Here is a 144,179-nt window from a genome sequence, read left to right on the forward strand (position 1 = left end):
CATTAGCTTAGCTTATGCATTTGTGAGGCATGTATAAAAGGTTGCTGGGATTTAAAACCCAGTTTCAAGTTGTGAGTTTCATTTGTTTTCTTTCTTGCTGATAGCATGGCTCTGGAACAGATCGTGAATCAGATCCCTTCACAGATAGGCTGCTCAGCAACAAATAGTACTTTGCTTTGGAGCAATCTTCAAAGCAATAAAATAAAGAGGAATACAATCTTTAAAAAGCAAAGTTAAACATATTTAGAATAAGACATTTTCCCAAAAGGAGTAGTTTTAAGAACTGCTTGTCTGCACCTGCACTGTAGAACATAGATTCTGGAACAGAACTTGATTTCCTAGGAGATGTTCTTCGTATAATGAAAGGGTAGGTTGTCCTCATGGTGGCAGTGATTTGAAACTGGATACCATATATGTCAAAAGGATGGTTGATTCTTAGGCAGTTTGACTTCTAATACATGGTTATCTAGTTTTACTGAAATGTGTGTAGCTGATACTGCTAATTCTTCTTTGGGATGGTTTATGAAGCATTCCTTGCTTTGTTTGGCATGCCCAAATAGTATTTGACCTCTTTGTTGCTCTCCTGTGATTTCCATCCTTGGGTGGGCATGTGCATTGCTCAGGTGCTCAATTTGGGTTCTGTAAATGGAAGCAAGGGGCTTCCATTGAACCAGATCCTTGCGCAAGTGGAACGACTTCACTTTGCTTCCTCCCCCCTTACCCCTGCCTGCATCTTGCGCCACACCCAAATTTGCTCTGGAGACTTGGGAGGCAGGGGCCCAAAAAACAAAATTTAAGAAGCATGCAGTGGAAGGGGGAAGTCTGTTGGGCAAGAAAAAGTCATTCTGCTTACGCAATGATTTACTTGTCACTATGTTGAATACAACCCAAGGTCTGTAGTGAGTCATTTAGCCACCAGTGAACCTTGCAGTAACCTTGTGAAATAGTTTCTCATCTGTAAAATGGGAATAACTTGATGTTGACACAGTGCTGAAACCATTACAAATAAGGCTACGGCTGACTATGGATTTGGACCAGGGTGGAAAATGAAGATAGAAAGGGATGTGTGTCTGTGAGCCTCTGGCTCCTGTGTGACTGGGATGCAGAGAATTGTACAAAGACAGTGGTGGCATCTGCCGTCCTAGCCCATTTTTGCCACTTGATGGTTGCCCATGGCTGACTGCCGCCTCTGACTGGAAAACGCTCCCCATCCCTGATTTAGACCCAGACATCCCATGTCCGTGTCCAACATCTGATGGGATGTGGGGGCCATTTCCTTTTTTATCTTGTGTTTGTCTGTTGCCCTGACACATCATGAAATCAGTCCTGGTGTTCCTGTACTGAGCCAACTTGAGACCAGTAATCGACTCTTTGCATTGCTTTTTCAGCTCCTAAAAGGCTGTGAATAAATCTTAATTATTTTACTCCTTTCAGCCATTCGTTTTTTGTTTTGTTTATGTTTTTTAAGAATCTTTCAGTCATGATGCAATCATCTGAATTCCAGGCCATTCCTCCTCCTAATTAACCTGCTTTCATCATCCTAATAAAGTTATCCAAATGGCAAAGTGTAATTTAGATTAATTTGCTTCTCCCTGCAAGTCATGTTATTCAAGTAGTTAGATTTTCCAGCCAGATAGCATGCATGGTTGGTGACAGTAAATGTGAATGTTATGTCAACAGCAGGGAGCAGAAGAATTAAAGAAAGCCAAATGAAGACCATTTGGGTCAGGAACTGAGCGCAATGAGCAGATCTGAACATTTTCTTTAGAAGACAAGTATAGACCCAATTGGGGATTGTTGGCCATTCCGATTTTGATGAAGCACAGATAAGGATAAACTTTTGGTCTTTTCACTGTTTCCCACATGTAGACCTGTTGATAAAAAACTAAATACTTGTCTGCTTGTGCAAGACTAGGGGTTAATCAGGGAATAATTCATTGGATGTTTGTATAAATGCTGGCTAATTTAAACGAACAATGAAGGATGTTTTGGGGCCAGAGCAGAGAGTCAAAAGCATTTCCATACAATGAAACGTGGTTTGTCATCAGTTTTGCCCAGACTCACAATCGTATTATGTGACCCGGCAATGATGCCTGTGGTCCAGTGTAACTTTTCCAAGGCATTGAGCCATGGGAGATGACCTTATTTCACTTTACTAAGCCAAGATAGTAATGATCCTTTTGGCTATGCATGCGGTTTTTGTACCACCAACCAACCAAGTCTCCCATTAACTACAGTTTCCCATTTTGTTAACTATGGTTAACATCACTGGAATATGCCAGGAGGTTAAGCCATGATTTGAAGTTGGCTTAACATCCTGGCTTGTTCCAGAGCTGTTAACCGCGGCTCCCCAGTTTGAGTGAAACGGGAAACTCTAGTTAATGGAAGACAGCCTTGGTTTGTCTGCTCCCGCCATAAAGTGAGGAGCGAAAGGGCTGCAAGGCTGGCCAAAATTGTTCATATCTTGGCTTGTTAAGATGGGAAATGATAATCTGAACTCTCCCAGTATGCGGCCCAGCAATGATGCCTGCGGTCCTAGGAGAGCTTTTACAGTGCATTGCAACCACAAGAGTTGCCATCAGGAGGCTGAACTGTGCCTGGATGTGCCATGCCGCATATTATTTTTGACTGCATCCATGTGGGTGGCAGGGATGCCTCAGGTGGAAGTACTTTGTTCGCCCCTGAAAGCAGGTTCGGGGAAAATCTAAAACATCGTTGAGATGTAATAAAGCAATATATTTATGTTGCATTTGGAGTGACTGGTTAAAATAGTTCCTGATACTGAGGTTGCATTTGTGCAAACCTGGCTCAGCAGTTTCCTCTGCCAAATTATTCTACTTCCTTGATTAATCAAATCATTCTGCCAGTAATGATACCTTCAATCATTTTGTCCTTTCTGCATTTGAAGCTAGGGAAATATGCCAGTTCAACCTATGGTATTTATTTTTAATGTAATTACATCTATAGAACTGCCTTTCTTCCATGATGGAAGTCAAGGTGGAAGTTACAAGCTTCTTAAACTCTTACCAGTAATGTCTAATGTTTGAAACTAGTAAGCTTGAACGTTGCTGCATCTACACTATAAATGGGGGGGAAAGTTCAAATCTGCTTTGCATTTCCCCCAATTAAATCTCAGGTTTGTTTGTTTGTTTGTTTGTTTGTTTGTTTGTTTGCTTAAAAGCTATAATATTTAACCCTAGTCATATTACAGTGACACCACTATTTTATGTTGTGCTCTCCAAAGAATGGACATGATGAAAGATTTTTTTAATCATCATAAATTTCAACCACATCTTGACACTTCTAAATAGGGCTGAGGACCACACTACCTTAAGGACTGCCTCTCCCCATATGAACCGCCCAGACCTTGCACTTGTCATCCGAGGCTCTTATCTGTGTGTCCCCCAAGCGTTTTGGAGAATGACAACATGAGGACGGGTATTTTCTATGGTGCCTCCTCATTTGTAGAATGCTCTCCCCAGAAAGGCTCGTCTGGCATCATCATTACGTGTCTTTAGGTGTCAGGCGAAAACATTCCTCTTTACCAAACAATCTATGGCCTTTAAAAAGGCTGTTACCATTTTTCCGTGATTGTTTTAATTTTTAGTATTATTATTATGCTTTGTAAATTAAATATTTTAAATGTTGTACACTGCCATGAGGTCTTCGGATAAAGGGTGGTATATAAATTAAATAAATAAATATTTTAAAACAGCAAAGTATATGTTGTACTGTAAAAATAAAATCCTGCCTTCCTTACATTGTTCACTATCACCTCCTGAGGAAACTCTCATTAATGGGAGATCTATTTGTGGAAAACTAAATACGTTGAATAATAATATTCTCCCCACACCCCCTATTTTATTGTGCCTGCTGTAACTGTTCAATTGGCATTTAATAGGCCGTATTCTGTGAGCTGCCCAGAGCACTAAATGTTGGCCACACAAACATTTAGTAAATAAGGATACAGTAATGTTCTCATGTTTTGGACCAGAAAAGGATAGGTGCCTGTTCTGAGAAGCTTACAGTCTAAAATTGAACACAAATGAAAGGGAGGCAAGAGGCCAATAGGTTAAGATAGGACAAGGGGTAGTTTTTTGAGGACGGGAGATAACAGCATGTGAGAACTACCAACTTCCCTACATTTCCAAATACTTAAAGAGTAGTATCCAGTGAAGGAGATTCATTAGAGCAATGATCCCCTTCCTCTCCTTACACCCCTGCCATCAGCTCTCAAGGGTTGGGGGACTGCCAGAATATACATACAGCAGTGTGTGGGAAAGGTAGAGATATTCCATTGTGCAGCCTGAAGCCCTTTTATGAACTGCTTCTTAGGAACCACCCTTCGTTTTTCACAGCTGAAGTCTCCCAGGCTACCATCTAAAAACAAATATTTATTACAACTATTGTTCGTGGGGAGGTAGGTACCTGGGATTCATTTGGCTCTTCATTGGTCCCAGGTTTCTAAATAATGAAGAGGTTTGGCCCTTCTAGCAGCACCTGAGTTTCTGAGAAATACATGGATCAGGAGCTTGAGTCTGTTTATAGTGGTTAGGGGCACTTTCTTCAGGCCCAAGGCAATGCTAGGCCACTGGGTGAAGTGACTTGTAGGTTGTAGATGAAGGTGGTCAGTGGTTTCTAAAGTCGCATCAATATACAGTGGTGCCTCAGGTTACATACGCTTCAGGTTACAGACTCCGCTAACCCAGAAATAGTGCTTCAGGTTAAGAACTTTGCTTCAGGATGAGAACAGAAATCGTGCTCCGGCGGCGCAACGGCAGCGGGAGGCGCCATTAGGTAAAGTGGTGCTTCAGGTTAAGTACAGTTTCAGGTTAAGAACGGACCTCCAGAACGAATTAAGTACTTAACCCGAGGTTCCACTGTATTCTGAAATATTGGCACTAGGGGGGCTATGAAAACCCCAGATTTCAAGCCAGTTTCCACGTTTAGCAAAATCTGGTGACTCTGCACCTGCTTAATGTGCATTTTCTTACTTTCGTTCCTTGGCTCCACATGCAAACTGGCTCCACATGCAAACTGGTTTGCATGCCGTAAAAGTAGCTCCACCAAAGTCATGGAGCCTGGAGTAAATGTGAGGTTTGAACGAGGGACAGCTGAGAGCCAACTATAAGCTTGGGTGGCCTTTGCAGCTGTTTGCCACTTTATTTTAAAGGTGGATTAATTTGGGAATGCTATAGAACAATCTCTCAGGATTCTAAACCGAATAAGCAGAACAGCTGAATGAAAGTGAAAATACTGATTTATATGACAGGTTTGGTTTTTGGGTTGTTGTTTTTTTTAAAAAAAATGATATATGAAAGAGGTCCTTGATGTGCCTCTTTTTAGATGAGAGATGTGCTGCTGAGAAGGCAAAGTTATTATTGTCATGAGAGAAATGCTGGTTCCATTGCCCACTATGCCAGCTTGCTGTAAGCTGCTGAGGCAGCATATCTGAATCAGCCTGGCCTCTGTCATGTCTCTTCTCTGCTGTCCCCTGAACCACACTGTGCTCTTGAATTGCCTAGAGTGGGCCCTATCATTAGGCAGAGTGAGGCAGCCTCCTCAGGCAGCAGTGTGGAGCAGAGCTTATAGCAGGTGTGGACAATTTTGTTTGTACCAGGTGTGGGAGCTTTGCCTCTCCAGACTACAACTTCCAGAATGGGAATGGCCAAACGTACCCCATGCCTGGTTTATACCACATGGTCTGCCCAGTAGGATCAAGCTAGCCTGGTCCCCTCAGCTTTGTTGCCCCATTACCAGTGTTCAAGTAAGATTTCACTCCCCGTTTTGTCAGTTTCTGTATGCAGGATGTGGAGTCCCAGTTTATGCTTTGCCCCTGGGCAGCAGATTATCTCTCACAGGCCCTGCCAAGACTATCTTCTGCCTTTTAAGACTGGCAAAGAGAGGATTTCTTCCTTGTGAGGCTTTCCACTATTCAGTTTCCATACCTACCTTTCTAAAGCCAGTGTGAAGCTTTTCCTAGACAAACTTCCACCTCCCTCACTTGAAGCTGTTGGCAGATGATCCATTGTTTAGAATTAAGCAGTTAGAGTGGTCATGAGGATGACAACACAGCGTCACAGGCAATGATTGGGAAGGCTTCCACATGGCTGCCAAATTTCATCTTATGTCATTACAATGAGGGTTTTGTGTTCTAAAATTGTATTTGTTGGGGAGAGCCAACTGTTCAACTTTTCAACTGTTTACAAGAACCATCTTAGTCCCAGCATACAACTTGGAGAGAGAGTGAGAGAGAAAGAACACAAATTAAAGTTTTTTTGAATAAGACTTCAATCTGCCTTAGGACTGTAACTACCTTGCCACAGAGAAGGGAAATTGTGCAATTCTCTGACGCTTGTTGTCATTGTGCAGCGCATGAAAATTACCTCTTAAATTCCAAAACATACTTTTCCTCCAACAATGGTCTTTAGTGTACGAAACATAGCCAGCCTTCTTATGTAATGACTTGGTCGTCAGCAGATGCAGAAGGAGTCTTACCTTTACGTCTTACATAGTGCATTTGCACTTAACAATGTAAAAAGAAACCACAAGATTGTTTTTAAAAATCTAGATCACTTAATTTTTAAGTTAACAGGAAACAGAAGATCCTTATGCTCAATAAAGTAACTTTCCAGGTGTCCCTATTTTTGTCATGAGAGAGCGAGAGAATAATAATAATAAAAAGTATGTGGAAAAGGACACCATTGTATTCACATGCCTGTGGTGGAATATGTATGTTAGGAAGTTGACTTTAGAAAAGTACATCTCTTTCCAGAATGCAGAGTTCAGAAATGTATTAAAGTCAAGAGCCATACTTCTTTTGGGGCCTGCTTAGGCCTAAATGTAAAACAAACAAGTGAAAGGAAAGTGAAATTAAAGGAAAGCAAATGCTTTGCCGCTAACTGCTTAATTGGGGAACATATTGCAATGCAATGGTGGGTTTAGTTTGAGGATACTTATGCTGTCCTTTGAGGCATTTGCTTTCAGGACATCAAAGCCTGCATTCAGGCATCATCCGAACAGAAAAATGTCATGTCAGCCTTCATGTCAAGAGTTCTTTCCTCTTTTGTCAAACTCATATTAGTTACAGAGAAACAAGATATTTGCATATAATTTCCTGATAGAAATGTAGAAGCGAGTGAAACTCATTCTAGCAGTCAACTCCTAAGGAGCCAACCCCTAAGGGCCAAGAGGTCTTTGGGGCCCCCAATAAAATATTTGAGGGGGCTGCCCCCCAAGTTGATGGGCATTGCCATTCACATGGTGTCTGTGCTCCATGTTATGTGATCGATTATGCAGGGCAGGGCTTACTTGACACCCCCCCCCAATATTTTATTCAAGTTGGCACCCCGACTGTAAATTTGCTAATCTTGAGATGTACCTCAGGATTCTTTGTTGTTATAGACGTAGTACAGGGTTGGGCACATAGGCTTGCCACCCATCATGTTTGGGATGTAATGTGTTCATGTATATGCAATTTGTGCTGTCCTCTCTTTCTGAAAGGTCTATATTTTTAGGGTTCACTTAAGTCTACAAGAGCTCACCTATGGCTTGACATTATCTTACCAAATCAAGCTACTGTGGGATTCTTGTCATGCAAGAAGTATGGCCGTATGACTAAACTTCGGCTGCTATTTCTGAGTGCTGAGATATTTAGGATTCTGCCAAAGATAACAAATAATTGCTCTGGATTCTATGTTTAGGAAGAGGTCAACAGCCATGCTGATTCACAGGCCTAATTCATGCACAGACCCTCTGTAGTTGTAGCAGGAGTGGGGGATTCATGAATGGTTTACAGCCACAATATGCCAGCCTTTTGTGTCTGCATGGATGATTTGCTTGCTCTTCCTTTTATCCCTCGGTTTGACAGGGGCACTTGAATTCCCTGCTTTGAACCATAAAGTGCAACGAGGTGGTTTAAGCTGGATTGTTTCCATGTGATTCTCTATCCTATCTTGCATTTACATTCTTCCTTGTGTGCCATCAAGTGGTCTGTAAGTGATGATCAGGACATATATCCGGTAAGGGGAAGCTGTGATCCTTCAGATGTTGTTGGACGATAAATCTATACAGTGGTACCTCGGGTTACATACGCTTCAGGTTACACACTCCACTAAGCCAGAAATAGTGCTTCAGGTTAAGAACTTTGCTTCAGGATAAGAACAAAAATCGGGCTCTGGCGGTGCGGCGGCAGCAGGAGGCCCCATTAGCTAAAGAGGTGCTTCAGGTTAAGAATAGTTTCAGGTTAAGAACGGACCTCCGGAATGAATTAAGTACTTAACCTGAGGTACCACTGTATTTATTCCAACTAGCAACCACTTGCAGACATTGTTCATGTGAAGAGATCTCCCGTGACATTAGGAAGTTTGTAAGCATTCAATAACTGATGGACCTTATTGCATTTATACTTGGGGCAAGCTGTGACACCCCCAAACCCCCCCACTCTACAAGTGAAACCAAACCAATATAAGAACCTAAGAATAGCCTGCTTGCTCCGGCCATTGGCCCATCTAGTCCAGCATCTTGTTCTCACAGTGGCCAACCAGATGCCTATACGATACGATATGATACGATACGATAATCTTTATTGTCATTGTCCCATACAGAACAATGAAATTGAAAAATCTACATAAGACATTCAAAAACCAATAAGCCTGCTATCCCAGCTATCCCAACCTGGTTAGCCCCCTAAAAACTCTGATACCCCATTTTTAAATACAATATACTCCCATAGAGATTCCTTACACTGCGTTTAAAACCCAAATCACATTTGGATAGAAACTGTTTCTCAGACGGCTAGTCCTAGTCTTTATAACCCTGTACAGTGGTGCCTCGCAAGACGAAATTAATTTGTTCCGCGAGTTTTTTCGTCTTGCGATTTTTTCGTCTTGCGAAGCACGGACTTTGGAAAAGCTTCAAAAATCACCAAAGTCTTCAAAAACCTCAAAAAAGGTTACCACACCGCGTGCTATGAGTTGCTCCTCAAAGTGAATGCATGGTTTTAAGAAAAAGGAAACAAACTTGCAAGACAAAGGGAACAAACTTGCAAGACGTTTTCGTCTTGCGAAGCAAGCCCATAGGGAAATCCGCCTTGTGAAGCAACTCAAAAAACGAAAAACTCTTTCATTTTGCGAGTTTTTCGTCTTATGAGGCATTCGTCTTGCGAGGTACCACTGTACCTTCTTCCAGAAGGCAGAAGCTGAAAGAGATCATTTCCGGGGTGCGCACTGTCCTGCACTATGGGAAACCAGCAAGCAGAACATGAGAGCAAGAGCCGTTTCCCCTCCTGTGATTTCCAGGAAATGGTATTTGGAAGCACTGCTGCCTCTAGGTAGGGCGTAGTCATCCTGGCTAGTGGCCACCGATAGCCCTCTCCTCCATGAATTTGTCTAAACCTCTTTTCAACCCATTCAAGTTGGTGGCCATCACTGCCTCCTGGTAGAATGAGTTCCACAGTCTTGACTATGAAGAAGTGAAAACAAGGTTTACATGCTATGCCGGCCTTCCCATACCTGGTGCCCTACAGATGTTTTGGAACAACCCACCATACCATCCCCAGCCAGAACAGCTGTGCTGGCTAGAGCTAATGGAAGCTGCAGGCAAAAACATCTGGAGGGAAGACCTTTATTGGGATCCTACTGCACAATAGGATGTATGGAAGTGAGAGCTGGACCATAAAGAAGGCTGATCACCGAAGAATTGATGCTCACTGGAAGGACAGATCCTGAAGCTGAGGCTCCAATACTTTGGCCACCTCATGAGAAGAGAAGACTCCCTGGAAAAGACCGTCATGTTGGGAAAGATTGAGGGCACAAGGAGAAGGGGACGACAGAGGACGAGATGGTTGGATAGTGTTCTCGAAGCTACCAGCATGAGTTTGACCAAACTGTGGGAGGCAGTGGAAGACAGGAGTGCCTGGCGTGCTCTGGTCCATGGGGTCACGAAGAGTCGGACACGACTAAGTGACTAAACAACAACAACACTGCACAATAACTAGCAAAGCACTGTTTGTATGTGTGTAATTCTGAATAAAGTCCCAAACAGCTCATTGTTCCTCGCTGGCATCCGTCTGCCTGGGAGGCAATGGAGAGGTGAGGTCAGTTTGTTGGAAGGTTGTAGCACCTGCGGTGGCTCTAGAAACGGATGTGGGAGAGACATGTTTCATATATATGGCTCCTTCAGATGGCAAAAAGATGTGGGAACCATATGAGCCAACTCCTAGGGGCCAAGGCCCCTTTAGCCCCCCAATAAAATATTTGATAGGACTACCCTTCCTCCAAAGTTGATGGGCTTTGACATTCAAATAGTGTGCATGCACGTGTCCAATTATGCAGGGCGGGGCTTACCTGACACCCCCCCCCAATACAGTATATTATTCAAGTTGCCACCCCTGGTGGAAACCAACTTTTTGCATAGTCTCTCTTATCTTTTCGAAGCTGGCTTTAAAAGTAGGGGCTCCTTAAATCTCACCGGGTTCCTTTATTTCAAGACGCATGAAATTGTGTGCCCTTTCTCTCCATAAAGGAGGAAATCTTGAAGCGGAGAGCTGGCCTGGCCCAGGGAAATTTCTTTTCCCTTGGCCGTGGACGGGGCTCCCCGTCTCCTTCCCTGGCCCCGGGGTCGAGGGGCGCCTTGGCCCCACCAGCGACAGAAAGCGACGGCGGAGGAATCTTCCGCTGCCGCCTCCGCCGGCAACCCCCGCGCGTCACCTCGCCGGGGAGGCCAAGCACACGCGCGCACACGCGGTGCGGGCAGCCCTTATAAATTCTCCCTCTGCCGGCCCAAGCCCGCGATGTTGCTCTCGGCCGGCGAAAGGGTCTCTCTCTCGCTAGGGCAGGAGCGGCGAGAGGGGCGGACCTGGGGCAGCGCTTCAAGCCGGGGAGGAAGAAGAAGTCCTGGGCAGCAGCAAGAAAGCACCTACTCGGGGGAGGAAGGTGCCAAGCAAAAGAGGAGGAGGAGGAGAGAGGCTGCCAGGAAGACTCCAACTCTTGCAGTCCACTCGAAAGAAAAAAAGAAAGAGGTTGGGGAACGCGCAGCTCAGCTCGCTTGACTGTGTCTTGGGTTTTCCTCCTTCTTCTCTCCTTTTGTTTTTTAATTGTGGAAGAGGAGGCAGCTCCTGGAGAAGTCGGGCAGCCAGAAGTAGCCAGAGGAGAAGAGGGCGACTAGCTGGCTGCTTGGGGAGCAGCAGGAGCAGCAGCGAGAGGAGCAGCCTGCGGGCCCGGGGAAAAGGAGGAGCAACTCCACGCGGGTGCAGGAGACGGCGGGGAACCCGGGGCAGCCACCTTAAGGCTCCCGGCCGCGCGCCCCTGGCACGGCTCGGCTGCTTCCCCGGCGTGCGCGCACACGCATCCATACAAACACGCACACACGTGGGCGCTTGCCGCCTCCCAGCGCGCTGGGGCGCCGGCCCCTCGGCCAAAGGGGGAGCTGCGGACTGTCTCCGGCAGGAGGAGGAGGAGGAGGAGGAGGACCGGGGGGCGGCATCCCCCCTGGACGGGCTTCCCTCCGACTACCAGCCGGTGCCATCTCACTTGAGGAGCGCGAGAGCTCGTGGGAAGCCGGAGATCCGCGTCTCGGAAGCCCGCAGTTGAATTGGTGGCCAGTTGCCTCTCTCTTTCTCTCCACCCGCCCAAAGCCCTTCAGCTCTCTAAGAAACTATCGACGTGATTATTATTATTATTTTTCTTTCGGGTTTTTTTTTTTTAAATCAGTATCTCCCCTCTTCTTTTTTTTTCTGGCGGAAGCGCAGCTACCATTGCTGATTTGCAATCTGTTTGCTGTGGTGGTAACAACCTGCTTAAAAAGAAAATCTTTGCAACCTGTTGCAGCTATTTTCGAAAAAAGAAAAACCGCTCATCAACCTGTTGCAGTTTTTAATAAGAAGCGACTGCCGGGTTGAACTTGCTGCTTCTGCTGCAACGCCACGGCTGCTCGCAATCTTGCGACCCAAATCCCAGCATTTTGGAGGCCAGAAATCCGGTGCAAGCTACTGTTTGGACTAGCGATCTGTTGCATTCCTCCCCTCTCTCCAAAATCTATAATATATATATAAATTCTCAGCCTTATTCTCACGCGTCCACATAAGCAAGAAAACCGGAGGGGGGAGGGGGGAAACCGGTCCCCTTTTTTGGGTAGGGAAGAAGGTGAAGAGTGAGAAAACGTGCTTTTTGGTGCTTTCTCTCTCAACCTTCCTAGAAATGCACTGCTACCTGTGGAGCGTCTTCCTCACCTTGGATCTGGCCACGGTGGCCTTCGCCCTGTCGACGTGCAGCACCCTCGACATGGATCAGTTTATGCGCAAGAGGATCGAAGCGATCCGGGGGCAGATCCTGAGCAAACTGAAACTCAACAGCCCTCCGGAAGAGTACCCGGAGCCCGAGGAGGTTCCTCCGGAGGTCATCTCGATCTACAACAGCACCAGGGACCTGTTGCAGGAGAAGGCGAACCACAGGGCAGCTACTTGCGAGAAGGAGAGGAGCGACGAGGAGTATTACGCCAAAGAGGTTTACAAAGTAGACATGCAGCCTACTTTCCAGTCCGCAAGTAAGTGCGAATGCGCGCGCCTGCGGCTGTTTGGGGGCAGAAAAACGCGCACGCGGTCAGAGCGAGCCTTGCTAAGTGCTGCTGCCGCCGGATCAAAATCTCTAGAAAATAATATAGGCTGTCCTGCCTGTTTAAACACAGCCCAGGGGTACAGCTACCCAAGAATGAAATAAAATTTGGGGTTGCCTCTAAGAATACCGAAGCCCCTCCCAATTTTAAATATTTATGCATTTTAAATATTTTCCCAGATCTGGTTCTGTGATGCTGGGGTGGAGATGAGATACGGAGAGGGCAGGTGAACGAAGCCCCTTTGCACCAGAGGGAGGTCTAACGAACTGAAATCTGGGATCCTCGCTGGGGTTTATGTTGAGATCAGGCTCCTGTGTAGTGGGGATCCCTCCCCCTTGTTTTTCTGTGTGGGACCTCAGTCCTGGCACATGACACATAGTCTCTAGAAGGGCATTCTCCAGAGCATGTGTAGAGTGCTTTTCCTTTGCCTCTCTACTGGACATCTGAGATCCAGAGTTAAGGACTTCCTGGGAATACTGTGCGACTCCCACATAATCTTTGTCTCTGGCACCTCTCATTTCGGAATCTAAGCACCCGGGAATCACCCTTCGAAAAGAAGGGGACATCTGGCAGTTCTCCTGCCTCACTCCCATCATTTTTGGCAGTGCCTGGTGCCTTCCGATGCCAGATACATTAATAAGCCTCCTTATCTGTTCTCATCCTCAAATTCCCTCTGTTTATTTTTCAAAGCCCTCCCCTCCGCTCCCACTTTGGGTGGGAACAGTGGCTTCTCAATCTGTTCTCCCTGGATGCTCTCCATCCAGTCTTTGCCTGCCTCTAGCCAGCCAGCAATCAGTGTATGTTTCCCCTTAGTATTTGGCCAACACCTGGGTCAACAAACTTTCCCCTTAATAGGATTACTTTACTTTGTTAAAGCCCACCCCCCACCCACCCCAAAAGTATTCTCACAGCTCTTTTCTTATCACCTTCCTAGCCCCCCCCCCCTTCAGTTCAGTTGGTAGCTTCCAAAGCTGATCACTTCACTTCCCACTGCTGGTTTGTGTCTGATATGGGCAGTGGTCCATTTCAATGTACCTTGGAGAGAGGGGAGCAATCTAGCTCAGTAGTGTATCCACCCCAAAACCAAGTTTCTTTTGAAGCTGGCTGCTGCAGTTGGTACAAGCAAAAAAAAGGACAGATTCTCCAGGAAGTGCCTCTTTAGATCCTATTTTCAATTTAGTCGTTCCCATTTGTGGTGACCTTATTTCCAGGTACAAAATGATACTCCCTTAATTTTTTTTTTTTTTTAAGTCCAGCTTCCTGGACACAGTCTGTGAAGGCTTCAGCTGGAACTGATTATGTGCACTCTTTTCTGAAAAATAAATTAGAGCTTGAAAGAGCTGGCTCTGTGCATTGGGCCAGAGCCACTGTGGTCCAGAGACTTAGTGTTTGGAGGTGGGAGACATGAATTCAAATCCCACGTCCGACTTGGACTTGCTGGTTTGGCTTTGGCCGTCCGACTCTTGTCTAGCAGCCGTTCTGAGGAATTCTATGCATTTGCTCAGAATATTGAGCCCAACGAGTTTTGTACCCGAGTAAGTGTGCATAGGATTGCAGCCTTGCTGTGCAGTAATTTACAAGCTTACTCAGAAGTAAGTTCCACTGCATTCAACAAGGATAGAACCTTAGTCTCTCCAGCTGTAAAATGGACCCATTCACATTCCACTGTAGTCAGTTCACCTTTTTTGCCAGCTGGGGTGGGTGGGTAGGAAGGGAAGAATACATAGAAAATCAAACCCCAATGTCGATCATTGTAGGAAACTTCGTATGAGAAAAAAAACACGAGGCAGCTTTACTACATGCCTAGGCTAAGTATTTCTTTTCCCTGATTTCTTTTCCAGTCTTCCCCCTCCCCCTCCACCCCTATAACTTTATTTGATACTCATATACTTGGTCTGTCTCTGAAAAGCGCATACCTCTTTCTGAAATGCGTAATGCAGCCACCTTGGCAGCTTTAGCCTAGACTTTCTAATTGTAGCCTCTTCTATTTATTTTGAAGGCAACCAAGGTGTAGCTTTTTGGGGCTTGCTGGGGCTTGCTAGCGAGAGTCCCAGGATGCCAGCCAGGGAACTCAGAACCCCCCCACCCTTTTCTCCTTGTGCTGCTGCCTCCCCCTTTTTTATTTGTTAAAAATGACAATCTCTGGAAGAGGACACCACTGGCAATCAAAGGGTTTTATTATTGCAATTAAGGCACCATCCAGAATGTCTGTGATAAATGTGCTCCACCCTTGTTGCCCCGAGGGAAGGAAGACTTTGTCAAGTGTGCTGGAGCCAAGTGGGTATGCGCAAGCTCTCTAGCGTAATTTGTAGCAATAACACTGAGACACAGAAGAGAACGGCAAGGCTGGTTTCCCCCCCTTCTTAAATAGGCGTTTCACCCACCCACACTGATCTTCCGCTGGCTCATTGGAGATCTCTTTGTTTGTTCCACAGGAGTCTGTGCTCTGAGACTGTTTACCAGCCAATCCATAATCCCAGCAGCATCTTGATCTAGGCTTATCACCTTTTAGCTGGAGATTTTTGTTTTGTTTTGTTTCTGACATCTTTCTAACCACACTTCTCCTCCCCGTAAAGAGGCAACGCTAGCCTGGCTAAACATTGCCTTCTGGAGAATGTAAACGATCCAAGCTGCGATCCGGGGAATAATTGAAAACCCTGTGAGAATCTCCTCCAAAGCTGGGGCTGTAGGCAAGACAGCTCTTGGAGGACAAGTGCGGATATTGCAGGTACCCGCCAATAGAGAGCATCATGAGTTTAAGAGCTGAGGCCCCTTCTCGAGCTTCAGCCAGCCTTACTGTGGAAATGCTTGGTTGGGAAGATCACAGTAAGTGGGTTAACTGTTTTTCCACTGTCTAGTTATATACGCTGGGCTGGACAAGCCATTCTAAGGAAGAAAAAATATACAGCCAAGAAGAAATATATAATCTGAATGAGTGAATTGAAAATGCAGATTTGGACTGCTTTGTACACTTTCCTTCAGACGTACGGGGTGGTGGGTCTTTTTTTCGCTTTTTTTTAAACTCTCCAGTTCCTGCATTAGTTGAGCAGGCAGTGATGCGGGAAGAGAAAGGAGATCTCTGCAAACACACTGAGGTCATAGAGTGAAAGGCATGGGAAAGAGCCATCATTCAGAGTTCTTTTTAAAAACTACCCCCCCTTTTTTTTTAACCACAGAGATGTTAGCATTTGGTAACTGACTATGGCCCAAGTATTGCAAATATGCTCTAATTATACTCGCAGTCGGCTATATATCACTAAGCAGATCCCTGATAGGTCTTTGTGGGACATTTGTAACATTCAGTCTAAATATTTTTAGCAATGGAGAGATTTAAAAGGAAAACGCAAAGAGATATTGTATATATCCCAGGGCATATTTTGTCTTAAATATTATCCTTGGCCAACTGTACTATATAAATACAGTAAATATGAATAGCCTTGGCATGTTGCCAATCTCCTGGGATGAATTTTAGTCAAGAAGGTATTTATGGGATATAAATAATACTGTGTCAACATTTAAAGAAGGGATCTGATTAGCTCAGAATTTATTCGTATTAATCTTTTCACGTGCTGTTAGTTTAAGGCTCAAAGCGAAGTTGTGTTAAGGTTTTGCTGATAGTTTGCACCAAGGGAATCAAAGGGCACTGGGATTTTTTTACATGATGGTCTGTGGGAGCACAAAAGGAGACAGTGACTCGGGTCGGGCATGGAAATCAACGTGTATCAGGAATTAACAGGCCTAGATTTCTAAGATACAGGCAAGGAAATATCCCTGAGTGGCTTGGGGCATCCTTTCATTAGCTGTGCTCTGTGTCTCCCTTACAAGTCTCAAATTTGCTGCAATTGAGGTTACACAAAGTTCACAACTATAATGTACATTGCATGGAGGTCAATGGAAAAAGCTTAATGGACTTCCATGGGTCCTATAGCTGTGGATCAAGGATGGGGAACCTTTGTTCCTCCAGATGTTACTGACCAACTCCCATAATCCCTGGCCAATGGTCATGTTCAGTGTTTTTTTTTCCCCTGAGGGGACACAGGGGTACGTATACCCCTAAACATTTTGTTAATCTAAGTTTGGCCTCATTGAGGAGCATTATTTCAACATGAGTAGGAAAATGAGAGTACCCCTAAACATTTTTAAAGAAAAAAAGCACTGGCTATGTTTGCTAAGGTAGATGGTATTTGTAGTTCAAGAACATCTAGAAGGCCAAAGGCTCTAGATAAACACCACAAACATAAATAGCAGTTCTCTTTATCTAGGAATCATAGAATTGTAGAGTTGGAAGGGACTCCAGGAGACATGATTGAGAACCCTGATCTCCCAGGCTTTCTCAATCCCCCTGGAGCCTCCATAGATACAACAGTTGTGAAGCCTTGGGGGAGGGGCTTAACATGTGTCCCTGCAGTCCCACTGTATCTGTGTTCCTCCTTAGCTCTGAGGGACTCATTGCTCTTTGGCTGCAAAACCTGTGTTGATTGTGTGTGAAATTATAATTTTAAGAACATAAGAGGAGACCTGTTGGGTCGGGCCAAAGGCCCATTTAGTGCAGCATCCTGCTGCCACAGTGGCTAACCAGATGCTATGGGCATCTTGCAAGCAGAAGATACCTTCATGACTGGTGATTTGGAAGATGTCCAGAGAGCAAGCTGTCCTGTATAGCAAGGATGGGCAACCTGGGCTCCTCTGCTGTAGCTGCACTTCCAACTCCCGTCAGCCTCAAATAGCAGAGCAAATGGTCGGGGATGATGGAAATTATTGTAGCCCACTAACATCTAGAGGTTCCCCGGTTCCCCATTGCTGTCCTGTAGCATGACCCTAAACAGCTTTTAAATGAGTAAGAAATAAATGCACGCCTGATTACTTGTCCCTGAGTGTGCAGATGGAGTCTGTTGAAAGTATTGTGTTTGAAATGATATAAGAGGATATAAAACATGATATTGGAAGGACGAAATGTGGGGTATTGCATCTTTGATGGCTATTGACAGATGCAGGCCATCATTTGAGAGGCAGTCCACAAACATTGATGCATGAATCACAAGCAGAACTGTGTGTGATAGGGCTGGTCTTGGTAGTTTAAGTGCTGATGAAGCAAAATCTGGTGAAGCATTTTGGTTCCAAGCATCAGTCACCCATTTGAAAGCAACAACAAAGCCTCTCTAGCTTTTAATGGATGTGAATTGCATCCTCTCTCTTTTTTGGCATTAGTTATAGTATCAATTCTTCTTCCCCTCTTCCTCTTCTTCTTCCTTTAATAAACTTTATTGAAAAGATAACAGGATTACAGGAGTGGAATATAAAAGCAAACCTCATATCATACACAGGGCATTGAGGATAAGAGTCCATCAGGACAACCAGTTTTTCCTCATTTGGGGCAGATTTTGTGTATTGGTTCCAAAAGTGTAAGAAAAAAATTTCCACCGTGTAGCCGCATAAAAACATTCCAGATCTTCTGATCCATTAGAGACCTTTAAATTATGGGACTGCATCTTTTTCATAACTTCTTTTAGCCCTGAGGTTAACCAGGACCACATTCATGGTTTCTGTGTTAGTATCGAACACTGGAAAGCAAATTAGGATGACATGGGAATTTAGTTCCTCCTCCAGAGAATTAGTAATGTACCTTTCCAGAGCCTGAGTTGTACACCTTGTTTCTAATAGCTATAAAAGGACCAATTATGTATTTTCTTTCTCCTTTCGCTGAGGAAAAACTTTGCTTTCTGTAATGAGAGTTTTGCTTGAGTAAGAGCTGGGCTTAAGTTTAGAGAATAACTTACCCCTTTGAAGTTTGGACGTTGGGATATAAATTTACAGAGTCCTGAAAAACTGCAACTGTTTATACTTTTCGTAGCAGTTCCACATGAAAGTTAACTAATTTAATGCAGAACAGTTCACCCCCTGCACAACCGTACTCCTTAAATTGAATCTCTAGTCTACACCTCAATTTTATGAGAGCCACCGGTGTGATTTATCCTTCCATTAGCTCTGTTGCATGAATATTTGCTTCACGTAGTCTTCCCCCCCTCCCTTTGCTGAGTATTTTACCTAATGAAAGAAAACATTATAAACCAGCTACATACAATGGCATGTTTCTATTTTATCAACAAGGAATTGATTTACTAGTGTTTATATGTGTGTAGGTTTCTTGTCTTCAGAGGAATTGGGTTACTAGTAGAGTACAGAAGTAGCTGTGGGCTTTTGTTTTCCAGAGGGTTACACAGCCCCACCAGGGTGGAATGGATAATGGGGAAATTAAGATATCAGCCCTAATCACACTTACTGGGAAGTAACTGAATTCTGTGGAACTCACTACCAGTAAGGATTTGGGCTGCGGGGAATTTGGGTCATGGGAATGAGAAGTGGCTGAAGGGAATGGGAGATATCACAGCTTCAGAAAGTGTGCTACTGCTCTGGTGTTTGGAGGAGGGGGACGTATTGGCGTGGAGTGACATTCCTCTTCTTCATGTGGAAGTAAGATTAAGTGCTTCTTGTAACAGGTGCCAGATAGGTGGACAGATGCATAGCAAAAAACATAAGAGCCTGATGGATCAGGCCAGTGGCCCCCCTAGCATCCTGTTCTCACAAGGTCCAACCAGCCTGCAAGCAAGGCCCGACAGCGTTCTCCCAAATTGTGATTCAGAAACTTGCCTTGAGGGGCATACTGCCTCTGACAGTGGAGCTAGAACATAGCTATCATGGCTAGTAGTCGTTGACAGGCGTTATCTTCCACAAACCCTTCTGAATTTATTTTAAACGCATCCAAGTTGATGGCCAGCACTACCTCTTGCAGGAGTGAATTCTAGAATTTAACTAAGATGCAGAGGCTAGACTAGTCAGGAATCTGTTGGAATTTGAGGACATAAGTTTTTATCAGCACATTTGAAGGAGATGGGTAAGGTGCAATGAGTTCTCAAGTTTTGCCAAAAACAGATTTCGAATCATTAATACACGGTAGCCAAAGTGGTAGTGTATGGACAACATGTCCTACCATCCCTGTCCAGTGGCCATGCTGGCTGTAACTGATGGGAGCTGTAGTCCACCAACATCTGAAGATCACCAACTTGGCTACGTTTGTATTAATATGTTGCTTAGGAAAGTTGTGGGATCATCTTCTCTGAAACTCTGAACACCCTGTAAGACAGAGAGGCCACCTTGACAAGTGAGTGAAGCATGGGGCCCCCCCGAGTGTCCTGCTGTGTCACCCCATCGCCTCAGATGCTACTCCTCTATACTCCTCCACTCTTTCTGATGTGGTATCACTTGAGAGAGCTAAACTTTGCCCAGAGCCCACTAGTTGTTGAAACATGTTTTGATATAAATAGGGACTAGCTTCATGCCATGCACTTGCCGATAAAGCTCATGAGCGAATCCTTTACATATAGTGAAGTAGCTGGCTCTTGAGGCCGCCATACATCCCACTTGTGTTGCAAGATATGGTAAAGGTAAAGGACCCCTGGACGGTTAAGTCCAGTTGAAATTGACTATGAAGTGTGGTGCTCATCTCGGCTTTCAGGCCGAGGGAGCTGGTGTTTGTCCACAGACAGCTGTGGCCAGCATGACTAAACTGCTTCTGGTGCAATTGGACACTGTGACAGAAACCAGAGTGCATGAAAACACCATTTACCTTCCCGCTGCAGCGGTACCTATTTATCTACTTGCGCTGGTATGCTTTCGAACTGCTAGGTTGGCAGAAGCTGTGACAAAACAACAGGAGCTCACTCTGTCGCACGGATTTGAACTGCCGACCTTAAGATTGGCAAGCCCAAGAGGCTCAGTGGTTTAGACCACAGCGCCACCCATGTCCCACAAGATATGACACAGGTGGTGCTGGCTGCATTCAAGATTCCATATAGCAAGGCAAGTCCATCTTGATGCTCCTATGCATAGCACTGCTTTCAGATCTTTCAAGTCTCTGTATAAGGGGCATCCAGTGTGAGACCCTCCAGAAGTTACACACCTATCATTCCTGACCATTGCCGATGCTAGTTGGGGCTGATGGAACATGGGTCCAATAACATCTGAATAACTCCACGTTGGTTTCCTATGCTATGTATTTTATCACTATGCAATATTGTTAGATTTGGTACCTCAACCAGTGGAGGCTGGTCTACTTACTGTTGGTCTCCTTGCCTTCTACCCAAAAGGCACCAGCCACCACTGCTCAAAGCATCTTCATCAGGTGACTATACTTGATTAGTCCTTTTGCAGCATTCTTTGCAGCTGGCAATGCTGTCCATATATTATCATAGGAGATCACCATGCATGGCAGTTTACTATTCATTGTTAGCATTTATACTATACCTTTTAAATAAAATATCTAAGGTGGCTTGCAAGCAAAGAAGCTAACCAATGCTGGGACCTGGATTCTGACCTTCCTGAGAAGTTGCCTGGAGTGGAGTTTGTCTCATTTTGGAGCGGAGACTTAAATGCAGATACTTGAAAAATGAAGTGCATCTTCTCCCCATTGTCTGCAGTTGGCACTGCTACGCAAAACATGCATTATGACATTTTCACGGGACACCATCACACGTGCCAATGGTAGAACATGTCTTTAATTCTGAGCCTATTGGGGGAATTGGCTTCAGATGAGCTTCTCTCATTTTGGAACAGAGACTTAAATCCAGACACTTGAAAATGAGTCATATCTGGGAAAGGTTTATAGGCTGTAAGTACAATTTGTACCAAAACCCTCTAGTGTAAGAAGTGAAAACTATAGTCACCAGGGACAGTGATCTGCTGAGAGGGAAAGTGCCTTCACATTAAATTGGCCGAGGCTTTTAGAAGAAGAGGGTCAGGGTTCTTCACTGCTCCTTATTAAATTATGAAAAGAGTAATTGGATCTCCAATAAAGGATGTCTTAATAGAAATTGTAACATCTGGTGGGTCACAGGTTCCCTATTGCGGTTTTCCAAGATCCCAGCCATCAAATGTATGAGCTGTCTCTGGGTGAAGTAGTTGTCGTTTTCACCTGGAGGGCTATTGCCTACATGCCACTGTTGGAAAAGGGATGCCAGACTAAATGGACTTGGGGTCTGCTCTTCTTACTGTTGGGGGTTGATGGACATTCTCCCTTACCCTGATAACCATAGCTATTCTGCCTAGCCTAGGTGTGCTTAAATCAGGCATAGGCAAACTCAGCCCTCCAGATGTTTTGGGACTACAACTCCCATGATCCCTAGCTAACAGGACCAGTGGTCAGGGATGATGGGAATTGTAGTCCCAAAACATCTGGAGGGCCAAGTTTGCCTATGCCTGGCTTAAATATATGTGCTTAAAGCTAGGTGTGCTTCAATATGTGCATAGAATCATAGAACTGTAGAGTTGGAAGGGACCCTGAGGGTCATCTAGTCCAACCCTCTGCGATGCAGGAATCTCAGCTAAAGCATCCATGGCAGATGACATGTCTGTTGAGTCCACTGAGACTTACTCCCAGGTGGATGTGTATGGAATTGGAGCTGTTCATTAAAATCATTAGGATTTAGTCATGATTCGCCAAACTTTTCCCATTGACTTTTATGAGACTTCAGAGTGATTTTGTGTGTGTGGAGTGGGAGCAAGGAGTGTCGGAATCTGCATAACCTGAAGTAACCTTTGTCAGCTCATAAGAACCTGGCATTTCATAAAGAATCACAAGACTCTCTGAGTTTTAACTCATTTCCGAGAAGAATATTGGCAAAATGCCCATCAATATAACGTGTGTGTTGTAAAGTTTCTAGTTCTCATGAATAACAGAATAAAAACCTTGCCGTTTCTGCAAAAGTGTTAGAGAGGGCCATCCAATAGCCAGGAAATTCATTGGGCACAACTGTCTTCCATCCTTACCTCAGTATCTGACAAAAATATTTACAAAATGACAAGTGCTCGAGGGATGGAAAGATTAAAATACACAGTTTAAGAACATTTGTCATAACGATTTCTGTAAATCAACATTAACAAAATGCCCATCTACATCGGGTGTGTGTGTGTGTGTTATATAGGGAACTTAAAGTATTGCAGTGTCTGTCACACGCACAGCATTCCCCAGGGAATTCTTTCGGCAGAGCCTGGGCCACCTCGCAACAGGGAAGGGGCCAAGTTTTGCCTTTACCGCAATGGAATGCAGCAGTTTCCTTTTTATCACAGGAGTGAATGGCAGCCATTCCCTGATATGGGAGAGAGCAAAAGTCTGTGCCTGGAAGGGGCTCCATTTGTGTTTGGGGTTACCTTTGTCCCTGGCAGATCCATGGGGGGGGGAGAATAGGGTTCCCCCCACCCATCAGTCTTGCTGGGGGCCCCATTCAATTTCATGAAAACCATGAAGACCTGAATTTGCTACCCTGGCGCTCAGTTCTCTTTCTTGCCCGCTCTAGCTGATTGGTGGTGAGAATCATGGGGCTCCACAGTGCAGCCAACCCCTGCCCATAGCAGGACTTCTTGTACAGGACGCCCCAATGGAATCTGCTGCTCAAAGTGGTAAAAAATACTTCAGGTCACTTGGTGCCACTGTGATGTCCGGCACCGGCTGGATCCTAATTTTCACCTCTGCTCTAGAGTGTAGACAGAGAACCCAGGAACTTTATATGCACAATGAATCTAATAGCAGAACTCCACCTCCCTTCTGAGGAGTGAACATTTACCAAAATGCCTCACACAGCAGCAGCATAATAATAATAATAATAATAATAATAATAATAATAATAATAATAATAATAATTTATTATTTATACCCCGCACATCTGGCTGGGTTTCCCCAGCCACTCTGGGCAGCTTCCAACTGAATATTAAAAACAATACAGCATTAGACATTAAAAACTTCCCTAAAGAGGGCTGCCTTCAGTTGTCTTTTAAAAGTAAAATAGTTATTTATTGCCTTGACATCTGCTGGGAGGGCGTTCCACAGGGCAGGCGCCACTACCGAGAATCCTGTAACCTTACTTCTCGCAATGAGGGAACCGCCAGAAGGCCCTCGGCGCTGGATCTCAGTGTCCAGGCTGGATGATGGGGGTGGAGACGCTCCTTCAGGTATACAGGTTAGCATGGGCTGCTAACCATCAACATCATAGGAAATGAAATACTAGGTCTTCAGTTTTTAGTTTTTCTGCTTTTAGGGACAACGGGATCTGAGAGCAGGCTTGCCCAACCTGGTACCCTCCAGATGTCTTGGACTACAATGACCGTGCCCTCTGGGGCTGACGGCTGTTGCCATCTGAAACATCTAAAGGGGGTCAGGTTGGGAAAAGCTAAGGAGCCCCTTCCAGTTGGCCCGCTGCTGTCTTGGCCTGTACAGTGTCTCTCGCCTTGGAGTCTTTCTCTGCTACAGATTCAGTGGAAGTTCCCAGTGCATCTTTGACAAAACAAGTCATTAGTGAGAATACACAAATGTTTCCACTCCCGTTGCAAAACCATACGCTATACTTTGTTCTCTCTTTCTCTTACTCCCCCCCCCCCGGCATTTTTCAGCATGGGAATGATATGTTCCCCAGGTATTACTTTAATTTAATAAGTGCATCAACAGCATTGTTTAGACTAAACACATTTCTTTGCTCTTTTGTTTAGAGTGTGTTTGCTTCCCGGTTGTAACTGTGGGCTGGCTTTTTTTTTTTGGTTCTTTTTGCAAAGATGCTATCCATGAGTCGAGTGCTTAATGGCATGATTTCTATCACTGTGCTTTTCAGCATGGTTCAGTTTCTAATAGTTGTTTCTCTTTGTTGACAAAATCAATTTTCCCACATTATTTTGATTTAATGACTAAGAATGCAACGTCTGCAGTGGACAAAGAGAATATAGGAAGGGTGCCGTTTAGTGAATATGTATGATGGGAACCTTAGCTCAGTTTGGAGGCAAACACTAAACCGTGGTTTAGTGTTACAGGAAGAAGTCCTGGACTTACATGCTTTCTCCATTTCTCATTGCACCCTTGACTCTGTCATGGCAAATCCCAATTACGTCCAGTAATTACAAACTAAAGTGCATCTGTAAATCAGAAATGGACACAGTGTGATTTCCAGTACTGGCTTGTACACAAGCAAACCATAGTTTGCTCAGCTTAATGTAATGGCAAACTGTGGTTACAATCTAGTTTGTAAATTTATTATTCTAGCCAAAGGCCATGACAAACTCGTAGCAATAGTATTAATAAAATAATACAGACCACCCATCTATAGTTAGCCTGTGGTTGTTGTTGTTTAGTCGTTTAGTCGTGTCTAGCTCTTCATGACCCCATGGACCAGAGCACGCCAGGCACTTCTGTCTTCCACTGCCTCCCGCAGTTTGGTCAAACTCATGCTGGTAGCTTCGAGAACACTGTCCAACCATCTCGTCCTCTGTTGTCCCCTTCTCCTTGTGCCCTCCATCTTTCCCAACATCAGGGTCTTTTCCAGGGAGTCTTCTCTTCTCATGAGGTGGCCAAAGTATTGGTGCCTCAACTTCACGATCTGTCCTTCTAGTGAGCACTCAAACCTAGCCTGTGGTTACATAGAATCAAAGAATTATGGCATTGGAAAAGACCTTTGGAGTCAAGCAACCTAACTTCCTGCTCAGTACAGAATCTACAATGAACATATAAGCCCACAGCGCCTCTGACAGATGTCTTTTTGCAGGACAAGGAGGAAGGGAGTGTGGGAATCCATGATTCATTCACGTAACATGAACTGAGCTGAGCTGGTTTCCTAAACTTTTCATATCTGCAGAGTATTTATTTTTCCTAGGCTGTAACTGGAATAGCACTTCACTTACTAAATTCAAAAAGATACACCTGCATTTCCTTAATCAGCTCTCAGCAAGTTGGTACTGGTTAAAATTGCCTCCTGGTGTTCTGTGTCTCCCTTTGCCTGGTAAGTCAAGGTTCAGGTATACGCTTTGAATACAGTTGTGTTGCTTCTGGGATTTCCTACCAGGTATAGAAAGAACTGTCAGTGAATCCTGGCAAGAGCCTCAGGACAAATGCCACTATTCCTGTATTGAGAAGTGGCGGTACTCAATGAGCCTAGGGTGATGGATGCTTAACTTCTCAAGCAATGCTTCCATCCCTGTTGTGATTCACTAGAGCAGGGGTAGCTAAACTGGTGCCCTTCAGATCGGACTACAGCTCCCATCAGCCCAGTCAGCATAGCCAGTCGTCAGGGATGATGGGAGTTGAGAGTCCCAAGAACATCTGAAAGGAGTCACCACGTTATCTACCTCTGCACCAGAGTGCCATGGCATGCATTTTAAGAACTGCTGGGCGTTTTTCATGCCAGTGACGAACATTGAATGCACATCTGCAGAGTCATCAATTGCTAAAAGTCAGGAGAGCTCTAATACTAGCAGAAGGTTACTCTGTTGGAAAGGAGCAACGCTTTCAGTGGAGGGAGCTCATTGTTGTGCCTGTGGATAGGATCTCCCTTTTGAAATGGGATAGGACCACCCTTTTGAAATGGGAAGCTCTGCGCACACACAAGAACATGTGGAAGGATGGATTGGTGCACTTTGTAAATGCATATATGTATAATTTGCAAGGGCAGAAGTAAAGTCAATGTAATAATAATGTGATAAAATATCAAACATAAAAAAATTCCCTAAGCAAGGCTGCCTTCAGATGTTTCCTAAAAGTCAGATAGTTGTTTATTTCCTTGACATCTGATGGGAGGGCGTTCCACAGGGCGGGTGCCACTACCGAGACGGCCCTCTGTCTGGTTCCCTGTAGCTTCACTTCTTGCAGTGAGCGAACCGCCTCTCAAAGACTTAGAGTTTTGAGAGGCAAGGCAGATGGGGGTCAGTAGCTAAATCCTTGATGGTGGCCACAGCATCTTTGTATGACGATCTCTGGTGTGCGATGAGTGTTGGTATCTTTTTAAAATACTGTATTCATGTAAACATGGGGTCTGTGACTAATTCTGTAGCTATTTCCCCAAGAACTGGCCAGTATTCTGTCATTGTTCAAGTAGCCTGGTGTCTTTTAAAAAGAGAATTTGCTGTTTCATGTGATCTCTCCATAATGGCACTACATTAGAGGATAAAACCTTGGAGTTTTCAGAGGACATTTGTCCTACTTGAAAGGCAATTGGTGGGAAGTGTTCACAGATTTCCCCAGTCCTCTGAATCCTGGGCTCCTGGTTGCAAGAATTGCAAGGTCAACCATTATAATAAGGCAGGGCCATTGTTGCTTTCAGCCCTCTAGCACCTCAAACAGCAAGGGGCATGCATACCTCTACAGGACTTGAACCCTCCCACAACAAGAGCGGGGAACATTTGGCCCTCCAGGCATTTCTGAGCTACAACTCCCAGCAGCCCTTGCAAGCATGACTTGGGATGATAGGAGTTATGGTTCAGCAACATCTAGAAGGCTAAAGGTTCCTCGCACGTGTGCTATAAGAACCTGAGAGGGAATTGCAGAGCAAATAGTTTGAGGTACTTCAAGCATGGTATACAGCAGACATGGGGAACCTCTGGCTCTCCAGATGTTGTTGGGACTCAACCTCACATCAGCCTGAACCAGCAGCTGTAGTCTAACCACATCTGGATATTTCCTGCTGTAGAGGAAAGCACAGGGTTCTGATCATGTGTAGCCAATGTGACTTAAGGGGAAGATTCCAGTACATAATCATTTATGTACAAGGTCAGTCAGGCCTTGATAAAGTCATTCCAAAGGAAATTTTAGTATGCTTGACTCTTTTCTACCTTGGCAATTTGTTCCTGCGGTCAACTCCAGAGTAGCAGTCTAGAGCTCTACTTGCATTTTATATTATTTTGCATTAAAGTCAAGTACAGTGGTACCTTGGTTTACAAACTTAATCCGTTCCGGAAGTCTGTTCTTAAACCAAGGCATGCTTTCCCATAGCAGCAGGAGACTCAATTTACAAATGGAACACACTCAACAGGAAGCGAAACATGTTCCTATTCCAAGCCAAAGTTCACAAACCAAAACACCTGCTTCTGGGTTTGCAGCATTCTTAATCCAAGTTGTTCATAAACTAAGCTGTTCTTAAACCAAGGTACCACTGTACTTCTTTCCCAGGATGTATTTAAGCAAATGCTAGATGGCCATCTGCCAGGAATGTTGCAGATTCCTGCACTGAGCAGGGAGGGTGAGGCTAGATGTCCTTTGAGGTACCTTCCCTCTTTAAATTTCTATAAGCTGTCTGAATGGCGTTTATTGTAAAGTTAAAAGATTGAAAATAAAACCCTATTGTTGATAGTAAAAAAATACTGGCTTGCACATTGAATTTCAGTAACCCCGGTAACATTATTCTAAGTCAAATGCAAGAGGAAAGTGAGGGGAGGAAAAATGCTGTGAATCTGACCTTGGCCACGTTTGTTTGGCTCTTTGCCTCACTGTCAAATTCACACTGTACTGACAAATGCCACATCTGCCCTGACACATCTGCAGGCGTTCATTCATAACGCCTGGTTCTCATAAGGATCCATTCGTTACTTCCTTTCACAATTTTGGATTGCATCTTTTGGGGCTGGATCCAGATCTTGTGATCTGAATCTCCACTCAATTTTTCATGTCCAATTGATTCTTTAAAAAAAAAAAGTTGTTGCAAAAAATCCAAGAGGGAAGTCTTGCCTGGGAGAGAGCACTGTATTATATATGTTTTAGATAGATTTAGATAAATTTATTGTCATTGTCCGTATATACACGTGGAGATCCACGTATCTCCATAGTACGTGTATATCTGTTTAACAGCATCAAAACATATGTTGTTGCCAAAGCCCAAATTGGAATGTTCTGGGAAAGATAATTTAATTTTTAGCGGTTGGATCAGTGTCAGCGATGGATGGGAATTTCGACACTTCCTGGGGAGAGTCTGCCGGTGGTGATTCTTACACACGCAGCAAAATGCAGCAGTAAATCTCTCATTCTTTCAAACTCCCTTTCTCCATCTCATAGAAATCCATGATATTTTCCTTGTTTGGCCAGTGTCAGGGTGTTTACACTGGCATGCTCTCATTCAAAACTCTGCCCTGAATTTTAAAAGGCAGCCCAACTGCTGCTGAAGGCGTTTTGGTTTTTCTGATTCTGTTTTTTGTTTACATTTAGCATTTGCAAGTCAGCAGCTTGGTCAGCTCAGATAGAGTTTTGTGGGTAAAAAACAGAGCATCTGTCAACACTGCCTTGCCTGGACAGGCTTCTGATACTTAACACAGAGGTCCACAGAAATGATTTGCACCCTTATCAATAGAAACACTAGGGATACCAATAGAGGCACTAGGAATGTCAGGCACACACAAGAGCCGAGTGCCAAAGTGGGTTTGAGCAGATCCCTAGGTGACTGGTATCTGGTGTGTCTGTGTGTGTGTTTGTGTGAAGATGCCAGCTACTTCATTTTAAAACAGGAAGCCCAAAAAGAGGAGAAATCGTTGTGTGCATGTGCACAGTTGATAATTATTATTATTATTATTATTATTATTATTATTATTATTATTATTTATTTATTTATTTATTTATTTATTATTTATACCCCGCCCATCTGGCTGGGCCTCCCCAGCCACTCTAGGGCGGCTTCCATAGAAACCAAAAATACAGTAAAATATCACACGTTAAAAACTTCCCTGAACAGGGCTGCCTTAAGATGTCTTCTGAATGTCAGGTAGTTGTTTATCGCTTTGACATCTGCTGGAAGGGCGTTCCACAGGGCGGGCGCCACTACCGAGAAGGCCCTCTGCCTGCTTCCCTGTAGCTTTGCTTCTCGCAATGAGGGAACCGCCAGAAGGCCCTCGGCGCTGGACCTCAGCGTCCGGGCAGAATGATGGGGGTGGAGACGCTCCTTCACAGGACAAACGTTGGCATGTGAGTGGACGCACCAGGAAAAGCAACATGGTCTGTGAGGCAAAGAGGTCATAGCAAATGGAATGCGATCAAAACTTACATTTCCACTCAGCCTAAAAAACCTTCAGAGGGAAGCAGTAAATATTCCCACCCCAGTACATCATAAAAAGTTTGCAAACTGACTTGAAGCAACTGAGAGAATTGAGATATCTAACTGGCACATTTTAATATGCACAAAAGCGAAAGGGTGCCAAAGGAAAGAAAAAGAGATACAGTGGCACCTTGGTTTTCGAATGTAATCCATTCAGGAAGATCGTTCGAGTTTTGAAACGTTCGAAAACTCAAGACGGAAAACTCAGTACAGAAGCCGCATGGCATGTTTGACTTCTGAGGCGTGTTTGAAAACCGAAGCATTTACTTCTGAGTTTTTGGCGTTTGAAAACCGAAATGTTAAAAAATGGAGACATTCAAAAACCGAGGTACCACAGTAATACCTAAGGTGTATCTGTATGCCCTTTAACCATGTAACATTTAACCATGGTTTAGCAACGCATGGATGAGCCCGAGTGAGAACAAGGAAAGTGCTGGGCTTTCTACCTGTCACATGGCCAAGAGAAGGGGTTTGGCAGATAAAAATTCACCTTTGAAAGGATCCCAGCTTAGCCTTATGTTCAAACCTAGGGATCCTGGTTTAAAATGAACAATGGTTAGTTTAATAAGCCAGCATCATAACTCATGGTTTGAAGTCATGTTGTTTAGCAACTAACCATTACTAATGCTCAACCGAGATCCTTAAAAAAGTGAAACTAAATACTTGCTGAATTCCTCCCTGCCACGTGGTGTAGTTTGTGAGCCTGACTCTTCACTCAGGCTTGGCTACGTAGCAGTGAGCCATGGTTTAGCGTTACACAAGACAGCAGACAGAGAATAGAACAGGAGAAGCAGATTTATGGTGAAAGGAGAATAGCAAACAAAATATGTGGGATCACTAGACTTACATATATCTTGCAAGAAAAGGCCTCAATCCACCCCCCTTTTTAAAAATGAAGCACATAAGAACATCTCCACTAGGCCAGAAAGTACTGAGTTGCTATCTTAAAAGTAGATATTCTTCTTATTCATGACCGCTAAGTCTGATTCATGCATTATCAGGGACTGTTATACATTTGGCTCCAATTCATAACCCCCAAACTCAAACAGGTTGAGAATGCCTCTTCTAGGGGGTAGTATATTGGCTACAGTAAAAAGCAGGAAGTTCCTCTGTGTCAGTTTTCCGTCAATGGATGACCACACGGTATTGTCTTTCTTGCCGTCATTCATTTATGGCAGTGCCCATGCAGAGAGGAGGAGAAAGCAAGGCTCTAGACGTTCAAAGCTATGTCTATCTCTTTTCCTCCTGTGGCTTTCAGATATCAGAGTTGGCCTTTTATTGTCATGCAGAACCAAAAGGATGTGTGTGAGAGCTCTAACTGTGGTGCAGTGTTTTCCTGTCCCCATCCCTGTGTGTACTGCCCCAACCTCTCCTTCTCCTGGCTTTTTGCTCACTGAAGATGAAGCTGAGCAAGGAGAGACTAAGCTGAACATTGATAGAATCTTTCCCACAATTTGGAATCCCAATTGCACAGGGTTCCTGGTCACAGGGAGTGGGTGGGCACTCACACCCCTACACAATTTGAACCCTCACGCAACTCCTTTGAATACTTGTAGCACCATCTGCACCTGCTATTCTCAGAATAGTTCCAAACAACCATTTGCAATTTGATAACCACATGGCACTTCTGATTGCACGAGGTTCTGATTGGTTGTAGATCTGATGCCGAGATAAGCGTCGCCATGGCCTCTCCTCCCCTGGATTTTTGAACATAACACCATTCTGCTGGCTCAGGCCAATGTCCCATCTAGTCCAGCGTCCTGTTCTCATAGTGGCCAACCAGATGCTTGTAGGATGCCTGCTTGCTGCCCACCTATGACTCCTAGCAACTGCCATTCAGAGGCATGATGCGTTTGCAGTGGTGTGGCCAATTGCCTCCTGGCAGGAGCTCAGCGGAAAAGCTTGTGCTTTGCATGCAGAAGAACCTAGATTCAATCTCTAGCATCTCCATGCAGGTCTGGGAGAGATCCTTTTATGAAACCCTTGGAAGCTGCCGCCAGTTAGCGTAGACAATATCTGTTGCACTGAGCAATGGTCTGAACTTGTATAAGGTGGCTTCATGTGAGTCCTTCATTGTGTCACTTGAGCTAGGATGGGGAATCTCTTTCAGTCTGAAGGCCCATGACTTTTGGGAGCTGCAAGCCCAGTGGTGGGCAGGGCAATGCATGTGATGCATGTGATGTTTACCTTTGTACAACAGGTGACATTCTAGCCAAGCGAAATCCAGAAGTTTCTGCCCGCCATCCTCAAAAAATCTCTGCATCCAGGCAAGGGAGAGGCCGTATCACAGTTCAATGATACAATCTGGCCAGGCAAAAGAGAGTAAAATGAGTGCCATCTGGGCTTGGTTGTGCTCCTGTTGAAGAAATGACACTGTGCATTTGTAGTCAGCCTTTCAAGAAAGAGCCCCAATTGCAAGGTATTTTGGAACACCTTTTTGAAATGTGGTTCTTTGCCTTTGATGAATTACCATCAGAGCTGTAGTTCTACATGAGCTGTAAAAAAAAGAAAGGAAAAATAAACAGAGTGACAGGTTACTGGTAGCAGCATTTGATGGCAGTTGTCATCTGGTAGCAACATATGGCAGCAAGATGGGAATAGCGTGTGGTTTCGGAATTCAGGGAAATAAGCACAAGTTTATGCACTGTACCTTTCTGGTATTCTACACGCACACTCCTTCCCATAATAAATGATAATCTGACCGTGAAGACCTTCCAAATAAACATGTTTTAATGTCTTTCCATCATTCCTTCTCCCAAAGCTGTTACTCATCTAAGAACCGAAGTGGGCTGTATATCTGAAAGGCTCTCCAGGAACAAATGCAAACTCGCACCTTTTTAACGTGCATAAGCACTAAATCTTCCAAGAGCTACAAATAGGCAACTATGATTAGAAAGAAAAGCAAGGATAACATCCGTCAGCCTCTTTTGACTGAGAGAAATGGAGTCAGCTGGCAACAGAAGTACGAGCCTCGCCAGGCATCGTAGAAGCAATGTGATTTCAGAACGAGGCATGTGTGCCAAGGAGAAATGTGTTGTTTGGCTTTATATGGGGTAAACAGATGATAATCGTGATGATAGTTGCATGATGTGGTCTATAATATCAAGGAAGTTGCTTGGGAAGTAAACTGATGTAGTGGAAATTGTAGTCCACATTGGGCCATTTGGTTGGGTTTGGGGGTCTTCCATCCAGGTCATAACCTTGCATATTGAATCCTACCAAGGGATCATCCATTCCAGCCAAGTCCACAGCATCAGATTTGTTACGGGTACAAACAAACCAAACAGCTTGGTTGCCATTGGTACCTTTTATGAATGACCTACCAGAGCTTCCTGGGCTGCCTCAAAGCAGGACTTCTGGGCATATTGTGATTCAATCCCAGTGACATATAGGGATTTAACCCTAAAGCCTGGGTGCAGTGTCAGGGATCAGTCCTCTAAGGTATATTGTGATAAAGGAACTCTGTGTGAGAGAGTACTTCTCCGTTACCATTGATTTAATGACTTCCATTGATCATCAGTGAGGGATGGGTGAGGGAGCATTTCTAAGTCAGGAACTGGTCCTTCTTGGTAGGCATTTACCCCAACACAGCTCATTTGATAAGAGCGTGAGACTCTTAATCTCAGGGTTGTGGGTTTGAGCCCCACACTGGGCAAAAGATTCTTGCACTGCAGGGAGTTGGACTAGAAGACCCTGGGGGTCCCTTCCAACTCTATGATTCCATTGGCTTTTCCATCTGAAAAAAGTCATGCTGGTGTATATCATCATCATCAAACCTTTATTGGCATCACATACAAACATTCAGAATAAATAGGCCAGTGTGATCTCATCACCATTTCAACAGTACAGTGCAGTCATTTGCCAAAGGGAAGAAGAGGCGAGCAATCTATTTCATCTCTGTGGGTCTCCAGCAAGGGCAGGATCCTGTAGCGTACTTTGGTGACAAAAAACCAAATAGAGGAACTTAGCTACTGTTTTGGTGAGCTCCTGGTCTCTCCCCTGTAATAAGAAGCGTATAACCTCTATCTCTGGTTTCCATGTTGGAATACATAGATGGTCTAAAAATTGTTGGCTTTCATGGTTACTCTTCTGGCAGAGTGCAGGATTTTTAAAGTCTAAATATGATGTCCCATTTATCTGGATTGATGTGGGGATGCTTGGTATAAATGGAAAAGGCCCCTATAGTTTCCTGTTCCTAGTGGAAGACTGCCTAGCACACTGGTGTTTAACTAATCTACTTAATGACTGCCTTTGCTCAAAACACTCTCAAAGCAGCCATTTCTATAGCTGCTAATTAACTGACATCATTCCTGTTTTGGAATGGAAGAAAATATTTTGTGCATGTGCGTACATCAGCCAAGCGTACAACCTGGGAGTCTCCAAAACAGTAACAAATACATTGTAACTCTGAAATGATCTGGGATTCGCATTGATACAAGGCACTGCCTGCCAACCGTGTCATTCTGCCATTTATACACAGGCCAAACAGGTCACTCGTTATACATGGACACAAACCAGTAACATGAAAAACACCGCTGGGGAGCATTTCGATCTTCCAGGAGATTCTGTAGCTGCTGTGCGCCAGCAATAAAAAAGAAAAAAAGTTTCAAAGGACATGTTGACCTGAAGCCGCTGAATTGGAATTCATTAGCAATTTTGACACCGTGAAATTGGGTCTCAAATGCTGGAAATGGCTAGCTCCATACAAACTCAGTTTTCTCCCATTGAAAACAATGTCAGCTTTTACACTTAAGTAATTTGACACACTTCATTTGAAGGTGCACTGCAACCATGGTTGGCTTTGGACTAACAGAAATGGTTTTTGTTACCGATTCCTCCCAGAACAGTTTTCCAGGGTGATGCAGTGGGTGGGGTCAGTGAACACCTTGTTCCCCCTCTTGTGTGTGAACAGAAGGTTTTATTTATGCACAGTTTGTAACTGGATACAACACTGTATAGCCATGAGTGATATTGTAACTAACCAGTAACTCTGGGTTGCAGCCATTGCTCATCCTACTCAGTGTAAGACCCCTTGAAGTTGGTGGACTTAAATGAGTCACGGCCATTCATTTCAATGGCTCTCCTATTGAGTAGGGGCTAGCATTGGATGGGCTACAACCCTGTTTTGCTGGCAGATCCAAATTGTTAAATAGACTTGGGGAGGAATTCCTTGTCATGCTATTCTGATCCTTTCATCAGTGCAGATGGAATGAGTCTCCCTCTCCCCACTCCTTGTGCTGTTCTTGGGCTTCTCCTGATGGTGGGGGGGGGCATGCAGGGAGCAAGGGGGAAACCCTGTTGAGCAAGCAGAAGTCCTTACAAAGGGCTTCTACTGATGGGACCCATTAGGTGACTCCTGCCCTTGTTTTTACTTGAATTTGCATGGCTTATAAACTTGTTCTCTGTATTGTCATGAAAGGTACTGGTAATGCCTGAGATATAGTTCATTTGGAAAATTCACGGCAAAATTTACAAGCAAGTTTCCCCCTTGAAACAGGTAAATCCAATGTCTATTTATAGTGTACATTGGTTTCTTTGGTGACTTTTGGAAAGAAATTAAAAGCGCCAGGATTTTACTGCTGTTAAAATATTTGCAATTTTTTGTGTGTGTGTCTGACTTGGCTTGGGTTTATTCAGCATTTAGTTAGCCATCACCAACGTTTGTTTTTCAGTTTCATAGAACTTTTCGAATTTGGTTCTTTGGTTGACATACTAAACTTCCCCTAAAGTTTGCTTGGAGTGCGGTCCTACACCTATAGACATCGGTGGCAAACTTCGTGTTGGTTTTAATGGCGCAGAATAGTAACCTTGGACAGTCCAACCTGCTTTTCTTGAAAATGACTGACTTTCATTTCCTTCTGTAGCCAGGGAATGGTTTGGAAATTCTGTTCTTTGGAGCCCTTAGAGAACTCTCCAAAGCCATCATTGCTGCAGCGTGCCAAAGAGAACAGGACTTCTTCCTGGCAGAGAGAGCGCGGGGAGAGGAGGTTTGATGAACAAAATTTATCTGTGCAACAGAAACCTCTTGCATCATTCTATCTCTTTCTCCATCAGGATGCTACGCTTTCCCTGATGACTTTAACGTTTTCTGTTCACAAATTATTAGACAATTGAGGTCCCGTTTTGAAAAAGACAAAAGGGAAAGCTACTTGGTTCTCCTTCGCCGCCACCCCCCCCCTTTATAAATAGTAATTGAGTAAAAATGTTAAGTTAGCCTGTGCCAAAGGGGCAGGCATCCAGCTTAAGAGTGAATTTCTCCATCCTGACTGTGATTTTGAGGACTCGTTAAGGGAAAATATGCTATGCCAAGTCGCTGTGAAGTACCATCAGTATCACCTTACATGAACTGGCTCTTCTCAAATGGCTGTGCTCAAAATGTCTCGCTGATAATAGGGACAGTGGTATAGTTTGCGCATCTCTCTGCCTCCCTCTCTTTTATTGCTTTACATTAACTCTTTAAAATGCCATGCTAATCAAAGTCGCTCAAAATAAACAGCAACCAAGTATAAGTACATTTCAAGGCAGGCAAAAGCCCCTGAATTCAGAATCACTTTTTCCTATCGTGCTGCCAGTTGTCATAACTGCACTGCAAGTAAGTTCAGTTTGTGTTCCATGCTTGTGTTTCAAAGACCCTGGTGCTGAAATGGCTAAAATTGCAGCTTCTTTTTATTATGTGAAGAAAAGAACATGGGAGTAATTGCCCTGAGGGGGGTCTTCTGGGGAAGCAACATTTCTGTGGGGGCAAGCACAGGCGGGCATGCCCCTGGCTTGTTTTCATGGCCATAGGGAAAAATGTGAACATGCAAATGTAGCCCAGTGTGGTGTAGTGGTTAAGAGCGGTAGTCTCGTAATCTGGAGAACCGGGTTCGCTTCCCCGCTCCTCCACATGCAGCTGCTGGGTGACCTTGGGCCAGTCACACTTCTCTGAAGTCTCTCAGCCCCACTCACCTCACAGAGTGTTTGTTGTGGGGGAGGAAGGGAAAGGAGAATGTTAGCCGCTTGAGACTCCTTAAAGGGAGTGAAAGGCGGGATATCAAATCCAAACTCCTCTTCTTCTTCTTCTTCATATGGCAAGACTATAGCAGTTGTGGGTTTCAGGAAACCACACGGCAGTATTAATTGCTGAGGAGGTTTGGGGGCAAAATCTCTCCCAGGATCTTTTGAGGTCTGGCTAAATTTTCTACAGTGCTCTGGAAGATACTGTGTTCAGGGCGTTCTTGAAGAATTAAATGGCAGCTGTAGGACCACCACTGTTTACCGCCAGGTGAGCTTATTGGGGATCCTAGTGGGTGGCACCATGATAGCAGGAGAACTAGAGAGCACAGTGCCATACTTAACATAGCCCGTCAGCCATGGTGGCACACCAGAAGCTCGATGAAGCGCTTGGCTTTGTCACCTGCAGAAATGGCAAAGGTTTTGCCAAGCACCTGGCAGGCTACATGGCATAGCTAGTGGTTTGCTCTTTGGCTTTGCAAGTCGTGCATGCCTCTGGTAGACTAAAGTAGATCTTGCATTTAGCACCTGCTTTCACGAGACCAACGTGTCACGCAAGTAGCTGCAGCAACGTCCATAATCTCCTCTGTGTGGGTTTTTCAAACATTGTGAATTGAGAGTTCTTCGTCGGATGCTGGTGAGCTACTGACCCACTCACTGTCGGAGTCCTTTGAGATGTCCTTGTGTGCAAAGATTGCCAAGCTAAATGTGATAACCTAAGCCTGACACACGCATGTTATTGCGTGCCCAGCATCAGAATCCCCCCTCCTGGTGCACCTAACTGCTAAAGTGGGGAAATGAATGGACACAACAACAGTCTGGGATTTTAAATGGCCACAACAGTGGTGCCTCGCAAGACGAAATTAATTCGTTCCGCGAGTTTTTTCGTCTTGCGATTTTTTCGTCTTGCGAAGCACGGACTTTGGAAAAGCTTCAAAAATCACCAAAGTCTTCAAAAACCTCAAAAAAGGCTACCACACCGCGTGCTATGAGTTGCTCCTCGAAGTGAATGCATGGTTTTAAGAAAAAAGGAAACAAACTTGCAAGACAAAGGAAACAAACTTGCAAGACGTTTTCGTCTTGCGAAGCAAGCCCATAGGGAAATCCGTCTTGTGAAGCAACTCAAAAAACGAAAAACTCTTTCGTTTTGCGAGTTTTTCGTCTTACGAGGCATTCGTCTTGCGAGGTACCACTGAACTTTATTGACTTTAGATATAGGAAGCCTTGGCATAGGCACTGGCTGTATATCCCTCTCAGCCCTTCCACACTGGGGCAGGGGGGACGGAGGCATGACAGGGACTATTCGGGAATGGATCCATCGCAAACCCCAGGTTTATACAGATGGCGACTCTGTGACCCAGTGGCCCTATGCAACTGGTTCTTTGGACAGAGGCTTCCAAACAAATCCATTTAACGGGGTACCCTGTTATCGCCGTTGCAGAGAATGGGGGGGTATGAGTCACCACTTCACCACACCCCGATTGGATGAAAGACTATAGGATTCTGCCCAAGGCCTAAACCGCCAAGTTGTGAATAGTGATATGGGGAAGGCGAAACCTGCCGCACAGGGACAATTCCTTCCTGGTCCCAAATCAGACCAAAGCAAAGCCCTCCTAGCTGAAGATAAAATGGTTAAAGCAGCAAGGAAGAAGAAGAAGAGTTTGGATTTGATATCCCGCTTTATCACTACCCAAAGGAGACTCAAAGCGGCTACCAATCTCCTTTCCCTTTCTCCCCCACAACAAACACTCTGTGAGGTGAGTGGGGCTGAGAGACTTCAGAGAAGCGTGACTGGCCCAAGGTCACCCAGCAGCTGCATGTGGAGGAGCGGGGAAGCGAGCCCAGTTCACCAGATTAGGAGTCCACCGCTCTTAACCACTACACCACACTGGAATTAAAGTAGGGAGGGGATGGGGGGGTGACGCTCCTGGCCGACTGTATAAAGAGCACAGTGTCGGCCAGGATATATAGTAGGAGTTGAGTGAAGCCTGCCTGACTCAGGTCCGCTCGCCAAACAAGGCTGCCATGGATTGGCCCAATTTGAAATGGGGGTTGGTGAGAACCTGTGAGCCTCAGAGGGGGATGCGCACAGACAAAATGGTGTGGTGCGTCCGGGCCGACGGAGGAGGTGCTGCGTCAGGCCGCAACCGCGCTCACCTGTAAGGGAAGTAAGCAGCCATTAGCAGATAATTTAGCTTTCCTTAAACCAACTCCCTTCTATCAGGAAAGTCAGACTTCACTTTCACTTCCAATTAGGCTTAAGGCTGTAAACCTTATCTGAGAATAAGGCCCATTGATCTGAGTTTGTTGAACTTCTGTGTAGGTGTGTATAGGATTGCAGTGCAAAACTACAGTAGCATCCATGCTCTTAAATATATTTACATGGAAATATGCTCCACTGAAATTGGTGGGACTATAATAGATGTCAGAGCAAGCCTGGGGGTTAAAATTCAGCAGCCTAAGTCCTTTCACAGACAGGCACCTGCTGATGGAGGCCAGTGCATTGAGGATTGGGGTGCCAGTGTGTCCTTACCTCACCACAGACCATATTTATTGTTCCCATTTTACAGATGAGGCTGAGGCATGGTAACTTGACCCACTGAGTCCACAGGTGAGCTGAGATTCAGCCAGTACCAAATAGCATACTTTCCAGATGTGGTTTCTAGAATTTTCTCCCTCTGCCTTGCTCTTTCTAGTCCCCAGTCTACTGGGGAGAGGGAGGAAGAGGAGTGAAGCTCATGCTAGCAGCACTTAGGCTGAATTTATTCCATTAGCTGTGATGCAGTGAACAGAATACTAATGCATGGGGCTCACAGCCTTACAAGCACATTGAGCTGTCTGTGTTCTCTTGCACAATGCCATTGCCGCTTGAAGATCTGGAGCTGTTTCCCTGGATTGCGGTGAGGGATATCACCAGGACTAAGTCAGATTAAATCCAGTCACTTCGATTTAATAACTGGGATGGAACCATAGGAACCTGCCTTATACCAAGCCAACCATTGGTCCACCTAGCTCAGTATTCTCTACTCTGACAATGCTTTTTCAGAGTTTCGGACATGGGTCTTCCTCAGTTCCCACTGGAGATCCCAGGGAAAACAAAGCACTGCACCCCACAGTTCAGAGCTGTGGGGGGAGAAGAGGATAGGCTTGCCTTTGCATCCATAGCAGGTGATCTGAACTCAAAACACCTTTTGGACTCAACATCTAATCCTGTACTGCTTTGAGTGTTTTGTCTTGTAACTACTATGCTTTTTTAAAATGCCCTTTTCTTCTTTTCTTCTTTCTGCTTCATTTTTATACAGTGGACCCTCTGGATACGAACTTAATTCGTTACGGGGGTCCATTCGCACCCCGAAAATTATGCAAATAGAGGTGCTCTTTGCACGCACGCAACACGATTGAGCACTTCTGCGCATGTGTGTGCAGCGAAACCCAGAAATACACTTCCGGGTTTGCTGCGGCCGTAACCCAAAGATTCTGTATCCAGAGGGATACGTAAGTAGAGGTACGACTGTACTTGTAAGGTAAAGGTAAAGGTACCCCTGCCCGTACGGGCCAGTCTTGACAGACTCTGGGGTTGTGCGCCCATCTCACTTAAGAGGCCAGGGGCCAGCGCTGTCCGGAGACACTTCCGGGTCACGTGGCCAGCGTGACATCGCTGCTCTGGCGAGCCAGAGCTGCACACGGAAACGCCGTTTACCTTCCCGCTGGTAAGCGGTCCCTATTTATCTACTTGCACCCGGAGGTGCTTTCGAACTGCTAGGTTGGCAGGCGCTGGGACCGAGCAGCGGGAGCGCACCCCGCAGCAGGGATTCGAACCGCCGACCTTTCAATCGGCAAGTCCTAGGCGCTGAGGCTTTAACCCACAGCGCCACCTGCGTACTTGTAAGCTGCCTCAAAGAATTTTGGATGAGGCAAGGTGAATAAATGAATGAAATGTGCAAATGTTGTGCCCCTGCTTAGCATTGTTATTTGTTATGTTGGCCCCTCAGTCTCTGTTTTAGAACTTCTTTCATTTCGCCTCTGGATCTGTTAGCATCCTGTGGATCTACAGTGGTACCTTGGTTTGCAACCGTTTTGGATTACAACTGTTTTGGATTACAACCACGTCAAACCCAGAAGTGTGTGTCCCTTTTTTTGGATGACAACCCATTTTTTTTGGAGGCCCCATTAGCAAAATCGCACCTTGGGTTACAACGAGTTTTGGTTTACAACTGGACCTCCGGAACAAATTATGGTTGTAAACCAAGGTACCACTGTACTCTTATGTAGTGCCCTGCATTGATTAGCTGTTCCTGTGGAGGATATCTAGATCAGTTCAGTTCTCCTCAGAAGAACAGACTCCCAATGGCCTTGCTCTCGGCCACTTGAGCTGCAGCTTGGAAGACCTGGCCTTGCATTTTCTTTTCTCCTCATCCATACTATCTCTTTTGGGTCACCAAGACTCAACCACCCGTTAACCAACCAAGTATTTGATCAGCTACACCTACCAGTTGTTTCTTGCTCGAGTTGTGTTATCAACAAAGTTGAAGATGAATCTGCATGAGAGTCTGAATTGCATGTATGTTTAGCTGACAGGATAAAGTGGTTCACACCCCAACGTGTGTTGATACCAGAACCCTATGTGTGATGGAGAAACTTTTAAAAAATACGTTGTGTTACCCCAGCTGTGGGATGGACCATAGATCTACGTTGAATTAAATCCCTATCACCTTCAGTTAGCTCACAGAACTCTTTTAGCTGGACTCCAAGACATGTTTAAATTTAGAAACCTTATCAAAATGGAGGTGGTCATGTTATCTCAGACGAATGTCTCATGACACTATGTACCTGGAAAATAAATTAAAAACAAAAGTACTCTTGATTATTAAAGGTTGTTGTATGATGTCTTTGTGTGGGTTCAGGGAGTACCTTTATAAATTTTCTGTGTAAGAGAGTTTTAACTCCACTATCTGTGGGGTGTCCTCTAAGCTGGGGATCACTGTAGTATTGCCAAGTAGAAAAGAAAATTGGGAAAGAGAACATAAGGAAATCTATTTGCAGTTGTTTATCCAACGTTGGGTGTTTTTATTAGCACACTAGATCAGAAGCAGCAGTCAGTTACTTCAGAATGCTTTTAGTCAAACAGTGTGGGAAGAGAAACCCTACCTCTCCATTTCTTATGCGCTTGGCCTGTGATTTATTATTTTTTAAATGGAAATGTTCTGACATTCTGTCCCCATTAAGAACGAAGAAAACCTTTGGCACACCAGAACTTTCTTTAGGATGGAAATTCCATTTTTGAAGCAGATCTCAAGGGTGTGTGGGGCTATCCAAGGGATGAATCTACCCTGATAGAAGCATAAATGGTGCTGTTTTGATAGTTGCATACTGAATGAATTCAGCAGCTGTTTAAGTTTCCAGCTGCTGACCCAGTAGTCTCGCAGAATATCATGCCTGACCTTGAGCTAACCAAGATCCCTGGAGCCTTTGCCTGAAATATTAACTTTTCATCCACTTGAGGGAAAGGGGGGCTGGGCTAGGGGAGGCATTCACTTTCTGTGAACATATCCCTTCAGCCTTATTTGGGGCCTGCACTACTTTGCCTTCACCCGTTCACTTCAAGGGAAGGTTTTTGTTTTCTTTTTCTGTCTCCACTGCTGTGGTCGCCATCTTTCTTTACAAAGGACACATAGTTCTTCTTGTCAAATCAGCAGTGTTCTGTACGTAATTCTTTTAGCGTCGAGGAACATGCCGAAAGGAGGTATTTGGGTAACTTTGACAAAATGTGCATTGAATTGATCGGTTTGAATGGGCAAAGTGCAACTCAAGGTGGCAATTGAGATTTATAGATAAATAATGAAAAGAGGCCATTTAGGGTTTGTTTTTGGTTGGGTTTTTTTTTGTTTTGTTTTTTAGCCAGTGGGCTCCAGTGGTATTTAGTGGGTAGGCTTGTTCTAATGTGCATATTCAGCAAATTGTCATGGAAGGATAGAATTTCTGTGGAAATATATATACAAGTCAAGTTGCAGAAATAAAAAAGTAAAACTAGTTTATTTTCCTCTTTATTCAGTGTTTCCATTTGAACATATTAGTAAACCATAGTTTGGTGTTAGATGCGTGAACCTACTGTCCCACCTCTGGAATGGCCATGAGGAAGAGAAATGAAGCATCTGCTCCTTTCTTCAACTAAATATGGTTTGTCATCATGTCAAAACTTGGAAATGTGGCTAGTTTTAACTATGGCTTATCCTGACAAGCCAGTTTGGAATTGATTTATTACATTAGCTGTAATATATAGCATAGTATACAGGCAGCGACCAGTTTAGGCACATCCAATATGTGACTGACTGCGCACATGTGCATCACACCAAATCTGGAAGTGACCAGAAAACGTCACAAAAAGGGGAGGTGCAGGGTAGAATGGGGGTTTGCAGGCGTTTTCAATGGTGTTTCAAATATACATGATTTCATTTAAACATGAGGTGCCTTGGAACGTAACTCCACACAAATTGGGAGTTGCCTGTAGTATAGTATCAAAATAAATAAAAAAAATCTGGATTTAGAACCAGAAACACTACCCATGACTCCAAGAGCATTGGCTATTCTTCTATAGTTTCCCACAACATATTGTTGTGAACAGGGAATTTCAACTCTGACGAATATGAACTATCAGAGAAAAGTGTGGTCCAGAGAATAACGTTTGAGAACCACTGCCTTAAACTAATGACACACTATGGTAGTTGGAAATGGGATGGCAGCTGGCTCACTGAGGTGGTGGTCTTCTTTTATCTAGTTTTGCTCAACCCTTCCTTGATAGGGCCCAGGATCACTGAGGTTTTCCAAGGCCTCAAAACTCCTCCCTGCAAAGGGTTTCTGAATCACCAGTATAATGGTATTTAATGTCTCCCTAGCAGAGAGATGGAGAAACTGCAACCCTCTGCCAAACCACAACTCATATCATCCATGACCATTGGCCATGCTGGCAGGGACTGATTGCAGTTGGAGTTTGACAACACAGGGGTGTTTCCTTTCCCTACCCTAGCAGTCAGGTTCTTTGCCTAAGACATTTTACAGGTAAATCACCTGCTGCACTCTGGAGTGCTTTCTGAGCTTTCTCCTGCCCAGGTTTCCTTTACCTCTGCATCTGAATAACTTCTCAGCTTTGAAAGAAGACCGTTACTTTACACTGTTTTTGGGGAGCAGGAGTTTGACTTAATTTCAAGGATTCCTGAATAAAGCCCAGTGTCGACTGCCCTGCGCTCCACAGCACAAAACGTTAGGACCTTGCATCTGCATTTGGTTTGCCACCTTATCTTTTGCTTGTTTGCTTTCCTCTTCTGTTTGCTTTAGCCCCCTTGAGTCAAACACTGGGGCCTCCCTTCTCTTCACTTTCCAGCTCAGTGGGAGCTTTGCTACGGACACCCGGTGTGCAAGCCAGGCCTTCCCTCTATATTTCTTCAGGCACACTAGGTTTCTCTGACCCACTGAGTGCCAGTGGTAGAGATTAATTCTCTCCAGATGTAGCTGAATTAGACAGCATTTTTTTCCAGGTCTGGGACATAAAATACACAGGCCTCTATTTGATACCAGAAAAGGGACTTCTGAAACATACGTCGTTGTAAATATTCATGATGCATAAGATGAATTTCATGACAGCATCATGTGAATTTTCAGAGCACTGCAGTCAGGGGCTCCTTGCTCATATGTTGGGAGAGCTCATCAGTTCTCCAACCTCTAGCACAATTCCATGCTTCCCAGCCTAGCTGACTGAAGGATGCCCTTTATATTTCAGTGTATCCCTCCTCACTTCAGACAGTGTAAGCTTTTCTCCAGAGCTGTTTAGTAACCTGAACAGTAAAGGTGGGGTTTTATTTCTCCTGTCAAAGGCTGCACTCCCTTGGGGGACTCTGATAGGGGCTGCTTGCTGGGAGTATACCGTACTGGTTGCATTGCCCTTTCATACACCAGGGCTAGTTTCCGGGCAGCTCACAAAATAAAAACAGTTTAAAGACAACTATAAAAATATGCAGCGCAATAGGCAGATTGCAGCATTAAAACAGCTCCAAGCTAAAATACAGAGCAAGATGAAAGAGCAGGGAATAAAACAGCTAAGAAAAAGTTGCAGCTAGCTTTTGAAAGCTTAAGAAGAGAGGAGTTTCACTTGGTCCTGAAAAGACAATAGCAGTATGATCTTAGACATGTCTACTCAGTTGTGTCACTTAGAATTATTTCCAGCAAGGAGCCACAAGACTTTGCTGCACTCCTGGGTAGTGGTATAGAATTGCAGTCCAAAGTGGGTGCAAGGTGAGCTTTCCTGGGAAGTATATTCCACAACCAGGGTTCCACCACTAGAAAATCCCCTTTAACTTGTAAAAGAGGTACCCAAAGAAGAACTTTGAATAGAGATTTCAGGTCCCAGGTAGGCACATGTGGAAAGACGTCTGGTCTTCCATGTCAAGGTTTTTCTTGTTACAGGTAGGTAGCCGTGTTGGTCTGCCATGTTGTTGTTGTTTAGTCGTTTAGTCGTGTCCGACTCTTCGTGACCCCATGGACCAGAGCACGCCAGGCACTCCTGTCTTCCACTGCCTCCCGCAGTTTCCTCAAACTCATGCTGGTAGCTTCCAGAACACTGTCCAACCATCTCGTCCTCTGTCGTCCCCTTCTCCTTGTGCCCTCCATCTTTCCCAGCATCAGGGTCTTTCCCAGTGAGTCTTCTCTTCTCATGACGTGGCCAAAGTACTGGAGCCTCAGCTTCACGATCTGTCCTTCCAGTGAGCACTCTGTTGGTCTGCCATAGTTGAAACAAAACAAAATAAATAAAATAAATTTAAAAAATTCCTTCCAGTAGCACCTTAGAGACCAACTAAGTTAGTTATTGGTATGAGCTTTTGTGTGCATGCACACTTCTTCTTCCTAAACATGTATTCTTCTAGGCAACAGCAAAAGTAGTTTGTGCACAAACTGGTATTGCTGTGTAAAGTCAATAGGAAGTAACTTTTGCATCACTGAGCACAGAAGCTGCTTTATGGCCACAGGTTCAATGTCTTTATCTGAATTCTCTGCAGCCGGTTGAATACAGTCTGGCACCAGGCAACCATGTCTGTGCAGTTAGATGCCAAGAAGAGACTCTGCCTGGATGCTTTAAATTCCAAACCTGTTTTCTTGCAAGTGTAATATTTACCAGGTTTCACTTCAGCTGGGAATGCAGAAAGACCATTTGGGGGCGGGGAGGGGGAGGAGGAGAGCAGGGAGAGAACAAAAGAATGGCTCTGATATAGATGGAGTTGGTGCTTTTGTCAAATTGGTGTTGTGTTGTTTTCTTGGGTTACAGTGTTCACCCCTCATTTACAGCCTCCAATTGCTGATTCCTTTTGTAAAGGATGAGTGGAAAGGGGAACATTCACTTAGGGACTGTGATCCTACTTCAGCAAAAGAATGTGAGAAACAGTTCTCTCAAAAAGAAGGAAAGATAAGCCGTGGCCTAACTTAAAACTTATGGGGACGCAGGTGGCGCTGTGGGTTAAAGCCTCAGCGCCTAGGACTTGCCGATCGAAAGGTCGGCAGTTCGAATCCCTGCGGCGGGGTGCGCTCCCGCTGCTCGGTCCCAGCGCCTGCCAACCTAGCAGTTCGAAAGCACCTCCAGGTGCAAGTAGATAAATAGGGACCGCTTACCAGCGGGAAGGTAAACGGCGTTTCCGTGTGCGGCTCTGGCTCTGGCTCTGGCTCTGGCCAGAGCAGCGATGTCACGCTGGCCACGTGACCCGGAAGTGTCTCCGGACAGCGCTGGCCCCTGGCCTCTTGAGTGAGATGGGCGCACAACCCCAGAGTCTGTCAAGACTGGCCCGTACGGGCAGGGGTACCTTTACCTTTTTAACTTAAAACAAAAATGTGGTGATTTGGCTTCCTGTGGCAGCACAACCATTTTCCATATTTGGAGAGTGCCATCCATTGCAATCTGTGGTTCCTGTTTTCTGCTGTGTGGGATTCAGGGCCAATCTGCATGTCACAAGCTTAGTATAATCCCATCTGAGTGGATTGGGTTGGGGAGATGTGTATGAATTTACCTTCCATGTTTTCTCACATTTTTTCATGTCCGATAGTGGTTACGTGCCTAGTTTTTCCTTTTTTTCCTTTTTCCTTTTTTATACATGAAAGGGTTCCTTCACTGTCTCCTATTAGCCCGTCAGGAATCCTGTAGCGAACACAGAATCACAGAATTGTAGAGTTGGAAGGGACTACAAGGGTGATCTGGTTCAACTCCCTGCAACTTGATGGGGTTACACCTCACGCCCCTTTCATGCATTTGTCACATATTGGACCACCATACATAAAATGGGGAGCAAGGCCACCCCACTGACCCAAAAGCCAGTGTTGCAGTGCCCCACCATCAACATCCAGTGGGATGTATATTTAGATCCACACCCAAATTCACTTTCTGTCCTTGAGAGGATGAACCAGAGCTATCTCACTAGGCAGTTATGAAAGCGCAAGGAGTTGTTTACTTTTTAACTTAGTATTACAGTCGTACCTTGGATCCCGAACGCCTTGGTACTCGGACGATTTGGCTCCTGAATGCCGCAAACCCGGAAGTGAGTGTTCTGGTTTGCAAATGTTCTTTGGAACCCAAACATCTGACGGGGCTTCGGCGGTTTCCAATTGGCTGCAGGAGCTTCCTGTAGTCAATCAGAAGCCATGTTTTGGTTTCCGAACGTTTTGGAAGTCGAACGGACTTCCGGAACAGATTCCATTCAACTTCCAAGGTACGACTGTATTGTTTTTTTTACTGCCAGGGATGGGAGAGAAACTTGTGGAATTAACTTGGCCACCTCATGAGAAGAGAAGACTCCCTGGAGAAGACCCTGATGTTGGGAAAGATGGAGGGCACAAGGAGAAGGGGGCGACAGAGGACGAGATGGTTGGATAGTGTTTTCGAGGTTACCAGCATGAGTCTGACCAAGCTGCGGGGGGCAGTGGAGGACAGGAGTGCCTGGCGTTCTCTGGTCCATGGGGTCACGAAGAGTCGGACACGACTAAACGACTAAACAACAAAAAACTGTAGGTACTGTGTACCTTGATGTGGGAATGCAGAACTTTGCTGGTACTTTGCTATTTGCTCCTCAAATAGCAGAACGTTGTGGGCCAGACCTCTGGGGAGCATTAGCCTGGTTGCCTTGGTAGAAGAGAGGCAAGGGGATGCGAACTTGTCCCCTTGGTAGCAGTTTTGCATCTTTCACAAAAGGGCTGTTACAAACTGCCCAATAAATTGCATTATTATTATTATTATTATTATTATTATTATTATTATTATTATATTGTGTATACCGCCCTATACTCGCAGGTCTCAGGGCAGTTCACAGGATAAAATCAGAATACAAAACCACAAAATACATAATCAAAATGAAAACAAAAACAACCCAATAACATCCCAACTGCATTGGCAGGGTCAGCACCTAAAGATGCAGTACTATTATCCAGGTATTCAGAGCAATTGCCAAACTCTATGTGTGTCTCGGGACGCAGGTGGCGCTGTGGGTTAAAGCCTCAGCGCCTAGGATTTGCCGATCGAAAGGTCGGCGGTTCAAATCCCTGCGGCGGGGTGCGCTCCCGCTGCTCGGTCCCAGCGCCTGCCAACCTAGCAGTTCGAAAGCACCTCCGGGTGCAAGTAGATAAATAGGGACCGCTTACCAGCGGGAAGGTAAACGGCGTTTCCGTGTGCGGCTCTGGCTCGCCAGAGCAGCAATGTCACGCTGGCCACGTGACCCGGAAGTGTCTCCAGACAGCGCTGGCCCCTGGCCTCTTAAGTGAGATGGGCGCACAACCCCAGAGTCTGTCAAGACTGGCCCGTACGGGCAGGGGTACCTTTACCTTTACCTTATGTGTGTCTTGGATAGCCTTAACTGCTGTCAAACATAAGCAACATTGGATTGGTCCTTGTAACGAGGGTTGCCACCTCTCCTCTGGGAGTGGGGGAAGTGGAGGAAATCTAGATTATATTCATTTATATATCTTCATTTATTGAAAGGTTTGCCTGTTCCAGAGTAAGGAATTTGAAACAGTGCCCTGCTGATGGTGGAATAAATTTATTGGATCAAACAATTAAAATCAAAATCCCTATTATGCTGGTTTGAAACTCTGTAGGAAATAACCTTGTATGCGAAAGCATACATTTGCACATAGCGCATCTAGCCACAATACTTTCCAAGGATGGAAATGGGGAAGGTAGTTCTTTGATCATCGCTGGAACATTTGCGTTCAAAAATAGGATCAACAAATGAATAATGAGCCCAAGTCATTTTCCGTTCATTTGCTTAGTAATTAGAGTTACAACAACTGGAAATGGCTGCCATAAGCTGATTTTGTTTGTGACAGTCCGATGTCACGAATCCTGCATTGTGTTTGACCATCTTTGCAGTTCTAAAAGAAGAAATATGGCCGTTTCCCAGGCTTTAGAACTGAAAGGAATTGGAGCAAGTTGCCAGTTATCTCCAGACAAGACAAACATATTAGCTTTTTCAAGACTGCAGTCTGTGGAAGGTGCTGCAAAAAAATAAAAAAAAAAAAAGTTTTATTGAAAATAACTCGTAAATCAAAGAACAAGGGATGTTTTTATTGTAAGGAATTAATTAAGGAGGGAAGTGACTCAGTGCTCAGAAGGAGGAACATTTAGTTATGTATTTATTTATTTATTTTCCTGCCATTATAGACCATCCTTTTTTCCAAGCTGGCACACATGTGGTTTCCAGGTGGCCGCCCATCCAGACACTGACCAGATCCAGATCTGCTTAGCTTCAACAAGGTGGTGGCCTCATGTGCCTTCAGACCATATCCTGGGAATAAGGCTTTTCCAAGGGAAATGGGTTCATAACTCAGTCGAACCACTGGTCAAGTAGAATAATTGCCACTGAAATTGACTATACCACTCTAATGACTACCCTACCCCAGAAGTCAAGAACTTCTTAGTTGAAACAGTGCCAGTGCAGGAGAACTTCTCAACAGAGATTCATGCTCCTGCTTTAATAGCAGTGCAGACAACTGTGGAAAGCTGCCATTACACAGTGGCAAACCTGAATCCACGTGTTTCTTTTACATGCTACGTTTTTAGATTTACACCTGAAAACCTAACCTGTGCCAAAAGTCAGAGTCGAGTTCAAATATCTTTAAGAAGGAACCTTACAAGGGTCAACAATAGGTACTATTGCCCAGTAGGTACTATTGATATTTGCATATTGGTTGGCAACCGCCTGTCTCAGGAGACAATGAAAGAGCTCACATTTTGGGAATGAAATTAAACCGTTGGAGAGTTATAGCTCCCGCTGTGGCTGTAGAGATACGGGAGAGACATGTTTTATTGCAGGTGGAGCAGATGAAGATGTCCAGTTTTGCTGATGCAGGTATACCATGGCATTTTAAACCCAGAAACATATGCTGTTTCGGAAAAGGTAGAAAAAACAAGTCCAACTCTGCTTCAAAACTAAAAGTGTATTGTTAAGTTCTTTGATTTGCTTTCAAGGATGGAAGTCATCTTTTACATGGACTCAGGCAGCCCAACAAGCAGTGAAGTTAGTCTATATAGTATTGTTGACCAGTAAATATTTTAAATTAATTAATACATTTATATCCTGCCATTCAATGCATGTGTTTCCAGCATGACTAACAAAGTCACATCATCATCATCATCATCATCATCATTTACAAACAAAAAACAATAAAAGCTTTTGGTTAAAAACCAAAACAACTGTCAGGAGCAGGTCAGCAATGACTCACATGGTGCCAGTGAAGTTAACTCTTTATTCAAAGAAGCAAGACAGCTCAGGAGGCCAAGCCTAGTGAGCACAGCAACTCTTCCTGGTAGATCTTGCCCCAATGTGGGGCTGAAGTTCCTTGTCTCCCCACAATTTCCTAATTCTCCTCCTTCCTCCAGTTACTTCCCAAGCAATCTGATACTTCGCCACCTTGTCTTCAGCAGCCTTCCTCAGCTCTGCCTTTTGGCACTCCTCCTCTCCAGCCTCCTGAAAACGCAGGCGTCTCCTTGCATTGAACAACCCAGAAGACAGGAACCCAATCTGAGAAGACCCATTCCTAGTCATTGCCAGCCTTACCTCAGACAGTTGGGGAGGGAGATTCAGGAAAGGCTTCTGCAGATGATGTGAAGTGCGTCAGCAGGTGGATGTAGACATTTGTTTGTATTACTGATCCCCACCCCATCCCCAAGTCGATTCAAAGGCAGCCCCACATACAACACATTTGCAGTAATGTCACCTGGAGGTTACCTGACCAGGCTATTTTCTGCCTCACATTCCAAACAAAGCAGCACCCAGGCTACAGCTGGAAAGCAAATTCTTTGTCCAGGTACCTACCACACACCCAGGCTTCCTTTTCCTTTAGTAAAGGTAAAGGTAAAGGTACCCCTGCCCGTATGGGCCACTCTTGACAGACTCTAGGGTTGTGTGCTCATCTCACTCTAGAGGCCGGGAGCCAGCGCTATCCGCAGACACTTCCAGGTCACGTGGCCAGCGTGACGAAGCTGCTCTGGTGAGTCTGCACCAGCGCAGCACACGGAAACGCCGTTTACCTTCCCGCTAGTAAGCGGTACCTATTTATCTACTTGCACTTAAGGGTGCTTTTGAACTCCTAGGTGGGCAGGAGCTGGGACCGAATGACGGGAGCTCACCCCGCCGCGGGGATTCGAACCGCCGACCATGCGATCGACAAGTCCTAGGCGCTGAGGTTTTACCCACAGCGCCACCCGTGTACCTTTTGCTTTAGTAAATGTATCTAATATACGCCACTACAGAAGAAATGAGAAATGCACATGTTAAAGTTAAAAATCTTGTGTTCATAGGGTTTACAGTTAATCCAAGCTCTGGAGTAAGAATTATTTACAGAAACTACTATGATAGAAGGGTGGCGATGTGGGTTAAACCACAGAGCCTAGGGCTTGCTGATCAGAAGGTCAGCAGTTCGAATCCCCGCAATGGGGTGAGCTCCCGTTGTTCAGTCCCAGCTCCTGTCAACCTAGCAGTTTGAAAGCACGTCAAAGTGCAAGTAGATAAATAGGTACTGCTCCCGCGGGAAGGTAAACGGCGTTTCCGTGCACTGCTCTGGTTTGCCAGAAGCGGCTTAGTCATGCTGGCCACATGACCTGGAAGCTGTCTGTGGACAAACGCCGGCTCCCTCAGCCTATAGAGCAAGATGAGTGCCACAACTCCAGAGTCGTCCACGACTGGACCTAACGGTCAGGGGTACCTTTACCTTTTTACTATGATAGAGCTAACAGTTTCCATTGTTCTTTGTTTATGCATTCAGGTGGACAGTTAGGTTTGACTGATTTGGTTTGGTCCACTTTCAGCTCTGATGAGGGCCCACAGTATGAAGGGATCCACAGCTCTCCTGCTTATCTGTTTGCTTCCTATCAACAGCACATCATTGATTCTATCTCTAGGCCCCTTGTGACTTAGTCTCCCGTTTTTCTTTGGGTCCTCCTTTACCATCTTTTGATCTCCCCCTCTTCCATCCCTTCATCTCTCATGTCCCTGCTTCTGTTGCCTTGGGTGTGGGTACTACGAAAATAACAACCATGGTCAAGCCCAGTAGTTATGCCTGCTTGATGATGTTGGTAAGGAAGCCCTGAAGGACTGTGTAGCGCAGTGCATGCAAATCGCCACAGGTTCACATCTAGGCCTGTGAAATAATCTGAAACCACAGAGAGATCTGTAGCTAGTCGTTGTAAAGACCTAGACCGACCACTGGTCTGAGTCCTTTATTAAGGAAGCTTCCTATGCATGCCCCTTTCGTGCCGTTGCTAGAAGGATATGGATACTGAAGGATTTGGATACTGTGACTGGATTACGGGAAAGGGATCAAGAAATAATGACCATGGAAGAAGGATAAGAAACCGTGAATTAGAGTAGACAGGTTAAATGGCATGCTGGCAGAGTGTCGTTCTCTGCTCTGCGGAGTAGTATTGCAGTACACTATTGAAGGATGTTGGCAGGATAGTATTACATACAGTTTTGCATTATGGACAAATAGAGGGATGCAGTCCAGCAGCTGTTGTTTTTTTAATCACTAAAGCTATATTCTACCCCCACTCCTATCAGGCACGGGCCTTGGTTTTAAAAAGTTATAAAAATAATTTATTCAGTTTATTAGTTTTCAGGAGAACCCTCAAACTGAAGTTCATTTGGCTATATAGCTAAAGGCTTGAGTTTTCTGTAAATGTAAATTATTACTTTAGTAATAATAATTACTATCACCAGCATGCTGTTCATCATGATTTTATTCATCTCTCCATCCCACACACATTTATTTCCAGTTATCCAGATGTCCCTGGAGGTTAATCAAGAAACAGTTAAAATGTTTCTAGGGTTTTATTGTTTAAAAACATTTTACAAAAGCAAGAACATTGTGAGGGTTGAAAGAAGCAGATTTGGGGTGGACTCCCCTGCACTAAGGTGGAGACACATAAACACAACAGTATAATGAGCCCAGCTGAATTGTGAAATAGCTTGAGAATGTCGTTTTACTGCCATTTCCTTGATTTCAACACTAGCAAGTTTGTCATGGATGACGGCTTTGTGGTTCTTGTGACACTGCTGGAGAAAATTGGATTTGGAGAAAGTTTATTTAGCTCTCTAAATAATTCAAAATGTTTTCAATTTGTCTTTTCCCCAGCACAGCATGCTTCAACTGTGCCTTATATTTCATACAATGTAAGAAGAGTAACTATCTGTCCTCTTCTTATTACCTCCAGGTTTGGTTTGGTTTGGTTTGGTTTCCCAGGAGTGATGTGGGAGAGAATGGTGTTCAAAGCATTTTCTTGGATGTGGAACCACACTTGTAGCTACAAGTCCTTTGACACAGGCAGCTATAATAATGAAGCTGTGAGTGTTTGTTCAAAGAGGGAGCCCACTGTCCTAGCAATACATAAGAAAAACTCAGCTCTGTGAAGTAAGTCAGGTTGCCTTATCTTGGGTCATGGCCTGGCAGGACCACAGACAAGCAACATGGTTGAGGACAGGTCAGAGGTCAGGTTTTAGAGTGGACAGACAAGGATCCCATGGGCTAAAGACAGATGTGGTCTAAAATGAGCTGGTGGTCAAATTCTGGAAGCAACCTTGAAGAAGTACGGTATCTGTAGTGCTTCCAGCCACTCTTGAATCCCAATGTCACATGGTCTGGCTGGGCTGATGAGTCACTCTGCCCTTTTTGGCCATTATATAGGTGACACTGTTCCTCAGCAAAGATCAGGCTATTAACTCCCCAAGCCTCAGTGCTGTCCTGGTGGCATAGTGAGTAAGGTGCCTGCCCCTTATTTGTAAGACTTGGGTCACATCCAAACTATAAAAGCTCCAAAGAATCTTGAGAACTGTGGTTTATCCCTCACAGCAATTCCCAGCACCCCTGGCAAATCACAGTTCTCAGAATTCTGTGGAGGAAGCAGTGTGTTTTAAATGCATGGTGTGCCCCTTACCTAACCTTATAGAACCAGGTTATTCCAGTTTCAGCATCATAGAGTTTTATCTGTGGTGGAATCATGATTCAGTCCAGATAACTTTGTGCTTGCAAGATACCTGTCAGTGTCAGGCAATTAACTGACTGAAAATAAATTTATGCAGGCTGTGACCCTATACCTGGGAGTAAGCCCCATTGAACTTAATGTGACTTATTTCTGGGAGGTGTATCGGAATAAAGAACTCCTGTGAGCCCAGAGTAGCCATCCACAAATACATTTCTCCAGGGTTCACAGCTTTGCATCTGGACTACATAGGAACTTGCACTGTGCCAGGCCAGACTTATTTTTTCCATCTCCCCAATATTTGCCATTTTGACTGGTAGCAACGCTGCAGACTCTGGCAGAGATCTTTTGCATCATCTGTCAGGGGCCGGAGTCAGGGGCAAGACAGCAATAAAACACCCAGTGTCTGTAAAGTTAATTCTTTATTCAAAGAATCCAAAACAGCTCAGGCCTAGTGATCACAGTAGGTCTTGTCCCAAGAAGGCAGTTGCAAGGACTGAAGGTCCGTGCCTTCCAACCACTCTCTAAGACTCCCCCCTCGGACCCTTCTCTAGCAACCTGAGGCAGCTTCGTCTTGCCTCTCTTTGCTCTTCCCTCTTCATTCCTCTCTGTGTTCTGGGAGACCACAGGTGAGGGAAGCTGGTTTCAGAGGAGGAGGAACCTCCCTGGCTTCTTCAGCAGCCTGCCTCCACTCTGCCTCTTGACCCCCATCTGCTGCTGCCTCTGATTCTGGACTGCTCTCTGCAGCACTCTTCCTGTTCACTAAACCCTGTTGCCTCTTCACCTTCCAACACCTCCTTCCAGCCTGCTCCCTCTTCTCTCTCTGACCACTCATCACCATCCCACCACCAGTCCCCTTCCCTTGGGGGTTCTCCAGCTGGTGCCACCCCACTCCTCTTTGTCCAGCCAGTCAAGACACTACGCAAGCCTAGAGATGCTGCAAATTGGCCCTGGGACCATCTGCATTGAAAGCATATGTTCTACTACTGAGCCATGATTCCTTGATTGGAATGAGGGCAAGCCCAGAACACTGCAGGGCCCAGCTTCCTTTGAGAGTAGGTGCTTTTTTTACTCCTGCGTATTCTAAAAGAAAAATGTCCAGGTGAAAGAATAAAGTGGGCTTCTGGTTTTAATTCATTATTTTCTTTTAAAAAACCCAAGTTCCTCACTCATCTCCTCCTCTAGTGTTTGAAGTCGGGGCTGAGGCATGTGTTCACTTTTGTAGCCGAGAGGAGTGGTGCAATTTCTGGAGACTTGAGGAAGTTCCCTCCCAACCTGCTGGATGGCCCCCAGAATCCTCAAATATTATGACCTACATACTGAACTGAGAATGTTTGTGTAGATTTTGGCTAGTGCAAAAAGCAAATCCCAATGCTATGTTCCCTTTCTCTGCTTCATGACTCCCTATATCTAGAACATATAAGCAAATGGGCAGGAAGGAGCCAGCAAAAAGTAAAATGATGATTTTATATAAGCTAGCAAAGAGGTTAGGCACATTACTAGCTCTGTAAGTGGGCTAGTTCACAGGTAATGCTGAACTACGATTTAGTGCTATGTGCACGAGCTGGAAAAGGCCTAAGCCTTCTATCTTTCCACACTGGCTGGAGAAGGGGTTTGTTTGCTGTTAGCTTCACTTTCCAAAATCTTGGCTTGTTGAGATGCCAAATTAGAGACGATGGTTTAAAACAAGCAAGCGTACGTCAGCCTACCGTTCAAGAAACTGTCTTGTTAAACTCCCTACAATTTAAGTTGCAATCTTTTGTGCGTACATAATGACAAGCCAACATTCATGGAAAGTGACACTAAATGTGAACACAGGCCTTCTCCTGGGCACATGGCAGGAGGAGAGGGAGGGGCACACAAATTTGGGGCTTCGTTGAGACTTAATTCCTGCTTGTTTTACCATCTGAACCAGGGATTATGTTTAATATGCTCCCAACAAACCACAGTCTCTTTCTGATCTAACCAATCGTGGCTTGTTGGAGCAAAAGCAACCACTATCTTTGGTTTGGGTACAACACTAAGCCAAGGATTGTGGTTTGTTCCATCTATACAAGAGCACGGTGGAGTAAAAAGGACCTGAAAGGTGCAGTTGTGGTGAAGCCCTAAAGTGTGGTTTCTCATAATGTGCAAATGAAGCCAGAATCGTTCAGCATAGATAACACAGGGACAGATGGACAAATTGTAGTCTGACCTGTTATAGGACAGCTTTCTTTGTTCCAGTTTTTCAGCGGAGAAAGAGAACCCTTGAAAATGTCATTTTAGATGCCATGCCATCAAGCCACTAAGAAAAGGCTTTTATTTTAGAACATTTCTCCTCCTTGCAAATATGGCAGTGGGTGAATCTAATAATAATAATACTTAACATATGTTTAGCACTTTGGAGTGCATTATGTACGGTAGTTGTAATCCTTAACAACCCTGTCAAGTTTAGGATTACAACTAGCTAATGCACACGAACCACTTTGAACACCCGAAAGCACTATGTAGATGTCAAATATTATTAGATTTACCCACAGTGTAAAGTAAGCCAGTATTATTATTTTCCCACATTGCAGAGCGGGAGAGTGGAACTGCATTTGGATGGTTATATCTTGGTTTAAAAGCCAAGATATAAAGCATATTGCAGTCCTTTGTGCAAAGAAGCAAACTAGGCAGGGATTCTTCCATTAACTGTAGTTTGCCATTTCATATGAATCAGTAAACCATGGCTAACTGTTTAGAACAAGTCTGAATATTAACTCATGGTTTGAAGTTGGGTAGTAGCCTTCCTGGCTTGTTCTGAAGCTGTAAACCACAGCAATAGTTCAAACAAACTGGGAAACTTTAGGTAATGGAAGAAAAAATCCTAGTTGGCTGGCTTGAGCAAAGAGTCCAGGTCAGAAGGATCAACCACATCTCAGTTTCTGAGCCAATATATGATCATCCATACTCAACCTGATGTTGAGAGAGAGAGAATAAGTTGCCAAAGGCCACCTAGTTAGGTCATGGCAGAGTAAAAGTTTGAAATGGGCATTTATGGGTTCATAACTCAGTTTATCAGCCATTACACTACACTAGCTCAATGGCCAGCTCAACCAACTTTGCACAACCAAGCTAGAAGATCTACCTTTTGCCAGTAAAAGGAGGGTCAGCTTGCATCCTCCTCCTCCTCCTGTTTCCTAGGAGCAGATAGGAGACAGGGTTGTGACTCACACACATTAATCCAAGATGGAAAAGGAGCAGCGCTTCATGGAAGAAGATAAAAGAGTTGTGGATATATATTTTTATTTGATTTAGAAAAAAAAAAGAATCCAGCATAAGCAGAATAGCAAAGTGCATACCTGAGAATTTTCCAAACACAACACACATTGACTTGCATATTTGATTTCGGCAGCGATACATGAGAGCCTGGGATATTGCAGGCCAAGGATGCGAGTCTGATGGTGATTTGGAAGGAGCTTTGCCTTTCTCAGATGTTCTGGCAAAATGTGAAGGACTTTTTGTTGCTCGTCTGAAATAGCAGAGGAGAACATGGACAGCCTAGACAGTGCTAGAAATGCCTCTGCCAGCCTCAGTTGCCAAGAACTTGACTTAGGTGCAGGAAAAGCTGGCTTATACTTTGCTTTATACCCTTTGGGTCATCTTGCTTAGTATCTTTCCACACTCACTGGCTGTGGCTCTCCAGATTTTTAGACAAGAGACATTCCCAGCACTACATAAGAGATGACGTCGATTGAACCTTGGACCTACTGCTCCATCACAGAGCTGTAGCCCTTTCCAGAGAGCCTAACTCTCGGGTTAAAGGTAAAGGGACCCCTGACCATTAGGTCCAGTCATGACCGACTCTGGGGTTGCGGTGCTCATCTCGCTTTATTGGCCAAGGGAGCCGGCGTACAGCTTCCGGGTCATGTGGCCAGCATGACTAAGCCGCTTCTGGCAAACCAGAGCAGTGCATGGAAACGCCGTTTACCTTCCCGCTGGAGCGGTACATATTTATCTACTTGTACTTTGACATGCTTTCAAACTGCTAGGTTGGCAGGAGCTGGGACCGAGCAACGGGAGCTCACCCTGTCACGGGGATTCGAACCGCCGACCCTATGATCCGCAAGTCCTAGGCTCTGTGGTTTAACCCACAGCACCACCTGCGTCCCAACTCTTGGGTTATTAACATCCTAATATCCCTTATTTATCAACTGCTGTTCATTAGGAGAGGTGTAGCGTCAATCATTGTGGAGAGTCTTCCCACTTCGTATGTGATGGACCAGCTTCGACTTGTCACTGCTGATAAGTCCAGTGTGTGTGTGTGTGTGTGTGTGTGTGTGTGTGGGCTGTTATTTTATGCCAACTACCACCACATTAGTTGAATTTCAAAACCTTCTAACTGCTGCTGCCATGTATCTAAACCATGGTGTTTGTCAAAGCCTTAATCTATAACCCAGTAGACGTGGAACAAAATCAGCCCAACTCAAGTTATAAGTAAAAAAAAATAAAAAAAAATTGCTCTTTCATTATTATTAACCATAAAGAGAGGGGGAAATGTAAATACTATACATACCGTATATTGGTTACAGTTTCTTTTAAGACTTGCTCTTGTAAGGTTACTGTTATAATTAGCAACAGCTTGCAAATACAAAAGCTTGCATGAGGCTTGCTGTTAAAATCTTAGTTTATTTTCCTATTAAATCCTGTGTGCTAATTACATACCCTCCAAAATTTATCTGATGAAAATAGGGACATCCCATTACATAATGATACCCCACACATCTTACTGGGTTGCCCCAGCCACTCTGGGCAGCTTCCAACATATATAAAAACATAATAAAACATTAAACAGATGGCTCAGGGGTAGGATAATTCCATACCCTCCAACATTTCTCCAATGAAAACAGGGACACCCTAAGGAAAAGTGGAACATTCCGGGATCAAATCAGAAACCGGGATGGCTTCTCTAAATTTGGGACATTCCTTGGAGGGTCTGTAATTACCCGTAGCCCATTTTCTCAGGACAGTCAGTCTTGCCAGGAGTCAGTCTCACAGAGGCCTTCTGCTGGTTTTCTATTAGCCAAGCTTGCAGGCAGTTCTCTCTCTGGTCCTTGCTGAATTTTTCCTTGCTGTTCAAAGTCCTTTGATGACCTCTCTGCCAATCTTCAGCTTAAGATAGTGATTCAGCTCTTTTGTGGGGAGGGCAGGCTATTTTACCAGGCTGTTCCTAGCCTCTTCAATAGTTGCTTTCCTATCTTCCACCTGGTTCAACTCCAGCCTTCTCTCCTAGCTGCTTCTTGTGGTCCATAGTGTCAGACAGTCTCACACTCCCTCTGAACAGAGTAAGAACTATCCAGCCCGCCTACCATTCAACCAATCAGATTTGAGTGGCATAGAATTCTAGGCCACTTTGATCCAGGCAACAGGCCCTCAGGATTCTTATTATTACCAAACTGTTTTGGAGACAGTGTCAGAATATGTGGAACGGGGGTAGTGAATGTGGTGCCCTCTGGCTTTTGTTGGATTTCAACTCCCCTCCTCCCCAATCAGCACAGCCGATGATGAGAGTTGTAGTCCAACAACATTTGGAGGACACACCATGTTGGCAGATGTAAGAAGGAAAAATCCATGTTTGGTTGTCAAGAAGTTTACAAGCCTTTACACAGCGGCCACCAATTGACCCTTCTGGTTTTGCGAAGGGGGTGAGAAGGGGCAGGTGTGGGAAATAACATAATTATTAAGCCCTCCAATTAATGCTTTCCCTGTCCTGCTCAGCATGGAAAGTGTAATGTAGTAGGGGAGATTCACAACCTGGGAAAGGCTCCACATTCACCACTGACCATGCCAAGCCAACTCTCCAATCTGTCACTGCGCCACCAGTAGTGATTGCTTAGTCCCAGATGCATTCCCTGTTCACTGGGCAGGGATATAGAACTTCATTAATCATTCTGTAATCCCTAAGATGTAACATTATCCATCACTCACATGGCAAATATAATAGTCTAGCACAGTGGTGAAGAAAGATGAGACTTAGAAGATGGATAACTTGGGGAAAGAAACGTAGTTTTTCTGGAGGAGACTGCAGACAACTTCCCGCTCGCAGTTCAGAAATGAGAAAATCCACAGACCTGGCTTTCTAGAAATGTTTGGATACATAATACTAATTAAGAGTTCTGCTCGTAACCATCCAGAACTCAGGGTTTTGCTTTGTTTTTCAATAGCTGTAAATGTTTTGCTTTATAACGAATCTGTCCTCTTAAATGTACGTTTCTGGTCCTAGTAGAAATCAACTTTATATTGCTAAAGCAAAGAGTGTTTGTTTAGTTGCTCCCCACCCACCACCAGAAACAGAAATCTTCACTGGAAAATACAGCTCAGACTTATAAAGGGAAGATAAAGCATCTTTTTGCTGTTTGGAAATGACAGACTTCAGACTAATAGACTGTGAATTTTTGAGCTACTACTGCAAAGGTGGCCGCCTTGTTTGTTATTGTTTTGTTGTGGTCTGCCAACAGATCACAAATAATATCAGTCAAGGCCTAATGAGCGCTTGCTTTCAAAAAAGCCTCCCCCCCCCCCAAAAAAAAATGAGTCCGGGAATCTCTATTCAAGGGACAACGCAAAAGGTAATGCACTGCAACTTCCATCTCCCCAGTAGCAGGAACACATGTCTGCTGCTAAGGCACTCAGGTAATTTTTAAATAGCACCAGTTGTACCAGTTACTTGTTTATTCTACAAAGCCCCAAATGTTGTAACCTTTCCTTCTAGGGGAGTTGTTCCAGCCCCTTGATCATTTTCCTTTTGAATCTTGATAGTATCGTTTCTCAGTTGAGGCAAGCAGAACCATGCACAGTATTCCAAGTGCAGCCACACCATAGCTTTCTGCAATCTCCTCTTCCTCTTTTAGCTCACCTTTGGCTCCCTTGTTATCCAAAGGTCCAATGGCCTCCTTTGCTTGCTTGCTGGCCTCCTTTCATTCATACACACACACACACACACACACACACACACACACACACACGTGTTCCTTACTTCTTCTTCTTTTGCATCCCTTATTGCCTGCTTGCATTTCTTCAGCCAAAGTTTGCATTCCTTTTTGTTTTCCCCATTTGGACAAGACGTGGACATTTTCTGAAGGAAGGCTTCTTGCCTTTAATAGCTTCCTTGCCTCTGCTTGTTAGCCCTGCAGGTATCTTCTCGGTCCCAGTGGTTCACTTCCTGATCTGCAGCGTACATTGCAGCTGAGCTTCTATTATTGTGGCTTTGAACAACACCCAGGATTTCTGGAGAGATTTGGCCATCTTCATTTTCCCTTTCACCTTCCTTTTTACCTATCTCCTCATTTTGGGAGAGTTCATTCTTCTGGAGTGACTGTTGGGCTTCCTTGACAATTGCCAAGTTGATTTATTCTCAGTTGAAAATCTAGGTCTGAAATTATCTACTAAATTGTCCTTCGTCAATCCGGCACCTTCCAGATGTTACTGAACTGCAACTCCCATCCTTAACCATTGACCATTTTGGCTGGGGCTGAAGGGAGCTGTAGTTCAAAATGTCTGGAGAGCACCAAATTGGGGAAGACTGTACCAAATGTCCTTCTTGCATTAATCCACCAATGACACAATCTTATACATGTCCACACAGAAGCAAGTCTCACTGGGTTGAACAGGGTTTTGGTCTTAAGTAGCTTAAATAGACACTATGTTTGATAGGGTTTACTGCCCAGTAAATGGATTGCAATCTAAGTTGACTTAGACCAACTTGCCATATATCTCAGGCATATAGCCAATGGGCCAAGACAGATTTCAGCAAACAATAAAAGCTCCAGATTTATCTCACTTCCATTCTACTACTGTGTTTCCCCCCTCTTACTCGCTTTGAGATCACTGCTGTTACATTCTGTGGTGGAAATCAAAGAACGCAAAATCACAGCGCTTGCCGGGAATGAGCACACCCACATAAAGCTCAGGAGAACTGCAGGAGAGATGTGAAAACTTGCTGATCAATATATAACTCTGCATGTTGTAGTGTGCTAATGGAGGTCCAAATAGAAGCTTTTGTCAGACCACCCTGAATATCCAGCTACTGAACAGAGAATTGGAAACAGTCTTCAAACACTTCTGCTGTACATTATAATCTAGTGAGGAAAGCCAGCTACAAAAAAGACAACTTTTGCCAAGTTTAATGTAAAGTGCATGTAATATGATCTGTTGTACCTTTGGAAGATCAAATCATTTGCCTGTTTAACTTTCCAAATGGGAAAATCCTTACTTCCTGTTTTCTTTCCACACTTTCTCATATTTCTCTCTCTCTCTCTCTCTCTCTCTCTCTCTCTCTGTGTGTGTGTGTGTGTGTGTATACAAAAATTAGTCACCTACATTGTGTGAATGCATCAATGGATTATCAGTTCCATCGGTGGATTGCAAATATTTGGTAACCAGTGCTTAGAAGATACACAAGGCTAAAAGAGTCAAGATGTAGGTCTGTCTGCATCTCAGGATCGAGACAGAACCATGGTGGTGTCCCTTTCCTGAAAGCCCTCTCCTCTTAGGGCTGGGTCCACACACCTGCTTTCCCTTACGAAATGATTTCTAGGTCAAGGAAGAGCAAACGTTTCCCCTGTAGGTTCCTGCAAATTTCTTTGTTGTTGCAGTTGGCAGCCCTGAATGACTTGTAAGTCTGCCTTGTCAGGTGGCAGCCTGGGGCACATGCTTGTGTGAGGTTCATGGGTGAGTCGAGCGCCAGCCTGCAGCTTGATGAGACAGGCAGGGAATCTTCAGTGTAAGATCCCTGAAAACAATGCCATCATCTCCCCTGACCCATCCCGACCAAGCAAATTCCAGTCGTAAGGGAAATAATTGCTTGGGCAAAAGTTGTCAGCCAATCCGTGTACATTTTGAGGAAGCAAATCGATACGATACGATAATCTTTATTGCCATTGTCCCATACAGAACAACAAAATTGAAAAAATCTACATCAGACATTCAAAAACCTGCTATCCCAGCTATCCCAGCCTGGTTAGCCGCTAAAAACTCTGATACTCTGATACCCCATAATTGAATACAATATACTCACATAAAGACTACCTTACACTGCGTTTAAAACCAAAATCTCATTTGGATAGAAACTGTTTCTCAGGTGGCTAGTCCTAGTCTTTATAACCCTGTACCTTCTTCCAGAAGGCAGAAGCTGAAAGAGATCATTTCCGGGGTGCGCAGTATCCTGCACTATCTCTGCAGCTTTCTTATGGCACCTGGAAGCGTAGATTTGATCCAAGGTGGGAAGAGTGCACCCAGTTATTCTTTCCGCAGTCTTTACAACCTTGGACAGCATTGTTTTTTCCCTGACCGTGCAGCTCTACTAATGAGTAAATATTTCCATGTGACTAGGTGCAAAGGCACCTGAGAAGGAGCAGTGTTTAACAGTGCTGTGTTTTGTCTGTGCATGGCCAGGTACACTGTGTGAAAATTTATTATCCGCTTAAGAAGTACTTACTGTTCAGTGAGAGAGAGGTGACTTGGAACAGGGATGGGGGACCCTCTTGTCCTTTGGTACTGGCTGAGGCCAAAGAGAACTGGAAAAAAACAACATATGGAGGACCACTTGTCCCCCAGCTGTAATTTAGAACATGGTGGAGACCACATCATCAATTCCTGGGTGTTTGCTAATTCTGAAGACGTCTACTCAAAGCAACCACTGGGATGTACACAGAAGCCTTTAAAAAATTAAAAAAAAGCTCTTTAGCTAAAATAACAGCAGCTTGTGAATATGGTGAATGTGCCGTGTAAAGTAGGGAGCAGCTATTTTTAACTCAAAACAACAGTCCCTGGAAATGTGGTTATTAAATTTGAATGATCTGGTGGGCAGATGCTTTGCTGCCACTGTAAACAGATTAGGGATGCATCTCTTCAGTTGCCAATCACAGATTTCACCAGAGAGAAATAAAAACATCCCGTCCTCTTGGGAATGTGGTCTCTCTCTCTCCCCCCCATTGGAAGACAGTTGAAACACATAGACTGGCACGTGACAATAGGTTTTAAGATACTTGGAGGAGGTTTGTCCTTGTTTCTCGGTACTCACACAGTTGATTCTTTTGTCCCACTGTCATTTCTGGCCGAATCGGTTTTGCAGGTTTCGAACAAAGCCAAATGGAGGATTGGCAAATGAAATCCTTCACCCTAAATTAGTTGTTTGCCTTCCATCACGGATATGTGTCCATGCCCTGAAACCATTCAGGTAGCTGCATTCTCCCTGGCAGGTGCCTTCAAAGGATAAAATAGCCTGCCCCCAGTACCAGTCAGTTTCATAGAACTACCAAACCCAACCCCAGTATCTCTTTCCTGGGTAGTCACAGCAAGTCTATATACACATCCAAACTAGATGTTACCCTCAGACACATGTATTATTGCATCAGGTATGGGGAACCTGTGACCCTTCAGATTCTGCTGGACTACAAGTCCCATCGTCCCTGACCACTGGCCTTACAGGATGGGACTGATGCAAGTTTGAGTCCAGCAACATCTGGAGGGGCACAGGCTGCCCACCCCTGCATTGTACCCTTTTAAAACAGAGAAGCCTGCTTTGGTTTCCCCCCACTTCAAAGTAGCCCTCCACTACAAGCTTCGCTGATGCAAATTTCCTATTGGAACTCATTTGAAGCGGTGAACCCGCTGGTGGGTGGGACTTGAAAAGGGAAGGCGGGGGGAGGGAATTTAAAATACCTCACCGCTGCTTGTCCAATCTCAATTGCCCTTTCAGAAGTGGCCCTTCTTATTCAAAAATGACAACTGGGATGGCATCACAGGCACCTGTGTGTATGATTTGGTCCTTAAGATATATGTGAAATTCAGAATTTTTGTGGGGGTTGGGTTTTTTGGCCCCTTTGTACTTATTTTCATATATGATGCATGCCCAGGGCGCTCTCCCCCCCCCCCCAGCCAGAACTCGCTGGAACTCAGTTCCAGCACCTCTCTCAGGTGGGCGTCATTGTCACTCTTAAGAGAACGAGGGAGGTGTTCCTGGTGAGTTCTGCCACCTTTTTTCCTAGAAAAATAGCCCTGTGCATGCTCCTCTATTAACATCAGGGTCACAAGGGGTGAACAGTGGTAATTAGCAGTTTTTGAAGTCCAGCTGCGCTACACACACTTCTCATTTCTTGGAGAAGTCTCCTATGAAAAAGGGGAGAAGGTTTGTGACCCTCGCATGCCTCACAGCGAGGAGAGGATCTTGCCGGAAAGACATGTGGTGACGGCCTAATAACCTCTTCCTTTAGATTTGCCTTTCATGCAAGCAGTATCAGTTACCGTTGTTTCATTGTTATGGAAGGAGGAGATGTTTCTGGATGGAATCCCATATGCAGATCAGGGAGCAGGCTTTAAAAACAGAGGGCGGGAAGTAGCTCTTCCACCTTGTACAGAAGTTCTGCTTTGTTTTTGAAACTCTCTCTCTCTGTGTGTGTGTGTGTGTGTTTTATCGGCTGAAACTTAAACAACTGAAAGAGCCCTACAAGGCAGAGGTCTAGGGAAGCCAGCCAGAGCAAAGAGAGCTTTGCAAACCACTTTTAATCACAATCAAGTGACTCTTATAAATATTTGCATATATGCCGCATCAAAGCCTCATACGTTCATGTGATTCAGTCATGAAAGAGAAAGGGGAAAGCAACAGGACCGCCGTGGCTTGTGGCTGCTTGGATTAAGGATGGGCAGAGCACCAGGAGAGAGCAGACATGCGGAGGAAGAGGGGAGCCCGCCAAAGTTTTAACAAACACGAAAAGAAATAAAAATAAATCTCTGGAACATTTATTGCCCCCTTTCGTTGGAAGGCTCGGGTTGGGGCTCTCAGCTTTCCCTCTGTGTGTGTGTGGATGTGAGATTGCAAAATAGTAAAAAAATCAACCCGGATGGTCTGACTACCCCTCCCCCGCCCAAATAACAAAGAGAAAGTTGTTTATGTCTCCCCAAAACAGGAAACATATTGAATTAGTTCCACTCACTTAGGATAGTCTATCAAAGAGTAGCTGATGTGTCTGCTCTCTAGCAGGGAAAGCTGCACTTGCAGTTGAAATGGACCAGACACACATCAGCAGGGATTCTCATCAAATCTGAAAGATTTCCAAAGGGCATAATAACAATAATAATTTGTTTCGCCGTTGTTGTTCACGTGGAACCCTTGTGGACCAGCACCATGGCACTTGGCTGCAATCCAGTGGGTCTTGTTGTTGTTCAGTTGTTTAGTCGTGTCCAACTCTTCGTGACCCCATGGACCAGAGCACACCAGGCACTCCTGTCTTCCACTGCATCCCGCAGTTTGGTCAGACTCATGTTTGTAGCTTCGAGAACACTGTCCAACCATCTCGCCCTCTGTCGTCCCCTTCTCCTTGTGCCCTTCATCTTTCCCAACATCAGGGTCTTTTCCAGGGAGTCTTCTCTTCTCATGAGGTGGCCAAAGTATTGTAGTCTCAGCTTCAGGATCTGTCCTTCCAGGGAGCACTCAGGGCTGATTTCCTTAAGAATGGATAGGTTTGATCTTCTTGCAGTTCATGGGACTCTCAAGAGTCTCCTCCAGCACCATAATTCAAAAGCATCAATTCTTTGGCGATCAGCCATCTTTATGGTCCAGCTCTCACTTCCATACATCACTACTGGGAAAACCATAGCTTTTACTATATGGACCTTTGTTGGCAAGGTCTAAGCAGTGGGTCTAAGCAGCTTCAAATTGTCACCAGAGGTGACTGTACCAGGAGACAAATTAAAGTGGTTGATCCTTATGGGTGCCACCAATGACGAACTAGGAGACAGAGAAAGAACTTGGTGTGCTCTATCAGAAAGTACGAGACAAAGCCCAGTGGAGATAAACAACTGGAAAACCAGCGCAGTGTCGTGCTCCTGCACAGCTCTTGGTCCTTTCACAAGGGTTTTTTTTTAACAGGAAAACTTTCTGGCAGATTGTGCCCCTTGCAGATTAGCATGCATTGGAGGGGAAGGGCCCACAGTAGGCCACCAGCTGGATTTCTGCTTCAGGAGCGGTGACAGAACAAGTTGCACATGCTTAGGAAATTGCATTGTTGTCCCCTCACAGTTTCAGACTGTGAATATAAGTAGTGTTAGCACCAGCTGCTTTTAAATAAGTAGCAGTTTGAGCTATTATGTTTTGAGAGGGAAACTGTTAGAATTTAATTCATGTGTGCATGTGGATGGTGCACTCAACAGTAGTAAAAAAATAAATAAATCTTTTTTCTTGTCTGCCATTGCATCTGTAAGTGTTGTTCTGTGGAGTTTTCCCAAGTTTTGGTGAACTTTGGTTGCGGTGACTTTGCAGACTTCATAACTCCTGTTTAGTGTGGTTTGGGAGCTTCCACTTCAAATACTGAGCCAGAATCGTAGTTGTCCAGGGCTGTGACTTCTTACTTGAGGTGTTTTTACCTCAGTCAGTTGAGATGGAACCATGAACATAACTGATACATATTTCCACAACAGATACCCGATTTCTGAGTTTAACTTTTAAATATTGTTTTTATGGTACCATTTTATGTATATTTGTTGTGAACCGCTTTGATGTTTTCTTTATGAATTTGTGTGTGTGTGTGTGTGTGTGTGTGTGTGTGTATTTAGACCACACGGGTGGTGTTGTGGTCTAAACTACAGAGCCTAGGGCTTGCCAATCAGAAGGTTGACAGTTCGAATCCCCGTGACGGGGTGAGCTCCCGTTGCTCAGTCCCAGCTCCTGCCCACCTAGCAGTTAAAAAGCACGTCAAAGTGCAAGTAGATAAATAGGTACCTCTCCGGCGGGAAGGTAAACAGCGTTTCCGTGTGCTGCTCTGGTTTGCCAGAAGCAGCTTAGTCATGCTGGCCACATGACCCAGAAGCTGTACGCCAGCTCCCTCGGCCAGTAAAGAGAGATGAGCGCCACAACTGCAACTGGAACTAATGGTCAGGGGTCCCTTTACCTTTATATTGATCTATCATCTATCTATCTATCTATCTATCTATCTATCTATCTATCTATCTATCATCTATCTATCAGATGTAGCCATTTCCTTAGTAATCTGCTGTTGACTGTCCCAGGATCTTTAGCAGCTCCCAAGCCAGATCGACAGATGAACAGGTAGATAGTCATTTCCCCCATATATTCATAGTCCACCTTTCCTGAGATGGAGCCCAAGGTTGGGTACATGTGGTTCCCAAGCAGTCATCCATCCACACACTGACCAAACCCGTACCTGCTTAGATTCAGCAAGCTAGCAGCTCCATATGCATTCAAACCATACCCTGGGACAGATGGATGGCTGGTGCAAGAGATACCTGTCCATGAGCCAATCACTGTAACCAGCAGCAGTGGCGTAGCGTGGGGGGTGCAGGGGGGGCCGGCCGCACCGGGCACAACATCTGGGTGTTAGGGAAATCCACGGGTTAGGGGGCGCAAATCCACAGGTTAGGGGGCGCAAATCCACGGGTTAGGGGGCGCAAATTACTTGCCTTGCCCCGGGTGCTGACAACCCACGCTACGCCACTGACCAGCAGTGTTGAAAGGGGGGGGGGGTAAATGGATAAACTGGTAGGTTGGAAGAGAACCCACAGAACATATTTAAGGTGGATCAGAGAGAGGAGAGGAAATTCTGTTGCCCTGTCACTACGCTAGTGGAGCCACTTGACTGGATACTGCCCATGACATAAAGCAGCTGTAAAATCAAGAGTTGACTTTTACGCACTTTTGCACCTGAAGCAAAAAAGAGAGACAAAATTAACATGCAGAGGTTGCATTTTGGTATTAGCTTCCTCAGTCAGCACCAAATCACGTGTGTTAGTCATGCAACACTAATTCCGTATGAACTGCACTGCTGCATTTCCAAGCCTAAATTAAAGTGGCTGCTTTTAACCTCATAATTCACCAGAGCTGCTAGAACTGATGGGACTCCAATAACATCTGGAAGGCCCAAACCTTTGACCTTACCTACTCCTGCTTTATAGCCTTAAATGATTTGGGTGTAAGTTATTTGGTTATGGGCCTTTATTGGCGTAGGTTTAAACAATAAAATCGTATAAAGGCATCAAAATACATTAATAATCCAAACACATACAATATATAAAAGACTAGATATCCACCATTGAATAAATCAGGCAATTTTGGATTTAGATTTAAAGATCTCAGCTAAATACCCTGAAACAATCTTGGTAGTTTGGGGAGTATCATCCCTCAACAAATAATTGGATTACGGACTCTTTGTAAATCAATATTTTAAGCTGTAAGGGAGCCACTAGGAGATCTCTGCGAAGGGTGTTGAGAAGAGGACAATCCAAAATTTTGTGATCTGGTGTTTTCTTACTACAGGAGCAGAATCTGTACTGGAAGGGGATTTTTTGAAAACTTCCAAACAAAACAGATGAGGGGAATGCATTTAGATGAGCTAGCTTAAAAGCTCTGTGATGCAATGGAGTATCTAAATTATAAAGGTAATTAGGCATTGCTCCATGGTGGGGCTGCAATCCTAAGTAAGCAGATGAACATACAAAAGGCTGGGAGGGGTAGAGTTTTTGGATTTCATGGTCTAGCAGTCTCTGCTTGATGACAGAGAAGATTTGTGACTCATCCAATAGAAGAAGGGAATCTATTACAATCCTTATTTGCCTGAGTTTGAAGGTAATATCAGAAAAAAATGTAAAATTATGTGTATCTCTCAATAAAGAAGTTAGTAAACTTTCTGGGTCTGTATTAAAGTGATTTTTTAAGCAGTATTTGAAAGTCATAATCCAGCCCCTAGGGAAATCTTCACCTGACACATAATATTTGTATGCAGCTTTTTTTATCAAGAAAAGTAATCGGGGTTCTAGCCCAATAGCATTCAGTTCCTCCCATAACAACCCCCTGGGTATCAAGTCAAAAGCACTTTACAGATCAATAAAATCTAGATAGAACTTTCCCCTTTTGGATTTCATATACTTATCTGCTAAAAAGGCAAGTGAGAGACAGTGATCAATAGTTGATTTCTGTTTTGTAAATCTGATCTGTTTAGGGCCAATAATTCTGTTCATTTTAATCCAATTCAATAGATAGCGCTCTGTTTAGAGTAGAGTATACTTATAGTGGACAGAAGACTAATAGGGCAATAATTACACAGCTGCCCAGGATCGCCTTTTTTCTTAAAATAAATTGGGATTATTACAGAAGTTAACCACGACTTTGTAACATTTTGTCCATGTCCAGGAATTTGGTGATCACCCCTTCGAATTGCGGGGACCATCTAATCCTTTTCAGAATACTATGGGAGGCCTGATCTGAGTTAGCAGGCTTCAAGATCTTATTAGCTGGGCCGCATTGTATAGTCAGAAGTAAGGGGGGGGGTGTTCACTTTCTGTATGGACTCCAGTAGAAAAGAAGTTGACATCAGAATATAGGTTTAGAGTAGGCATGGCCAAACTTGGCCCTCCAGCTGTTTTGGGACTACAATTCCTATCATCCCTGACCACTGGTCCTGTTAGCTAGGGATGATGGGAGTTGTAGTCCCAAAACATCTGGAGGACCAAGTTTGGCCATTCCTGGCTTAGAGAATAGATAGAATAGTCAACTACACTATGACCCCTTGTCGAGATAAAAGTAAACTCATCATCACCAGGTAAGTTATTCGGTCCATTTAAGATAACTGCATTATGGGCAGTACAAAAATCCATAAGTTTTAACTCCGCTCTATTACTTAATCCATCCTTAGAGGAGCAGGAAACAGACAATGGAGTAGGTATTATATCTATTCCTTGAAAGCGCAATTGGCTTGTCCCAATTAGCAGTTAGAATCATCTCATCTCCTGAAGGAGGGAGGTAGAAATTTACCAAAATTACCAGTTGATTATTCATAGTTATTAGGTAAGCTTGGGCTAATGGAGGATAAGTGCCAAAAGGAGTTGTATTGAATGGCAGGCCAGATCTGATTAAGATCAATAAGCCAGCTTTGTGGAGACCTTTGGAGAATTGTCTATGAGCGGGTAGACTGTATGAAGAGAACCCAGCAATGTCACTAACCAGGTTTCTTGAAGTAATATACAATTGAATATACCCCTCCCATCCAGCAATGTTCCAGGAGATGAGGTGAAGAATCCCAGTAGGGGCAGCTGTTGGATACCAATCAGGATCTACAGTTTGATCCAGAGGTCTATTCCTGAGGGACATTGTCATTTATTTGAGGGGCACAAGGAAGGGTTGGGTTAAGTTCCATATCCCCTGAAATCAGATCTATCAGTGGGCTTTGCATTTTACAGATCAGTTGCGGGTTTCAGGGAATAAAAACTTTGCACCATTGCTCTCTCTTTGATGGGCCACTTTCACTTCTGTCAGCCTGCCAGCACTTGAAGACAGCAACAGAGGCCTTAAAGTGTCACCAAGTTTGTGGGTATGAGAGACAAAGAGAAGACCTTTTCTATGGTAGCCCCACATCTCTTGAGTCACGTTACCAACTGCAATTGGACAAGATTTATTCCTACAACTATTTAGGAGACCCCTACAGAATCAGTTGTTTTTGTAGCCTTTCCCCTAAGTTGCTGTGTTTCCCTAATGCTAATTTTGGTTATTGATAACTTTTGTCTTTCAGATTTTTAGGGTTGTGTGTTGTTACTGCATTCTTGATCATGGCTTTGTTGTTCTAACCGTGTTTTCGTATACTTTTTTTTTTAAAAAAAACTTGAGATAGTTTCCCCTGCTTTAAAGGAGTCTGAGAAACATTTTAAATAAATATAATTAATTCTGAATCCTTGACTGAGGAGCTCATAGTAATCGCTAGGTATTTTTGTTGTCAGTCTCTTTTGATCATGTTGCACGTTCTCCTTTACTAGTACTTAATTCAGAGAGATCCTTCAGAGAGAAGCTTTCCTCCCTATGGAATTCCAGATCTGTTTTTTGGGACATTTGAAACATTCTGGAATGTCATGGGGTAGGACAGGGCAGTTTGGTGCAGGGAAATTATGTGCAGAGAAAGGCCTAATTCTTCCCTCCCTTGCCACTTCTGCAATCCTAATCCCCTCTCCTCAAGGAACACTTCCTGTTTTAGAAATTGCCATGGAGACAATATGGCTCACTACCATCTAATATGACAATGGCTCTTAATCTAAAGTGAGGCTCACTTGAACATTAAAACACTTAACATTTTAAACCAGCAATTAATATTTAAGTATAGCTACACAAATTGTTAAAAGAAGGAGTCTACATTATTGCTCGGATGCCCATCAGCGTGCAGAAATGATTTTTTCAGTTTCATGATGAAATACAACTGGTTCTCCCCCCCTTCTTTAGAGGAGGGACTTTATTGCTTTGTGTAAAGTCTTAGATTTGTTATACAATTGTCTGTTTCCTTTCCTCTTCTTTGAGATTCAGTCGAAATATTTAAAAGACAAAACATATTGTCAAGAGTTTAGATATTTTTTTCCTCCAGACTTTTTTTCTTTCTTTCATAAAGCTACCCACAGCAAACTGCTTGTCATTAAATTCTATTTTCTTGGCAGTTGCTATTAAGCGTATGCAAGTCTGGAGTCATTTGTGAAACATCAGCTGTCATGAGTTTGTTCCAATTTATAATCATCCAGGATTTTCCACGCTGCTTTCAAAGAACAGGGTTAAATGCATGCCCCGAAAGAGAGTTGGAAATGGCTTGCTGATCTCTATTAATCTGCTGTTTCTATAATCAAACACATGTGTTTGTTTATCTGGTTAAATTGTTAATGATATCGAAATTGGCTGCTGGAAGCTGAATCATCCAGCAGACATTTCCGTCGCTGTTTCTTGAGTCTGCCTTGTGCTGTGGCCTGTAAAAGAACAATATATTCATAATTTTAAACCATTACACTAACTTCTTGCAGATCTCATCTCAACAAACCACCCCATCCCCTATTTTAGACGAGTGAGATTTGATGTCTCGGCGATGGAAAAAAACGCTTCCAACCTGGTGAAGGCAGAATTTAGAGTCTTTCGATTGCAGAATCCAAAGGCTCGTGTCTCGGAACAACGGATAGAACTGTATCAGGTAAAACTGTGGTGATCATTGCTATCTCATGACTGTTACCTGTGTGACCCTTTCTGCGCAATGTAGAGTTCGGCTGATTTTAATGTACGCTCTCTCTCAACCGGGAACTGTGAGAAATGTAGTTCATGTGAGGCAGGTCTGGGGATCTGCAACAGAATTCTCACTACCTCACCAAACTACAATTCCCAGGATCCTTTGGGAGATGCCAGACCAATAAAAATAGTATAAAGAAGATCTAAGTTTGTAGTGTATGTATTAACATATTCAAGCAACTCTTGCATGTTTTCTGTCAGATATGAGAGAAATGGGAAGAACAACTTGAAAATGTATCCCAGCCAATTCGGTTTCACACTTACTTTAGAAACCACAGTTTAAGCCTCAGATGTGAAAACAACCATAGTCTGTTGAATTATTTTGATTGGAGCTCATGGTTTCCCTCTCACTGGGCTAGATGGGTCTTTGGTTTGATCCAGAAGGGATTGTCTTAGGTTCTTGGGAGCTGGAAAAGAAGGTTTCTCCTTAAGACGCTTTTACGGTAGAATTAAAAAAGTGGTACCTCAGGTTAAGAACTTAATTCATTCTGGAGGTTCGTTCTTAACCTGAAACTGTTCTTAACTGAAGCACCACTTTAGCTAATGGGGCCTCCTGCTGCCGCCGCGCAATTTCTGTTCTTATCCTGAAGCAAAGTTCTTAACCTGAGGTACTATTTCTGGGTTAACGGAGTCTGTAACCTGAAGTGTCTATAACCTGAAGCGTCTGTACCCGAGGTACCAGTGTGTTAGGTGGGCTGAAACTAAGTAGCTGTGTGAGTATTTTGCACTGGGTATTTTATTAAGGACCTTCACTATATTATTGAAGAGATGCCCTTAACAGAGAAATGGTGGCGTCTTGTCAACCCAATGCATGCAGAAGGCCCCAGGTTCAAACCCCAGCACCCCAAGAGGTGCTGACACCCAACGTAGACAATGCTGAGCTAGATATACCAATAATAGTATAGGGCAGCTCCTGTATTCCTCTGCTTGAATAATACTTCATTCTTCACTTGTGTCTTTCTCCTGTTGGCATGGTGATAGCACAGCACCCCTGAACAGTGAGGTTTAGGGTGAGCACTTCATAAGAATTCTGAACTAATATCAAACATAGTATTAATGAGGGCTGCATCCATAATATAAAAAGGTAAAGGGACCCCTGACCATTAGGTCCAGTCGCGGACAACTCCGGGGTTGCGGCGCTCGTCTCGCTTTACTGGCCGAGGGAGCCAGCGTACAGTTTCCGGGTCATGTGACCAGCATGACTAAGCTGCTTCTGGCGAACCAGAGCAGCACACAGAAACGCCGTTTACCTTCCCGCCGGAGTGGTACCTATTTATCTACTTGCACTTTGATGTGCTTTTGAACTGCTAGGTTGGCAGGAGCAGGGACCGAGCAACGGGAGCTCACCCCGTTGTGGGGATTTGAACCACCGACCTTCTGATTGGCAAGTCCTAGGCCCTGTGGTTTAACCCACAGCGCCACCCGCGTCCCATAAAATATGTTTGCGTACACCAAATGCAATAAAGCACAATAGTCGTGGGGATTTGAGCCACTGACCTTCTGATTGGCGAGCCCTAGGCTCTGTGGTTTAGACCACAGCACCACCCACGTCCCTAAGTATAATAATATAAATACATATAAATAATGTCATACATTTATATTATACTCAGAACTATGCCCCACTGATTTCTACAGTTAAGCAAGGATGGGATCCCAGCTTTACAGCTGTGTCTTATAAACATTTACTCAGAAGCCAGTCCAGTTCTTATTCCCAAGGACATGTGCTCAGGATTGCAGCCTTAGTTTGTTAAAAATCAGAGCCGAAAGCTGGGTGGAGTCTTTATCTCATCCTCAACCCGTCTGACCCCATTTTGTCGTCTTTGATTATTGATGCTGCTATACATTCCTGGGAGTTTGCTTTATTTTTTCCCCTAACCATTCCGTCACTTAACTGACTTTGAAAAAAGAAGAAGCATTGACTCACTTGTTTGTTTGTTTAACACGTTTATACCCCACCCTTTAGCAAAAATAAAAATAAGAAAGACTCTTAGAGCAGCTTACAAAAATCAGTACTAAATTAATCTCTGCCCTCTCAGGCTCACAATCTAAAAAGAAATGGCACATAAGGAAAAAGGAGTGGGTGGGAGGAGGAAAAAGCAAGCTCCAGAACAAGTGCTTTCAACACAGTTAAATAGTTTTATTCAAGCATATTTTGGCCGTCTAAAGTAGCAGCTCCTTGCCAGTGTCAGTGGTTGTCTTTCCCATGATAAAGCGCAGTCCCTCCCTGACGCAGTCTTCCTACCCCCTCTTCAGATCCAGGAGCAGAGTCGGTGACAGTGTCCAGGCCAGGAGGGCAGTTCCTGCCATACATTTCTTGCCTCAGACAGCTATTGTGACGGTATTTAGAGTTCTCCCTCATGGGAGTTTGATGGAGTTACCCCTCCTCTCTTGCCAATGTCTGTGGCCCTTCATATATAGTGAACTTGCATCTTCATATGCAATTCAGTTAAATCAGAGTGCTGAGATTTGAGACGGATTAGTGCTGAGATCTGAGACACGGGTGGCGCTGTGGTCTAAACTACTGAGCCTCTTGGGCTTGCTGATCAGAAGGTTGGCGGTTCAAATCCCCGCAACTGGGTGAACTCCCGTTGCTCGGTCCCAGCTCCTGCCAACCTAGCAATTCAAAAGCACGCCAAAAAGTGCAAGTAGATAAATAGGTACTGCTCTGGCGGGAAGTTAAACAGTGTTTCCATGCGCTGCTCTGGTTTCGGTGTTCCATTGCACCAGAAGCAGCTTAGTCATTCTGGCCACATGACCCGGAAAAACTGTCTGCAGACAAACAATGGCTCCCTCAGCCTGTAAAGTGAGATGAGCGCTGTCAGGGGTCCTTTACCTTTTTTTTTAGTCCCCCCGAAACCAGCAACAGGGACACAGCATTTTCAGCTTAACTTCACTGTGGTTTTTCATGCGTTTTGTGTTTAGCCATTTCCCTCAAACGACGTCTGTGAAATGATTAATTGAAATTAGGAGCCTGCCTTATGTTCTTACATCTTCAACCAGATAATAATAACATCACCACCCCTGAGCTAATTCATATAATTTAAGCCCTTTGTTTCGAACCCTGTTTTCTGCTTGTGTTTTCTGTTTCCTTTACCACATGGCTGCCAGGCTTCAGACTACAGATTGTTGATTATGTTCTGTGTTGTTATAATTCACCACCATATGAGATACCATTTATATTTTTTTGTTTCAGACACGAAAACATATTGGGTTATCTTGGCTTCGGGGAGGGGTGAGGACAGGGGGTGACTTTGGTAACCTCTGGGGGGTGGTGGCTTTGGGGAGGTAGGGGGTTTGTCCAGATAGGTAGGGTTGGCAAGCAAAGAAAGTAGGGGCACAGCCCCTGGTGTTTGTGAAAGTCAGTGACTTTTTAGTTGGATATAATAAAACTTGATTTAAAATTTGCATTCCACTTTTCCAACAAAGTGTTGAGTGACTCGCAGTAATGACAAATGTTAACAATTAGCAAACGTTTCAGTCAATACGATCATAGCCTGAACTGAATATGGAAGTGATCAAGAATGAGACCATCTCATGGTTTATTCATGGACTCTAATACCGGTTTACTGTCTGCAAAAAGCCACTTGCAGTTGCCATCTCAGCCTGTGATAAATGTGCTCAGATGATTTATTTTACCACTTCCACATTTATTTGAGGCTGGAGAAGCGGCAATTCCATGGATGGAAAGTAATCCTAGAATGCGGATGTGTGAATACTAGTCCTTCCAAATAGGGACCGTTTGTGTACAGTCCCATTGAGTACTGTACATACATCATCAGGCTGCAACAAGATGTTATGACAATCACCAAAAACAGTGGCTATGTCTCCTTTTCCCTCCAGTAATGTTTAGTAATATATATTATTTATTCCTTATCTAGAGTTGTAGACCACCCTTCATCACTTATAATGATCTCAGGGCAGTTTCCAGAATATCATAAAATAAACATCATTTAAACACACACACACACACACCCCAGTTAAAACTATCATTAAAATTGCAGTTAATGCTAAATGCTGCAGCCCAATTGCTGACAGGAATAAGATTCTGTCAGCATATTACACCTTTGTTCAAAGATCTGCACAGGCTGCTGTTTTGTTACAGGGCCAAGTTGAGTGTTTTACTATTGGTATATAAAGACGTGCCTTCTCAACCAATTTCAGCCTGCAGAACTTGCCCTTTTACAAGTGCCAAATAATGTTCATTCCACATTTTCAAGGAATCAGTCTTTAGACTGTTTCAGCACCTAAAACCTTTTTAAAGCCTAACCAGACATATGAATTAGTTACCTGTATTCATTCTCAACATTTTACCAATTTTTTTTTGTTTTAATGTTAATTGCTTTAATGATGATTATTTTATGCATATTTGGTTTTCTAATAATCTTTGTGGATTTTAGCTGTGTATTATTTGCAATTTTATTATGCACACCCCTTAAAACTATTTTTTTTAAAAAAAACACCCCAGAGCATCCTAAAATTACTGAAAACAGAAAGCAACTTCGCTGGTTTATGCCTGGTAGAATAGGAATGTTTTCCCTTGATGGTGGAAATCTATCAGGGTCTGTAGTCTGCTCTTTTGGCAGTAGGGTGTTCCATAGGTAGGGACTCACAACAGAGGTAGCTGTTGCACATGTCACAACCCAGTGGGACAAGCTTAACAGTGAGACAAGGGCCCGGCATGGATGATATAGGAGAATGTGTCTCAAGAAACATGCCTGCCATGACATCATCATGCTATGCCATGACATCATCGCCAATGTGTTTCACAGTCATCAGCCAATGAAGCAGATTTAGCAGGAGACTGTTTTGTTGGCAGCCATATTTCAGTCCCAATATGTCATTCTAGCCTCAGAGCTACATAGCATTGTTGTTAAGGAATCATAGAAGGGACCCAAGGGTCATCTAGTCCAGCCTCCATGATGCAGAAATCAGCTGAAGCATCCAAGACAGAGAGGTGGCCACCGAAGCTCTGCTTAAAAACCTCCACTGAAGGAGAGTCCACAACCAACCGAAGAGATCCATTCCACTGTCGAACAGCTCTTACTGATGGAAAGTTATTATGGATGTTTAGTTCCTTTCTTATAATGTGAAGCCATTGGTTTGGGTCCTACCCTCCGGAGCAGGAGAAAACAAGCTTGCTCCATCCAGGCAGAATTCCCCTGTCCCTCATAATAGTAAACTGTCCAGTGGAAACCAAAATGTATTAAAGAGCCTTCCTGTGTTTGTCTCTTCCCATTAACGGGAGTTTACCGTATAGTAAAAGCTATGGTTTTTGCAGTAGTGATGTATGGAAGTGAGAGCTGGACCACAAAGAAGGCTGATCGCCAAAGAATTGATGCTTTTGAATTATGGTGCTGGAGGAGACTCGTGAGAGTCCCATGGACTGCAAGAAGATCAAACCTATCCATTCTGAAGGAAATCAGCCCTGAGTGCTCACTGGAAGGACAGATTCTGAAGCTGAGGCTCCAATACTTTGGCCACCTCGTGAGAAGAGAAGACTCCCTGGAAAAGACCCTGATGTTGGGAAAGATGGAGGGAACAAGGAGAAGGGGACTACAGAGGACGAGATGGTTGGTCAGTGTTCTCGAAGCTACCAGCATGAGTTTGACCAAACTGCGGGAGGCAGTGGAAGACAGGAGTGCCTGGCATGCTCTGGTCCATGGGGTCACGAAGAGCCGGACACAACGACTAAACAACAACATAAGAGACTGTACTCAACATAAGTTCTAACAAAAGACCAAGACTTTAGGTAATATAAGATGGATAAAAGTCCTTTAAAAGAGGGAAGGGGGAGGGAAATAAAATGATTAAACAAACAAGCTCAAGCATCCACCAGTGTCTCTTGCTATGTTTTGAAAGATTGATGCCAAATGCGGGATTTATTGGAATTTGATCAGATAAAAATTTGAATGTTGTGGGAATGTCTTTGAACCCGTCGACTTGGCGGCCCCTTTGGTAGCCTTCACCACATCTTTATTTTATTATGGTGCTTCTGTATTTAGAAATAAACCTCTGCTCCCATTTTTCTTTTTCTTTTTATGAATAGGCATCCTGAAAGGGTACCCCGGCAGAGTAGGACAAGCTGTGGGGTGGAGGGAGGAAGCAGAGCGGGGCACAAATCCTATCCGTTGTTTGGAGTGGTTGCAGCGAGATTGTTTTTATGGCAGTTTATTAGCTACAGACTATAAAACAATAACGTGTTCAAATGACTTCCTATGGAAACAGTGCCATGTTTTGGTAACACATCATAAAGCATCATGAGGAATGGAGCTGAAATTCTGGGTTTTATTACTACTGTTATCTGAGGCTTTAGCCTGCTTAGGTACCTGATAGGCTGCTGGAAGGGAGGAATGCGATGATACAGGGAAGGAGGAGGAGAGGGGGACGCATTGAGCTGCACTGGGCTTCCAGCGGCAGCTCGGATCCCAGGGGGGACATTATATTACAAGGAAGGACTTGAGGAGGCAAAAGGTTTAAGGCATTTTTCTGCTCTCAGTTACACTGGTGTGGGTTTCGGATCACCAGATTCCTTCAGATCCTGCTCAAATAAAGACGGGAAGAGACCGCTCAGGAGAGCATGATTGCGTGATGGGCTCCACAAAGAGCAGAATAAGGTGGAATAGTTTGGTGGGTGGGTGTTGTAGAATGGACTGTACCACTCTATGCTGGGAGTGGGTGGGGGCCATATTTTTTTGAATTCTCCTCTGCACCAGCAAGGAATGGACTGGCTGGATGCAGAGGAGTGGTGAGAGGTAAAAGGTAAAGGTAAAAGACCCCTGGATGGTTAAGTCCAGTCAAAGGCGACTATGGGGTTGCGGCACTCATCTCGGCTTTCAGGCTGAGGGAGCTGGCATTTGTCCACAGACAGCTTTCCGGGTCATGTGGCCAGCATGACTAAACCACAGCAGGACGCCATGACGGAAACCAGAGCGCACAGAAATGCCATTTACCCTCCTGCCGCAGTGATACCTGTTTATCTACTTGCACTGGTGTGCTTTTGAACTGCTAGGTTGGCAGGAGCTGGGACAGAGCAATGGGAGCTCACCCCGTGGTGGGGATTCGAACCGCCAACTTTCCAATCAGCAAGCCCAAGAGGCTCAGTGGTTTAGACCACTGCGCCACCCGCTGGTGGGGGGCACCAGCTGGGGAACCCACAAAGAAGAAGGCTCAGAGCCAGGGGATCAGTGATGGGTCGATGATGAGTGGTCAGAATCTGAAGAAGTAACAGGGTTTAGTGAGCAGGAAGAGGCTGTGGCAGAGGGCAATCCAGAATCAGAGGCAGAAGTGCGGGCTGGAGAGGAGGGCAGCCAAGAGGCAGAGATGACACAGGCTGCTGAAGAATAAGCCCTCTGGAATAAGTTACCAGCTGAAATTAGACATGCTATACAGGGGCCTTGTTTATTGACATCTGTCTAGAAATCAAGATTGCTGGTTGCACCCATTGATCATCTTAAGTGTTTGCTACTATTGCTCCTTAAGATATTGGTGTTAATACAGCTGTGAGACTTTGCAGCTGTCCACAGGATTCCTCTTGTGTAGCCTCACTTGTTTGTCACCAAAATGCTGATGACTAAGCTCTGTCTCTTGGCTTCATTCAGTCTTCTTGCAGCAAATGTGTGTGACTTAGAGGAAAGCCAAGACAGGATTGTGCAAGAGCCATTCCACACCAGGCTTTATATAGGGCATAAAATCTAGCATCAAATTATCACCCTAGTTTATTTATTAATTCTCATGTTGGGATGCGATGGCACTGAATGGTGACCTCCAGATATTGGAAGAAGTGTGTCAATCAGCATCACTAAAAACAAAACAAAAAAGAGGGCTTGCTCTAGTTTAGTGGCTTTGCCTTCTATGGCTTGATGTTTTAATAAAACCTACCATGCCTCAGGCGAGCTACAGCTAAATGCTCATGCCTTTTTTTTGCCGAGGTTTATTTGTTTTGCTTTGCATGACATCTTCGTTCCTGACAATCTCGACATCTCCCTCAACTTCAGGAAATTGCACCGAGCATTTCGGCATTTTCCTGGGGTGAAGCTTTGTTTGTCTGTTTTTTGCTTGACGGTACTGAGACCGCTTTGTGCTGAACTGTAAAGTGAAGAAGACAGAAACAAGGGCGAGTTGTTGGGAAGTCTTCCCAGCTTTGTAGACATTATTTTGCTCTGCTAGCTAGATCAGAGGTAGCAGCCAACCAATGTGGTGGCCTCCAGATGTTACTGAACTACATCTCCCATCATCCCTGACCATGGGCCATGCAGGCAAAGGATGATGGGAGTTGGGGTCCAGCAATGACATCTGGAGGGCATAATATTGCCTACTCCAAAGCCAGATGGTTAGTGACTTCTTTGCAATGACCTCCCACAATCGATAACTCATTCCATTACTATGAGATTATCCTGCGACATGATTAAGGAAAATGTTTTGCATGGATCTCCACTTGTTGGGGTGGGTGGGTGGGTGGGTGGTACCAAATTATGGAGGTTAGTGAGAAATAACCTAGTCCACATGGAAGAACACTGATGTCATGTGGTATTTATTTGATTAATTATCAGTTTCAGCAAATTTATACAATACAGTGGAACCTCTACTCACATACAGAATCTGTTCCGGAGGTCCGTTCATGAGTCAATCTGGGTTGCTGGTAGAAGCGCCGTTCTGTGTGTGTACAGACAGTGGCAGCCGCTTCTGAGCATGTGCAGATGGCAGAAGCCGCTTCTGCACGTACGTGAATCACGGCAAACCCAGTATTTACTTCCGGGTTTGCTGCGGTCACAAGTCGATTTGTTCTTGAGTAGGGGCGGTGGTAAGTCGAGATTCTACTGTTTCTAAGTGGTGTACAAGGAAGATACAAAAGAGATGCAAATGATAAAATTTGTTAAAATGTACTGTTAAACCAGAAAAGCTTACTTAAAATGCCTGTTGAAATCTTTAAAAGTCTTCATCAGACACCTGGTGTTCAAAAGGAAGGGGACCTGTCTAGAGGCACCAGCTTCTCAGGATTACTGAGGGGGCCCTGATGTCACGCATGGAGGCAGAGGGTGGAACCAAAAGCCCTCTGAATAATGTGGGGCCCAAAGTGCCTCCGCCCCCAGGAACTGGCACCTACGGTAGAGCTTTTCAAACTGTGTGTTGCGCGACACATTAGTATGTCAGCTGCAGTGTGTAGGTATGTCGCACAAACGCTCCCCGCACTCCTCCTGGAGCTGGAAAGGGTTCGTTTCACTTCCGGTTTGCTAGTAAAACTGAATTACTGTGTCATGAAATGATGTAAAACTGAATTACTGTGTCATGAAATGATGCAAAACTGAATTACTGTGTCTCAAAACGATGCCTGTCCAGAAAGTGCCACCAACTTGAAAAGTTTGGAAAGCTCTGACCTCTGGACCTGTGTGATCACAGCCGGGAGAGAAATCCAGAGAATTAGGCCCACAAATCTGAATACACAGTTTCTGGTGGATGCGAGCTGTGCTTCTGACCCATGAGAGACTATTAACAGTGACTCCCCTGAATATCTCAGTGATCAGGCAGGGATATAAGGCACCAAACAGGCCTTATGATGTCCTGGACCCAAGATTTGACATTGAACTTGGCCTGGTAACATATGAGCAGCCCATATGATTGTGTTACTGATGTGCTATGGTTGTTGAAGTACCACTGCCTACATTTTCTGCCACACAGGTAGTTGTCATGTGTAAGGATACAGCCTTGCAGTTGCAACCCCTCCTCATTCTTTATTGCTCTCCACACTTTCCATATACCATATACCTGCCCCTTAAACACACTCTTTGGCAATATCGAGAGTTATCATTTCCAAAATAGGCTAAAATTAGACAGTGTTGTAGTGTTGTAGCCGGCAATGAAAATGGGATGTTGTTGGCAAATGTGGCTCTTTGATCAGACTGTCCGCTCCAGGAAAAAGACTGACACAGAACAGTTCTGTATATGCAGTGTTACCCTTGCAGATAGCAGGCCCTGAAGTGTATTATTCATAACAGCCAGCATTAAGAGCTGGCAGTGAAAAGATGGGGCACCCAAAGAAAGAAACGAGCTGTGGATGGGGACAGGAAACCCACCAGCCCATTGTAGTTTGTCAACAGATCTCTGCACACATTGAAAACCATTTCTCACAGTCATGAGGGCTAGTAACATTCAATTTTTAAAAACATGTCTGGTTTTTACTATTGTTCAACATGGGTGCAGAGGATGGAAGCAACCCTGTTGTGACTGTGTGAACTAATGTGGCTGCTACACCCACCCAAGCCGTAATTGGGTTTGGTCTGTGTCTGCAGCATGTACTCTTTATTTGCAAACTTGCATGATGAACGTGCTTGGCAATTTCTCAGGAAGCGGATCACAGAACTATAGGCTTTAAAACATTTGGCAAGTCATATGTACCTTTTGTATTTTGGCAAGAACTCTGCACCTCGTACAATAGTTTATAAGGACCACATTCTGCTCTCAATTATTGCCAGATCCAAACCTTGTTGAAGCCAAGGGAAAGACCCCTGTTGGCTTCCGTGGCTGCAATGCCATTCCCCTTTGCAATCGCACACCATTACGCAAGGCTGGCCGACAGAAGAGCAGGACGTGGAGGGTTTGGCAGGTAGGCCTGGTTGCCTAAAAAGGCCTGCTTGAACCCCTGTTGAATGACGTCCGTGCAAAATGTGCTGGAGTGGCTTTGCAGTAAGTGATGGACAACCTGAGTCACTTTCCCAGAAGAGAGAAGCAAACGCATAGGATTAGTTGACACCAGAGCTGAAACCTCAAGTTTCTCCCCTCCTTCCATGAAACATAAATGGTTCTCTCCCACCCCTGCTTTATCTGCACAACAGCTGGGATAGTTTGGGTTGTAGAGCATGAGACTCTTGATCTCAGGGTCATGGTTCATGTCCCACGTTGGACAAAGGATTCCTACATTGCGTGGGGGTTGCACTAGATGGTTCCTTCCAACTCCACACTTCCATGATTCTAACCCTCTGAGGCAGGTTAGGCTGAGAGATAGAGACTGGCCCAAGGTTATCAAATGGGCTTCAGGGCTGAATGGGCAGCTGAACCAGGATCTGCTCCAATCATAGTCCAGTGCTCCAACCACTGCAACCCAGGTGTGGTATGGGCCAGCCTTTAGCAATTAAGATGGTAGACGAAGGTACTAGCAAGTTAAACTTACCAATTTTGTTTTGAACATGTTTTCCCCACCCCTGTGCGTATAAAATCTGTTTATGTGTTTATGGTGTGGCTGATGTAACTTAGAAGTCAGCACGAGTGGTTGCATTCATGTCTGTTTATCAGTGGCGCATACCTGGGGATTTTTGCTCACCTTGGTGACCTTAAAGAATGTACAGTTGAACTCTGTTTTCTCATCATACACTGCTCACAAATAGTTGGATATATAACCAAGTAAGCATCACCTTGGGCTAGTCACACTTCTCTGAAGTCTCTCAGCCTCACTCACCTCACAGAGTGTTTGTTGTGGGGGAGGAAGGGAAAGGAGAATATTAGCCGCTTTGAGACTCCTTAGGGTAGTGAAAGGCGGGATATCAAGTCCAAACTCCTCCTCCTCCTCCTCCTCCTCTTCTTCATCTTCTACAGTATAGGTTACGGAAGTTTGCATGAGGTCATCATTTTGTACTTTGGGTGTGAGACAGAGGGAGGGGTAGTGGTACCCATAATGGTGGTTGTGGGTAGGGGGATGGGGCACTAAGGTGGGGACACTATGTGGGGAGACTCAGATGCCTACAGGAAACGAAACAGAATTGAACAATTTCTAAAAAAGAAAAACTTAGATGTCATATGTTTACAAGAAACCCATGTGGCAAAAAGACATAGAAAAATTTTGATCAACAAAAGATTAGGGAATGAATTTATATCCTCGGATAAAGACAAAAAGAGAGGTGTTGTTCTATACATTAAAAATAAAATTGAATCTCACCAATTATTCAAAGATGAAGAAGGGAGAATCATAGCTGTCCAAATCAAATGGCAAGGCGAGAAATTAATAATTGTCGGGATCTATGCACCAAATGGAAATAAGACTGATTTTTACAGATCATTGGAAGAAAAACTATTTGAGTACATGGACCAAAAAATTGTAATAATGGGAGATATGAATGGTGTGGTATCATTGGAAATGGATAGACTGAGAGAGGCAAAGAATAAAGAAGGGAAACTGCCTAAGACGTTTTTTACGATGATGAAGAACTGCAATTTGATTGATATCTGGAGACTCAGGCACCCCTTGGAGAAGCAATTTACTCATTATTCAGAATCGAATCAGTCAATGTCAAGAATAGATCAAATTTGGGTTTCGAACGAACTGACACCAAGAATTCATCAAATTGAAATACAAGCCAGAGTGATCTCAGATCACAATCCCATAGAATTGGAGCTAAAAGGCTTTGAAGAGAGATCATTTAGGTGGCGATTGAATGATAATTTGTGGGACGATCAGAAGATGGTTGAAAAAGCGCAAAAGAAACTATCCGAATATTTTTTGGACAATGTGGACAAAGGTACCAAAATGAGTATTGTTTGGGACGCAAGCAAAGCAGTAATGAGAGGTTTATTGATCCAACAAAATGCATTGAAGAAAAACAATAAGGAAAAAAGGATAAAAGAAATTTCAGGACAGATCATGGACTATGAGCAAAAATTGATCAAAAAACCTAACAATTTGAAAATAAAGCAGGAAATAAAGACTTTACAAACACAATTCGCGATGATATTAAGCAAAGAAGTTGAGTGGAACATCAAAAGGCTAAGACAGAAAAGTTTTGAATCAGCAAATAAATCAGGAAAATGGCTTGCGTGGCAACTGAAAAAAAGAAAGGAGCAGAATACAATCAATAAAATTATGATAAAGGGAGAAGAGACAACCGACCCGAAAGAGATAAGAGAAGGATTCTTGGACTTTTACAAGCAATTATATAAAAATAAAGAAAGGAATAATAAGAAGAAAATAGAAAGATATCTAAGAGAGAAAATGGTGCAAAAGATCCCGACAGACCAAAAAGACCAGCTGAATGCCCCAATAGAAAAAGAAGAAGTACAAGAAGCGATAAAGGACTTGAAAAGAGGGAAAGCCCCAGGACCAGACGGGTTTACATCAAGTTATTACAAAGAAATGAAAGAGGTGTTGACGACCCCACTGACCGTCGTTATGAACAATATCTTAAAAGAAAGAGACATTCCAGAAACGTGGAAAGAAGCATATATAACATTAATCCCAAAACAAGACTCTGACTTAACACAAGTCAAAAATTACAGGCCTATTTCGCTTCTGAATATAGATTATAAGATCTTTGCAGGAATTCTAGCAAAGAGACTGAAAAAGATATTAATAAAGATTATTCACAAGGATCAAGCAGGTTTCCTACCAGGCAGACAACTGAGAGATAACATAAGAACTATAATTAATGTCATAGAATATCTGTCTGATAGGTGTGATAAACCAGCGACTCTAATGTTTGTGGATGCAGAAAAGGCCTTTGACAACATAATTTGGGAATTTATGTTGAAGAATTTAGAACATATGGAGGTTGGTCAAGAGTTTTTCAATGGCATAAAGGCAATCTATACAGAACAGAGAGCAAAATTAATAGTGAACAATGTTATCACTGAAGATATAAAAATATCTAAAGGAACAAGACAAGGTTGCCCGTTATCGCCATTATTATTTATAACGGTTCTGGAAGTCTTTCTAAATGCAATTAGACAAAACAAACAAATAAAGGGGGTAGCAGTAGGTCAAAATGAGTATAAAGTTAAAGCCTTTGCCGACGATTTGGTACTGACTATGGAAGAACCAGTAGAAAGTATAGAGGAGGTACTGGACGAGATGGACAAATTTGGTACGGTGGCAGGATTCAGATTGAATAAAAGAAAGACAAAAATGATTGTAAAAAATATGGATCAAAAGATGATCGATTTAATGCAACAACGAACAGAGATAGAGGTGGTGAAAAAGGTTAAATATTTGGGAATTTGGGTGACAGCCAAGAATATTGATCTATACCAAAATAATTACATCCCGGTATGGAAGGGAATAAAGAAGGATCTGGAGGTGTGGGCCAGAATGAAATTATCATTTTGGGGAAGAATTTCCACAATAAAAATGACGGTGCTACCAAAGATGTTATTCCTATTTCAGACCTTACCCATATTAAAGGGTATAGGAATTTTTAAAGAATGGCAAAAAGTGATTTCAAGGTATATCTGGCAGGGGAAGAAGCCTAGAATAAAATTTAAATTACTGACGGATGTAAAAGAAAGAGGAGGCTTCGCCCTGCCAGATATGAGACTATACTATGAAGCAGCCTGTCTGTGCTGGTTAAAAGAATGGATAAAGTTAGAAAATAATGAATTATTAGATCTTGAAGGATTTGATAACAGATTTGGGTGGCACGCGTATCTTTGGTGTGATAAAAAAAGGGTTCACAAAGGATTTGGAAACCACATCTTCAGGGGTTCACTAATAGAGGTTTGGGAGAGATACAAGAATATACTGGAACCAAAAGTTCCACACTGGCTGTCCCCGTTAGAGGTAATAACTGTGAAGAAGATCAATATGAGAAATAAATGGGCCACTTACGGGGAACTGATAGTTAAAGAGGGAGGAAAATGGAAACTGAAGCCATATGAACAAGTTAAAGATCTAGTTTACGATTGGTTGCACCATTACCAAGTTAATGAAATATTTAAAAAAGATCTGAAGGAAAAGGGTTATGTGGAAAGGGAATCAAATTTCCAAAAGGACATTATAAACAATGAGTACAAAATTCTGTCAAAAATGTATAAGATATTGCTGGAATGGAATACGAAAGATGAAGAGGTCAAATCGGTAATGATACAGTGGGCAAAGGATTTTGGGTACAATATTCAATTTGAAGATTGGGAAAAATTGTGGAAAGAGCATTTAAAATTTACAGCATGTATCACACTGAAGGAGAATGTGATGAAAATGTTTTACAGATGGTATATGACACCTGTAAAATTAGCAAAGATGTATAAGGTTGATAACAAATGTTGGAAGTGCAAAGATAAGGAAGGGACATTCTTTCATCAGTGGTGGGAATGTAAGAAAGTGAAAAGTTTTTGGGAAATGATCTATAATGAGTTGAAAAAAATGTTAAGATATACTTTTGCGAAAAAACCCGAAGCTTTTCTTTTAGGTATGGTAGGAAAGGACATCAGAAGAAAGGACTGTAAGCTTTTCCAGTATGCGGTAACGGCAGCCAGAATCCTGTTGGCTCAGAAGTGGAAACAAGAGGAAATACCGACGATAGAAGAATGGAGACTAAAAATGACAGACTATGCAGAACTGGACAAATTAACTGGGAAAATTAGATATATTAAAGATCAAAAGTTCATCGAAGACTGGGGGAAATTTGTGGATTATCTGAAAAATATATGTGGTGTGAACACAACGCTAGCGGGATTTAAAGAGGCACTGTAAAAAAAGAAAATAAGTATTGTTTATGAGAAATAATAGGAGTAAGGAGGAAAAATGGCAATACGAAAGAAGGGAATGTGTACTAAAGGTGTAACTACGGATGATTGTCAGAGACGTTGAAGGAAGTCAAAAAATAATTATGATTTGTTGTATGCGGGATTGAACGAAGAATTGGAGGGAACTTTATAAATGTATAATAATAAAAATTATTATAAAAAAAAAAAAAAAGATGCCTACAGGCAATCCCATTAGGCAGGTACCTTGTGGAATGGCTGCTGTGCCTGCTAGTATTCTATTGGTTCACAATGAAGTCTCACGCATCCACCTTTTGATTGTAGATGAAGGAGGTGACTTGGCATGTATTACTGAGATCTAGATGGAACTGATATGTTGTACTATTTTATTGTTGTTAGCCGCCCTGAGCCCAGCTACGGCTGGGGAGGGCGGTATATAAATAATAATAATAATAATAATTATTATTATTATTATTATTATTATTATTATTATTATTATTATTTAACCCTGCTTTGCCCACATAGGTACTTGGTGCAGCACCAGTTTGTCGCCCTTCCTTTATTCAGCTTTAAAGTACAGTGGTACCTCGAGTTAAGAACTTAATTCGTTCTGGAGGTCTGTGCTTAACCTGAAACTGTTCTTAACCTGAAGCACCACTTTAGCTAATGGGGCCTCCTGCTGCTGCCATGCCACCGCTGCACGATTTCTGTTCTCATCCTGAAGCAAAGTTCTTAACCTGAGGTACTATTTCTGGGTTAGTGGCGTCTGTAACCTGAAGTGTCTGTAACCCGAGGTACCACTGTATCTTATTTTGGTATTTCATTGTATTGCAGTTGTAGCTCATTATACTTCCCTTGCCACATAAGATGGGAAATTTGCATCCATGGATGTTGCACTTTTTCCTGCAAGTTAAAACATGTCAATGCGACACTGACAGCGCAGGTCAGTACTGCCAGTTTTACAAGCAAAAGCACTGGGCAAGTTGGGATGTCACAACAAACCATGGTTTATCTTGACAAGAACGAGCAGCTGTGGGCCTTGGATTGGTGTGTTCTGTTCCCCACCTCCTCTTCCAATGCAGTCATGAGACAGAGGTGGGAAGGTCTTGTTTCCTTTTTAGATTTCATTCTGCCTGAATTCGACAAACTGCGGTTTGAAATTGGCTTGTTTTAACAAACCACGGTTAAAATTAGGGTTTGGACAGCACACGAAAGTGTGGTTAATTTAAAAAAATGAAAGTCGGAGACCCTGACTCACTTTGTCTCTTTCCCATCAGTGTGCTGTAATGGTTAGCTACGGTTTGGGAGACTAGGGTCTAAATCCCCACTTGGTGACCTTGGGCTAGTCACTTCCTCTCACTCCAGCCTACCTCACAGGGTTGTTGTAGGGATTAAATGAGAAGGTGGGGAACCATGTATGCCTTGAGTTCCTTGGAGAAAAAGATGGGATGTAAATGAATGAACCATGGTTCAAACTGTTAGTAGTATTTGCCTCAGCTGATCACTGGACAGGGGAGTATCTAGCCCATGAAAGGCATTTCCCAAGCCCTGTGCAATGCAAGCCTGGCACCTTGGCAGTCACCTGGGCACCTGCCACTAAATCTGGCTCTGGGCAATGGAAAATGGTACCTGGGCAGAGATGCTGGTACACTGTTAAAGCTAAGCAGGTCATGTCTTAATGATGGACATTCTGCTAGTCAATAAATCAGTGAAAGCAAGACTAGCGTTTTTATTTTCCAAGATCTTATTGAGTCACATTGTGGAGAATTTTATATGCTTTTTGAAAAACTTACACACTCTGGGTTATATCAGAAATACGTAAAGCAGGTCAACACAAGTAAAAGAGGATGTAGTCTGGGTTTGAAATGTGCTTTTATTTTCCTCCAGTGTCCCGGCAATGATGAAATTCTAACCCACTTTGCTGTGGTTTGTAGTAACTTCTGGCTTTGAAAGCCTGGATCTCAGTTCTGTTACCTCTTTGTAATGCACAGAGAGATCGAGCCAGGAGGGAAACAGTTCTGGGATGAGCAAAGAATCTTGGAGCCATGAGTTAAAGCTACTCTGATCTTTAAAACCCTAACCTTCCTGCCATATTCATTTGCAACACAGGAACATACACAGCAGCTCAGATGAAAAGCAGGATGCCACCAGGTCTGGTTGCAACATCAAAATTTGCAGGCTCAATATTGGAATCCAATTTCATTCAATGTATTTATATCTATATCTACTGTATGTGATTGTTTGTAACCTGTTGAGTGCTGCAATTATTTTCTGTACCATTGCCATCTTGTTTTGAACTAGTTTTGAGCTAGTTTTTCTTCTCAGTGAAATCCTGAAAGCCCATAACCAACAGAATGTATGTTGTCTTTTCTCATTTGCAGGTTCTGAAAACCAAAGATCTAACATCACCTATGCAGCGCTACATTGATAGCAAGGTAGTTAAAACCAGAGCTGAAGGCGAGTGGCTATCTTTCGATGTAACTGATGCAGTACACGAGTGGCTCCACCACCGAGGTGACCATATCCTAAGCCTTTGATCATTTAGAGCCTGCCTATGCTAAATCCAAATGGTTTCAGGTCTGCACTGGATCTAAAGGCAATTTCCCCTTCCTTCCCTTATGTTTTGCAGACAGGAATCTTGGATTTAAGATAAGTTTACACTGTCCATGTTGCACGTTCGTGCCTTCAAATAATTATATCATCCCAAATAAAAGTGAAGAGCTAGAGGCAAGATTTGCAGGTAATGACAAAGCATAAAAATTAAAATTGTTATGTGATAAGTAAGAGGAGTTTTTACAGTACATGGAAAATACAAAAACCCAGTTCATTGAAAAGATTGAGCTCTGTGTGTTTATTTTGTGTGTGTCTGTGTGTGTGTAGAAAGAATGATCTTGGTCTCCTTCCTGAGAGAAAGCTCACCACATTTCTCCAGTGCAGCTAAGAGGGAATGCTCATGGTAACACCAAGGTTTATTGAAGCCAAATATTGTTTGGATGATAACTGGGATTCCCCAGAAGCGTGATGCAAATCCCTAACCGGCTCCACACCCAAATCCAAGTGGATTCGTCAACTGAATCAAGTGGGAGCAAGTGGGTCGTGGTCATTGAGTACTAGCAAATGAGAACAAAGGAAACATTTGTGGATAGATGTTTTAAAAAAACTGCAGTCCACAAGAGTGTTTCCGGGTGGAATAGACTGGAATTAAAAATCCATCTTGCAACAATAAAGGAACCCATAAATCGATTTAACAGAAAATTACAACAAAATTGAGAGGAATCAATTTCAGTGATAATTTAAATTGCCTGAGAAAGCAAGATGAAGGGTCCCCATTCCATTGTCCATCTTATATCAAGCCCTCACCCCCAAGTCTGCTGCTTTTGCATGTAGTTTAATTTACGGGGTCTCAAATAATGAGATCTGGAAGGATGAGTGTGTGCTTGTATACAGAGATTGGGTTGTTGTTTTTCCTTTAGTGATGATACCTGGGTGGGTTTCAGTAGCCTTATTTCCTGTTATCTTCTAGTGCAATCTAACCCCATACAAATCAATGAGTCAGACTATTGTTTTCAGCCTTAGACTGCAGTCCTAAGCATACATATTAGGGTGTAAGTCCTATTGTGCTCAGTGGGACTTGATTCTAAGTAAGCATGCTTAGGATTGGACTGCACAGCATTTTTAGCTTAGATTAGTAGAGTGTATCAGAAGCGTAGAGTTAATATTTGAGTTAAATAAATATCTAAATGCATGTTGTAACTGTGAAAGAAAAAAACTTTAATATATTGTATTACAACTGATTCAATGACTAATCATGAATGTAGATGAAGTTTATGATATAGTTCATCTCCTGGCATTGCTATGTGCTGAAATTGCATTTTATTTTATTTTATCTGATGGAGGGCAGAATACGTGTTCAGTTTGGATACTTCTCCAAACCACAGCTTGACACATTAGGAACATGCCATGGATTCACACAGCCTCCGTCTTCTGTTGTACATCAGTTCCAACTTCCGTTTCTGGGTTGTTCTAACCATAGTTTGTCATGATATCCTATGCCAAACCATGATTAGTGCTAACCTACAAAGCATGGTCTACAAACACATTTCAATCATGGTTTGGGGCTCAGCACTAACCGTAGTTTCTACAACCCAGATGTCATACTATAGTAAAATAAAGATGAGTGTTGGTGTATAAGGAGCCACAGCGAGCAACATAATGAGAACTTCTTATGAAATTTACATATGCATATCAGCATGCAATAAATGCTCCCACCCAATGCCAGTGCCCTCTGATTTTTTTTTTCTGTGGTTCGAGTTTCTTGTAAAAAGTTGGTTTATATAATTTGTTCCAGAAGAGCAGCACAATATTTATTACCAAAATGTATTTTTTAAAGGTATTGATGACTACTACACATATCCCAGTGGTGAGAAATCTTTAAAGCCCAGTAGGAAAAAAAACAGTGGGAAGACCCCACATCTTCTGCTAATGTTATTGCCCTCCTACAGAGTTGAGTCGCAACAGTCCAGTCGGCGGAGGAAGCGTGCTCTAGATGCTGCCTATTGTTTTAGGTAATTATGGATTGAGGCGTTGTCTCTGCCTGTCTGCCTGCATGCGTAGAAATAGTTTAACATTCATAGAAGATAAATGTTGTTGTTGTTTAGTCGTTTAGTCGTGTCCGACTCTTCGTGACCCCATGGACCAGAGAACGCCAGGCACTCCTGTCCTCCACTGCCCCCGCAGCTTGGTCAGACTCATGCTGGTAACCTCGAAAACACCATCCAACCATCTCGTCCTCTGTCGCCCCCTTCTCCTTGTGCCCTCCATCTTTCCCAACATCAGGGTCTTCTCCAGGGCGTCTTCTCTTCTCATGAGGTGGCCAAAGTACTGGAGCCTCAGCTTCACAATCTGTCCTTCCAGTGAGCACTCAGGGCTGATTTCCTTCAGAATGGAGAGGTTTGATCTTCTTGCAGTCCATGGGACTCTCAAGAGTCTCCTCCAGCACCATAATTCAAAAGCATCAATTCTTCGGCGATCAGCCTTCTTTATGGTCCAGTTCTCACTTCCATACATCACTACTGGGAAAACCATAGCTTTAATAATTCCCTGATTCTATTTTTTAAAAATGCCTCTTGCTGGGTATGAACAAAGAGCAGTAGTTGAACACCCGGGTTCTTATAGTCTCGTTACAACTGATTTAATATAACAAAATTTGAATTTTCTTCCCAGTAAATTCCATTATCTCCTACTGGCCTTAGTTGTAATGAAAGGACCACATTTACTTCCCACTCCCCCACCTCCTGCAGAAAACAAAAAAACCATGCACATTGTGGCCAAGTTTAGATGTACAGTGGAACCTCAGTCTTTGAACGTAATCCGTTCCGGAAGATTGTTCAACTTCCAAAACGTTCGAAAACCGAGGATCAATGGACAGTCAGTAAAATCCATTGAAAAAATGGAAAAACACATAGCAGAAGCCGTTTGACTTCCGAAGCACGTTCGAAAATGGAAACAATTACTTCGAGGTTTTCGGCGTTCGGGTTCCAAATTGTTCGGCTTCACATTTGGCCCATGTGAAAAGGACCCTACCTGCATATCAAAATATAGAACTCATTCGACCAAGAACAAGATCTTGGTTGGTCCAGAGTCCTCTCCCAGCACTCTAGTTTCATGTAGGAGTTCTGCGGGGGCCTTTTCTCACGTCTACTGAACAGGTAGCCAACTGGAAGTTATAGGGATGGTCCACATGCTCGCTTTGCTCATGCTTTTATCTATTTCATTAACAGAATTTATATACCACTTCCCCATCAGAAGTGACTTATACTGGACAATATAAAATATTTGTTAACAGATACTAATAAAAGTGTTTAAAATATGCAAGGGGGTTATTACTATTACTGCAGGTATAGCAAACATGGCACCCTCAGATGTTGTTGGACTTTAGCTCCCATCATACTTGACCACTGGACAGGCTTGGTCCAACAAGATCTGGAGAGCGCTACATTGGCTACGCCTGTATGTTTCTGACTGTTTTGAAAGTAAATGTTTTTCGATCTAAAGATGAAGTGTACCCCTAATTCAGAAGAAAGCATCCATTTTGAGAATCATAGTATTGTAAAGTTTGAAGGGATCCCAAGGGTCGTGTGATCTAACCCCCTGCAATGCAGGAATCTCAACGAAAGCATCCATGGCCCATGGCCACCCAAGTTTGATGGAACACTGCATAGGGCTAACAAAGAATCTCTGTTTAGAGTTGCATTGAGCTCAGCTTCTTGCTCCCCAGCCCAGTTTTGGTGGCTGTGACTGTAATAATATGCTTGTCTGCAATTGCATTTTCAGGAACGTGCAAGACAACTGCTGCCTGCGCCCATTTTATATTGACTTCAAGAGAGATCTGGGATGGAAATGGATACATGAACCTAAAGGATACCATGCAAATTTCTGTGCAGGAGCTTGTCCTTATTTATGGAGCTCAGATACTCAGCATAGTAGAGTAAGTCTCTTCCTTTGCGGGGTGGGGGTGAGGGTTTAGATTTGTTTCCGGATAGAATATTAATGCTATATTGGGTGGGGGTGGGTACAGAAAAGCAGGATTTTTGATAATAAAAATAAGTTTATCTTTGTCCTCCCCCTGCAAAAAAACCCTGACAAGCTAGTGCGTTATACTAGTGTATTATTGACACAATACATTTCCAATGCAATAAAATTTGGCGCTGCCAAAGTCTTTTAAAAATAACTGGTGCAACATGTCTAGTCTGCACACCAACTGAACATATTTCAAACACACCTTGTATTTTTAAGTCCAGTTGCACAGCACACTCTCTGGCAGAATATCCTCCATTTCCCATAAAGTGGCCAGGGATTATGGGAATTAGAGTCGGGCAACATCTGGAGGGCCACCGGTTCCCCATCCATGCTCTAAAACAGTCAGTGCCCAAGCAGGGCCAGGGGCGATTTCATTCTGACCTCAGTGCCTTCTCCCTGCTGAAGCAGATGTCTGAGGAGTAGCGGCAACAGTTTCCTGGGCCTGTCCTGTTCTAAAATCAGTTTAGGCCCTTCTGTAGGCCAGGTTTTGATCTTCCACACGGCCCTAATGCACTGACTCCACCCATGGAAGTCATTCTAGGGCAGGCCTGCAAAACACATGGGACTTCTATGTTGCGCAGGCCTGTTCTAGGGAAAGGAATTCTCCTGGGCAGCTGTGATCAGGATTGGGTGTGTTCCATGTGCTGGCTTGTGAAAACCCAGCACAGAATCTAGGGTCTGGCACCCACTTTGGCATCCTGAAAATCCTGGCTTGCGTCACTAACACAAAAGCCAACTTCTCTTGGTTGCAGAGAGAAAGCTTGAAAGATTTGGGGCAGCGCCTGCTTATTCGAGGAGCTAAGGAAAGGTTGGGAAAGGTGGCTCTCGGTCTGCCCTTTGTAATTACTCTGCCCCCAATTCTACACCTATAACCTATAACCCCCTTGCCATTTTTCCTCTGCTCTGTCCCAGTGCCACCTCAACCCTTTCTCTCCGTCCTATTCCAGTGCCATCCTAGTCTCCTTTTTAAATGGAAACAGTCTTAATTCACTGTAAGCGCAGGTTTCAAGAGATCAAAATCCTCACAGGACGCTGCCTCATCCAGAGTCAGACCATTGGTCCATCTATCTCAGAGTGGGGAACCTTTTATGGCCAGATCCTTACCTCTGGGTGATGGAACCTGGCACCTTCTGCAGAGTACATGCTCTGTCCCTGAGCTGCGCCCCTTTCTAAACTGAAAGTGGGTATAAATGATTGTGGAATTCACTGTTAATGGAGGTTAGAACTCTCAGTGGCTACGCGTGACAATGGCTATATGCTGCTTTTAGTATAAAGGTAAAGGGACCCCTGACTATTAGGTCCAGTCGAGGCCGACTCTGGGGTTGCGGCGCTCATCTCGTTTTATTGGCCGAGGGAGTCGGTGTATAGCTTCCAGGTCATGTGGCCAGCATGACGAACCAGAGCAACGCACGGAAACCTATTTATCTACTTGCACTTTGACGTGCTTTCGAACTGCTAGGTTGGCAGGAGCAGGGACCGAGCAATGGGAGCTCACCCCGTCACGGGGATTCAAACCGCCGACCTTGTGATCGGCAAGTCCTAGGCTCTGTGGTTTAACCCACAGCACCACCCGCGTCCCTGCTTTTAGTATACTCTTGCATAAAAAGCTAATGAATGGCAGCTATGGGAGAGGGCGGTTGGCCCCGTGTCTTGCCTGTGGTTCTCCCAGAAGCAACTGGTTGTCTACTAGGAATGAATGAATCGATTAATTACGGTCCACTATGAAAACAGGATCCTGGGCTGATAAGCCTTTGGTCTGATCCAGCGTCCCAGTTCTTCACATTTGTAAAACCAAGCTGAAATCTATGGAACCTATGAAATGTGTTGCTGGCCATCTGGAGGAAATGCCTTCATCTCTCTTTCCTCTCTTTCCAGGTTCTCAGCTTGTATAACACTATCAACCCAGAAGCCTCTGCATCTCCATGCTGTGTATCCCAAGATTTGGAGCCCCTCACCATCTTGTATTACATTGGAAAAACGCCCAAAATCGAACAACTTTCTAACATGATCGTAAAGTCTTGCAAATGCAGCTAAGGGATATTCCGAAGCAGCACAGCAAGTGCATTGGAAAAGAAAGGAAGAAAACAAAACATAAGAAAAAGAAGAAGAAATGTAAAGAACACATAGGGTCAAGCAGTGATTTAAAAAAACAAAACAAAGGAGAAAAAAAAAGCGGTACTAGTCCAAATCGTTTGAGAGTTTGTTTCATTGTTTTGTGTTTTGTTTTCAAAAAAACCACACACCATCATCTGAAGCAAAAACCGTGAAGGCCTTATCCTACATTTCAACTACTTGGTTAGTGAGATAGACAAGAAGGAATTTTCTTTTTTTTTTAAAAAAAAGCAAAAAAAAATACTAACAAGAAAGAAAAGAAAATGAAAAAAAACCTTTTAAAAAAATAAACACTGGAAGAATTTGATAGAGTTCTTATGTGAAAGGAAAAAAACAGGAAAAATATCCCATTCAGTGGAGTTGCTGTATCTGTTCCGTGGCTTACTTGACCTCCGTGTTATGCCATAGATGCTCTACCCATTCCCTGTAGTTCTTAGGAATTAACAGCGCATTATTTATTTTTGTGTTATATGATCAAATGAGGGAGCATGTCATTACCATTGGGGAGGGGTGGGGGGAACGAAGGAGCAAAAAAACAAACAAAAAATGAGCAGACCAAATAAACTGCAAGAAACCTGGTTTCATTCCTTAGAAACCTGAGCTCAAAAAAGTGATTTTTAAAAAAAAAAATCCTGCAAACCATGATTTGTTTAGCTCAGTTAAAACAGTAGTTCGCTATTTTTCAGGAAGTCTGCCTTAAAAAGAAAAAGCCACATACACCGTTGTTTTTCTTGCCGAGAGCCTATGCAAAGCCTCGCACCATCTGTTTTTATACTGAAAACCTTAACAATAAAGGACATTTTTGTTTCAGTCTCAAAGACAAGTCTATTAAGATTCTTTTAAACATGCAAACACACCACCACCAGTGACTGTAATTGAACTAAACTGTCAGTTTAGTAAACCAGTGAAATATTTAACATGTACTGGTCTAATCTTCAGACCCTAATATGTTGCTGTATAGCTATTGCTTTGGGATTGTTTGTCTGTTTTATTTGTGTGTGCGCGGGATTTTCTTGTTTTTTTTTGTTTTGTATATGTAACCGTACCTATAGTATTACAATAGGTGGGTAGTAAGAAGCCAGCTTAATTGGAAACATATCTGTAGATCTCTATTGTAAACTATTAAAAAATTAAGTACTTTATGTGTAACGTGTAAATTTTCACCATATTTTTGTACTCTGTTAATACTGTCAACTCTGAAGAGTTTTAACTTAGGGGCTCTTGTTGATCACTTGGAATTGTGTGTTTCCCTCTAGCTGGCCAGTATGAGTGAAGCCCCTGTTTTTTTGTTTTTTTTTCCCCAACTTGCACTACAAATACATGTTTTGTAATATTTGCTATACATGAGCTTTGTATGTTGTTTTTCATCCTGACGATATAAGCTACCTGACTCCAATTTCATTCTGTTTCAGAAGAAGAAAATAAGGTACAGTAAAAACAAAGCAAACAAAAGGCAAGGCAAGGCAAACTCCCACCCCCCCTTAGTCATGCATTTGAAAATGGGAGGCTTCAAAATGCTGAAGTTTAAAACCTCTCTTTGGGTGCTGGAACAGAAGGCAATTTTCTGTTTTTTCCCCAGATGGCAGGGACAACACAGAAGCAAAGACTTCTGCACTTCTGGACTTAACATTGATCTGTTTGAATAAGCCATCCATTGGCCTGATCAAGTTGTAGTCACCCATAGTTTGTCAAAGGGCACATCCAGCCACTTCAGATTAGCGCTGCGGTGGTGCTGGGGGTCTGCATGAGACCGTGTATATGCACCAGCAATATGCAGGGGAAAGGCCACTTACACATGCAGCCTCACTTCTTCCACTTAGGGGGATTGATTAGTTCCTGTTCTGTTTAATTCCATAACGGGGTATCGGAGTCAGTTCAGCCGCAGTCAAAATGAAAAGAGGAAAGTCACACGCTACACCCCCATTCTGATATAGCAGGCGCAGGGGTTTGGATCTTGGCTCTGCTGTAGCACCCACTGGGTGACATTGCGCTAGTGGCCTTTTCTCAGCCTAGCCTACCTCACAGGGTTATAACAGGCATGTGTGCCGCCTTGAGCTCCTTGGAGGAAAAAGCATTCTGTTTTGCAATCCCAGACAGCCCTGTATTTGAAGGGCTGCTGGAATAGGCTTCTATTTGAAGGAGTCCTCTGTTGCTCTTGTCTAGGCCAAGCTTGGTTTAAAGATAAAAACAGGAAGGAAGACTCAGGGCCATAAAGATGCCCAATAACTTAGCAGCTGAGTGCAGGGTTCTACACATTGGCAATATGTATTGTATGTCTATTTAAATTAGAAATTATTTCCAAAATTTGCATCGTGACATAAATTAACGCATGCAAAGTCCATGCAAATCTATTGTCTTTTTTTGTGATGTGTGGGTTAAGCCACAGAGCCTAGGACTTGCTGATCAGAAGGTCGGCGGTTCAAATCGCCATGACAGGGTGAGCTCCCGTTGCTCAGTCCCAGCTGCTGCCAACCTAGCAATTCAAAAGCACACCCAAAAGTGCAAGTAGATAAATAGGAACCGCTCTGGCGGGAAGATAAACGGCGTTTCCATGCGCTGCTCTGGTTCTCCAGAAGCAGCTTAGTCATGCTAGCCACATGACCTGGAAGCTGTATGCTGGCTCCCTCGGTCAGTAAAGCGAGATGAGCACCGCAACCCCAGAGTCGGTCATGACTGGACCTAATGGTCAGGGGTCCCTTTACCTTTAAGTGGCCAACTTAGCTGCTAAATGGGGAAGGCGAAGCATCTAGCTTGCCTGGGAAGATTTCATGTTTGTTTTTAAAGAAAAGGTTTGCAGCTGGTTCAAATGGGGGAATGGCATTTGTACCACACAGTTGTGCTCACACTTCCCCACATAGCCCAAACCTGCTTCCCTGCACATACAGCCTCAGCTAGGTTTGCGCATCACATGCCCAAGTCTTTAGTCCTAAATAATCCAGGGTGCGTTTTAAAAAATCACAATAGTGCCTTTAAATTGATACAGTCAAGGGTGTGTTCGGTTTCAAGATTGAGATTTGATTCATACTTTCAGGAAGGTTTGAGTTTGAGGGGAACACAAGCTATGCATATGGGGGTTCACAATGAGGTAAATAAATCATTAGTTGTATGGTTGTATGCTATTAAAATAATCCATATTAAAATCACATCATTTTAACTCTGAATTTAAGTAAATAACATTCAGTTTGTTTAAACTGTAACCAGTAGTGCAATCCTACATATGTTTACTTGGGAGTAAGTTCCACTGTGTTTGGTTGGGCCTACACAGCCACAGTGGGAACACGGCCTTAATTGTTTTTATCTGACCCAAGTGCCAAACTGCTAAAGTGCTTTTCTCCAAGGCTACACAGATTACATTTTGAGAGCCAACTTGAGGGCTACAAACTCTGTGCCCGCAAAAGGACAAAATATACCTGTAGGACAGTCATTTGAACCCAGGGTTATTATTGTTCAGCTTTGCCTATCTTATCTGGAGATGATGAACATTTGTTTTCAAAGTTGTTGTCCGCAAATGACCAGTTTCTCAGATGATTTATAGGATCAGGCCTTCCATCTGTGCATTTTTATTTTGTCTTACATAATTTATTCATTGCTTCCCCTGATAACGCCTTTCTCTTTTTCTTCATTAAAGTGCAAAAGGAACCACACAAAAGCTCCTTTTTGTTCAAATTATTTTATACTATTTTGAAAGTAGTACATTGGCTTTTATCAAATGCATTCCGTTCCTACTTTTAGGAAGACACGTGAACAAATGTTGGCTTTCATATGTGATTTCTGACCATTCCAAAAGGATTCTATCAGTGTCCAAAATCTATCTTCACAGTACAATCCTGTGCATGTTTACTCAGAAATAAGTCGCACTGCATTCAGTTAGGCTTGCTCTCAGGTTAGTGTGCCTAGTCCGTACTTACTTGGGAGCAAGCCCAATTGAACAAAATGGAACTTACCTCTTAAAAAGACATGGATAAAACTACATTCCTTTTTAAGGCTTTGTCAACATCAACCAACTTTCAGACATTCACTATTACAGTGGTACCTCTGGTTACGTACTTAATTCGTTCCGGAGGTCCGTTCTTAACCTGAAACTGTTCTTACCCTGAAGCACCACTTTAGCTAATGAGGCCTCCCGCTGCTGCTGTGCTGCCAGAGCACAATTTCTGTTCTCATCCTGAAGCAAAGTTCTTAACCCGAGGTACTATTTCTGGGTTAGCGGAGTCTGTAACCTGAAGCGTATGTAACCCGAGGTACCACTGTATATTAATGATTTGAATGGTTCTGCATTAGTGTCTATAGGAATATGATAATGAAATGAAAATGTCATTTTCCTCTAAGAAAACAGTCCCGAAATAGACTTCCAAATATTTTATTTGGAAATGGGGATTTTGTTGGGTTTTACTTGTATGATATATTAAGCAGATACATTAGCCATACTCTAACTTTCTCACAGAAGAGGATTATTTGCACTGGGCCAAATCATGATATATGCTGAATCGGTTCATGAAACACTGAAACAGAGGTACAAATAAGTCCTCTTCCCAAGAACCACTCAGACGTTGAAGCCATGTTCGCATGCTGAAGCCACACCAACCAGCCCTGCCCCCAGTATCCTGCATGCTGACTTGACTGCTCTTGGCATCCCTAGCACAGCATGAGCACCAGGAAATCGGGGAGGAGTCGCTTGGCATGACTCCACTCGCACATTGATTCAATGTGTGGGTAGTTCTTGTGAAGAGGGATGTTGTTGCAATAAGAATGACTGGAAACTGAAACAAGTTTTCCAGAATAATGGCCACACTCTCGTTCTCCGGAGGCTCATAAGCTTTGGATCAAATGTTACAGCTCTTGTGTGGAGACTGCCAAAAAATGGCTCGAGAAACGTTGCACTCTATGCCGGCTGTGATGTTTTGAAAGCTGCTTTCCTCATGGTTCAACCAAATAATGTGTAAATGCTCAGAATCAACACTGCGAGTTGGCAGCCGCAGAGGCTGATGTGGAAGCTCTTCACATTCCTCAGGACAACCTTTTGAAAAGCGGTTTCCAACTGTGATGGCTGCCATGTGGATTCCCACACTTTCCACATGGAGCTGGAGGTCTAAGTACAAAATCCCCAAGAGAAGACCAGATGGACATTTCGATTCCAACTCTAGTCTTGGCAGTAACTCCTACTGAAGTCAGTGCAGGTTACCTGGAATAGGTATCTAATAGCTCAGTTTCTAGCAACAGGGTTAAATTCCACAAAAAATGGTTTATTACTACAGATATTGGATTGTCACATTATATTAGTGGACATAACTTAGATATTTGAGGTAGCTTGGTCGTTCTGTCTTGGATGTTCTCCATATAGAAAAGGTCTGTCAGATTCTGTAATGGTTTATTTTCAAGGACTGGCACAGAAGCACGGTGGTACCTCAGTTTTCGAATGTTTCCATTGACGAATGTTTCAGAACTTGAACGTCGTAAACCTGAAAGTAAATGCTTCTGTTTTTGAACACGCTTCGGAAGTCAAATGGCTTCCGCTGAGGTACCACTGTATTTTTCTCAATTTTCTCTATTAAATTTGCAGACCGCTCTTTGCACCTCAATTTTTGAACGTTTCAGAACTTGAATGGTCTTCCAGAATGGATTACGTTCGAAAATCGAGGTACCACTGTATGTAATCAAAACCATTTGGATCCTTTTAAATTTGAAATATTTCCCCCTACAGCTGAGATGGGGTCCCTGAGGCCCTGCAGCCATTTCTGAGGGCTTCAACTCCCATCAGCTCCAGTCAGCACTGCCAGTGGAGAAGGGTATTGGGAGTTGTAGTCCAGCAATATCTGGAGGGTCACAGGATAGCTCCACCCCCTCCTGGTCTGTTGACATGGAGACAATGGAATCTTGGCTCCTATGCCATTAAAGAAAAGTTTAAACAAGTTGCACTTCAACCTGTGTATCTCCAGGTAACATACGTATGATTCTCAGACTGAAGCAGGACATGAGATTCTGAACTGGGTATGGATTTGCTTTCTCTTGTGAAAATGGATTTATGTGGAAGGCCAGTCTCAATGGGACCATAATGTGGTCCCACACAATAGCCATTCATAGCCATCCTGACATCTCACTGCTCATGAAGGATATATATGCATTTTTGCCTAAGTGACCCAAACAACAAAATGTACTACTATAGTCCAGGCTTCCTCAAACTTGGCCCTCCAGATGTTTTTGGCCTACAACCCCCATGATCCCTAGCTAGCAGGACCAGTGGTCAGGGATGATGGGAACTGTAGTCTCAAAACATCTGGAGGGCTGAGTTTGGGGAAGCCTGCTATAGTTCATAGTGTACTACCATGAATAGATGAGTTTAGATTTGGGGGGGGGGGGTTCACAGGTTTACATTATGCCATGAGCAGAATCCCCTTTATTCCTTGAGCGGAATCCCCTTTATTTAGTTTAAAACCAAAATGAAAATGATTTGCTGAAGTAGAGATAAGGAGAATAAACCTTTCTGAAGCAATCAAAGCTTGTGTATTTTTGCTATTCTTTTCCAATTCGGAAAAGCAAGAAGCTAATTGTGCTTTGCTGGGAATGGATTTCTGGCATAACTTAACAACTGATTAAAAAAAAATCAATGAGTGTCATAATTTAAAATGGAAAATCAAATATCAGAATAATGGCAATGGATGTTTTAAGAAGAAGAAGAAGAGTTTGGATTTGATATCCCGCCTTTCACTCCCTTTAAGGAGTCTCAAAGCGGCTAACATTCTCCTTTCTCTTCCTCCCCCACAACAAACACTCTGTGAGGTGAGTGGGGCTGAGAGACTTCAGAGAAGTGTGACTAGCCCAAGGTCACCCAGCAGCTGCATGTGGAGGAGCGGAGACACGAACCCGGTTCCCCAGGATTACGAGACTACCGCTCTTAACCACTACACCACACTGGCTCTCACTTCTTTAGGCAAGAAACAGTACTTGATTTTGGATTCATTGCTAGCACAGCTGCTTTTTAACTGGGAATGCAGAGTGTGCATAGTTACATGTGCCCTGACACTTGGCAATCCCCTCTCCCTGGCACTGTAATGTTGGAAGTGTAGTGTGATTATTGCCCATCGCTTGCGCTTGACCCCAGTGTACAAAGTGCTTCTTAATTACAGGAGACAGTCAGTGTGGAGAGAGCCAGTGTGGTGTAATTGTTAAAGTATTTAACTAGGACCTAGGAGACCAGGGTTCAAACCCCAACTCAACCATGAAGCTTTCTGCCCTTTCTGCCCACAGCCTCTCAGCCTAAAATACCTCACAGGGATGTTGTGAGGATTAAATGAGGACGGGGAGAACCAGGTATGCCATCTTGAGCTCTCTTTGGAGAAAATGTGGGATGTAATTTCAATAAATAAATAAGGCATGTTTCAGTTACCATACATTATTCCACAACTCTCTACTTACTGCTGTGGTCAGCTACAGAGCACAATAATAAAAGTATTTTCCACCTTCTCATGAACCACATTATTTTGAGAGAGAGTTCTGCAGTCTGGGCGACAGTGCCAAGAAGGTCTGCTCTCATGTCTCCAATGAGCACATCTCCTAAGGTGGTTGGAAGCAGAGGACAGGTGTTGAACATAGTGCACAAACAAGTTGATGCAGGAGATGGTGTTCTAAGTGAGCACTTCTTGTATCCTGTCCTTCCTTCAAGAATAGCAGGCAATGTACATGGGGGCTTCGATTTGTCTTCCCAAAGGTTAGTCAACTTGAGAGACCACAATTAACTAAGTGAGCTTCGTAATTGTGTTGGGATCGTAGCCAGACATCATGGCCAGACACTGGAGAGACCTGTCAGGAGTAATCATGGAGTGGACCAATGCTACCAAATAGTATGCGAAACAGCCTTATTAGAAAAACTAACTAATAAACTGAAACTGACACGGGAACAAATAGAAGAAGATGGCTCCCCTTTATCACATACACAGCCCAACAAGACAATGACAAGAATCCACCAACAGCATATGAATCAACATGGCTAACCTGATTCAAAAACACCCACCCCCCCCCTCACACATGAGAACATGGTTCACCACAGCCAATCACAAACAACCACACCCTAGGCCAACCCCAACCTCTCTCATCACCAAAGGAACACAAGCGAATAGTCAAGAGAACCTGCACAAGCGACACTGACACAAAACCCCACACATACATCAAGAAGAACAGAAACATTGCCACCCACCCCACCCCCACTCACCATGCCTCTTCCCCCCTTTTCTTCCTAATGTAACACTAATGTCTCAACAAATGAAACTGATCTGTAGAAAATGTAACTTGAAAAAAGAGACATTGCGCATACTTCTGCAAACCAAGAAATCTTTAATCAAAAATATATATAATAATAATAATAATTGTGTTGAGATCAGTGATGTAGTGGTCATTGGTTATGTGAGGTCACAATTCCTTACTGTTTCTGCAGGAGGGACCCCCTCACCAGCATTCTAGAGGCATCCAATCAGCATTTAAAGAGGAGCTTTATGCTCAAAAACTTAGCATATAGGAACACCAAAAACACGAGGTGCTTCAGTTTCAAGACAATGACATGCAAGTTCTATTATGTACAACGGAACTACATGGAAAACACAACTTAAGTCACTCTGAAAGAAGATACTGGAGCACTTTAAATCATTTGCTCATGTATGACCACAGAAAATAATAGATCCCACTGAAGCACAGGGAGATCTGCATTGATTTTGCAATGCATTTCCTAATCTTAGAAGTTTGTATATAGTATATATAGCAGACCGTTGCCTGTTCCGAGACATCGAAGCAAGGGACGGAAAGATAAGACCTCTGAGAAATTCGATATTCAATTCCGCCCCAAGTCACAATGAGAGAAAACAAAAGCTAGGAAGTGAAAGCGACAACACCATGCATGGACAGAAGGATCTCTGTGGATATAACAGTTTTCATGCGCAGGGCAGAATACAGATAATAGTTTGAGTTCCTCACTTGAAGCTTTATAAATGTATATATTGTAGCATCACGAATAGAAATCATTAATTATGTAGCTGTTGGACTAAGGCGTTATTATTATAACTGAAATGTGACTGACATTCATTAAGATTATGGAACGCAGTGATATAAGATCAGAAATACACCCAAACCATCATGCGGGAGCCACTTTAACTAAAATGTATTAACTGGAAGTTGATTGGCACTTTTGATAATTGTATAATTTGGGAATTAATTGTTTTTCTTGTAATTTGGCTATTATTGGGGGTATATTAAAGGACCACTGACCATTAGGTCCAGTCGTGACTGACTCTGGGGTTGCGGCGCTCCTCTCGCTTTATTGGCTGAGGGAGCTGGCGTACAACTTCCGGGTCATGTGGCCAACATGACTAAGCCGCTTCTGACGAACCAGAGCAGTGCACGGAAACGCCATTTACCTTCCTGCCAGAGCAGTACCTATTTATCTACTTGCACTTTAACGTGCTTTCGAACTGCTTGGTTAGCAGGAGCAGGGACCGAGTAACGGGAGCTCACCCCGTCTCGGGGATTCAAACTGCTGACCTTCTAATCGGCAAGTCCTAGGCTCTGTGGTTTAACCCACAGCGCCATCCGCGTCCCTGGGGGTATATTAGAAAACTAATTTTAAACAATTCTTTAAAAATAAGAAGATTGTATATAACCTTAGAAGGGGTGTGGCTGTGACTACCACAAAGGGATCCTCCACTTCTGAATTTGCAATGCTTTTTTTCAGCCAGAACTCACCAGAACTCAGTTTCGGCACTTTTCAGGTGGGGGGCCATTGCCATTATAAGAGAACAAGGGAAACATTCATGGTGAGTTCCGGCACCTCTTTTTCTAGAAAAATAGCACTGTGAATTTGCCACTACAGTCCAAAACTGTATAAGCTACACAAAACATGCAATACATATAAGTGGGGGAGGGGACTTTCATAAGGGGAACAGAATGTACTCTGAAAAGAGTTTATGATGTAGGATTGGAAATACGAAAACTGTCCCATCACTGTGAACAAGCAGCTATGTGTTATTAAAAGGTGGGTGCATGTGCCAATTTTTCTGCTAGCAGTGCTTGTCTTTTCGCTTTCCCTACACTCCTTCTATATTGGTTGAGTCAATATGTCGTTAATAAAAGTAAAATATTTGATATGGAGGGTGGGGGAGGGGAACCTAATTGTATAAGTGTCTTGAAAACTTTCTTTTTCCAAAGAAGAAGAAGAAGAAGTCCAGAATCTGCCTCTTAGATCAGACAGAACAAAGTCTATCAGGAGCCATGAGTTCTGGGAGAAAATAAACTGCAAGGTTATGTAATTATATGTGGTTATAAAGTAGATGTGAAGTCATGTAGTTGGCTTGTCACTGGGTATGGGTGTAACAGTAATTTCTTCATCTGTATATAAAATAAAATAAAACGGAACAGAAAACTATGAGAACTCCCAATCAAATTTGATATGCTAGTTTAATGAAGTAACCTGCTGGAATCCAAGAGTGAGTCTCAGGGGAATAAAAGAAACTACGTTGTGTTGGTCCAACAATCTAATCTTGCCTTTGAATGAACCATTTAATGCCAAACCAAAAAGTTGGCAAGAAAGGTCTTGTGACCACTATTTCCTGGGTTTTTGTTCTGCTTGCACATACTTCAGCAATGCTTACTATTTATAAAGTAGATTCGGAATCCAGAGCCCTCCCCCCCTCCCCAGTGTTTAAGTAATTCATCTTTTGTGTCTTAAAGCTGTGAGATTGGTTGCTGTTATTTAAACTAGCCACATGCCAACTAAATAGTAGGGTCTGGAGTGCTTACACAATACAGAATGAGGGGTGGGTAAAATGTATGGGGTGGTCCTTAGTATTCTACACCCTTATTCTTGCCAAATTCAGAACATCATTCTTGTAATGAGGAGGCTAGCAGATGGTGTATGTGCATGTAAATAGCAATCGGTACTTGGTGATGGTGGACTATTTCACAAACTATATAGAAATAGTATGTCTGAGAATCATGTCAATAATGTAACAGGCAGGCTACAGAGCATATCTGCACATTGTGGACTTTCTGAAAAAGCTTGTGGCAGACAATGCTTCTCAGTTCATATCTTAAAAGAGACTTAAAGTCTTAAAAGCTGGTGACCAAGTTGTTACTAATGATAGTTGGGATTTCAGGACATTGGTTCATTTTGAGGACTATTAATTACTAATTTGACACATTTTGAATTAGTAAAGTAGGACATGATTATATAGCAAGGGTTAAATGTAACTGGAGGAAAGGAGATGTAAGGGAGAGCTTAACTGTTATGCTGCTATGCCAACCACGGGTGGTGCTGTATCTGAATTGCTGCTGTTCTAGACTATTTTTTAGCAATAAAGTTGTTGTTCTATTAGGCATCCATTTTGGCCTGGCGTCTTCTCTGAAAATAACCTGACAATTTTGTAGATGTACCTTCCTTCCAATACACTGATTTGATTTATGGTGTTGTACTTTAGGTCCCATGGCACTACTCGGAAGACAGAGAAACCCTATTGCCGAAAATCCCACACTGGTGCAAGTACACATAATTAATGACATGATAACAATTTACTTCTCAGACTTAGAGAAATGGAAACATGGAAACTCTATAGAACTGTTTGATAAACTGACATTCTATACAGATACCTTCTATGCTAGATCAGTTGCCTGGATCAGTCTAGGAAGACTCGGATACAATCATAGAATTGTAGAGTTGGAAGGGACCCCGAGGGTCATCTACTCAATGCCACGCAATGCAGGAATCTCAGTTAAGCATCCATGACAGATGGCCATCCAACCTCTGCTTAAGAACCTCCAGTGAAGGAGAGTCCATGACCGTTCTGAGGGTGTTCGTTCCACTGTCAAACAACTCTTACCGTTCTTTCTGATGTTTAGTCAGAAGCTCCTTTCTTGTAACTTGAATCCATTGATTCGGGTCCTAGCCTCTGGAGCAGAAGAAAACAAACTTGCTCCATCTTCAATGTAACAGCCCTTGAGATATGTGAAGATGGCTATCATATCTCCTCTCAATCTCCTTTTTACCAGGCTATACAAACCTAACTCCCTTAACCATTCCTCATAAGACTTGGTTTCCAGACCCTTGGTTGCCCTCCTGTGCACACGAACTAGCTTGTCAATAATATTTTTAAATTGTGGAAATAGTACTTCAAGTGTGGCCCAACCAAGGGAGAATAGAGCAGAACTATGACTATGACTTCCCTTGATAGGGGCACTAGACTTCTGTTGATGCAGCCTAGGATATTACAAAACATGTAATTCTGTGAAAAGGAATGAGAGCATTCAGATTATTAATACATTACTATTCAAAGAAGAATAACTCAACTACTTTCTGTATATGGAAGATTAAGGACAACCTGGGAAAAACATCCAGTGGCTGTGTAAGAATCCAGGCCTTCATAAATCAGTAGAAGGATTTTTTTCAGGGGTAGGTGATGGACATGTAAATGCTGCTACCCAATCCCAGACCATATTATGTTACTATTAATCATTATTTAAAATTCTCTCCCCTGTGCAATATTGATCTCACTTAGAACTGGCTGCTTCAAAGTCCCAGTTGAAGAAGAAAATAGAGGAATATTTCCCCCCCAGCCATTAGGATTCTATAATTTATCCATGAACAAACTACATGGCTGTTATGAAACTGCAAATCCAACATGTACAAAGTTGGCACTGTGAGGATGCTACTGAAGAAGACGAATGTGCCAAGGTCTCAGTGTTCCAGTTCTCAAAGGGAGCTCTCTCATTTTGAGGCGTGATTCAGCCAGAATTCAAATAACCAAAGTCATTTTTTCCCATGTGCTTAGACCTCCTACTGAAACTAGTGGGCTGTAAAAGTCCATACATGTGACTGGATTCCACTATGTTGAAGGATGTGGTGGCTGAGCCAGACCAACCTCACTGGTCTATGATAACATCAACCAGCTATGCATATTAATCTCTTTTTTTTTTAATGCAAATTTATTAAAATTTTTAAAAAACAAATGCGTAAATATTAAACAACATTACTTATATCATAACATAATTTTGTCGCTTCTTTGGACTCCCTCACATCTCCCGCTCCCACTTACATCATTACAAAAAAGAAATTTTTCAGGCAAATTACCCACTTGTTTACAATCTTATTTCCACTCATTTAAATAAAATCTAGCAATTCTCCAAAATGTTTATATTTTCCTTAATCTCACTTATCGTCAAAATCAGATCTAATTCAATGGTAGGCAATTATTTATGATCTAGCATCCTTCTTAGCATTCAACCAAATTACAATATTTTTGTAAATAAATCTTGAATTTCCTCCAGTCCTCCTCGACCCTCTCTTCTCCCAGGTCACGGATTCTACCAGTCATCTCGGCCAGTTGCATATAGTCCATCAGCTGCATCTGCCACTCTTCCAGTGTGGGTAGATCTTGAGTTTTCCAATTCTTAGTGATGAGTATCCTTGCTGCCGTTGTTGCATACTATGCATATTAATCTCTTAGAGCACAATCTATCCCTACTCAGAAGTTTAATAGGATTTATTCCAAGCTAAATAGGTATTCTTGTTGTTGTTTAGTCGTTTAGTCGTGTCCGACTCTTCATGACCCCATGGACCAGAGCACGCCAGGCACTCCTGTCTTCCACTGCCTCCCGCAGCTTGGTCAAACTCATGTTGGTAGCTTCGAGAACACTGTCCAACCGTCTGGTCCGCTGTCGTCCCCATCTCCTTGTGCCCTCAATCTTTCCCAACACCAGGGTCTTTTCCAGGGAGTCTTCTCTTCTCATGAGGTGGCCAAAGTATCGGAGCCTCAGCTTCACGACCTGTCCTTCCAGTGAGCACTCAGGGCTGATTTCCTTAAGAATGGATAGGTTTGATCTTCTTGCAGTCCATGGGACTCTCAAGAGTCTCCTCCAGCACCACAATTCAAAAGCAGCAATTCTTCGGTGATCAGCCTTCTTCATGGTCCAGCACTCACTTCCATACATCACTACTGGGAAAACCAAAGCCTTAACTATACGGACCTTTGTCGTCAAGGTGATGTCTCTGCTTTTTAAGATGCTGTCTAGGTTTGTCATTGCTTTTCTCCCAAGAAGCAGGCGTCTTGTAATTTCATGACCGATGCAGTAGAACAGAGACAGTGCTTTATGTGATGAATGCAGGGCAGGCAGAAAACAATGCCTTCTTACATTCTCACACCTGCGTGCTTCAAAGTGGCCTCCATCCTGGGAAAGTAGCATCCACATTACACATTTTATATCTATCTGTAACAGTCATGGCTGTCCCCTCCCCTGACACACAAAGAATCCTGTGATCTGTAGCTTGTTAAGGGTGCTGAGAATTGTCGAGAGACCCTCCTCACAGAACTACAACTCCCAGAGTTCCCTGGGAAGAGGGATTGATTGCTAAACCAGTTTACCTCCGTAGTGTGGACAGGGGCAGCCTGAGGTGTTTTGCCCCACCTCTGCCCCCACAACGGGGGGAGCAAACTCCACAAGGGCTTCATGAGGTGGGGGGGGGAGATCCTTTCAGGACCCTTCTGCCTGGAGGTGGGGTTTTGTGTTGGCTGTTCCCTTCAGGAGAAGCCAGTTTAAAGCCCTGTCACCCTGCTAGGTGGTGAGTGATTTTCCCCCACCCCACCCAGTGGTACATCTGAGTGGCAAAATGCCTCCCTTTCATTGACTCAGCAGGAGGGTTGAACTTTGTCACCGGTCTTTCTCTGCCCCAGAGACTTGGGAGACCAGCGGCAAAGCTTGATGGCAGAATGGGGGGTGCCGTCCCTTACAGAGTGCCGCCCAAGGCAGCTGCCTCCCCCTGCCTCATGCACGGGCTGCTCTGGGTGTGGATGTGCCCAAAAGACATATCAAAACTTGACCCAGTAGGTAGCCTGACAGAGGCCTTGGAATGAACTCCGTGTAGTCAGTCTCTCAGCTCAAGACCAAAAGTAGGGAAATGTGTTAGCTGGATGGCTCCTCCATAGCAGAAAAGCTGAAGAATGATCTGTATTTGAAGAATTTATGCGTGAAGAATTTCAAAAGCTGAGTTTACCTTATTGCTGAGAGGTGGCTGTGGGTTGCGCGAAGGGATGGATGATGCTGTCAATTGTGGTTTCAGTTTCTCACTCTTCCAATCTTGACTTCAGCTCTTACCATTTCAACATCAGTTTGCTTTTTTTTTTTTTAAGGAAAAAAAAATCTTCTCAAGAATTTGTCAACAGTTTAGTACACATTTCTCCACTTCTTCTTGTACATGTATCATATGAAATGATGACATGACAGCCTCCCATCAGGGTGGGAAGTTCACAGAGCAAATGCAGCCTGGCTTGGAGTTCCTCTCACCTCTTTTATAATCCAGTCCTATCCCTTCAGCTTGATGGACTCCTTTGAAAGACTGCCAGTTGGCAATGATAACTCCTCATGGTACCGGCTTGTAGACTGAGCTGAAAAAACAATGACAGTGTATATATCTCAAGGAAAAGTGGGAGGTCAGCCAGATTCTTTCAGGACCTTTTTATAAGAATCAGCTCCTGGTATCCTAGGGCAGCTGCCAGGACCCCTGTTGAGCCCACCAGACACCTAGTGCTGTGCTGAAACCTGTTCTCCAGTTTCTCAAAAGTTTTCTTGGCCTGTATAAGAGGCTGCAATTCTTATGCCTCAAAAAGACGTCCATGCAACATTTATGACTAGTGGTAGTGGCTGGCAGAGCAGAGAGGGGTGAGACTGTGTTTCCTACCTGGCTTCCGAACGTGGAGGCTGTTGCCAGTTTTTGAGAGGGAGAAGGGCAAGGTGCTATGGAGCTTAGTGTGGTGAGGGGACAGCTCTTCAGTCCACCTCACCTCTCCCACTTTGCCTCTTGGTTACTGGCCACGTCCTCCATGTTGGGAAGCCCTGTTGGTCACGCTGCCCTGTTGGCCATTACTGATGATCAGCTAGCTCAGTGTTTCCCAAATTTGGGTCTCCAGCTGTTGTTGGACCACAACTCCCATTATCCCTGAACACTGGTCCTGCTAGCTAAAGATAATGGGAGTTGTAGTCCAAAAAACAGCTGGGGAACACTGAGCAAGACTGAATGCAGCTCACCAGGTAGAGAGACTGACCTGTTTTTGCTCTCTGCACAGCACTCAGCAGGTGGTGATTGGTGTAAGTGAGTTCTGCTGGATTGAAAGTGAAGGTTGTTATCAGTGATGGATCCAACTTTGGTGAAGGCTTGGGCAAGAGGATCTCAGTAGGCCCTGCAGCTCTCAGTCGGGCCTGCTCCTCATCTTCACACAGTCACTGCTGCCCATCAGCTTGGTTTCACCCACACAGCTGCCCAAAGCTGCCATATGTCTGGGAATCACGTCCTGGTGGATTTTTTCTCAGCCCTATGGCAAACAGGGTAACTTTGATAAAATATCTACTACTTTTTGTATTCTTACTGTTGCTACGATAACTACTTTTGTTTCTGATGTTTCTGATCTGTTTTATATTTGTTTTATGGTTCTCTTTTGTAGGCTATCTTGGAAAATCTAGATTAATAAAATTATGGGGATTTTTTTTTAAAAAGAAATTCCTACACCACATGAGTGTAAAAAAAAAGAAGACCTCAAAGTGGTTTACAAAAAGAATAAAATTATCCATAAACACAGTTAAGAACAACCATTTCAAACCTAAAAAATTAAAATTTCATCAAAAACAGATTAAAACATGCATCAACCTTCTAGAAATGTGGGTAGGCTTGTCTAAACAAAAATGTTTTTAGCAGGCAGGGAAAGGAGTACAGGGAAGGCGCTTGCCTGATATCAATGGGCAGGCAGTTTCAAAGTAGAAGTGCTGCCAAACTAAAAGATCTATAGAGATGCATGTACTGTCCAGAAGTGCAGCTCCACATTGAACAACATTGAATGTCAGCGACTTCTAGATCGTGCCAACATTTTCCAAAGGACTCATTTGCCTTACTTTTGCCAGTTCAGTACTGCAAATGAACCGAGATGAAAGCATCTTCAGAACCCCATCTAATTACAAGCGCAGCCACAAACGTTAAGAGTGAAATGGGACTTGTTCCTGAAAGAAAGCGCAGTGGAACAATATTATGCAGTGTACAAATTCCATCAAACCACTGTACAAATAAACAATGCTACTGAATCACACAACAAATCATCGTACAATTAGGCCACACAAGACCATCTGGTTTACAAAGCAGCCTCTGAGCCAGAGGAGAAAACTTTGAAGATAAATATTCCCATATGCGAAAGGCAAATAAAACAAAATTACTACTCGCATGGAGCATCATTCTGTAATGTAATTCTCCGTGGGAATAGAGGGTTTCATACAGGGACCGCTCCGTTCTGAACGAAATTTGACAGATGCAGAAGGGGATGGAGTTACAAATTGGTTTGGGCGCCGTAGGAGCTTGACTAACTGGCAGTGCTGCTGGCTCTCTGGCTGTTTGTTTTCTGCTTGAGCGTATCATTGTGGATAATTCTTCAGAAGACAATTCAAAAGTGCACAATATATTTTAGTCCCCCCCCCCCAGTCTAGGGGTGGATAGGTGCATACATCAAGTTCCTCTCTGCTTTTCTAATAAAACAGGCTTTATGCCATTTCAGACAACTGTGAGGTAAAAGTGCCACAACACTGAAGGCCCAATACCTATATTGTGTGGAAGGGGCTTCCTGAAAAGATGGCCTCTACAAGTAGCCCTCACAGGAACACAGGAAGTTGCCTTATACCAAATCAGACCATTGGGTCATATAGTTCAGTCTTTCTACATAGACTGGCAGTGTCTCTCTGGCGCTGTCAGGAAGGAATGCTCTCCCAGCCCTACCGAGAGATGCCAGGGAACTTGGGAACTTCTGACTGCAAGGCAGAGTCTCTGCCACTGCATCCCTCACCTGTACAGTGTAGGTTAAATCAACACTAATTATGTTAAATCAACACCCACCATCTCTAATTTTATAAAGTTAAATTGTTTTCTTGGATCACATGCAACACTTCCGGAGTGGACGCGGCCGCCCTTCCTTAAGCCAGCCTTAAAAGGGTCATTTTTCCTCAGCCAGAGCCTGATGGAAATGTTCATGAAAGATGAAATCTCTGAAATCTCAGTGAGGCCTTTTCCTTGGGTCGACGTGCTCTGACAGCTGTTCCCTGAAAGACGCCATTGACCTCTTGAGCTTAGGGCTGTCCTTTGTCAGAAACCTACAAGGTTTCCAGAATCTTCATTTATTTGCATAATGCCTGACATTTAGTAGCTTGTTTTCTATTTACCTCATTCCGTATCTAACTTTATTTTATTTGACAGAGGAGGAATTCCTTGTCTTTTGGCGTCATGAGCCCATGGAGGGCATTTTGGTAGCGTAAAAGAAATTCTCTGTACTTGTATTTCTTTCTTTCATTTATATCCCACCTTTTTCTCCAAGAAGCTCATGGTTCCCCTCTCCTCATTTAATCCTCACAACATCCCTGTGGAGTAGGTTAGTCAGAAAGGCAGGGACTGGCCCAAGTGAGCTTCATGGCTGAGTGGGGATCTGAACCCTGATCTCCCAAGTCTTTGTCCAACAGTCTATACCACACTGGCTTTAAATGACATGGTTCTGTCATGTCTTTAGTAGAGCCTGAAACTATGTGACGTTCTCCTTGTTTAGAATCTAATATGAACAGAGGTTATGCCCTAAAGCAGGGAATGGGGAACCTATGGCCCTCCAGATGTAATTGAACTACAATTCCCATCATCCTTCACTTTGGCCATGCTGGCTGGGGCTGATGAGAGCTGTAGTCCAACCTTCTTGCAGAGGGCTGTGGTGGACCAATTAATAAACTTTTTTTTTGGGGGGGGGGTTGTCTACGATTCAACCTATATCCATAACTCATATTTTGATAACCATAGTTCTGCCTTTTAGCCGATAATTTTCAGGGGAGGAAATTAGTAGACTGCCCCAGTTACACTGTGAAAGTATCACAGGACCCCATTTCTGGGTGTTGTTATGCTGCATGCTAAATCTGGCCCTGGACAGAACAGCCTCAATCTCTGTCATCAAAATAAATAAATCAAGTGTGTTGTCAAATATATAAATATATTCAACGTTCTGCATTTCCCCCTGCATGGATAGACCACGGTCTGAGAACCTCTCCAATACAACACTGTAATTTATCCTTCTTGGCAAAGCACATTCTCCTTATTTTGAAACATATAGTGAGTCAGAGCATTGGTCCTTCTAGCTTAGTATTACCTACACTGGCTGGCAGCAGGCCTTCAGGGTTTAAGGAAGGAGTCACTCCACACCACTCTAGAGTTTCTTTGTTCAGGTAAAATGTTGATTACATAGATTTCATTTCTCTGAAATGGCAAGCATCATGAGGAGGGACAAAGGAAAGGGGAGTTACCTCATAATTTCCCCCTTTTTCTCTTCCCATCACTCTTCCTCTAACACCATGTAAGCGACATTATTCACTCTGTAAAGATACTTGGGAAACCTGCTAAGTTTTTCCCTCAGGCCTGCAGTGGATGTACGCTGGGGAACAGGAAATGTGGAGTCTTGTGATGCAGATTGTTATACCAGATGACAATCATAGCACATGTTATTTGTGTAGATCAGTGGTGTAAGTGAGTCATCATGTGGAGCTGACCTTAGCTGCTGTGAAAATGGGCCTTTCAGTCATCATCACCATAAAAATTCCAGAATCTTCGAAGCCAATGCTATGCTAGAATTTCAAGTTCTTCTCCAATAAGCAATGGTAATTCGTTTGGAAATAGTCGCAACACCCCTGAAATCAATGGCAATCTTTTCAGGAAGGGTGGGCTAAGACTAGCTACTGAATTTGGCCTCTGGTAACAGCCCTGGCTAGATTTTAAGTCAAAATCTTCCTTTTCACTCAATATTTCTTAGCTTGCCCTTATGAAAGAAGATTGAAATCCAGTATCTCAGAGAAAGCAAGTCATTCTTCTTTGGGATCACCTATGCTAGGGTGGCGCTGTGAGTTAAACCACAGAGCCTAGAACTTGCCGATCCAAAGGTTGGCGGTTCGAATCCCCGTGACGGGGTGAGCTCCCGTTGCTTGGTCCCTGCTCCTGCCAACCTAGCAGTTCGAAAGCACGTCAAAGTGCAAGTAGATAAATAGGTACCGCTCCGGCGGGAAGGTAAACGGCGTTTCCGTGCGCTGCTCTGGTTAACCAGAAGCAGCTTAGTCATGCTGGCCACATGACCCGGAAGCTGTACGCCGGCTCCCTCGGCCAGTAAAGCGAGATGAGCGCCGCAACCCCAGAGTCGGCCACGACTGGACCTAATGGTCAGGGGTTCCTTTACCTTTACCTTATGCTAGGGTGTAGCTCTCCAGTTAAGTGTCCCTATTTTTCAGGGATGTCCCTGATTTAGAAAAGCCATCCCAGTTTCTTTGACCCCAGAATGTCCCACTTTCCCCTATTTTCATTGGGAAAATGTTGGAGGGTATGGAGTTGTCCGACCTCCATGCTGTCTGGAGGCAATCCTGTACAGGAAAGTTTTTTAAATGTTTAATGTTGTATTATGTTTTTATATATGTTAGAAGCTGCCTAGAGTGGCTGGTAAGATGTGTGGGGTATAAACAGTAAAATTATCATTATGAAATGGGACGTCCTATTTTCACTGGGGAAATGGAGGGCATGCAGATGTTGATGGTCTACAACCTCCATCATCTCTGAATATTGACTCAGCTGGCTGTGGCTGATGGGAGTTGGAGTCCAACAACATCTGAGGGCCCACAGCTTCCCCACTCCTGACCTTATAGAGTTGTACTTATTCCTAAAAGGTGAGAGCCTGGCTGGGCAAAAGGTCCTCGAGGGCCACAATGTGGAAGAAGACCAGAAAAGCTACACTGGCTGGGCAAAATAGGAGCCTTGGACACACTTGAGCATACTTATGACTTTGATCTCCTTCTGGGCTACTGTGGGAAACAGGATAGTGGACTAGATAGGCCATTGGTCTGATTCAGTAAGGATTTGATATCCTGCTTTATCACTACCCTAAGGGTGGCGCTGGGGGTTAAACCACAGAGCCTAGGACTTGCTGATCAGAAGGTCGGCGGTTCGAATCCCCACGACGGGGTGAGCTCCCATTGCTCGGTCCCTGCTCCTGCCAACCTAGCAGTTTGAAAGCACGTCAAAGTGCAAGTAGATAAATAGGTACCGCTCCAGCGGGAAGGTAAACGGCGATTCCGTGTGCTGCTCTGGTTCGCCAGAAGCGGCTTAGTCATGCTGGCCACATGACCTGGAAGCTGTATACCTTTACCTTTTAGGAGTCTCAAAGTGGCTAACAATCTCCTTTCCCTTCCTCCCCTACAGCAAACACTCTGTGAGGTGAGTGAGACTGAGAGACTTCAGAGAAGTGTGACTGGCCCAAGGTCACCCAGCAGCTGCATGTGGAGGAGCGGGGAAGCGAACCTGGTTCACCAGATTACGAGACTACTGCTCTTAACCGCTACACCACACTGCCTCAGTAGCTTTACTGAGTGTGTGCAGGCAACAGCCTGCAACCTAAAATGATAGACATTATAATCCTTGACTGTTGAAGATCTGTGTTATGAAGTACATTTAAGTTGTAACTGAAAATGGTTGGAATGGTGGTAGGGTTCAGCCTTTGAATTGGGCACTGTTGCCAAATGATCAGCCAGGCCCTACCATTGTGACTTTAACAGCAGCCTCTTGCACAGGAATGAGCAGGCAATTTGAGGACCAGCACAGCTTCACTATAGCCGCAGGTTCCCCATCCCTGGCTCAAACCATTGCTAAGCATTCACATGTCGGTAAGATACATTTGAAATGTGCACAACTTGGCCTGCTATTAGTAAACCCCTCCGTGATGGCATGTTTTGAAAGTATGATGTTCTTACAACTTATTTACTTGGTTCAGTGCACAGGCAACATCTGGTTTCCAGTTGAATCCGGGGCTAACTGAGGCTCAGCGAGCATCAGATGTCTTGCCTGAGGTTGCACACTGATTGGTGCCTCAGTCCCCCATTTGAACTCAGCAACTTCTTAGTTCCCAAGCTCAGATCTGAAGGAATGACTGGACCGCGTGGGCCCTTCTAGTCTACATTCAACATTATGAGGCCATTTCCTCTGGCTCTGCCTTAGATGTTGTTGTTGTTATTGTGGTGAGCTTTTTAAAATTCTCTTTCCCTTGCATCGGTTGTGCCAGGCCATATTATGGAGCTCACCATTTGACACTTGGGGCCGGCAGCTCCAATTTTGCTTCTTAATTGTATGTTGCTGCAAAATGTCAAGCCGCTTGTCCAAGATAAGGGAGATAAATTGTGCAGGAATCAGACAATGTGTTGCTGTGCTCCACTCTCCTGGAGCCTAACTGGAGTTAGGGCTACACGGCCTTAGCTTGAGAACTTTGTGGAGTATTTGGAATGAAGTTTCCTAATGGACATATGCACAGTGTCTTTCCATAACCACGATTACCACTTACACATATGCTGTGAGGAAAAGGAATTCAAAGCCAAGGCAGTCATGGCTTCCCCCAAAGGATCCTGGGAACTGTAGTTTGTTAAGGGTGCTGAGAGTTGTTAGGCAATTCATTTCCCCTCAAAAAGCTATGGTACTCAGGGCGGTTTAACAGTCCATCCCTCTTCCCAGTGAACTCCTGGAATTGTAGCTCTGTGATGGAAATGGGGGTCATCTGTGACATAAGAAAGAGCCACATGAGAATGAAGTGAAAGCCCTGTGGGATCCTCGCCCATTTCTAACACCAGAGATGCAAAGAAGAAGCCCTTTGCAAATGTGCTCTTTGAAGCAGCCACCTCCTCCTTTAAACATTAGAGCAAGCAGGTGGGTGGTGGTGTTTAAAGGAAAAGGGGCAGCTGCTTCAAAGAGCATTTTTGCTCAGACAGGAGTGCAGGAGATTTGTAATGTAATGTAAGCAATTTTGGCATGTGGGGAGTAAGACAGGTCAATGCAGAAAGATCTATTTCATAGTGAAACGTTTGCAAACCACTACAATGGAGCTGCTCTAACCATGCAGTCCTTTTATTTGTATAGACAAAAGCCTCCTCCTTCTACAGAGCCGAAAGGGGGAAATGGTTTCTCCTGAGCCACTGATAATTTAGAATCTGACACATCAGCTGGCTTCAGAGCCATGAAAACGCTCTGATAATGGGTTTTGTTGGGGGGGGGTGTTGGTAGGAAAAAGAAATATTCCAAGCTGTAATGATTAATGAGCAGACATAAAGAGGGAACACAAACTTATGGGAAACCATTTCAAACGGTGATGTCAGCAAGGAACAATTCGCAGACATAATTGCTAAAAAATTATCAGAGACTTCCTTGTCAAGTATTTTGTATGTTTATAAAGCTGTTGGTGACTCATTGAAAGCAGTCTGGGAGACTTATTTGATTTGGAATCAGGGTTTTATTATAGCTTAGCTGTTATGTAATAGTTTATTCAGACTAGCGGTCAGCTATTCTTTCATGTCAACAGAGCCCGTGTGTGTGTGGCAAGAGGCTCCTTGTAATTCTTTCAGCAAAATGATATCTAAATGCTTTTCCATACTTTTGCATTTCGGATGCTGCCTCCATTGAGAATGCACTGGGGGGAACTGCACTTGGCTTCAATAGCATCTAGCTTCGCTGAGATGCCCAGACCAATGGTGAAGTCCACAAGGATTAACTATATACTGGGTTTGTAAATAGCCCTTCACATAGTCACCAGTGGTGAGTACAAATCCTCCCCAAGTGAGCAGCAAGGAATCTTCTGTAAATTGGAAAAAGAACTGGTTTCTTCATATTTCCACTTAGACTGTCAGTATGCTACATATAAATAATACAGGTATATGGGGACAGGTGGAGAGGTAAACATACAGACTAGAAACTTTTTTGAACTTACATGCAAGGCAACACAAATCCTCAAGCTACTGGTAGCTGTGAGAGTGCACAGAGTGGGTACCATCAATGCAGCTGTGATGACATCCTCTGCATGGGTATACCCTGCTCTGGTGCCTGTCAGTTGCCCTGCCAGTCTTAGGAAACACTTTCTCCTCCTCTCCTTCCTCCTTATGTGTTTTCCAAATATGCTATTTCATCATCATTTCTCTCTTGCTAGGACTCACTCTATGTTCTTGTAATTTGTCATTTCTGTAATTTGTTTTACAGGATTTTAAAATTGTATATATATATTTTTTGTAACCTGCCCTTATGAAGGTGGAGGCTGGAGCTCCTGACCATGCCACCCTAGTCTCCCAGCAGTGTGAGATTCCAGGCATGCTTACCCAGGGTTTGTGTTTCCTTTTGGGAAGAAGGCACATGTGGTGTCTTTATGATATATGGTTTATTTATACATATATACAACCTGAGCCCATGATGGAGGGAATCACAGCATTAAGAGGGTCTTGTTTCTCCCATAGCTGCAGCCTTGGATTCAAGCATCAATCAACCATTGTGTTCTGATCCTCTCTCCAGCCTGGGGGGGGGGGGCAGTTTACCGTGTGGCGTGGCCTGAGTCCGGTCCTGGGTCGAGGGTCTAGAGGCTGTCTGTCAAGGGTGAAGCGGGGTCCAAGGCAAGGAGCCGGGTGTGGTCAGGAACTCCAGGAGAGCAGGACAGGGTGCTGGCAGGAACAGGTTTCCAACGAGGTTGCTCCCGCAACCTGGGACTGGGCTGACTGGCCTTTATCTCCTCTGAGGCCTGGGGCGGTCCTGGCCCACACGTGACTTGCCTCCCCTGGCCTTAATGTGAGTACTCCTCCTGAGAGAACTTAGTTCCCTCCGCCTCTCTGCCCTGAGCCTCTGCAGCTCAGGAGAGGCTGAAGGGTTACTGGACCCAGGGGCAACCTCACCTTCCCTTGACAGGGCTGGGAGAAGAGCACCTGCAGGCAATGGGTCCTCCATCACCTCTGGAGCCAAAGCGGATTCAGCTGGTGTCTGCTCCTGAGGATCAAGCACAGGTGGGGGCCCTTCAGATTCAAGCCCCTGCCCTGGCTCAGCTGGCCCTGGAGGCGGGGACTCCTGTGCAGGCTGGGATTCCTCCAGTTCAGCCTCTGAATCAGATTTCCAGGCCATCACACAACCTTTCCCAGCCTGCAAGTTTTTCCTCCTCTAGGTCACATCACAGCCACCTCTCATCTCTACTTCAGACTCTGGCTTTGTTTTCCAACTGACTCTGAGATGGCCCTGCCCACTGATCGTCTGGGCCAGAGCCTTTGCTTTCTTAATGGCCATTACCTTTCCTTTGTTTTCTCAATGGCCCATTTCCCAGGCGATCTCCTGAACATGGGAAGCTGGGTCCAGGGATTAGGAGTTTTGAATCCAGTTTAACACACACAAACTTTGATTAAAACCAAAACCTACTGGACCCAGGAATTTAGGGGTCATAAGAATACTATTAAGAATCACAATTGTATACAGGTCTTTAGTACTGTATGCTGCCTCTTCCTCCTCGCAACCCGGCCATTCCTGCCATTAACTCTAAATCACCTCTTTCTCACCTGGGCTATGAGTATGGTTTGGTGAAACTGATTTTGACTCTGTTTGACGCCTTGGATTCAGATCACTCAAACAATTTCCTGATTGCCTACAGTCTGCTTTCCATACTGACCTCTGCCTCTTGGCTATGCTGACATTGCTAGTTTTGAACTGTCTGTGCATACATGAACAATCCATTATACGGTCACTAAGCCGAAAGCTGGCCTAGTGACCTACAATGCCACTGGTTGATATATGGTGCTGATGCTTAAAAAATGGCATTAGGAAAGTAAAAGACTTGGAGGAAAACTCCAATGAATAACAATAAAGAGAATATGAAGTTTCCCCTATCAAAATCTGCACACTTGAAGTTTAGAGACCTAACTCAAATATGAATTCTACCTTTTAACACTGCTATTTTTCTACTGTGCAATTTTGAAAATTGTGGTTGCCGGAATGGTAGCGTTGTCCCAAATTGTGGAACACATAACATAGTCTGCAGTGCCAGTGCAACAGCCACAGTTTGTGACATTTCTTTGGCACTTTGGTCATTGTGCTTTATCTTACCTGCTGTTTTCCCCTGGAGCAGCTTGTAGGGCTGGAAAATAATGGAAGTAAATTTGATTTAAGTTGTGTGAGCAAGCATATTGAACAGGCTAGCAGTTTTGTGTGCTTTTGACTAGGTTTATTTTAGTGGTGTTTTCAGAGCATACTTAACACTGTCATTTAAGCAGGGCAAGTGCATTTGCTGATCCTCCTGAGCCATGGTAGGTTTTGCAATTAGGATCACTAACGCTTTCCATCGCCACTAATGTTCAAAGCAAAATTGCAAATAATCTGGATGCAATTATTGGGTTGGCACAGGAACTATGATAGGGGGATTACACACTGCTTTTTCTTAAACACTTTAGCACAGTAAGATCTTCAGTTATGTTACCACTTTATTCATTGGGGGTTTTTTATATTAAAAAACTAAAAAGACCCACCAAGGAAGATGTCACCAGCCAGTTGACTCAGAAGGCTCCTTAGTTCTTTGTATCAGAGTTTAAGCCAGAGAACTACAATACGGTTAAGCCAGGGTAATTAGTGTTAAGATGACGAGCATCAGGCCAATTCATAACTTTTTAAAGTTTATAGGAAGTCGAATCTAGAGATCACTTCCAGACTTCAGAGAAACTGGTCTATCTGAATTTTCAAAGAAAAGATAAGTACAGTGGTACTTCTGGTTCCGAACTTAATTTGTTCCAGAGGTCTGTTCTTAAGCTGAAACCGTTCTTATCCTGAGGCGCACTTTCACTAATGGGGCCTGCCTCTGGCACACGATTTCCATTTGCATCTTGGGGCAAAGTTCACAACCAGGAGCAGTTACTTCCGGGTTAGCGGAGCTCGTAACCTGAAGCGTTCGTAACCAAAAGTACCACTGTAACAAGATTCCAGTTTAAGAAGGGACACTCTAGGACAGTGTTGGGGGATCTATGGCTTACTAAATGTGGTTGGTTCCCATAATCTCTGACCATTGACCATACTGGCTGGGGTTGATGGGATCTGAAGTCCAACAACATTCTCCTACCCTGCTAGAGAGGCCACTGAAGCTCCCTCCAAGTGGTGTGATGGAGAGAGGTGCAGCCCAAGTCTATGTATCTTCTACATAAGTAAATTCCATGGTGAGCCATGGGACTTACTTTCAGGAAAGAGAACATCAGGGCTCCTGCTACGTGTGCCAGCACATAATACACCTAGAGCTCCCACATAAAGACCAGAACTCAGGTACATCTGACATAGCTGCTGTGTTGGTGGTGGGAGGAATTAAACATTTGATGCTGTTGCTAGAAAACAGTTACTATGTTGACATGTCCTCTTAACCAAAAGATGATGTATAAGAAGCAACCAGCTTTACGAGAATTGTCCGTGCTTTAGTTTCACACATTTTTGAGAAAGATGAAGATGAACTGGAAAGAATTCCGAGGACAACATGGATGATAAAAGATTCAGAATGCCAGACCCCTGAGGAAAGGTTGGAAGAAATGGGAATGTTTAGTCTCAAGAGCAGAGAGCTGAAAGAGAACATGGCCACAGTCTTTAGTTATGTAAAAATCTGGAATGAAATGATGCAAAAATACAATTGTTCTGCTTGGCCTCTTAGGAGAGGGCAAGCTAGATTTATGGTATAGGAAGAACAACTTGGGCAGCAGCTCAGGAACTGTAACAGCCTTACCAGGAACAGATAGGCAACAAAATAAACTGCCCGTGGGAGCTTGGGGAATCTCCCTTACTGGGCTCTTTAAAAAAACCAGGTTAAATAAGCACATGGCAAGTCTTTTCCCAGAACAATTAATCTTGCCATAGCATAAATCATAGGCAGTGTATAATGGCATATAATGTTCTCTCTCATATGCACACTTAACCTGGGGTATCCCATTGAAATGAGCAGACTGACATCTGAGTGGATGTATAGGATTGTGTTCTAAGGTTATTCAATGGAACCTCCTTCTGGGCAGATATGTATAGGAGTGCATAGTAAATTAAGCCCTTTTCAGGCATCAAATGAATGAGTGAGGACTCCAGTTGAATAGGGGCATGGAGCAGGTGGGGGAACACACCTGTGCCCCAACATTCCTGTGTTCACCTCCCCATCCCCATCTCTTCTCTGTGTGAGCATGAAAATCTGCAGAAAATCCTAAGGAACCTAACCACATTCAGCTTAACAGGTTCCTGGCTGCAGGAAAGATTCTAACCGTGGTTCAATGGAACACAGTTCCAATCTCCCTTCAGACTTTCACACCGAATGCACAAAGCTTGGGAGAGGGAAGCCAGTGAGACTTGGGGGGCAGGCGGGCAGGGGAAGTACACCTTCCTGAGCTTCCTGAGCAAAACATTAGACCTGTCTAAAATAGTCACAAGCACAAGGAAACAGAGGGTGTGATCTAAGCAGAAAATGACCGTAGCTCTAGATGAGCTTGTAACATTCCTGCAAGCCAATATGACCATATACAGATTTTATTTTTGAGCATGTTCATAGCTAAGCTGCCACCAGTGATCTGCTCTTATTGATAAATATTTTCCAGGTGATATATTTCACAAAGTCCACAGGAAGTTAAATTGGGACGAATTAATAATTTATCGAGCCAAGTATACTGTCTCTGAGGGCCAAAGTACAGTACAAGCTGTTCTTAATGTGTAAAGTGCCTTTTGCCTTTCTCTTTTACTTAACTGCAAGCAATTGCACCAATAAATGGGAGGGAGCAATTGCTCTTAGGCTTAACTTCACAGGCCCCGCCAGAGATGGCCCACCCTCAGTGTATCAACTTCTTCATCACCATTCTCATAGCAGGCGGCTGCTCTTCCTCATCCTTGCCACCACCTGTTTGCTTGCCAGGCAGAGTGCCAATGAGGAAGTCAGAAAGGCCACCTGCCACTCCTCTTTCTCACCACTGCTGGTTCAGAGGGAGACATGAGTGAACAAGCAGGTTGCAATGGAGAAGAGAGAAGAAGCAAGTCCTGGGGGCTCTTGCCCCTGCCTGCCTCCCTTCTTTACCTTGAACCTGGAGAGCTTGTAAAATAGAGGACACCTTCAAATAGAGCAGTGCTCTTGAACATCCTTCAAACAGGAATTTCCTCTACAAAGTAGTCCTAAAGTAGTCATGACCTTTTAGTAAATTTATTGAATATTTAAAGAAGAATTGTAAAGAGGTTAAGACACTAGCAGGATTGACATAATACCTCTAATGTATAATAGTATTATTGTGAGAATGATGTGCGCAATAGAAAGGGGTTAACTATACCAATTGTAGGGAGGGAGGGGAGTCGCGACTCGGCAGAGTCAAAGGGAATGTATGGTATTATTATGGATTGTTGGAAAAGAATATGTAAGGAAAACAATAAAAATTCATTTTAAAAAAAATTGTGGGTGCCCTGCCCCTTCATGGGGAATGTTGTGGGGACTGGAGCACCCACAGCCCTCAGACTCAGTGCCTATGCTTCACCCTAAGGTCCTAGGCTAGGGAATAAGAATGGTTTAAAACAACTGACACTCACAGAAATGAGGTGAGCCTTGAAAATATACACCTCAAGGACCAGGGCGAAGTAGTGCATATTCAGCACACACTGGAAGCTGTATAATGAAGGTTCCAGACACACCTCTGTGGGAATTCCACAACTTTGGGGGCCTGCCACAGAGAATGCCCACTTCCAGGCCGCAAGCCACCAAACTTTTGAGGGTGATAAAACAGCCAAGAGAGCCTTCCTCTGCCAATCTTAGCACCAGTGAGGGTCTGTTGGGATGGAGGTGGTCTTAGAGGTACGAGGGGTAGCTCCAACTGGTGGTGATGAGTCCTTGTGGTGGAACAAGCCTGCTTCTCAGACATTTGATAAGGAATGGAACCATAGAGTTCACTCTTCCAAACCTTACCTGCTCTACTTTATGGACCTACCTATGATATTTGGAAATACCTTTTAAAATAAGGGGATTCTGCTTCCTGGTGTGACTTTTTAAAACCCCAGAGCCAGGAACAGAGACCTGCACATCTCTTACTTGCACAGTTTGCATGAGTATTGTTCAACATCTATGGATCTGTGGGGGGAAGGAGGTGGGGTTTGGGAAGCAGAGGGCAACTGAGCAATGGAGGCCTGGAAAAAGAGTGTGAGCAGAATGCCAAAAAGCATTGTTGAGCAGAATCCATTCCATTCCATTAGCCAAAGAAGTTGAAAGTCCCCTTCCCCCAGCCCCCCACCAAATACACTTTTTAAAATTACATTTTGAGTAGTTTCCCAAAACTCTTAATACAAGAGAGTGGCGGGTGGGCGAAACAGAGCCTTGAGAAATCACACTTTTCTTTTAGCTTGACAAATCCCAGAACCTTTTGCATTTTTAAACCTTTTAAAATTTCTTTTTGGCTCCTTTTTAAAATAAAAAAATAATGATGATATAACCAGACTGCCTAAAAATAAGCAGTAGCGTTTTTTCCCTTACAGATGGGAGAAACCTGACAAAAAAGAAGTGTGGGGTTTTGATTTCTGCAGCGTGTTTCTAATACTTCCAACACTGAAGCCAGAACTTATTCATTTCCTGCTTCCTCCAAGAAATCATCTCAGTGAAGGGACAGTGGGAATGGGTGGTTTTGTGTCGGTAACAACAACAACAACAAAAAGACGTCTCTCTCTGCTCTCTGTACTTTAATCTCGTTGCACTTAGAAATTGCACTCAGAAATTCCCAACACCATTTACTAAGAAATAGAAAGTCATGTCTAAAGTATCTCTCTCAGACAGCGGATGTTCCTGATAAGAAACTCTGGGAAGGCAGTGGCTCCATTCAGGCTGGCAAATGTGGATGATCAAATTCACCTCTCTGTATGGTGCTGGAGGAGACTCTTGAGAGTCCCATGGACTGCAAGAAGATCAAACCTCTCCATTCTGAAGGAAATCAGCCCTGAGTGCTCACTGGAAGGACAGATCATGAAGTTGAGGCTCCAATACTTTGGCCACCTCGTGAGAAGAGAAGACTCCCTGGAAAAGACCCTGATGTTGGGAAAGATGGAGGGCACAAGGAGAAGGGGACGACAGAGGACGAGATGGTTGGACAGTGTTCTTGAAGCTACCAGCATGAGTTTGAGGAAACTGTGGGAGGCAGTGGAAGACAGGAGTGTCTGGTGTGCTCTGGTCCATGGGGTCACAAAGAGTCAGACACGACTAAACAACAACAGCATGTGAAGAATCCCAGGGATGTGTCACCAAGGAGAGTTGGCTTTCCGTGATGTGTAAATCCTCTGCCCACCTATAACCAGCCCTCTCAAATCTCCAGAAATAAAAGGTTCCCAGTCTCCTTGGTCTCCCCATTGAATGCCTTCAGTGAACAACCCAGGACAGGATAATAACCAATGCTGTCTTGCATGTCAGCTGAAGATATTGTGTGTGAGTTGCTGCCTTAGGAACAGAGGCTGCTTCCTTACACCAAGTCAGACCAAGTCAGTATAGTCTAGACTGACAATGGCCTCCTAAGATTCCTAGGAGATGACAGGGATTGAACCTGGGACTTTTGGCATTCAAAGCAGATGCTGTACCATTGTGCTGTGGCCCTTTCCTAATCCGAAGGGCCACCTGCCCCCATATGTTCCAGTTTGTCCACTGAAAACCTTTTGATAGGGATCTGATTCATTGTCTTGAGGTTAGATGAGTGGTTACATGGGGGGCAACCTCTCTTTTTTCCTGCTTTTCCCTTTCCTTTTGCCTTGCAGGTTCAACCATCGTTGAATCTGTTGTGGATTTGTTTAATTTTGGTTACATGTTTGTTACTTATAAAATAATTAACAATAATAAAATTGAATAAATTAATTTATTACATTTGATTACTGGTGCAACCTATCCAGTGTTGATTTTGCAGTGTCCCGTGCACAGCGGAATGATGAGGAATACGTGCTCATACTCTATATTGCTTTATTTACACTTCAAAGCTGGTAGATTACAGAAAAACATCTTGCCTCTGCCGGAGCAGAGAAAGCGTCCTCTCTCCTCTGAAGCACGGAGAGAAACTCACTGTGAACAGTGAAAAACAGGAAACCAGTGTACGTCACATCCAGTCTCCCTTTCCCGTGAGAAACTCCAACAGTACTCTGACTGGAATGTAAACATTGTCTTGTGACAAGCACTTCGCTGCACAGTGAAGAGAGCAGAAACCAACATCCAGATGGGTGGGATAGAAATATAATAATAATAATAATAATAATAATAATAATAATAATAATAATAATTAAAAAAAAAACTTTTGCATGTTCCAATGAGGGCTGTTGGACAAAAAAAGGTGCATAGAGAGGAAAAAATACTAATACAGTGGTACTTTGGTTCTTAAACTTAATCTGTTCCGGAAGTCCATTCCAAAACCAGAGCGTTCCAAAACCAAGGTGCGCTTTCCCATAGAAAGTAAAGCAAAATGGATTAATCCATTCCAGACTTCTAAAAACAACCCATAAAACAGCAATTCAACATGAATTTTACTATCTAACAAGACCATTGATCCATAAAATGAAAGCAATAAACAATGTACTGCAGTCACACAATCAATCAATCAATCAGTAGCTGAACTGGGTTCCACACAGTAACAAAACAAAAAGAGCCGCAAAAACAAAAACGCAAAATAAATACAAAAAACAGACAGACCTCAGCAGAACACTCAAAACGGAAGTGTGGCACTCAAAATGGAAGCATAACACTCAAAACGGAGCACATTCTGCTTCTGAAAAAAATTTGCAAACCAGAACACTTACTTCCGGGTTTGCAGTGTTTGGGTTCCAAGCTGTTTGAGTACCAAGGCGTTTGAGAACCAAGGTACCACTGCATTTATTAACAGGGACAGATGGGATCATGGGACACCTGGATGCTACTCTCGTCTGATCTCTCCTTGGAGCCGTGTCTGTCTCCCACATTACCGGGTTTCAGAAACCAATTGATAATATTTTTATTTGCTCACAGATGTCCTCCTCACCAGTAGTGTATGCATTTCTATTTTAATTGATCTGTTAAAGAAATCTGGGGCTGCTCAGGGCCCGAATGGAAGGCTGGATGGAACTCTTTACATGTCCTCCTCAAATCCTTTGGAAGAAAAGAAGAATATAAATAATAAAATGGCAGCTGAGGTTGGGAGAGGTAACAGGACAAGTGACCTTTAAAAAATTCATACATTCCCGTTGCGAGATCACAGTAGCCTGCATTATACATCACACTTAGCATTTCTGCTGCTCCTGTCTACTCTGCCCTCACTGCATTTCCAGCACTGGATTTTCAATCTTTGTTCACAAGACGTTAACCAAAATGCATACGTATCCCGTACTTTTGTTATAAAATCCTAATGTTTGATGCTGTTTTTCTCCAACTAATTTCATATAAATTGGTGTCCTTCAGCTGTTCTTAATTCACCTCTAGCCAATGAGTGGACACTTTGGTATAGGGTAAAGGCATTCATGTTCCCCACATCAACCACCCCTGTTGTGCACACAGACAGGAACAAATTGAAGCTGTGCTGATGTGAAGAGTTGGGGGGGAGGGAGGAGCTGGGGAGCTGGGAAATGTACAAGGAGGGGACAACTTCACTAAGGGGTAAGGCGGGAATGTGATCAGACCCTACCTGCCTGCAGACTGTCTCGCCAGAGTGGTCTAGTTATCTCCCACTAGGACTACTGCAATGCGCTCTACGTGGGGATACCTTTGAAGGTGACCCAGAAACTGCAACTAATTCAGAATGTGGCAGCTAGACTGGTGACTGGGGGCGGCCGCTGCGATCACATAACACCGGTCTTGAAAGACCTACATTGGCTCCCAGTACATTTCCGAGCACAATTCAAAGTGTTGGTGCTGACCTTTAAAGCCCTAAATGGCCTCGGCCCAGTATAGCCGAAGGAGCGTCTCCACTCCCATCTTTCTGCTCAGACACTGAGGTCCAGCTCTGAGGGCCTTCTGGCGGTTCCCTCACTGCGAGAAGTGAAGGTACAGGGAACCAGGCAGAGGGCCTTTTCGGTAGTGGTGCCACCCTGTAGAATGCCCTCCCATCAGATGTCAAAGAAATAAACAACTATATGACATTTAGAAGACATCTGAAGGCAGCCCTGTTTAGGGAAGTTTTTAATGACTGGTGTTTTAATGTATTTTTAATCTTTTGTTGGAAGCCGCCCAGAGCGGCTGGGGAAACCCAGTCAGATGAGCGGGGTAGAAATAATAATAATAATAATAATAATAATAATAATAATAATAAACCTAACTTGTTGTTGTTGTTTTGATATTTCCTCAGGAAGTGGCTTACACCAGATCAGTATTGTCTATTCTGGCTAGCAGGCAGGGGGCATGTCCAGGGTCTTATGCACAGGTCATTCTCACCTTAAAGAGAGCCTTTTTAAAAATGGAAAGCAAGGGATCAAACCAGAGACATTCTGTTTTTTTAAAAAAAATAATATTTATTACTTTTAAACCTTACAATAAAGAAGAAAAAGAAAGGAAAAAAGAAGAAGCAAAAGAAAGAAAAAAAACAATACGATACAATATATAAATAGTACACAACGCAACATTAACACATTAGACTAAACAAAACAAAGCAAAAACAATTTAAAAACATACATCATATCATTTCAATGCCTTATCTTTCATTCCCTTGTTTCATCGATCTCCTCTCACCTCCCTTTTTGTATTCCACTTCTATTAATTGTTTCAGCAATTCCTTTCCATCTTTCTATATTTTCTGTCATATAATTATCTTAACTTATTTTAACCTTATTTTCCATTAATACTATAATACTTATTTATGCTTAACTCCTTATAACATTTCTACTAAAGCCTTATAATTTCATTCCAACATTTTTCTGACACTCATTAATTTTACAGTATTTCTATAAATAAACTTTAAACTTTTTCCAATCTTCTTCCACCATCTCTTCTCCCTGGTCTCGGATTCTGCCAGTCATTTCCGTCAATTCCATATAGTTCATCAACCTGGTGATCTTCTGTCCGAGGCTCTTAACTCTTTTCCAAGTCTTCATATTTATACATGCACTTTACTTTGTCTTCTGCTGATCTTGTTCTTAATTTCCTTCCTTTGATGCTGAAGAGTAGATCTCGGGGAAGCTCCGACCTAGCAATGTTTTTATTCCTTCTCGACAGGTCAGCCAAATCTCTGTAATTAAAACTAAAATCCAAAAGATATTTCAGGACGTGTTTCAAAATCCCTCCAAATCTGAAAGTCCCCACAACTCCAATCTCCTCCTGACCCAGGTCCAGGTCCCAAAGGTCAGTAAATCCCTGCATGAGGTGATCTATCCAACTTTCCTTCTCCAGTCCAAGCAGGGCTCCAATCCTCAAAATCTGACCTTCTCTGAATTCAATCATAGAAGGCAACAACTTATAGTCATCAAATTGCCTCTGTAAGGCTGGGGCTCTCTCCCTCTCCACCCATATTACTTTAGGTTCAACAACAACAACTTTCTCCCTCGCCTTCTCCACAGCCTGCCACGCCAAAGTAGATTCCTACATCAATTCCTGAACGGCTTCTGTATAGATGTTCACTCTTTGTCCCAAATTAGTCACTTTTTGTCCCAAGTTATCAATTTTAATAGTCATCAAATCCGTCTTCTTGTGGAGCTGTTCCAATGAATCACTTATCTTACATAATGCAATCACTAAGGCTTCTTCTGTCAACATTCTTAACCTATCCAAGGTCAATCACTGGTTTTCACGGTTTTTTATCTTGCAGCTGGAGATTCCACCAGCTCAACTCTTGTAACAGTTTCAAAGGCTCCCTCTAGAGGGAAACAATTTCTATTTGTATCAATCCTTTTAAGCACAGTTCAAGCAATAAAATTAGTTTCAATTTTCAGTTACTTTTACTCCATTTTAAACGCAGGAGACAATGGAAACAATGTATTTCTCTTATTTAACTAGCTGTCAAGATACGTTTTATTCACAGTCAATGAACTTTCCCAAAACGTCAGTCTTACTAGCAGCCCGTTTCCAGGTTCAGAGCGGTGGTAATTTAACTTTCTTCACTCTCTCCTGCAGGCTTAAGCGATCCCAAATTTCCCCCCCTCTTCTCCTGCTTCCAAGGGGGGTTTAATGATTTTAGCCAGTGGAAGTTTAATCCTTTACAGAGGACTTTCCAAGACTTTAGCTTGCAAGCTCTTTGCTTCAATCTATTTACAAAAGGGGGAGGCGGACTTCCTGTTTGAAACCTCCCCGTTTTGGTGCCAAATTAAGACGTTTAAAAATCCAGTTTTCCGTTCTACTCACGGGTAGTTGTTTAGGATCAAATTGTCCACAGGAAAAAGTCAGCGCTCTCCGGCAACAGCAGCGCGGCTTCACTCCGTGAAAGAAGCAGTCAATTCGAAGCACTGCGCCGCTCACCCCACGTCGCTCTGGACCCCCGAAACCGGGTCTCCCCGCGAGTAGGGGAGGTGCAAAAGGTGCCAGCCGAATCCCACGTTCACAGGCTTCTCCCGCCTGTGATTTTTAGTGGGTCTCCGCCTTCGCCATGGCGGCCAGACCCTGATTTCCACGGAGCAAATTCCTCCTGATCAGAGGAATTCTGTCATTGCCGGAGGCGCCAACCTGGAAGTCTCCAAACCAGAGACATTCTGTATGCCAAGCATGCATCATCGCATTATGCTATGCTCTATCTGCTTGGCTTGTGTCCAAAACAACAGGATGGGGGCATTCGAAGTAGTTTTCCAGTGTCATCCTATACAAAGTGCATTCTGAATGTGTGACTGTGATTGCCTCTTTATTTTATGGCAGGGACTCAATTGCAGACTGGAGGTTTAGGTTAGCACAATGGAAGCAGATTAAAATGCTTCAGTTCAACAAATCCACTTTAAAAACAACCACCAATATCCTTTTTTTGTGGTTAGGAAAGCAAAAGGGAGATGCAAAAAAAGGTGTGGGGATAAGGGGATGATTGGCAAGAAGATGCGTAACCTCTGCACAAGGAAATCAGGATGGATGCTCACTGCGGTATAACCTCACTGCCAACCAAGCAGAATGAATGCTCAGTAAAAGGCAGGCATGGTATAACCTCCATATAAGTGTTCTGTAAGCAAATCAGGACAAATGCTCAATAGATAAGTCCTCTCTGGGAGATCTTGGTGGCAGCCTTTGTACATTTTGTCTATAGTGAAGAAGAGAGGAAGGTGGTGCTTGGCCTGTAACAGGAATTGAGACAAAAATGTGCCCCAAGGCAAACAGCTGGCATGATTAAGACCCACCAGCTTCCCGATTTCAGCACAGCTAGACGGATTAAAAGAGAGACATCCGGTGTCAAAGTCAAACCCACAGACTTCCAGGATGCAACAGGATGCCTTTAGGGGGACTGAGGGAAGGCTTTTAACCTGCTTTCTCAGGAGCAGCATATTGGAGACAGCCAGAACAGTTTACCTTTCGTAGGCAGAGTGGTTCTCCTTACTTTCTTCTGATGCGGCTCGATCCTCCCTGGTGTTCCAGGGGACCCCAAAACGCTGAGACCTGCAAGTCATAGCAACACAGGGAAGCCACTTTATTCTGACTCAGACCATTGATCCATTTGCTCAGCATTGCCTACCCTGTGACTGGCGGTGGCTGCCCAGAACTTTAGACGGGACTCTTCTATCTCTACCCACCAAACCTCTCCCACCACCACACCTAGACTCCTTATACCTGAAGCTCTTCTATCTGGCTTCACCCCAGCTTAACCTAGTTAAGTTTGATTGCTTAGATTTTGTTCAAATGGAACCTTCCTGTTCAGAAGCAGTTTATCACTGACATACCAGATGGCACCAGCCTTCCAGTTAGGCAGATGCTGTGGGACAGCAGTGGATGACTGCTGGCCAGTCCTGTCCTGGGTAGACAAAGCTGTGGGTGCCGTAGGGTATGTCCTACCCTCCATGAACTAGCCTGCTGCCCCAAGGCAAGGAGGAAGCTGTGTCCCCACTGCCTGTCAGTTTCATTTCTGTACTGGGGGTGGCAGACATGGGGTGGGGGACCCTGCCTTCACATGGCCCGATAGCATTTCCTGAAGGGCTGTGCTGGGACTCTGGAATCTGATCCGAATAGAGGCAGGGGCCTGCTCAAGCCAGGCCCTACACGCTTTGGATTTTGATTGTAGTTATTCAAGCAGCAATGCTCACATTGACAAGTGTCCCTGCAGGGAAAACTCACCTCTTTTCTACCGGTACCAAGGTCCAGAGCTCCCTTCTCTGTCTCTTTATGAGCAGAGGCAGATTTAGGTGCCCGCAATAGCCACCCAGCTGAGAGGGAACTGCAGAGGACACCACAACAATGACAAGCAATGGAAAGCAAGAAGTGGAGGTGTTACCTGAATTTTGGTGTTACACAGAGTGCTGCTGAAATTTTTAATGCCACTTTTATGAGAAGAGTGTCAGGACACCTGAGATGTCAGGACTCATCCTGTTCATGTGATTGCGTTCCCCCCCCCCCCATGTAAGATTTTTTAAAGTGTTTTTAATGTTGTATTTTAAACTGTTGTAGCCCAGCATTGGACCTTTGCTGTGAAGTGTGGGTAATAATAATAATAATGATAATACTAATAATAATAATTTAAAAAAAAACATATTTGTGGGAAACAGAAAACTGGAAGGATATTAAGGAGCTGGATTTCCAAAACAGAAAATTCCTTCCTGCCTCTTCACTGCTGCTCTGTTCCATTCACCCTCCAGCTAATTAGCATGCAACTTTCCACTGCTATAGATCCACAAAGGAGAACTCTGTGAGTTTGGTAGGAAGTGAGAAAAAAATGTCATTTACTGGCCATTGCCTATACTTTTCAAGCAACTGCCTTCCACCCCCAACCATATAGTGCCGCCGGATCCAGCCAAGGGCCCATCTAGCACAGCATCCTGTCCTCACATTGGTGAATCAGATCCCATGGGAAGCATCAAAGTTCACCTGTGATTCCCAGCATACTGCCTCTGACAGTGGAGTACAGCACAGCCATTGTGCCAACACAACGTCCACAAAGCCAACAAAATGCTTCTCAAAATCTGGACACTTGGGAAGCACAGGCAGGTTGAGCCCAGTGAGGAGGCCCAAGGGATGTTCTAAATGACAGACAGAAGCTTCTGGAAAGTCCCGTACGGCAGCCTCCCCTGCTTTGGTGATACAGAGGCTGCCTTGCAGTGCCCGAGTGCTTGAAGGAACCGTATTACAAGATTTCATGGTATGGTGCTGCTGCCATTCCATAAACAGGCAGATATAAGCTTCCAGTAATAAATAGTGACAGTACTATAAATACTTCTGGGTGTGCTTTCCATTTCTTTCCTTATAGGAAAGGAGTTTAGCTTTGAAAATATTTTCGTAATGTGATCAGTGGACAGTAGTGGGAAAGAATTTCTTTCTAACTTGACTTGCAATCAAAATAAGGAAGGGAGATCTGAGGGGACAGAGAATATTTTTGTTAACTAAGATGTGGCAGTTTCCAACATCTGGATGTCAACACTAGGTTTTGGGAGTTTTTAAATTGAACACTTTGAATATCTGTCACTGCAGTTAATCCCCTCCTCCTGAACAGATTGTGTGGCTACACTTTTTTTTGGCAACAGTTTTCTATCCTCTTGCTTTATTACATTACCTGACCCATGGACTCTTTCTCTCTTTCTCTCATACAATAACTGTGGGAAAAAAGCCCCTCCTGGAAAGAATTTTTCTGACTCTCATCGTCAGCGTGGATCATCTTGAATAGAGGCAAGCCTTGTGGGAGATGCTTTGTTTTTGTATGTGAATAAGAATCCGGTTTTCTGTACACAGAAAAGATGCATGATTAAAGAAAATCTACCGGGTGGAATGTCTGGGATATATATATATATATCACATAGAAAATTAAAAGGTCAACAAAAGGCAAGCATTGACACATCCCTCTTCAAAACTAACAAGGATGAATCACTTTCCTCAGATCAAAAGCTGCTTTCTCTTGAGAGCAAATAATGATACATTCTGTATATAAAAGCCCGGACTGAAAGCTCACTCCACAAGGGGAGCGGGTAGGGATGAATGGAAGGCAAATAGCTCAGACCCAGCTACAGCTTTCTCTCTTGCTTTGGCTTCACCGCTGATGCCCCTCTCTTCTTCATTCCCATATTCAGTCCATTGTAACACTTATCAACCTTGCAGCATTTCCCCCCTGCTCCATTGGTAATAACTCTGGTCCATGCCCCTGGTCATGTTTCATCTAGACTACTGCAGTAGTCTCTGGTCCATCTGTCGCTTAGTCCATCCCCATCTCTCCAGCAATCTACAGCTCAAACTTCTCACTTCTCTTAGGGCTTTGATCACATGATACTCCTCCCAAACTTTCTACAAAAACTTGTGTTTTCCCTCAAAGCCCTTTCTGGCCTCTGCCGCGCATTTACATCCTAATGCAGTGCCGGATTTACGTATAAGCTAAACAAGCTATAGCTTAGGGCCCTACTCTCTTGGGGCCCCCAAAAAAATTAAAGAAAAAAACCCCCTGGATGTACATTTCCAAAATATAAGATAAAAAATTAATAAAAAAAAACCTACATACAGTTAGAGCTTAATAATTATTTCACTATTAATATACTTCTTCTTAATTGTATTTCACTATTAATATACTTCTTCTTAATTGTATTTCAGTTCAACAATTATTTTGATAAAATACAGTGGTGCCTCGCAAGACGAAATTAATTCGTTCCGCGAGTTTCTTCGTCTTGCGGTTTTTTCGTCTTGCGAAGCACGACTATTAGCGGCTTAGCGCTATTAGCGGCTTAGCGGCTTAGCGGCTTAGCAGCTTAGCGGCTTAGAAAAAGGAAAAAAAAGGAAAAAAAACTTGCAAGAACTCGCAAGAACTCGCGAAGCAAGCCCATAGGGAAATTCGTCTTGTGAAGCACCTCAAAAGACGGAAAACTCTTTTGTCTAGCGAGTTTTTCGTCTTGCGAGGCATTCGTCTTGCGGGGCACCACTGTACATATTTTGTTATGTGCAAATGGCTTTAGATACCTATTAGGTCCATAAATTACCGTATAGCATATATTCAACACCAAAAACAGCAACAATTAGTTGTTGGCAAAAGACAGCTGGACATATAAAGGGCCCCATTACCTTCAGTAGCTTAGGGTCTCATCAAACCTAAATCCGTCTCTGTCCTAATGCATATAGGCCTGGGCAGTTTTCTCTTCCAGATCCACCACCCTCTCCCATCCAAAGATCTACTCCCTCAAAATATATAATCCTTTTCCTTTGCTGTCTCAGATGTTGGGAACTGCCTCCTTGTGCCTGGTGCAAGATGCCATAACTCTTATTTCCTTCACATCCTGCTCAAAAGTCCACATTTACTCATTGACACCACCCCTAGATCCCATGCCCAAGTTTCCATACCCCAGCCCCAGCCCTAACCCTCTAGATGTCTTGGAGAACAACTCCTATCAGCCTCAAATAGCATGGCCAGTGGTCAGGGATGATTATGGGAGGTCAACACATATAAAACAATATTTCCCAGGAAAGCCATCTCGACAACCCATAAAGAAACCCAGCAAAAATAACAACAACCAGAACCTCAGCAGCAAGAACATTTCATCCAATAGGCCATCAACTGGGTTGCTATCATCCTTCAGATGCCACGGAGATGATATAATTTTTAACACGTGCCCAAAATATGTTAGTGGTGGTACCAGGCAGACTTCACTGGGGAGAGCATTTCATAGATTGGGAGCCATAACCAAAAAGTCCTTCTCCCTTGTTGCTACTGTCCAAAATGTCCTTAAGGGGTCATCCAAAGAAGAGTCTCAGTTGAAGACTGTAAGCTCCAAAAGATATGTCAATCCTGGAATTGCTTCGTTTGCCACGAGATCACTTTGTGATGAAGGCTGGGTTAGAAATGCTCTTAATAAAATAGAATAAAATATTGTGGGGGGGAAGGGGAGGCAAAAGAAAGAAAGGCAAATACTACAGCCCTAGACTAATAGAATTAATTGGTCTTTATCCAGCAGTAGTTCTGTGCTACTCATCCCACATCACAGCCGGTGGCCATAAATGGAGAAGCACATTCCTGAATATGCACATTGGAAGACACGCCCAGGCACATTCAGTAGGGGACTATTCTGCCATGGGTGAGGTATTACTCAGAGGCACCTGTGCATCCTCAACACTGGTACATGCCAAAGATTGCCTCTCTGTGTGGCAGTCCTTGCTGGGTTAGAACCATTTTCTATTATCCTGTTCCTGTCAGATTCCTATACCCCCAAATAAGTGTGCTCCTCAAACACTTTTCCTTCCTCGCTGCGCCCCTCACTTCCATCAGCTTTGACACACATCATATTTACATCCTTTTTATGCCATTCAGCACTTTGGCAGCTCTGGGGGGATTTTGGGGTTTTTTTCTTCTTCATTAGAATCTCCCCAAGTGGAAAAGAAATGGCCACACATCATGAAAGACCTAGCAGAAAGTGTGCAAACTCAAAGATGGCAAGATTCAAAATTAAAACAAAACAAAACACATTGACTGCTATTTGTTTTGGGCTTCGAACAGAAAATAAGCCAGATTCCACAGCTCTTACGCACCATGCATACAGTCTTGGCGGCCGGTGCATACAGTGTACTTTGGACCAGGTTAAGAAAACTATTCTTGTGTGCAAGGGCTATTCGGCAGAAATAACGCTTGCAAGGGATGAAGGGTTGGGACAACTGCTGCGTGTTACTCTGAAGATTATTCTGTTGCCCATCCCATTCTCTTTCTTCTCTCCACCCAACTCCTAGAATAACAGAAACCCATATCAAGGTTCCCATAGAGATCAAGAGGTTGCTACCAAAAAAATTCACATGGAAGGAAATTTGTGCTACTGAGAGGAAGATGTATGAAAGCTGTGAATGCAGAGAGTGTGGGATGTAAACCACTAGAGCAGTCAAGTACAGCATTACCTGTTTTGCTAGAGTGGTCCTGCAGGGGATGTTGGTCCAGACAGTCAAACTTCCTGTTACACCTGGCAGAAGCATCCTTCCTTGTATGTGACTAGTAGGTGGGCGTGACCTTTCCAGACCTGGTAAAAGGCCAAGTCACGCAACCACCTCCCTCTCTTCAATCTTCTTTTTTGACCTGCGAACTTCCTGATTCACCTGGATTGTACTAGGTATCTCCCATATGGGGTAAACCTGCGTAAAGGGGAAATGCACTCTGCTAAGTGAAGAAACTTGCTAGTACAAGTTTTGTTGTTGTTGTTTAGTCGTGTCCGACTCTTCGTGACCCCATGGACCAGAGAACGCCAGGCACTCCTGTCCTCCACTGCCCCCCGCAGCTTGGTCAAGGATATTAATAATCAGTATAGCCTCTCCTGCCACCCTCAACATTCACACAGAGAGAAAAGCCAATATTTAGCAAAATAAATTGCAGCCATTGAACAAAACACTCATTAAGGCTGCAGTCCTAAACCCACTTACCTGGAAGAAGGTATGGGTGGAACTGGCCATTTCTCTCTCTCAGTTTCTTATTCTTCCCCCGTTCTTAAATTCAGTTCATCCTGTTTGCACTTTCATTTGTGCTTTCTAAAAAGTCATCACAAAAACTAGCCTGCATTCTTGTGTGCATTTCTCCTGATATACCGGTATGTATTTTGTATCCAAATCCACCCTTTTTGCAAGCAACCTTCCCTAGTGTGCATTTTTGTATGTTATGTTCACCAACATAGACAGTTTTATGCACTGTTTCCCCTCAACATATAAATTTATGGATGCATTTTTTGGTTGACTGCTCTGCAAAACTGGGAGAAGACTCAGTTTTTGAAGACGCACTCTGTTTTGGTCCCTGTATTGGCTTAGGAAGTGTAGATTAGGTAGGTAGGTTTGTAATACAATGTGAACTGAATAGATTTCTGCCCCAGTCCTACCTGGGGGTAAGCCACTGACCTTTGTGGGACTTACTTCTGAGTAGGCATGTATAGGATGGTGCTGTAAAATGACATTTCCTTTCTGCATTATTATTATTATTATTATTATTATTATTATTATTATTATTATTTATTATTTCTTAAAGCCCAGCCACTCTGGGCAGCTTCTAACAGAATTACAGAGGGAAAAGTTGGGGTGGGGATGGGAAGAGAGAGAACCAATCAAGCATTAAAAGCTTCCCAAAGCCTTCAGAGGTCTACGAAAAGTTAATAATAATTTGTTATACATCAGACCTTCCAAGTATCCCTATTTTCCAGGGATGTCCCTGATTTAGAGAAGCCATCGCAGTTTCTGGTTTGATCTCAGAATGTCCCACTTTTCCTTAGGATGTCCCTATTTTCATTGGAGAAATCTTGGAGGGTGTGGAGTTATGTGACCCCCAAACTGTCTGAAGGCAATCCTGTATAGGGAAGTTTTTTTAAAAAATGTTTAATGTTTTATTGTGTTTTATATGTGTTTTAAGCCACCCAGAGTGGATGGGGCAACCCAATAAGATGTGTGGGGTATAAATGAGGAATTCATTATGGAATGGGATGTCCCTATTTTCATCAGAGAAATGTTGGAGGGTACGTATCCATTGTGCTTGATAGTGTAACTTAGCCTTCATCTGTGCTGAAGAATACTGCTTTTGATAGGTAGCTCAGTGCAGCAGAAACGCCACCTCTGTCCAGTAGATAATAAGCCACCATCAATGGTCCTTTCACCACCAGCAGTCAATAGAGAGTACGGAGACAGGTTTTTTTAATTTTTTTGTACTTATTGGTTAGGGATTCTTTTCCCCACCCCTTTCTTTTACAAGTGCTCATGAAATGAGAGGACTAGGTGCTCAAATATCTGTTGAGAGACTGAAATTCTCCGTGTTCCTGTGGAAAAAGTACCGGATTTGGGTCTGGCAACAGACAGTCACATTTCTAATTCATCATGAACTCCTTTGGTAGATGATTTCTGTAAAATTCATGCTTATTCCAGAAAAGGGGGATATTAATGTCATCCGAGTTTCTTGTGAGGTTGGAAGCATGAGGTTTCTATGGTTGCCCTGGAAAGCAGAGATCACTGTTTGTCTCATGTCAACAGAGAGCATCTCTCTGGCTGGGCCACCTTGAAGGCAGGCCCTTTTTCGTTGGCTGTATTTACTTGGGCTATGGGAAGACACCTCATTAATAAAGCTTATTGTATAAATAATTTGTGGCCTGCTTTGCTAGAGATACAGAACAGTAAACTTGTCAAGTTGCCGTTTGAGCATGCAGGCAATACTTGCAAAAGCACACAGTCATCTTTAATTTCTTAGAAGGAATAAGGGTCCAATTTTCAGACATTGCAGAACTTCAGAATTGCTTGTGTGATCCAGGAGTACTATTTACTTAATTACTTGGCATTGATGCTAGAGAACTATCTTTCTCTCCTTGCTCAATTCCATGATTCTTCTAATTTAAAAAAATGATCACAGAAAGTTGCCTTTTAATTTTTTTTTAAAAAAATTACTTGTCCAGTTTTTAAGGGTGCAATCCTATACCCAGTTTCCTGGGTGTAAGACCAAACTCATAAAAGCTAAAGGAATGAAGGTTGAATGAGCTATTCAAATCACATTTAAATAATAGTAATAATAGTAATAGTGATAATTTCATTTATGTATCGCTGAAATGTTTTCAAAATAAAAGCATGTATAGTTACATGACTATTGCCTTTTACTATGTAGGTCTCGAAATGGCTTACAATAATAAAATGTACAAAATTTGAGTTTATAAAACAGAAATAAATCTGTTGCATGTATAAAACCAATTAAAAACAATTCCATATTTTAAAAATGAAAACAATGACACAACAATTGATACATAAAATTTTAATAACAATCCATAAAATGACATACATAAAAATTAATCTACTACATTTATACCCTACCTTTCCTCTGAGAAGTGCAAGTAAGTGTTCACGGTTCTTCTTTCCTCCGCCCCCATTTTATCCTCTCAACAACCATGCAAGGTAGGCTAGGCTGAGAGATAGTGCCTGGCCTGCAGTTACCTAGTGAACTTCATGACAAAGGAGATTTGAAACTGGCTCATCCTGGTTCTAGTCCTTTCTTTTTTTAATGAAGAGGTTTCTTTGAGTAGATTTTTTTTAGTTAATGGAATGTATTTGCTGGTTGTGCCACTATTTATTATGTTGCAAAACCAAAAATAAGTTCAGATGATAAATACCGAGGAAATGATGCAAGGTGCATCCTGGGAAAATACACAATTCTAACGTGGCATCCTGCTTCCACACAGAAAGTGAAATCCTTACTAACCAAGACTCACAGGCAGGGCCAGCCAGCTCATGAGAAGGACTGAGCCAGTTGCCCATACCCTCCAACATTTCTCCAATGAAAATAGGGAGATCTTATTCAGCAGCTGCAACAACAATTTTATTATTTATACACCACTCATTAAAGAGTAAAAAAACTTCCCTATACAGGGCTTCCTTCAAATGTCTTCTAAAGGTTGTCTAGTTACTTATCTCCTTGGCTCAGGGGTTGTGTAATTCCACACCCTCCAGCATTTCTCTGATGGAAATAGGGACGTCCTAAGGAAAAGTGGGACATTCCAGGATCAAATCAGAAACCAGGACAGCTCCTGTCAATCTGGGAATGTCCCTGGAAAATAGGGACATTTGGAGGGTCTGGTTGCCTTGGGCAGTGGAATCCCATGGGGCGATGTCCTGCCCGCCCCTGCTACTTCCGGAGCAAGGAGAAAGACTGCAGGTGGCATTTGGCAAGATCTCACAAGAATTCCATGAAATCTCAGGAGATCTCACCAGAAACCACTGTGTGACCCCAGTAAGCGAGGATTTGGTGGAGGGCTGCGGCAGTGGGGGGCTGTGGGGGAGCTGTATCTTCCCTTTTTGCCTCAGGTGGCAAAATGGGAAAGGTCACTTCTTTCTTTTTAAAAAATTTTAATTAACAAATTCGGCATAACAAATCAACAATACAAATAATCTTTTTCTCCATTCCCCCCCACCTCCCCAACAAACCCTCCCCCCCCCCAAGACTTCCCTCAGCTCCTCTCTCTGATTTCTCATCTCATATTGTTCTCTGCATATTATAAAATTGTATACATCCTTATATTATCTATCCAACATATTAACCCAATAAATTTGTGTATGTTTATTCAAAACCTGCCAAGGAGTTCTGTTTCATTTTGTTGTCTTTTAAAAAT

At 43.6% G+C, this 144,179-nt stretch overlaps 1 protein-coding gene across 1 annotated transcript; it reads left to right on the forward strand.

Moving 5' to 3' along the window:
- Positions 1-10,777: 10,777 nt before the first annotated feature.
- TGFB2 (transforming growth factor beta 2) lies at positions 10,778-98,334 on the forward strand. Its single transcript, XM_079968887.1, has 7 exons — positions 10,778-12,543; positions 72,787-72,950; positions 90,883-91,015; positions 91,131-91,241; positions 92,892-93,066; positions 94,835-94,988; positions 96,956-98,334. The coding sequence occupies exons 1-7, from the start codon at positions 12,198-12,200 to the stop codon at positions 97,112-97,114; spliced, it is 1,242 nt and encodes a 413-aa protein (XP_079825013.1). The 5' UTR covers positions 10,778-12,197; the 3' UTR covers positions 97,115-98,334.
- Positions 98,335-144,179: the final 45,845 nt, after the last annotated feature.

The sequence above is a fragment of the Podarcis cretensis genome (assembly GCF_951804945.1).
Source record: "Podarcis cretensis genome assembly, chromosome: 3".
Classification (NCBI taxonomy): domain Eukaryota; kingdom Metazoa; phylum Chordata; class Lepidosauria; order Squamata; family Lacertidae; genus Podarcis; species Podarcis cretensis.

Coding starts and splice junctions, on each gene's coding strand:
- TGFB2 (XM_079968887.1), top strand. CDS start 12,198: ATGCACTGCTACCTGTGGAGCGTCTTCCTCACCTTGGATCTGGCCACG. Junction 12,544..72,786: donor GCCTACTTTCCAGTCCGCAA/GTAAGTGCGAAT, acceptor AACTTCTTGCAG/ATCTCATCTCAACAAACCAC. Junction 93,067..94,834: donor GATGCTGCCTATTGTTTTAG/GTAATTATGGAT, acceptor TTGCATTTTCAG/GAACGTGCAAGACAACTGCT.